At 36.3% G+C, this 128,184-nt stretch overlaps 19 protein-coding genes and 2 pseudogenes across 26 annotated transcripts; 12 read left to right on the forward strand and 9 right to left on the reverse strand.

The window, feature by feature from the left end:
- Positions 1-519: 519 nt before the first annotated feature.
- On the forward strand, positions 520-2,511 carry SQD1 (sulfoquinovosyldiacylglycerol 1). Its single transcript, XM_086578345.1, is given in 3 exon segments — positions 520-544; positions 547-1,553; positions 1,924-2,511. Coding segments are annotated over 3 exon segments (1,434 nt in total). The 3' UTR covers positions 2,326-2,511.
- Positions 2,512-3,642: 1,131 nt separating this feature from the next.
- On the reverse strand, positions 3,643-7,501 carry LOC147484674 (uncharacterized). 2 transcript variants are annotated; one of them, XM_086577792.1, is made up of 6 exons: positions 7,218-7,501; positions 6,580-6,828; positions 6,134-6,404; positions 4,875-4,982; positions 4,634-4,782; positions 3,643-4,412 (listed from the first exon to the last, which is right to left on the reverse strand). In XM_086577792.1, the coding sequence occupies exons 2-6, from the start codon at positions 6,816-6,818 to the stop codon at positions 4,301-4,303; spliced, it is 879 nt and encodes a 292-aa protein (XP_086433918.1). In that variant the 5' UTR covers positions 6,819-6,828; positions 7,218-7,501; the 3' UTR covers positions 3,643-4,300. The 2 variants fall into 2 exon arrangements, with proteins under 2 accessions (XP_086433918.1, XP_086433920.1); XM_086577794.1 differs by lacking the exon at positions 7,218-7,501 and adding an exon at positions 6,945-6,992.
- A 448-nt stretch (positions 7,502-7,949) lies between these two features.
- On the forward strand, positions 7,950-10,235 carry BUG22 (cilia/flagella-associated protein). Its single transcript, XM_086578186.1, has 6 exons — positions 7,950-8,174; positions 8,294-8,370; positions 8,452-8,483; positions 9,238-9,479; positions 9,682-9,918; positions 9,996-10,235. The coding sequence occupies exons 2-6, from the start codon at positions 8,318-8,320 to the stop codon at positions 10,002-10,004; spliced, it is 573 nt and encodes a 190-aa protein (XP_086434312.1). The 5' UTR covers positions 7,950-8,174; positions 8,294-8,317; the 3' UTR covers positions 10,005-10,235.
- An 845-nt stretch (positions 10,236-11,080) lies between these two features.
- LOC147484676 (uncharacterized) lies at positions 11,081-12,843 on the reverse strand. Its single transcript, XM_086581037.1, has one exon. The coding sequence runs from the start codon at positions 12,681-12,683 to the stop codon at positions 11,187-11,189; it is 1,497 nt and encodes a 498-aa protein (XP_086437163.1). The 5' UTR covers positions 12,684-12,843; the 3' UTR covers positions 11,081-11,186.
- Positions 12,844-14,005: 1,162 nt separating this feature from the next.
- On the reverse strand, positions 14,006-17,835 carry LOC147484677 (CDPK-related kinase 7-like; annotated as a pseudogene). Its single transcript, XR_015204990.1, has 11 exons — positions 17,222-17,835; positions 16,938-17,067; positions 16,546-16,587; positions 16,317-16,425; positions 16,079-16,157; positions 15,699-15,996; positions 15,497-15,609; positions 15,220-15,327; positions 15,067-15,129; positions 14,798-14,965; positions 14,006-14,380 (listed from the first exon to the last, which is right to left on the reverse strand). The product of XR_015204990.1 is annotated as a CDPK-related kinase 7-like (transcript).
- A 3,268-nt stretch (positions 17,836-21,103) lies between these two features.
- LOC147484678 (MutS2) lies at positions 21,104-39,023 on the forward strand. Of its 2 annotated transcripts, none has more exons than XM_086581439.1 (6): positions 21,104-21,758; positions 21,942-22,047; positions 23,085-23,137; positions 24,407-24,538; positions 25,048-25,120; positions 25,834-26,365. In XM_086581439.1, the coding sequence occupies exons 1-6, from the start codon at positions 21,357-21,359 to the stop codon at positions 26,106-26,108; spliced, it is 1,041 nt and encodes a 346-aa protein (XP_086437565.1). In that variant the 5' UTR covers positions 21,104-21,356; the 3' UTR covers positions 26,109-26,365. The 2 variants fall into 2 exon arrangements, with proteins under 2 accessions (XP_086437565.1, XP_086437566.1); XM_086581440.1 differs by lacking the exon at positions 25,834-26,365 and adding an exon at positions 38,503-39,023 and having other exon boundaries at positions 21,109-21,758.
- On the forward strand, positions 30,134-34,229 carry LOC147484679 (uncharacterized). Its single transcript, XM_086576302.1, has 4 exons — positions 30,134-31,492; positions 32,051-32,896; positions 33,253-33,311; positions 33,410-34,229. The coding sequence occupies exons 1-4, from the start codon at positions 30,229-30,231 to the stop codon at positions 33,932-33,934; spliced, it is 2,694 nt and encodes an 897-aa protein (XP_086432428.1). The 5' UTR covers positions 30,134-30,228; the 3' UTR covers positions 33,935-34,229.
- LOC147484680 (uncharacterized) lies at positions 35,883-38,261 on the reverse strand. The gene is made up of 2 exons (XM_086581437.1): positions 37,044-38,261; positions 35,883-36,183 (listed from the first exon to the last, which is right to left on the reverse strand). Exon 1 carries the CDS (start codon positions 38,185-38,187, stop codon positions 37,099-37,101), a length of 1,089 nt encoding a protein of 362 aa, XP_086437563.1. The 5' UTR covers positions 38,188-38,261; the 3' UTR covers positions 35,883-36,183; positions 37,044-37,098.
- Positions 39,024-48,096: 9,073 nt separating the features above from the next.
- Positions 48,097-63,606, forward strand: LOC147484681 (uncharacterized). The gene is made up of 3 exons (XM_086581434.1): positions 48,097-50,833; positions 51,475-51,902; positions 63,356-63,606. Exons 1-2 carry the CDS (start codon positions 48,376-48,378, stop codon positions 51,867-51,869), a joined length of 2,853 nt encoding a protein of 950 aa, XP_086437560.1. The 5' UTR covers positions 48,097-48,375; the 3' UTR covers positions 51,870-51,902; positions 63,356-63,606.
- On the forward strand, positions 51,928-55,631 carry LOC147484682 (beclin-1-like protein; annotated as a pseudogene). The gene is made up of 5 exons (XR_015205560.1): positions 51,928-52,044; positions 52,144-52,353; positions 53,177-53,263; positions 53,542-53,613; positions 55,328-55,631. The product of XR_015205560.1 is annotated as a beclin-1-like protein (transcript).
- LOC147484683 (uncharacterized) lies at positions 58,328-62,486 on the forward strand. The gene is given in 4 exon segments (XM_086579792.1): positions 58,328-59,272; positions 59,275-60,505; positions 60,507-61,285; positions 61,737-62,486. Coding segments are annotated over 4 exon segments (3,261 nt in total). The 5' UTR covers positions 58,328-58,453; the 3' UTR covers positions 62,169-62,486.
- Positions 63,607-68,523: 4,917 nt separating the features above from the next.
- On the reverse strand, positions 68,524-71,957 carry LOC147484684 (uncharacterized). Its single transcript, XM_086581438.1, is given in 5 exon segments — positions 68,524-68,797; positions 69,093-69,185; positions 70,812-71,094; positions 71,096-71,119; positions 71,121-71,957. Coding segments are annotated over 3 exon segments (1,089 nt in total). The 3' UTR covers positions 68,524-68,797; positions 69,093-69,185; positions 70,812-70,866.
- A 1,327-nt stretch (positions 71,958-73,284) lies between these two features.
- LOC147484685 (Putative methyltransferase family protein) lies at positions 73,285-76,704 on the reverse strand. The gene is given in 8 exon segments (XM_086581442.1): positions 73,285-73,681; positions 74,056-74,368; positions 74,486-74,543; positions 74,633-74,673; positions 74,676-74,704; positions 75,111-75,234; positions 76,339-76,406; positions 76,496-76,704. Coding segments are annotated over 7 exon segments (528 nt in total). The 5' UTR covers positions 76,570-76,704; the 3' UTR covers positions 73,285-73,681; positions 74,056-74,234.
- A 3,122-nt stretch (positions 76,705-79,826) lies between these two features.
- On the forward strand, positions 79,827-82,641 carry LOC147484686 (uncharacterized). Its single transcript, XM_086581436.1, has one exon. The coding sequence runs from the start codon at positions 79,827-79,829 to the stop codon at positions 81,645-81,647; it is 1,821 nt and encodes a 606-aa protein (XP_086437562.1). The 3' UTR covers positions 81,648-82,641.
- On the forward strand, positions 81,722-83,731 carry LOC147484687 (putative LRR receptor-like serine/threonine-protein kinase At3g47570). The gene is made up of 2 exons (XM_086581441.1): positions 81,722-82,500; positions 83,137-83,731. Exons 1-2 carry the CDS (start codon positions 81,729-81,731, stop codon positions 83,250-83,252), a joined length of 888 nt encoding a protein of 295 aa, XP_086437567.1. The 5' UTR covers positions 81,722-81,728; the 3' UTR covers positions 83,253-83,731.
- A 7,113-nt stretch (positions 83,732-90,844) lies between these two features.
- Positions 90,845-92,633, forward strand: LOC147484688 (basic helix-loop-helix (bHLH) DNA-binding superfamily protein). 3 transcript variants are annotated; one of them, XR_015206417.1, is made up of 4 exons: positions 90,845-91,281; positions 91,370-91,446; positions 91,580-91,671; positions 91,982-92,122. XR_015206417.1 is itself a non-coding variant. In XM_086580958.1 (3 exons), the coding sequence occupies exons 1-3, from the start codon at positions 90,982-90,984 to the stop codon at positions 92,001-92,003; spliced, it is 399 nt and encodes a 132-aa protein (XP_086437084.1). In that variant the 5' UTR covers positions 90,845-90,981; the 3' UTR covers positions 92,004-92,633. The 3 variants fall into 3 exon arrangements, 2 of the variants coding, with proteins under 2 accessions (XP_086437084.1, XP_086437083.1); XM_086580958.1 differs by lacking the exon at positions 91,580-91,671 and having other exon boundaries at positions 91,982-92,633; XM_086580957.1 differs by lacking the exons at positions 91,370-91,446; positions 91,580-91,671 and having other exon boundaries at positions 90,855-91,281; positions 91,982-92,633.
- A 1,191-nt stretch (positions 92,634-93,824) lies between these two features.
- Positions 93,825-95,885, reverse strand: LOC147484689 (uncharacterized). The gene is made up of 3 exons (XM_086579793.1): positions 95,529-95,885; positions 95,194-95,431; positions 93,825-94,432 (listed from the first exon to the last, which is right to left on the reverse strand). The coding sequence occupies exons 1-3, from the start codon at positions 95,883-95,885 to the stop codon at positions 93,825-93,827; spliced, it is 1,203 nt and encodes a 400-aa protein (XP_086435919.1).
- A 1,258-nt stretch (positions 95,886-97,143) lies between these two features.
- Positions 97,144-100,085, forward strand: RBL14 (RHOMBOID-like protein 14). Its single transcript, XM_086577804.1, is given in 6 exon segments — positions 97,144-97,401; positions 98,868-99,052; positions 99,054-99,405; positions 99,408-99,441; positions 99,444-99,534; positions 99,536-100,085. Coding segments are annotated over 6 exon segments (978 nt in total). The 5' UTR covers positions 97,144-97,188; the 3' UTR covers positions 99,639-100,085.
- A 6,563-nt stretch (positions 100,086-106,648) lies between these two features.
- On the forward strand, positions 106,649-109,105 carry LOC147484691 (10 kDa chaperonin, mitochondrial-like). Its single transcript, XM_086579927.1, has 3 exons — positions 106,649-106,865; positions 107,470-108,238; positions 108,285-109,105. The coding sequence occupies exons 1-2, from the start codon at positions 106,761-106,763 to the stop codon at positions 107,680-107,682; spliced, it is 318 nt and encodes a 105-aa protein (XP_086436053.1). The 5' UTR covers positions 106,649-106,760; the 3' UTR covers positions 107,683-108,238; positions 108,285-109,105.
- A 2,233-nt stretch (positions 109,106-111,338) lies between these two features.
- LOC147484692 (rhomboid-like protein 20) lies at positions 111,339-114,851 on the reverse strand. 2 transcript variants are annotated; one of them, XM_086581467.1, is made up of 6 exons: positions 114,742-114,851; positions 114,395-114,525; positions 113,924-114,081; positions 113,703-113,805; positions 112,844-112,969; positions 111,339-111,932 (listed from the first exon to the last, which is right to left on the reverse strand). In XM_086581467.1, the coding sequence occupies exons 3-6, from the start codon at positions 114,046-114,048 to the stop codon at positions 111,759-111,761; spliced, it is 528 nt and encodes a 175-aa protein (XP_086437593.1). In that variant the 5' UTR covers positions 114,049-114,081; positions 114,395-114,525; positions 114,742-114,851; the 3' UTR covers positions 111,339-111,758. The 2 variants fall into 2 exon arrangements, with proteins under 2 accessions (XP_086437593.1, XP_086437592.1); XM_086581466.1 differs by lacking the exon at positions 113,703-113,805 and having other exon boundaries at positions 114,270-114,525.
- Positions 114,852-115,013: 162 nt separating this feature from the next.
- LOC147484693 (putative LRR receptor-like serine/threonine-protein kinase At3g47570) lies at positions 115,014-119,416 on the reverse strand. The gene is given in 6 exon segments (XM_086581468.1): positions 115,014-115,355; positions 115,787-115,879; positions 116,064-116,241; positions 116,799-117,226; positions 117,839-118,034; positions 118,036-119,416. Coding segments are annotated over 3 exon segments (1,980 nt in total). The 5' UTR covers position 119,416; the 3' UTR covers positions 115,014-115,355; positions 115,787-115,879; positions 116,064-116,241; positions 116,799-116,822.
- Positions 119,417-128,184: the final 8,768 nt, after the last annotated feature.

Here is a 128,184-nt window from a genome sequence, read left to right on the forward strand (position 1 = left end):
TATCAACCTTTTTCTGTTTTTTTTGGGCTATAAAATAAAATAAAATATTATCGACCCATACAATGGGAATATTACAGAATAATTCCCTCACTCTACTTGTTATTATAAAACATTAATAAGCCTTTACTGCCCAAATACAAAAATATCGAAAACCAAAGACTGTCCATTAACAGATCATCCTCCTTCCTCTGTTGCTGGGGTAAGCATTTCTCTTAATTAAATTTATTTCCCAAGTCTGCTGAAAATTTGAAGTAATAATTGAGTTTTTATTTCATATTGTTTAGATTCCGTTGCTTGGGTGTCATTCTACTTTATTTATGTTGGGGTTTACAAATTTACAAATATGAATAATTATAAGATTATGTTTCATTCAATACATATATACTTGCAATGCTCAACTAAACAGTCCAAGTGTTAAGTGTTTTTGAGTTAGCTAGGCGATTTTGTATCCTTCGTTCAACCAGATATGAATCTAATACAATCCTTTTTAGGTGTTCACGTTGAGAGCCAAGGGCTAACATGGCACACATACTGTCCACTTCTTCTTTTTGAAATTGCAAACCAGTGGCAAATGTGACCTAAGACATATCAATCAATGTTCCACTCTGTGTCCTACTTCTCTTGCTTTGCGACCTTCTAGAAGCCTCGTTTCACATAGAGTTTCAAGGCAAAGATGCTTTACTGTTTCCGCAACCACACTTTCTGCTAGCGAAGGAATCCAGACTCAACCTACTTCTGGGTTCAACCTGAGTCTGGGTGAACCATCAAAGCGAAAGCGTGTCATGATTATAGGTGGAGATGGCTATTGTGGCTGGCCTACTGCTCTTCATCTCTCAAACAAAAACTATGAAGTGGCCATTGTTGACAGCCTTGTTCGTCGCCTTTTTGACCATCAACTTGGTCTTGATTCTCTTACACCAATAGCATCAATCCACAATCGTCTCCGTCGTTGGAAATCTCTCACTGACAAGAATATCCAACTTCATATTGGTGATATATGTGATTTCGAGTTCCTATCTGAGACTTTCAAGTCTTTTGAACCTGATTGTGTTGTTCATTTTGGCGAACAACGATCAGCTCCTTACTCCATGATTGATCGTTCTAGAGCTGTGTTCACGCAACATAATAATGTGATTGGAACACTGAATGTTCTGTTTGCTATCAAGGAATATGGAGAGGATTGTCATTTAGTAAAGCTTGGAACTATGGGTGAATATGGGACTCCCAATATTGACATCGAGGAGGGATTCATTACAATTAACCACAATGGAAGGACAGATACTTTGCCTTACCCAAAACAAGCAAGCTCGTTCTACCACCTGAGTAAGGTCCATGATTCGAATAATATAGCTTTCACATGCAAGGCGTGGGGGATTAGAGCTACTGATCTAAACCAAGGAGTGGTTTATGGGGTGAGGACTGATGAGACTGAGATGAATGAAGAGCTCTGCAACAGGTTTGACTATGATGGAGTATTTGGAACGGCATTGAATAGGTTTTGCGTTCAGGCTGCTGTTGGACACCCACTTACAGTCTATGGTAAAGGGGGCCAGGTACTCCATCACACCACTTAATTCTACACCTACCAAGAAGGAGAAAGAGAACAGAGAAAAACATGAACACAAGCACACACGCAGTCACTCGAAAAATTTCTGTGATGGAACTGTCCAATGCTTTGTCTACATGTGTCATACATACTGCATATGGTAAAAGGACCTTTAAACTAGACCTGAACTGATGTTTGAAGTCCAGTAGGGCATGGACCTTAGTGGCAGAAACTAATATTACTCCTTGATTGCATATATTTTTGTTACTTTTACAATCCTTGATCGCATATAGCCTAGTTCTTTTATTTGCTCTATATTGTTTTATGAAGTAGATCTTCATTACCTTTCATTAATTTCTCATTTGCCTAAAATTCAGACTCGGGCATTTCTCGACATCAGAGACACAGTGCAATGTGTTGAACTTGCTATTGCAAATCCAGCACAACGTGGTGAGTTTAGGGTCTTCAACCAGTTCACCGAGCAATTCTCTGTCAATGAACTTGCTGCCCTCGTCACGAAAGTAGGTAAAAAGCTCGGATTGGATGTTGATACTATATCTGTGCCCAACCCACGTGTGGAAGCAGAAGAGCACTACTACAATGCGAAGCACACCAAGCTAATTGAGTTGGGTCTCAAACCGCACCTTCTTTCTGACTCTCTACTTGACTCTTTGCTAAGTAGTGCCATCAAGTTTAAGGACCGAGTTGACACAAACCAGATAATGCCTAGTGTTTCATGGAGAAAAATTGGTGTAAAGCCGAAGACTGTTCCAGCTTAGTTAAGTTATTCGAAGCTATGTCAATATGTGAAAGTTGACGTTAGTCATGTTGTTGTATTATATGGTTACTTAAATGTAACTTGGGTTGTCTTGGCTATAAAAAAGAAAAGAGGGAATCTTCTCTGAAGTTCTCATGTTAATGTTCTCAAAATATTTAGAATGAAATCTAAGACTATTTTTCTTTAATTAGCTTTGATCCGCATTGTTAAATTCAAAATTTGCCAACAACTACTATGCATTCCTGCAAAAAAACTTAGGCCACACAGCAACACAGCTCTGAGCTTGAGGTAACTAATTCAGAATTTACATACTATGGTTTTTACATTGAAAACGTTATATGCTGCTGTATATTTAGTGGAACTGGAGCCTCAGCTAAACTAAACCTACAATTGCAGATAAAGTAGAAGATAAACCCCAACATAACTGCTGGACTTTCATGACTGCCAAACCCAAAAACTACAAAAATAAGTAAATAACCCAGTATATTGTAGCTGGTATTCTGTGTTTCAAAGAATAACTAGAGCTAGTACGAGCCTACAAGTCTACACCAACGTGATCAGTACACCCTCTCCGAAGAGATAAACAAATTAGCACGAATCGTTTAGTATTACTTAAAATTTACAATACTAGATGGAACTGCTGCTAAACTCAAGAAGCTTTCACTTTTAATGAGAGTTCTTTCAGAGAGACCGCTTCAACCAAAGTTAGATTTTGCAGAATGTTCTAGGGAGTTGGGTTCAACCCCTACCTGAAGGAAGCCTACCATACTCATTTGTCCAAACTGCGATACAAACAACTTATTTTCATATTGATCTAGTTAGCCAGATGATAGGTGGGAGCAGTTGAAAAGTGTGGTCTTATATATGTTACAATTTTATCAGGATCTGATGAAAACGACCCTTCCAACAGAATGTTTTCCAAGGAGCTGCTTTGTAATTGGCGTTGTGGAATGTTCAATAAGAGCGTTACAGGCCAAAGCTACGTATAACTGAAACTGCTGGGAAGGAACGCAGAGATTATGATCCTGGATTCAAGATTGGCTTTAGACCAAAGGCAAGGAAATTTGTTTGTAGGTCTGAAACCCGATTAACGGTCATTGAGCGTCATTTGCAGACGTGACTGCAAAACCCCAACATAATTACTTGACTTTACGACGGCAAATTCTTCCCAAATAACCCAGCATATTATAGCCTCATAGCTGGTATTCTGTGTTTCAAACAATATCGAACTTGAATAATAGTACAAGTTTACACAGACGTTATCAATACACCCTCTCCTTGGCACTGCAAAGATGTAAACAAATTTGCAAGAATCATGTAGCACTACATAAAATTTAAAATACTAGGCATTCCATCAATTTCTAAGAATATTTACAAACAGATCATATCTCAAGCCTGTGGAGTAACAGGATTGAGTGTGAACAAAAACTGAGTAGACGGATGCAAAAAATGCCGTCCGACGACTAAGACTAATTATACAGAACATTGATGGGTTGGTTATATCAATATATACATGAACTGATATTGTTAAAACAAATTTTTTTTGCAACTAGCTATATTACAAATAAGCCATCTCTTTCTATCTTCAATTACCGCAAAGAATTTCCTAGTAACTTCATCTGGTAATGGTGGTGCTGAACCGGCTAGCTTATATTGTGAAACTCAAACTCATGTGCTGAACCGGCTGACCTCATCTCTTTCTTTCTGCCAGTTACTAACAGATGCTGAACCATCACTGTATCACTTGGGTTAGCGACACAGAGAAGGTAGAGCCTCATTTTCTTCCTTACATGGCTCCAGATCTCTGATATCTATTCTTAATTACATATCTATATCCACTGCACTCTACTCCCCAATGAAATGCATTCCTCGGCATCACATGGTAAATCCTTCTAGGACGAGAAATGAGTTGACTGGTCTAAGATGCAGTTGCATGACATAAATACTATAATGGCTTCTTTGCTTAGATTTACCAATTATACACCGTAAAGATCCACGCCTTTTCTGTTTATCTTATTGAACATAAGATGTGCTACTGTGCTGTCATACTGATTGGACCCAAATTCCACTCGCTCTGCTTTCCCAGCCCTGAAAATGAAGTTTAAATGTTGATCTTGTTAGCTGCAATCAGTAATCAGTCTGTTTGTTTAACCTAACAATAAGTAGGAAGGTTAAAAAGAGTTAATTTGTAACTAGTCTATTGAAAGGAAAAGGTAGTCTTCCCCTAAGGAGTCCTAACCCATTCTAGCGATGGCAATCACGTATATGCTACTGAGAAGTAAAGTTCTGTGAAAAGGTTTGAGAAGTACCTTGAAGTTTCTCTCTGATCATTTGATACTGCCGTCTCGTTGATTGTATGCTTTACAATTCGCTTCTCGTCTTTCAAATGCAGTTGTTCAGAGCTCCTGGCAAGACGGTATAGAGCATCCCGGAAACAAATACGTGTTTCTTGCGTCAACTACTCAAAGGCCAAAAGGACATAACATTAGATAGAATAATTAAATTATGCCGTCTTGAAATTTTTCAACAATCAAATTCCTCTCCTTATACCTGTGTCATAGCCACTTCAAGCTCCTGCAGCGCATTTTCTTCCATTGATGTCTCCTCATCCAACTGTCCATCTGCCATGGGGGATGTGTTTGTTTCACTGCCCAATGCCTGACATTTACCAGCATTACCATGATCAGTTTATTTGATCAAACCTAATTATTAGTCGAAATATCAATGAACATAGAATAAAAGCAAGTCTATTGTATGGAAGTAACAATAAGAACATAAAATGAGGTACGTTAAATAAATGGTTTGTGTTTATGCGCCTTACCTTGTCATAAAAAAATGAAAATGAAAATAAATCATAAACTGGTTAAATAAACATTGATGATTCAGGACGCAAATAAGAAATATTCAGGTCTGAGTTCATCTACTCAACTGCCTCTGCACCCCTTATTTTTGTATACCATTTTTTTAGCAAGATAAGATTGAGAATATTCAAGTATTTATCTTATTGAGCCTTTACCAAAGAAAAAAAAAGGCGTAATCTTATTGATCTTAAGTATATGTTAAGTAGGAACAGCCGAACAGGGATGTAATTTTATTAGAAAAGATAATATTATTATTAAGGAGCAAGTTTATGCATGTTCTTCTAATAAGAGTTTTACCTCACCTGACAACTTTCTACAGCTGGTACAAGAGCAACAAGACTCCTCCACGAAGCAGAAATCTACCAAAGATTCCAACAGAGCTGTGATAGACCTATCACAACCCTCTAGTTAATTTTAGTTATTTCATCGTTAGCTCAATGTGAATATCAAAAATTTTGAGTGAGCGTTAAACTGAACCAAAAAAATAATAGTAAAAAGAAAGGTGCTCTTGTAATTTCTCCAGAAGCTCAAACTTATGTGAAGGGTCAATTCTATTAATCCATGAGCGCAGCAAACTCTTGGGGTCGGGTTCAAAAGTCACACTAAAATCCACTTCGTTGGTGTCTGTCCGTATACATCCCCCCTTCACCCTTTCTCGACTTCTTCTTCACCATACCCACTACCCAACCTCTCTTTCTCCGTATCACTTCTCTCTCTCTCAATTCTCTATATTTCTCCACCTCCGCTACGCTCATGCCCACTGCATAGCAGTAAATCTAGTATATTAGGATAATTACTAAATACACGTTTGAAAACTTCCATTAAGGCATGATGCAAGCGGTCACGTAGACCATCTAACTGGCCAATGATTTAAGACTTAAACAGCAGAAAATAACAATAATAAACAAAGCAGTTCTTCCACTTCGATCCATAAATGGGAGTTCTCACATTTCTTGAGAGGGAGCCTTTTTCTTTTTCCGAATCGTACGAAATACTAGTTGAAGGTCCATCCAATTTGTCCCAGTCCATTGATGAAGGCACTTCAAGATACTTCAAATCTTCTCTACGCCATTGGTCCTTCGGAATACTCTGTGAGTCCATATCTACATCTTTCAGGAGATTATCAAATGGTACTGTGCTGCATTTTGACTCGGAAAACATCCCAACTGATTGGTATGTATTTCTCATCTGAGGCAGATCTTCTTGAAGAAATGAACTCCTGTACAGAAAAATGGTGAAGAATAGAAATTAGATCAAATTTACATCCAAGTATCGAACCAATAAAAGGCCAAACAACAGATAAATGAGTATAAGTATTCTGACAAACTACACATTTCCTATCTACTAGCAATAATTCAAGCGACTCAGGTAAGAACACAGAAGTTACACTGTACATGAAATTGTCATTCATTTGATCCATCTCACTCAGGCCATGGAGCTGATACTCAAGCCAATCACCCACAAGTCTTGTTTCTGAAGCCCAAACACCATAGTTACTAACTGGGAGTTCCCCACACATGCTCAAGCCTTCTTCCCATTGGAACGAATTGTCTTGAGACACAGATTGCTCAGATAGTTCTTGATCCTGTGGAACTATCATTTCACCGCCATCTCTACACATATACCACTCCATTTTATAAAATCTGGAATAAAGATGAAGAAGATGTTGTTATTACAAAAAAAAATCACATTTATACAAAATTTACCATAGGACTAGTAATCTAACTAAAAAACTAGCAGAGTAAGTCAATAAACAGACCATGACTAAACTATACTTTACAGATTTGTGTTCTTTTAACTTTGGTTTTCTCCAATGAAATAAACAGTAAACACTTCATAAATAAGTTTCCTGTCCTGAAGGCTGGAGTTTGGTCTAACAAGTAACAACGACCCAAAGGAAGTGACAAGTAAATAATGAAACCCCATAACCAGGCATATTCAACAACCCCAGCCCTTTATATTATATCACATAACAAACAAAGACATGGCCATAAAATAAGAAGAAATAAATGTGAAGTGTGAACATACATACCCTCAAAAGAAGTTTTTGTTGAAGCAGAGAGAACTAGTGAAGTATGTGTGTACAGTTAATTAGAGTGAAAGTGTTGCAGCTTGTGGGTTTTAACAGAAAAACGTCAAGGAAAGACGGACAACAGTGTCTGTCTTGAAAGATGAAACTGGCTTTCTAAGTAGGTGTCCTATATTTGTGGCTGAGAACAAACTTGTGGTGCTAATAAAACATCTAAAATAGAGAAAGGTAGTGGCTGGTAATCATCACATCTATTTCTCCCATACTATTGGTCCGTGTGGTACTTCATTTTGGCAAGAATTCAATACCAAGCACACAAAAGATTTTGAGTTTGTGGCTCAAATTCGACTACACCTTTGAATATTAAACTTTTACTCTTCTTCCAATATAATCTTAACTTATTATCAACTTGCAACTTTCAACTTGCAATGAGTGACCGTAGTGACATGCTCAAATGTTGTCACACGGAAAATAAACTTTTACTTGTTAAAATCATCGTTATCGGCATTAGTTGTTTGTTGTTTTACTTCTCTAAAGGCGACATGGACGTGTGGATAAGAGGCTTTTTTGATGCGCACTTACCTGCTACGAAGTATATGACACAGTAGATAATGTTGCATTTCTTGAAGCCAGACACAAAACCAAACCAAGATGTTAATGCCATCATGCATACGATTTCATGGTGGGACAATTATTACCATCATTGTGATCGACAACTTCTACTACTCGTTCATTATTATTAGACAAGTTTTAACACAACGTCATCGACCATACGTAAGAATAAGATTGTGTTTTCTCAATTAATAATTCAACCTCTGATATTCCGACATATATCAATCATATTTCAACCTCTGATATATATCGCCCGACATTAAAATTAAAATTATATAAAGTGAAGGAGAAATTAGGGTTAGGGTTTCGTAAACAAATTGAAGTGAATCACACACCAATTTAGTCAAGGTATGCAATTGAAGATATGGGGTTGTTAAAATTTTGATGAATTAAGTAGTATGTGTCTTTAAATTTATAATTACAACCATGTGGAATGTTAATTAGATTTTTGTTTATTTATTTTGCAGTTTTAAGGCTTGTATTGTGTGGAGATGTTTAAGAATACATTTCAATCCGGGTTCCTGTCCATCTTGTACAGCCTCGGGTATGTTTTGATTTTTTTTTTAATGCTACTTGTTTGTTATTAGCTACTGATTGGGGATTTGATGTTGTTTTGGTGTTTCAGGAGCAAGCCTTTGCAGATATGGGATAAAGAAGGTATGTGAATTATGGTCAATCTCTTTGATCGGTCCTTTTTATGTCTGTCTTTTTTTTTTTTTTGATTGGCAAGCCTGTTTTAAATGAGATCAGTAACTCTTTGATGCTGGCGGGGTTAGGTTTTACCGATTTTGGTAGTCGGGGGCAAGCCTGTTTTTAAAGAGATCAGTAACTCAATAGTGTGTAGCGTAGCGGGGTTCGAACCCTAGACCTTTGGTATCATCACCCAAAGGTTTTACCAACTAAGCTAGAAGGCACTGTCTTTCGTTACTTGTCCTTGGAGTTTGTAGTTTAGTAATGCAAAGAAGAAGTTGCAGTCTGTATCGCCACCTGAGAAAATTGTTTGGCTTCTTTTAGATGCCAAATGGCTAACAGTAGACATGGTGGTGCATCTTCTGCATTTTTCTTTCAGTCTTTGATCCATGAAACAAAGCAAGTGTAGTAAGACGATAAATGTAATGTGTGCTTGCATGTAAACTGGTAGTGGACCAAAGGTTCCAAAAAGAAATTTCTGGTCACATAATCACAAATTTGTGTAAGTAACCTCTAGTTGAACACATTCACATGCTTAGGTTTGTAATTAAAGTTTACAGGGTAAATATGTCTGACACTTGTCACTTTGATATGTTTTCATGCATTTTTTTATAAAGCTATTGTCAGACAAAAGCTAATGTTGAGATTTAAATTATTCTCAAGTAATTGACTTGCTTCAAGCATCTAACAGTCATATACTCCTTTTGTTGTGGATATCTAGTTATCAATGGACATATCAAAAGGATACAGGATGAAGACATCCAGTCCAATGTCCTTGATATTGTTGGCTCCAATGTCCAGACGACATACATTACGTGCCCAGCAGATCCTAATGCAACACTCGGCATAAAGCTTCCGTTCTTGGTTTTAATCGTCAAGGATCTGAAGAAATATTTTACATTTGAGATTCAAGTGTTAGATGATAAGAATGTCAGACGGCGTTTCAGAGCTTCAAATTTTCAAGTGTGTAAGTTTATAAATGTTCAGTTGGCATTGTCTAATACAGTAATACGAATTAATTTGTAACACCAATGTTTGGTTATATTACTCCACGGTCATCCTTTTTTCATTCCAATTTGCTATTTATTTATTTCAATTTAGTATTTGGATAATAAATGTTGTGGACATCAAAGAAGTTTATGTATCTTGTGTAATTTTTATGCAGGCTGTGACCCGTGTGAAACCTTTCATATGCACTATGCCATTAAGGTTGGATGAGGGTTGGAATCAGATCCAGTTGAATCTTGCTGATTATACAAGAAGAGCATATGGTACAAACTATGTTGAGACCTTACGGGTCCAAGTTCACGCAAATTGCCGCCTGAGAAGGATATATTTTGCTGATCGCCTGTATTCTGAGGAGGAGCTCCCACCTGAATTTAAACTGTATCTTCCTATGCAGGTGAGATAGTTTATTTTGTTGGTGAATCTCAGATGTTCTTATGTTTTTTGCTTCTTATCATATTATATTGTTTACAGAAAGCATAGAACCTTGAAGGAAAGAGCTGCAGAGACACATTTGAGACTCCACTCGCCAGCATACTGTTTCCATCAGTTCATACTTTTTCAAATCCAAGTACATGGATCTAGTTAAGAGATCCTATTTTGTATGTGTATTACTAATTGAATTTGTTCTCAGCTATGAACGTGATAACTTCTAACATGCTTGTCAGATATGAAATCTATATGTTCTCTGTTATAAAGTGACTTTAGGATGGATTTTATGGAGAAAGTATTATATATATTAAAGTAATATAGTGTCTTTTGTTAGAATGTTTCCTAATATTTATGAAAAGTTTGCATTTGCTGTGTGAAACATGGTTTTTAGCCTGTGTGGTGAAGGATTTCTTGTTCTCTTATTTATGAGAGATAAGTAGATCCTGTAGTCTGGGTACGTCTCTTATTGGAGTGATATTAAATCAAAATTGTGTGCTGTGAAGTATTTCTTGTTCTTTTGCTGATTAAAAGTGAAGTATTATAAGAAGATCACTGCACTGGGTTGATGACTTGATGTGATGAAATTTGTCCCACCATTATGGTTATCTGTGTAAGAGCCTGTCTGCTTTCATACAGATCAAGGCAGTCAAGATTCAAGAGATGCGATAACGAGGTCATAAACAGTCTAAAGTGTGTTTAGCAAATGAAACGCGCAGATTGGATACACTATGAGTCTTATAGGTGGTACTCTCAAATGGTTCTTCACCTAGAATTTATTATAGGTGGCTTTGATATTCAATATCCAGGGGTAATCGTCCTTTCTCCTACTTTCCTTTGGATAGCTTTAAGAAGGGTATGTTTTTCCTTTTATCACTTCATCATAGGTTTTTAAGTAACTCATAAAGACATAATAGAGATCCAGAGTACTCGGGTGCGGGCTGCCAGTTACTTGTAAGTTGAAACTGAAGAAAATTACTTGAAATGGCAATAGGGAAAATTCTGTACAAAAACACCCTACCTCTTGTTTATTTGCAAAGAATGATATAAGAAGTGAAACTAGAACAAGATTTCATACCAATCTTATTTGCTTCAGTGTAAAAGTGATCAAAGTATTTAGCTTACTGAAAGAACCAACAAACAATGGAAATAAAAAATAATTTAGCTTTACACCATGTACTACAGAACTGCGTGATTACAAATATTTTTTATAAGAAATGCGAAAGATAAATAGTTTCAGTTCAGGTCCCTTAGACCATGGTGGCCGAAACCCAAGCAGACTAGCATACATTGTGCCTTGTAAGGAATGAGAGTTTTTCTTCTTAGATCCTGTTTTGCCAGTTGTTTTTGGTCACTGTAGTGAGCTTTATGGATACCTCTGAAGCTTAAATTCCTCAAATCGGGAGAGCCTTTTAGAGCCTCATTGTGGGATCTCCTTAACTTGTCCTCATTGTCTGGTCTGCCCTCGGAAGCATTTTTGACGGAATTCTCCTTGACACTAAACCTATTACTCACTTTGCGGAAAGACCCATCTTTCCCTGAAGAATTCTCCTTGACACTAAATCTGTCACTCCCTTTGCGGAAAGACCCATCTTTTCCTATAGCACCCTTGCTCAGAGGTTCAGTTTTTTGAACTGTATGCCCAGGAAGTGTTGTGGGTGTTGGCTTAATAGGTTTATCACGGCTAGATCTCACTTGGGTCACTTGCGTTCCCCACGGTTGTCTTTCTTTGCCAATCTGCTCACCAAGGGTCAAACTTACATCCATGCTGAGAGATGTAGCATCTAGTGATTCACTAGTTTTAACAGTTGGCTCAGGGAGTGTTGTCGGTGTTGGTTTAGTAGGCCCATCAAGGCCAGATCTCACACGGTTCACTTGCCTTGCCGAGGTCAGTCTTGTAGGGTCAACCTGCTTACCAGGGATCAAACCCTCATCGTTTGTGAAAGTTGGTCTAAGAAGTATTGGTTTAGTAGGCCTCTGGCCAGATCTCTTATGGCTCGGTCTTGGTGAGGTTGATCTTTTGTGCTCAATCTGCTCACCATGGATTGAACCTATATCCTCATCAGGTTGTTGAGATTCAAAACCTGTCTCTTTTTTCTGGTGTTGGATAGTTCCTCTTGACTCGTTGGAGTTAAACCACACTAGGGGAGTCCGAAGTGGTGAAAGAGACCGAGCACGCCTATGAATGTTGTTTATCCCTGCTGCCTCCTTGCTGACATTCTCCAGTGCGGCCATGAATGGATCAAAACTATGCGTGTTGTTCTTGTTAAAGCTCCAACGACGAAATGGTCCTTTTAGTACTGAACTTGGGGATGTTGGGGAAGAACCACTGGAGCATCGGTTGCTATAGATATTGTTATCAACATATTGAAGACGAGGTGGTGGTTTCAATGGCATGACTTGGCCATCACAGAAGAGTTCATCTGCAAAGGCCATCGGAAAAATATGTTGCCCATATTGTGGTTGATGTTTTTGTTGCTCATCATGATGCATTGAGTGCTGTCCAGTCCCAAATTCAAAATCAGCATCGACAGAGCTATCTCTGGAATTCTCGACTTCTCGATATGAACCAGAATAAGAAACCAATGGAACATTATCAAGCCCACCGCCAGTTGGACTAGTTGCCATACTGTAAAATTGTACAGCAAGATGATTTATGTTAACTCTACCAGGACTGGGAGAGGCACAAGCTTTTGAGGAATCGCATAGGTTCATTGAAGTAACCATTTCCATTGAGCTAGATGCTCAACTTGCTAAGAATTTTGAAAAGGAAAAGGTGTGTTTAAACAAAATTTTAAGCCAAGTGAGTGGGGCTTGAGTGAACCACCTTTTGTTCCTTGAATTAAGGGGTGCTTACTTCTATATGTTTTGTATGGGTCTCCTTTATAGCTTCCTAATCTTCAAAGCCTAATTTTAAAGACAGAACATTTCTAAAAATTAAAGACCTTCGTCATGTCATTATCATCAGGCTTACATTCAGTAATCAGCATCATTTATAATTGTTTAACAGTAATGTCGTGCGGATTACGTCTATTATTTGTGAAATATCAATTAAAACATGTATTCTACCTAATTTTCTCCCCCCTCCTTTTGCAAAACAGAATAAGAGATAAGACCAAGACTTTGTCTTGTTGTTTTGAAACTTCTGACATTGGTATTATTCTTCCTAAGACAATATTTTCAGTATCAGATATCTACTTTTATCCTTAGATACCTGGTCTTGTGGTTTTTCCATATTATCCAATTTAAGGTTCCAAGGTATATACTCCTACTCCAGTAGTGTATGTATATTGAGATTTTTTTTTATATGAACATAATAATGGTTTTCTTATACAATTGTTTCAATGCATGTTCGCATAATCAATTAAGCTAGAAGAACGCTGAACTATGTAACTCTTTTGCTTTGTGTGCATCAGTGCATGTGTATGTCTGTATATATACAGTAATACAAACTTATGGAAGATTCCACACATTAACTGAAGACTGAACGGCACTTATTTACTGCTTAATGCATTTGTCCTGAATACCCCCTGAAACACTTGGTTCTTCTTTGTTTTACTATTAAATAATTCTGAGGCAAAGGCCCAAAGCCACGAGAGACGAAAAGTGAGAAGTAACAGTTGAATTTAAAGAGTTTCTTTCAGCTCGATATTTACACTTAGAATGATTCTAATTAGTGTATTTTAAGGAGCTTAACAAAAGGTTTTGTTTGCTGGAATCCAGAAACAAGTCACAAGTGACTTCCCAAAATTGGGGCAGAGTTTCCTCCGTTGTTTCCAGAAATACATTACTTAAGAGCACCAGCAGTTGTAAAAAGAGTTGGTCATTTAACTAGGCACTGAAAGTATTGTCCACATTCACTAGAGAACACAAACATCCTCCTTTTTGGAGACCTCACTCAATGCTGGATTGTTTCTAAAAAACAATAAATTGTGAAGAAATTAATTTTCAAATAAGTAAGGAGATGGACTCAGACAAATGCAGGTTTTCAAATTCAAATCTCAACATAATAGCCTCATCTGTGCAATAACTTACGACTTCATTGTGAATAGTAGTGAACTTAAAACATTAATTAGATAAACATGATTCACATGTCAATGTCTGATACAAGGCTTATTCTCCATCTTGGCACAGAACAATAAACCATCACTGGTCAAATTATTTGCCAATCTACAAGTTGGATTTTCTTGGCTCAGGCGATTCTTTAAATTAAGCAGGAATAGTCTCCCCTTTGAGTTTGTCATTAAAGAGGAGCGACAAAGATTTGATAAATCGTCATGGTTAGCCAGATTTTATCTCAAGACTTTAGGCAACGGCCGTGAAGATGCTCCATGCAGAAGTCTGACGAATCCTAGAAAACTGAGCTTTCCATCCGACTGTCTTATCCAATCGTTGTGAACTTCCAGCAGAGGAACTGAAAGCCCAAGTTCCTGGGGAAAAAAGATGGGCATTGAATGTAAATCCCACAGGGCATCACAGAAGGTTCTCAGAATCAGGATACACTAGTTAAATAAAAGAACAACCCTACCACGCGAAACAAGCACTAACAACTTCGGGCTATGCAAACACATACACGTATAAAACATACAAGAGATGCTTTTAGTTGTGTCTTACAGGAAATAATTAAGTAAATCAGAAAAAAACTGACATTAATGCAAGTTATAGGTTGATGTCATGTATGAAATTAAATTATGTATAAGACCTACCATTTGACAATGCAATGCATTATGTTTGTGAACTACTAATGCTCTTAATTTCTTAAATGAACAATATATACTGCCCATGAATAAACTGATGTACTCAAGCAATAGAATGGACAGTAGCCGATTCCAACAAACAAAACTTACTGATGCAAGTTCCTCGATAAAAATTGGCTTGTTTCCTTCATTCTCAAAGAGCTCATATGCACCATGTGCATGCTGCTCCCAACTCTCCATTGCCTCCATCTGATGCACACTTATAGAAGCAGCACAGAACTCTTCGAAATCTAGCTTTCTATACTGAAGAGAAGTCATCTGTAAAATGAAAATTTGCATTCAGCTACTCATTTCTCTGGGGTCTACAGTGACATTTCCATAAGCCAAAAGGATAGACAAACAGCCATTACAGTCAGTACCCTTTCAACGTAATCAAGAACCCGTGAATCCTTCATGGCATTGGTAGCAGTCTTAGTTAAGGCCTGCGAACCCAGCATATTAGAATAGGAAACAGGGAAATGAAGTAGTCAAGCAAATTAATATAAGGTTCAAAATATGACTAACAGACTAACCAACTTAAACTTCTTCATGGAGATAAATCCGCTTCTGTTTGGTCCTAATATTGTAAATTGCTTCTGAAAGTATGCTAGTTGAGATGCGGTCAATGTCTTTGCAAGGGCCTGTCGAGCAGAGATGGTGCATTAACTTACTATATAATAAGAGATTGTAATGCACACATCATTGTAAGTGCCATGAACTTGCATTTCACTTATAGTTTAATAAAATAATGTCTATAATTCTATATATGCCTTTTATTATATTTTGTTGCAACAGTTAAAGGAAACATACCACCAAAGCTGATTTTCTTAAAGGAGATGTACATATGTATGCTTTTACAAGCTTTAAGGTTAGAATGTCCAGAGGGATCTTGACACCTTGATAACTTGACAACCATGGATGACCTAAGAAAGGAGACTGCAGCATTAGGATTTCCTATTAAAAATAAAAACCTACAAAGCATTTCATAGGTTGGAGTGTTAGACTAACGTACTGAGAGCCTGGCTAGCAGTCAGTCTTTTACGGTAATCCTTGTTCAATAGACTCCTGACAAAGTCTCTTGCATCATATGAGAGAGAAGGCCAAGGGTCTTCTTCAAAGCTTGGTTCAGCCTTCATGATAACTCGGAAGACAGCAGATTCTGACCGAGCCCAGAAGGGTCGGCATCCACAAAGAAGAATATATGCAATAACACCAATACTCCATATGTCAGCTTCGGTTCCATATGACCTGAGCAAGGACTTCTGGAGCTACATAATATGCACTTCCTGTAATATCATTCAGCCTTTCATCTGGAAAATATGTTATCACATCAGTTTTTTTTTAAAACACACAAATGCAGCTCGATCTATATACTTGAGGCCTAGAACGAACCTGGTCTCACATAGTCAGACAATCCAAAATCAATGGCCTTCAATGAGGACTCTTCATCATTTGTGCTAAAAAGAAAATTCTGAAGTACAATATAACAAATCAAAGAGATATAATAATAAGTTGTTCTTGAATAGTAACTAATTGTATTTATAAAGTTTCAAAAAGCAACACTTTTTCCAAAAGTCTAATTGTCAACCCTTGGATCAAAATAACTGAGGAAGATAAATTTGACAATTACCTCTGGTTTGAGGTCACGATGAACGACACCTTGGAGATGGAAGAAGGCTGCAACACTTAGGATCTGGACCATGACAGCCTTGGCTTCTTTCTCTGAGTATTTACCACCTCTAAAAGTACATCAAGTAAATTCTCTGTTAGTGAATAGTGACTGTAAACTGTATACCTAAGGTAGAGACATAAGCAACAGGGGACAGACAAAAATTTGTCAAGTAACAAAGACAAAATACCTTGAGAGTATCCTATCCAACAGTTCACCTCCCCTGCATAACCTGAACAGAAAATTGTTAGCTCCAAAATTTCTGGTTATGAGCTGAGTTCACTTGAACTTTTCTAGTAATCAAAATTAATCATGTTCTTTTGAGTGACCAGAAATGTGACAAGTATTTCTGCATGAATAATGAACTGATAAAATTATTCAGAACGACTGGATAAAGTTGTACATAAATAAGCAACTAGCAACCAATATGCGATCAGTAGTATTGCCAGTATGTATGCTCAAGATATCAGGCACCTTTGGTTTCTTCATATTACATTAATGAACAGTTTAGACCAACAGAACCAATTGAAGCAAATTTTTCTGAAGAAAGCAAGCTCGGAAGTCAGAACAATCTATACTTACTCCATCACTATATAAACATTTTCCTCATCTTCGTAGGCACCATAGAACTGTACTAGGTTTTTTGTCCGGTCAGAGCCTGCAATATTCTTACTTCTCTTCTTACATCCTCGGTAGCAATGGCTGTTGTCATCTGCGAAAACATAGACCATGTTATGAGAATAATTATAATACTCAATGTGTGTTCATTGCGGAAAAAAACATATCTGAAGTTGCAAGTATAACTTAAAAGCTGTGCAGTAAACAGCAAGTTGGTCTTTCTCAGTTATGAAGAAGAACACACAAACCTTTGATTTTAGAATAACCTTAACAGCAACCTCTTGCCCCTTCAATCTTCCTTTCTTCACTCTTGCAGAACAAGTATATCCAAAATGCCCACTCCCAACTTCTTCTCCGAGCTCATACTTGGCGAATAATTGCTTAGAGAATCCAAACTCTTTATTCAACTCGACTTCACTCTCATCTCCCTCAGTAATTGAAGCTTCATTTGGCTTCACTGATCGTTGCCTGCCAGCAAGAAATGCTTTAATGTGCTTGGCAGGCGAAGGTGGCGGAAATGGTCGCTTAACAGCACGTAAAGGCGTGGAACTAGTCGAATGTACAGGCGAGTTCTTGTAAAAGCTAGGCAGAGGGCCGGGACTATAGAAGGGAAACTCTGAAGCTTCACTTGTATTGCAATTTACAGTGGGTTCGACGTCATTGAAAGCTGCAGAGTTTTCATGTTTTTTACTATGTTTTCCTAGACAAATTCCCATGGTTCAGTATAAACAAGAAGAACTGAAAACCAAAGGAATTGAAGACTGAAAAAATGGTGAGAGAAATCAAGTTCCCATCAAAGTAGTACTTTATAAATCGGAAAACCAATGAACATAATGAAACAAAAATGTTCTAAAAATTAAAAATGCTGGAAAGTAGAATTTGATCAAAATTCAAACAGAGGAATGCTTAGAACTATGACATCAATGCACTTGAAGACTAGCTAGTACACAATATTTCAAAAATGACAGAAAATGAGTTCTAAATTTTCAAACTAAACTTTGACAACAAGAAACTTTGGAAATGAGAGAGAAACCATTCCTTAAAACAGTCAAGAATGTTCAAGCTTGTTGTCCAGTAAGAAACTTGATAGCCAAGAATGAAATAAAATGATCAAAGTCAAAAACTTAACCCATACATGAAAGATGCTGAGTTAAGAACTAAATTTAGAAAGAACAGAAAAGGAATTGGTACTGAAGTATAGGAAAAAGAGAACATAACAAGAAGGAAGGAGGAGGAAAAAGTAGAAGGACGCTTTGATTTTGGTGTGATTAGAGTGGCATTTATGTTTTTATGAATGAATCATGCATGAATGTGCTTATTGAGGGGAATATAGGTAAATGGGTACCCGACCCGTGAATCACCATTTTGACAAACTTGGATAGGGGTTAAACACTTAAACTGGACTCATGCCTCATGGTGAAGCAGCATTGAAATTTGAAGAATTACAGGTTTGGAGTTACAACTCCAAAAGAAAATATAGTAAAACAAATATGAAAAATTTTAAAAACCAAACAATTCATGGATGTGGATTGTGCGCATTGTGATATAACTGATATCATTTGAACAAAAATAAAAAAAAGCTTTACAACCTTGGGAACTACTAGAGACGGACATTTGTAAATTCTTGGGAACTATTAGTCTATTAGGATGGCGGCATGGCGCGACATATGCAGATCCATTAGAGATGTATTACTTAAAAATGTCTAGATGATAACATTAACAATACTTGCTTTAGATTAATATTGCTCGCCAAATTGATGATTTAAATTGTTATATTTAAGATACTATGTATCAAGAATAAGAACAAATAAAAACTGTACAGGCTTTTTGGGACCTTGGCAGGTTGGAGTCTAATCACCAGTACCTGAATGCTTTTGTCACAATAAGTTGTTTAATGGTCCCTTTGCTACTTTTGAATACAAGTAGAGCCATTCATACCAAGACAAACACATGGTGATAAACTGATAACTGATTACTCTCTTGTGGCCCTTAGAGGTTTCAATATAAGATTTGGATCATTAGCGACCCAGATACTGGCCCATCAGAGATGCCTTTTCTTTGGAAGATCATGTCATGGTGTTACCAGACAAATTAGCACTTTGATCTCATCTCCCTTAAGGTTACCCCATACATTATTTTTCCTTAAAGGAATACACGGATACCGAACAAGTAGGAGCTCACAAGAGCATTATGCCTTTTGTATGTATTAGCCACTAATAATAGTTACAAACAAATCCAAATCAACCCGGGCAGATCAACATAATATTATTATTTGGATTTCCATCTCAAGTTTAAATAAACCTCGTTGAGATGAACAATATTTGTAGCAATGCTTTCCAATCCGAGAACCAATGAATTGTAGGTAATTCAAATAATGAAATTTCTTAAGATGATGATACATATATATCAATATATGAGTTGTTGCATGCTGCAACACAATATCATTAGCATACATTGTTTGCTAAACTAGTCCAAAATGTTATCCATAGGGTTTAGTTCATACGAGAAAGCCATACGGGTTTCGAAAATATGGTAGGCGTGGTCTGGTTAAAATCCAGGGCCTGAAGCGATGCACACATCCAATCTGTGTGTCTGATATCTGTGGTCCTGTGAAGACCTTCTTGGAGTTCAGCTCTTGGACATTAAATGCTTCATGTATGGACTAGGCTTCCAATTTTTACTCTTTTGGACATTGTTATGGTCTTAAATTCTTAATATATTTGTTAAAACTCGTTGTAATGGGGAATACTGTTACATGAACGGTCTCAATATTCAATAATACTTCGAAACTATCAGTCTATCATTCAAACTTTTCTTCGGTAACAAATTAAACTATCAATCAAACTTGTTGCTAGTACTATGATAACCTGAAAACTAATTGGTGTGGACGTGTGGTCAACTGGTCATACACTCATACTTAATCATTTAACTGATAGGTGGCCAATTAGAATACATTTTCAGTCTCATATATATTTCTGCCGAAGCAGGCCATAGGGCATCATATTTGGGATTGAGACCGTAGTGTTATTTCATTGTAAACCTCACAATGCTGTGAAGGAACTAAGGATATAACAAGGTTTCCGTGTGGTTATGGTTTGATTGGTTGATTATTTAAAACTTTGCCATTTCTGAGTTCTGACTTGGGAAGTAACATCATGCTTCTCCAGCTTGGACTTCCCATTGATAATACCGGCCTATACAGGGAAAATGACGTTCTCTCGTTCTTTTCGTACTCTATGTGATATTTGGCAAAGTGACTAGAAAACTCCCGTTTAAGATACTTAAGTCAGGGGTGATTTCGGATCTTTTGGAAAAAAAATCAATTTTTTTCGTATATCCTTTCCAAATTCGACTAATTATTTTTTGGATGACCATTTGTTTTTCGAATTCGGAAAGTTTGAAAAATCGATTTTTTTTGAAAATTTCGGAAACCACAAAATATGAAAGTAAATCGGAAATTTGAATTATATAATCGGATTCTTTTTTAGAATAACCATTCTTTATCCAGTTAATACATTCATTTAGCAATCATTTTGAAATGTATTAGTTCAATAAACAACTTAGACCTTTTAATACGTTCATTTAGCAAAAAAACTCTTCATGTTAATGCATGCATTAATTCAATAAATAGGAATATGGGATAAATTGAGATATGTACTAGAATGACAATATTGATTTCTTGAAGTTGTGAGAGAGACAATGTTCTACTTCTCTAGGATTTTTATTTGGTTTGTAAACTATATATAGTTTTAATTTAGTAACTATATGAAATAGACCGCTATATGTTAAAAATTCAAAAATTAATAAGAAATTTGATCGGATTGGATTTTGAAAACATATCTAATTCCAATCAAATTATTTTTTAAAATCAAATATCAAAATTTCAGATATCAAAACACAAATATCATTGCCAAATTTGAAAAAATATCGGATCGAATTCGGAAAATTTATGTTTTTGAAAAAAATAGACACCCATAAGATAAGCTCAAAAAGTTCCACTAGTTACACATGGGCTATTTAAAGACAAAAAATACTACCCAGCTACTCATGGGCTAAAAACATACTACCCATGGGCTGAAAGTGCAAAACTGGTTAGCATTATAAATGGATTAAATGCCAAGATCCAAAATTCCATAATATAAAATCCCTAGTTCCCTCTCTCTTTTGAATATCCTCCTATGGTGTGTAGGTTAACTAACCATCACTTCTTAGGCGCATGTTAGTAAAAACCCTCTATCCACTTCACTCAAAGCTAAAAAAAAAAAAACTCAACTTCAAACTCTCAACTCAAAAAATGAAGACACCCCCTCAATTCCTCCTCAGATTTTCTCCAAACTTTCATATTTAAATGACCCTCATTTCTACTTCACCCCTCAAATTTTAATGGAATCACTTAAAACCCCTTCAAAACCTCTTATTTCCTCCATGAACTCAGTAGTTTCCACTAGCTTTAGAACTAAATTGCAAATTTACAACAAAGTTAGAAACTTTTCTGCAAGTTCAGTTGATTTGGCAAATGCCCATCAGTTGATTAATGGTAAAAATTGTAGAAAAAAGGTTTTGGAGAGTAGTCTTAAGGATAAAGCTAAGGTTTCAGATGCTGAGTTGAAGGAGAAATGGTTAGCTTCACTTTCTTGTCCACTTCCTGAGAAAGTTGAAGAGTTGGGAAGTGAGGTGAGGAGTAATGGGTCTGGGGCTGGTTTGAATTGGGTTATTGGGATTGACCCTGATGTTTCTGGAGCTTTAGCGCTATTGAAAACCGATGAGTCCGGTTGTTCTGCGCAGGTAATTTTATTACATTTGTTTCTCTTCATTATTTTGGAGTAGTTGTATGCATTGTTATAGTTTGGTTGCATTGTTGTGATATTGTAGTCTGATAAGTTAGTAATGCATATTTTCTACTGTATTTAGTTGGAATAATTGTACTAGATGATACGTTTAAGTTTGATAAATCTTTTCACCTGATAGGTTTTTGATAATCCCCACGTACAAATATTGGTTGGTAAAAGAGTTCGAAGACGTTTAGACGCGAATTCCATTGTTCAGATGCTGCAAAGCTTTAATGCCCCACTTGGTACGAGGACTTCCACTAATTTTTATATGGCATTGTAGGTTTTCAGCTTTGACTTTTTTGGAGCATCAGCTGATTCATTCATTTAAGTAAAAGCATGCTAGTTGTGGCTGTATATTAGAACATGCTAACAGCTTGGATGTGGACACGGGTTATTAAATGTAGTGCAAATATGTATACCTTTTCTGTTCTTCTCAAACTAGCTGAGGAAGTGAGAATGATTATGGGGAAATATTAGAAGACTCTTGTGTTTCTTTTAACCAGCTGTTCCATTCTATTGGCTAATCGAACTCTTTTTTTTACATTTTAGTGCAGAGAACCAAATGAGTTGTGAATGGTCAATACTCAATAGTTTGTGGTGTTAATTATGACTGAGTGCAGTTTTGTTAGTAATACAAGCTGTTGGAAAGATATTTTCAGTAGCTTATCAGGAAACTAAAATGAATATCCACTCTCAAGTTTAATTCTGAGAAAGAGTCAGAGTGTTGGCACGCACTCCCTCGACCACTTATCATATGCTAACCACCCTATACATAGTGAGGGCGGATTTTACCGAAAAAGGAGAGAGGAAACAAAGACGAAGAATCTCCCCAGGCAACTTAAGACTGAGGTACAAACTGTTACATATCCTTCCACAAGATTATCCCCTGAAATAGTAGATCCTTGAACTGTAACGAACATTAGCCTTCCTCTCCTTGTTGTCACACAACCAATATCAAAGTATAGCTATAACTAGAACTATCCTAGAATCAACTGTAACTGGTTGGTTCTGCAAAAGCATTACTGACTTTTCACACAATCCATTAATCCAACAATACCAGTAGATAGAAGATTCCACATTCTTGAACTCAAGAGAAATGTAGATCTCTGTTTCTCTCGGTATTCAGGACACAAGAATGATGATTCTTTTAAGTGGTGGCTACACAGCAGCACTGTTTATATATACCAAATATGCTTGGTTCTTTTCCTGTTTATCTATTTTAAGTACTTTTGTACTTCTATTTTTTCCTTTTTTTTTTAAAAAAAATCTTTTTTATCAGGGACCACTGCCTACCTTGAGCAATCAATCCCTTTTCCGCAAGACGGGAAGCAGGTATGAGTGTATGACGTGAACTTCTCCAGAACAATAATAATTCAGTGTGGAGCATTGAATTGCACTCTCTTTGTCTTGTTATTTTGGATTACTTGTTTCCTTCACTTCTATTGTATTTCAATATTTCTGTATCGGTAATCAATATCAAGTGGATTGCTTGTACGTCTACCGGTGATTCTATTAACTTCCTCTGGTGGTATAATTAGATAGTCTACCTGCAACTTTGAAGAAGAAAGAAAGAAAGACATTCCCTGAACATCTATCTCGTAACAATACTTCATGAATATGTAAACCTGATTCATCATCCATGATAAATTTTGGTCCAGAATATAAAGGTGTCTTTAATGTCTATTTTTCTTTTGTTTTTGTCTACTACTTATAGGACAAGATGGGATTTTTAGCCCCAGTCACTTCATTCTATGTTTCCATATTTATCAATAAATTCTCTGGTTGCAATCCACACATGATTTACTTTCTTGATAACTTGTTGTATTAATATATTATTATGGACGTTGAGCGTTTCTCCATGTCATCTTTGATCGTAGAGCTACCAACTTTTATTATTTGATAGTTAAGTTGAGTTATGTTACTAAAAATTGAAGCGATGTGTGTCACTGGCTTGAGCACTTTTTTTTCTTCATACAAGTATTTGAACAAATACATAGGTTAATAGTGAAATTATTTCCCTTTGATTAAATGCAAATGAAAATTGAACCATACATTTGATTTCATACTATAAGTTCCAACTTTCAACTTATATATTGGAATTCACCTTTTAACTTTAAATGCCTCAGTGCAAAACAGCTCATGGTTTCTAGAAACTCAGTATACAAATCTTATATTCATCAGATTTAAAATGAAAATTGAACCATCTATTTGGTTTCATGCTTTCATGTTCCAACTTTCACTGTTAATAAGTTTCCCCTCAATTCCAGATTTCAATCAATTGTACTCAGACTCATGTAATGGTTTAGTTTAAACTATCCAATGCCACTTTATAACCTCTGACTATTTTGATTGGTCTAAATACGAGACAGGATACAAATCTTGCAGTTATTTATTGGGTTCTCTTTAACTGTAGTTCTCCAAGCTTCTCCTTTTGTAGTTTGTTGTATTAATAAATATATCTGTAGTGATTTGAATGTTTTAGTAAGAGAGAGAGCTGTAGCTCAATTCTTCTATCATGCTACTGTAATCATCATAAGTTCTTAACCCTTCAGTTAATGAACATGATACTTACTAAAAATGTTATTATTTCGTGCATTGAAGGGATGGTGGAGTGGAGGTTTTGGGTATGGAATGTGGATTGGCATCTTGGTTGCGTCTGGGTTCTCTGTTGTTCCTGTTACTTCTTTATTATGGAAGAACCATTTTCAGCTGTCTGGAAGTCGCTTAACTAAGGTCTGTGTATTTCTTATGTCATACGTTGGTCGTGCTCTTTTACAATTATACAAAATTGCATTGAATTCATTTAAAAAGTAAAATGTTGTAAAACCTCAGGAGCAAGTTACCTAGACCTCCTTACATTATCCATTGGCTATTATGCTTTTTTTTATGTACACAATTGCATTGAAAATTTTGAAAAGTAAAATGTTGTAAATCTTGGAGCAAGTTATATATTAATTTTTTGAACCAAAAATATACTTATCACTTTACAGGTATGACTTGAAATTTTTCATTCAAATTCACAATTAAGTTGCTCCCTTATAAATCTTATTTTAAGCAATACACGTCTTCTTGCCATAGCAAGATTAACTACTGACTGAATTTTGTCATTCCACTCAACTGGGTGCTTGTCCCCTGTCAGGTTTGGTGCAAGTTGTTGTCCAATACTTAATTATGATTATTAATTTTGGGGTTCTTTTATACTTAAACACTTAACCATGTTAGTTACATGTCCAATTTTACAGGACGATAGCAGGACAGCTGCAAGCACTCTGTTTCCATCTTTAAGCTCCCTACTAACAAGGAAGAAGGATCATGGTAAGATTGCCAACTATATAAGCTCACACCTGTCTAATAGTTTGATGCACATTGATACAAGATGTTTGTGGAATACAATTCTGCGGCATACACATAGCCTTAAGCCCTTAACATGACTGATTCAATTGTATTGGTGCTTTCCAGACATAGAGACTGATGCAATAAGGATACTCCATTTTCTGGGTTCAGTGTTGACATGCCCACATGCTTTAGTAGTATATGTCTATCTGGTTTGTGACACTTTATATCTCTATAGGAGATAGAGATATACACATTTATCAATGTCACATTTTAACAACAATAGGTCAACACAAAACCTGTTAGCTAATTGGGTCAGTGAAGAATTTAGTATGTTTTTCATCTCCCTGAAGGCGTGGGTTTTTGTTGTACATGCTCCATAAACTGCACTTGCTCTTTAACATTGACTCTGGAAACAAGCTCATAGCTTGATGGGACTGTATCAAATATCTATGGTATATATCCATGTCGTATGTGGAGTTTGGTGTGATAGCCCACCCAAATGCACAACGGAAGTTCATGCTGTATTGGTCAAATATTAGATATTAGATAGTACTGATGAACTGTAGTTTCCTATGATAAGAAAGGACCTTTTTGGAAATTGTGAAAAAGAGTTATGATCAGTCACTTGGATGATTACTCTATAATATTTCTTATGATTTAGCTTGAATGTCTCCTCTTTCCTTCATGTACAGGGCGAGCTGAGGCTCTTCTCATTGCTGCTTACGGTAAAGGCCTTCACCTAAAGTTAGATTCAGCTCTCGAGATTAATCAGCAAAAGTTGGATTCAGCCCTTGAGATTAATAAGCTAAAGTTAGATTCAGCTCTCGAGATTAATCAGCAAAAGTTGGATTCATCCCTCGAGATTAATCAGCTAAAGTTAGATGCAGCCCTTGAGATTAATCAGCTAAAGTTAGATGCATCCCCTGAAATTAAGGCGGATTTGGATTTGTGTACAACATTAACTTAGTATGTCAGAATACAAAGAGACCATGACCTGTCATATTTGTCCTAATCCTTTTTCACCTGTGCCAACATTTGGTTGTTTGCAGCTGTTAATGATTGTGTTATTGATTTTGTAAAGAGGGGGGTTGTCTAGCAGAGGGATTGCAGGATGAGATGAGAAGTGCCTTTCTGTTTCTTAAACATATAGTTATTGAAAGTTGTAAATTAGTATTCAAAATCCTTTTGCATTGGATGTTTTATATCAGTGCTTCTCCTAGTCAACATATTTTTGCAGATTTAGTTTTGATTATAGTTAGACTTCTTTTTGGGGAATATTACAGCCTTAAGTTTCTCATTTCAGTTCAGTGGTGTAAACTGTAAACTAATTAATACAAGTGACCGCGCGTCCCAAATCTTTATGCAACATGCTTTTTGGCAGTAAAAAATTTAATAATAATAAAAAAAAAATAAACCAAGTCCGAACGATTGTGGACCACTGGATCCTAAAGAGCTCTAAAGCATTGGCTTGCCCTAAAAAAATAAAATAAAAATGTGATGACAAATGAATGTGTCTAGGAGGATTGGTTTTGCTATTAAGAAAGGGATTGTGGCACAATTTGTAGCGAATTTGATCTCTAATTTGTATGATCTATTTAGTTAACATCTTTGAAAAAAAAAACTCCTATGTGTTTTATTGGAGATTCCTGGCACTGAAACTCCTGGAGGTTCAGCTGCATCACCTTCGATTCAAAGCTAAAGCTTTGTCTGATTAGAGATGTAGAACTTAAATGTGATACTAGGCTACTAGCAAGTGGCCACTTGTGTCCTTGTTATTGACACTCGAACTGGCACTTGGGCAGAGGACCCTCAGATGATTGGAGGCAAGTCTGTTCCTGTGGTGGCTGCTTTGGATGGAAAAATATATGCCTTAGGTGCTTCTACTCTTGATAAACCTGCGGAACCCTGGGCAGAGGTATTTTCCCTTAGCCTCGAAGTTATGGACTCTATTGCCTCCTCCACCAGAACTGATTTCCAGGTGCTGTCCCGCTTCGTCTCTACATTGTATTTTTTAGAAGAAAAGAAAATTCTTGTATTTTATCAGGAAGCAGGTTTCTACTATTTCGAAACGACAACCTACTTATGTAGTCCTGCTAGTTTGCCTTTGGGGAGCATCCCTCCAATGCATTTCTATTCCTACTATGGTGCGGGTCGTGTGATTGTAGGTCAAGTCCTCTACGTCCACGTGTATCCTCGGAGATCCTTGTAGGGCTGTAGGCTTAAGATCTATCATCCGGCAGCAGCAAACCCATGGTACCAGTGCATGCATGGTTCAGGCGAAGCCACTCAGTCCATCAATCCTGATATGGATCAAAATAATAGACAATCATTGCATCTCTTTCATTTAGGGATGGGCAAACTCTGCCTGCTTTGGACGGTTAACGGTTTAGCACGTGACGGTTCACTTACTGGTCAATACGTCCATTGCGTGAACTTGCGTAAATGACCTCCATCTCCATGCTCTTGAACCGAGTTCTGCAGAGGAAGTAATCATTGAGTATCCGTAGCCGTTGTCATTACAATTATGAATTGGATGCGGATTCCAACTCCTCACCACTATGTAGAACGAGAATGGACGATTTGATTTCCAAATTGCAAAACAAAAATGCTGAACTATTGAAAACAAAAAGAACTCCAAATGCTACAAATTCGATAGCAGATCAAAATGTTGGTGCTCGCATATAAATTGGTGAATACACATTGATGTATTACTTTTGTGCTCTATATCTTTATGGAAATTTTAAGATGTTAATCAAAGAAAATAAAATAATAATAATAAAAAAACTTCCTCATGGCATTTGAATGAAGTGGCGCAGGCAATATATGTTATCAACCTCCAAGCTCTTCTTGAGCATTAACTTTTAGTTTTTCTTTTAACACATAAACTTAGTCTCCACCGATATCAAATGCAACTCCTCAAGTCCTATCCTGCGATCCACTGCCAAAAGTGAAGCTTCCTCTCTTTCGACATCTGCACATTTTGTGCAATAGTTATCGTATAACCAGAACTATATGTGAAGACGAACCTGCTACTCCTAGTTTACATCTGCAAGAAAATACAGTATTCCAGTTAAGATGTTCAGTTCGCAATCAAAGCAAAATATGCAGCATATATACATAGGTGAAGTTTTCAGGGTAAATTCATGATACTAAGTTTCCACTAGAGCCACAAAAGTTTGATGGATTCAAAAATGTTTGTAGTGTGATTAAATACCTGTTATAAATCTCACTCTAAGAATTTCATAAATGTGAAATACAATCAACTTTTGTTATTCTGGAAGGGATCAGCAGTGTTTTGACTGCATTATTTTTAAAAAAAGTTATTTGGTAACACCACCACCTACAATACGACCAAAACACCATCGGTTTACTTGATTTTGAACACTTGTCCTAGATTTTCTTGTATACCAAGTGTAGCCTATAATCACTTCAACTTACTGCCTCTACTCTTCTTTTAGGTAGGTAAAACCTATCAACCTCCTCACTGCCTCACAGTCTCACACATATCTTTAAGTCAGAAACTCCCAACAACAAACTTCATTTTTTTTTTCTATAAGGAATATAATAGTTTATGTATATTCAGCAGATTTCGTCACGCCAATCCTTATGTTCTCCCTAAAATGCTTCATAAAAAGAAAATTTGAACGCATTGTTTGACTGTTACTACGTTTCTCTCACTTTGAAAGTTCAATTTCTCTTACTTCAAAAGTTACATCAGTTTTAAGATAGAGAGTCTGTCTTAAGCTGATGTAGGCAGTGAACAATGTGTGATGTTAACTGTTTAGTAAACATCATTCAGATATTTCCTTGCAGATAGCCTGTGCAAATTTCAATGGGCTTTGACAGGAACTCGGCAAGACAGGTACTTGTACAGGCCAGAAACAACGTCAATGTGGCTACAAACATCCTTCTTGAACCACAATCTCAAACCCTGGTCAGTAGGGGGATAAAAAAGAGAAATGGGTTTTCAAATTCGCAATGCTAACTGAATCCTGTTTGATGGTTGTTTGCTGGGATAATAACCATCAAACAAGCATAGTCATCCACTTCTGATCCACGTTGATCTACTCAGCAACTGTCCAGGGGATTATGGTATCCTTTTTGGTTTGGCTGTTTTGCTGCATATATGCATGGTGTAGTCATTTCTTCATCTGGAAGAGATTTGATTTTGTATAGAGATTTCAACGATGTGGTTCTTTATTTTTATTTATTTTTGGTAGGTAAGCGAGGTTGTTAGAGAGGTCCCCTACCCTTTGTATTAATCACATAAAAGCTTGTTATTACACTCTCACATACTTTCTCCCTGTTGAACGATGTGGTTCTTTATTGCCATTGTCAATTGGTATTAATTCAAATTCATGAATTACTAGTACGTAATAGAATACGAGGAAATATTTGTTTATCAGTTAGATGCTTTCATTTATCATTATGCCATAACATCTAAAATCTTCATCTATTTAACTTACATGAATAACAGCTTCTGGCACTGCAGTGTTGATGCTCACCATATGCTCGTAAGTCTGTAACATAAAATGTTCTACTTAGACATGTTTCATATTGCTAATCGCTCGTAAGCCCTTAGGACCGAAGTGTGTCCAATAGTTTAGGACCACTAAAACAGTAAAACCTCTGGACAGAAAACACATGTTTCATATTGCTAATCGCTCAAGTCCCTCAAAGTTTGCTTAAAACATTTGCTAGGCATCTTTTCAATCTGCAATTCGGACGTTGACACGTGATGGGATTGTAAAGTTTGTCAAACATCTAGAAGGCTAAAAGTGGGCTACTTTCTTTCATTTTTCCACAGCAGCAGGCAAAGTAGACTTGTTTTTTCTTGTTTCCCCAACTCTTTCTATTTTCAATATATCACCCACATTTTGGACACAAAGTCACCAACAACGGCAACAAGTTAATGTGATATTTCCCAATGCTCCATTCACACCATCGAAGAAATATTGCCACAAAAATAAAGATTTTACAGATTCACATTTGTAAATCAACCAAGCACAGGTGGCAATGCTCCTATATATTCCACACACCTTAAATTACAATTCACTTTACCAAAACAAATTTTACAATTCGCAAAGATGATTTCAAAGCAGGCATTTACATTATTAAACGTTTACATGTTCTTCTTACTCTTTAACCAATTGTCACAAACAAAACCTTGTATGGCCACCTCAGGAAATGAGACTGATCTTCACTCTCTAATCGCTATTAGAGATGAAATTAAAGGCGGCTTAAGCTCGTGGAACCAATCTTTTCATTTCTGTCAGTGGCAAGGCATTACATGCGGCAAGCGTCATCAAAGAGTCATAAGTTTGAATCTTTCCCGCCAGAGTTTGGTTGGATCGTTATCGCCTCATATTGGAAACCTCAGTTTCCTAAGGGTCATCTACCTAACACACAATAGATTCTCCGGTGAGATCCCACAAGAAATTGGTCGTTTGTTTCGTCTTCAAAAACTCAATCTGTTCGATAACACTTTCGAAGGAGAAATTCCAGTCAATCTAACCCAATGTACTGAACTCAGGTTCCTTAATATAAATTGGAACAAATTGTCAGGGAATATTCCGGCAGAGCTTGGCTCATTGTCTAACCTTGTAGATTTGAGGATTTCTAGAAGCAATCTGACAGGAGTGCTACCTCCTTCTTTAGGTAATCTTTCGTCGCTTCAAAGCTTCTTTATACAAGAAAATAATTTGGTTGGAAGTATTCCAGTCAGCTTTGGTGAATTGTCAAGCTTAATATCCGTCGGTGTTGAAGTTAATAGACTGTCTGGTGAGGTGCCTTTAACAATTTTCAACATCTCATCCCTCAAGCGATTAGGAATTGCCTTTAACCAGTTTAGTGGTAGTCTTCCACCAGACATGGGCATCACTCTTCCTAATCTCGCTGGTTTCTCTGGGGCTGGAAATCAACTTTCTGGACAACTCCCAGTTTCATTAGCTAATGCTTCTAAACTTCAAATTTTTGATATTTCAACAAACAATTTCGAAGGACCAGTTCCTATGGATTTTCAATTCCCTCAAACTATAGTGTCCATACATATTGAACAAAATTATCTAGGAACAGGAGAAGCTCATGATTTGAGTTTTATAACTTATTTGACCAACTCCAGTAATTTAAAGGAATTAGACTTGGCCCAAAACAATTTTGGAGGTGTTTTCCCGAACTCTATTACCAATCTCTCCAACCAAATTGAGGATTTGTATCTAGGAGGCAATCGAATATCTGGAATTATCCCAGAAGCGATTGGGAACCTGGTCAATTTGTTTGCATTATCTCTCAACTCTAATAACTTGTACGGTAGTATTCCATCTTCTATTGGAAAACTTCATAGTTTACAGGGTTAAATCGTCCATAAAACAAATTATCCGGACCGATTCCATCTTCTAGCAAACAATACTAAATTGAGTAGATTGTTTTTAGGAAGCAACATACTTGGAAGGAATGATTCCTTCAGGTCTTGGTGCTCTTAGCCAATTGCTACTTACGACCGGTCCGGAACAAAACAACCTTAATGGTACCCTACCTCAAGAGCTTTTAATATTTCTTCTCTGTTTTATCTTAACTTCTCTCTTAACTCCATAACTGGTTCCTTACCTTTTAGTAGTAGGAAAACTAAAAAATCTTGGTACAATGGATGCGCCTAGAAATAAGTTATCCGGGTTTATTGCCTAGTACTCTTGGTGAGTGTGAGAGTCCGAAAAAGTTATACTTGCATGATAATTTGTTTGAAGGGGACAGCCCTCAATCTTGGAGCTCTTTAGAGAATGTCCAAGAGTTAGATCTATCAAGCAACAACTTGTCCGGTGGAATTCCAAAATATTTGGAGGGCTTTCCATTTCTCCAGTGGTTGAATCTATCCTTCAATAAATTTGAAGGTGAGGTACCAATGAATAAATTTTAAAATTGCAAGCAATTTTTCAGTTGTTAGAAATTCCGTTCTTTGTGGGGGTATACATGAACTGCAATTGCCACCATGCCGAGTTAACAAATCTGAAAAGCAAGGAATGTCCATTTCTTCCAAAATAGCAATTACGATCAGTGTGGCCGTGTTCATTCTTTTGGCATCGTGTTCTCTGATATTTTACTGGAGAAGAAAAAGAAAACTTGAAACGGCTTCTTTGCCATCATTCAATGAGCAACATGCTATGGTCTCTTATGGAGATCTTTCTCAAGCAACTGGTGGATTTTCTCCAACTAATTTTGTTGGTTCAGGTGGTTTTGGCAATGTGTATAAGGGAATGCTCAACCAATATGAAACCATTGTTGCTGTTAAGGTCTTCAAACTTCAATTGAGAGGAGCTTTAAAGAGTTTCGTGGCAGAGTGTGAATCATTGCGTAATATCCGCCATCGAAATCTTGTTAAGATTCTAACTTCTTGCTCTAGCGTGGATTACGAAGGAAATGAATTTAAAGCACTAGTCTTTGAGTTCATGCCAAATGGAAGTTTAGATAAGTGGCTGCATCAAGAGATCAGTGAACAAGATGAAGAATCAAATTTGAACCTACTTCAAAGACTAAATGTCGCCATTAATGTTGCTTCTGCTCTTAGCTATCTTCATCACGAGTGCCATGTTTTGGTTGTTCATCGTGATCTAAAGCCAAGCAATGTGCTTCTTGATAATGATATGGTAGCTCATGTTAGTGATTTTGGTTTGGCAAAGCTTATTTCGGGATCACTAGAGAACTTGCATGATAATCAAAGTACCTCAACAAAGGGTAAAGGATCCATGGCTATGCCACCGTGTAGGAATTTAAATATCGATATATGTGGATTTAAGTCATTTTTTCCAATTCATAAATGCATTAAAATCATTATCTGGTATACTGCATTAGTTATAATCTTTATGTGCAGCAACATTTTAGTGAAACTCAAATCTTTGTCTCTTTTTTATTCCCCTTGTTAAGTTCGATGTACACCGTTAAGACCCCAGTTACACGAGCTTAAAGAGGGCCTTGGATTGTTGAATGTTTTCATCTCCAAAGCTTATAGCATACTTATTTAGATATCTTAAAAGAGGAAAAAAGAATGTTAAGTTAGTGCGAATTAAAAGAGCTGTTAGAGATAATAAAACGATTAATTTGATCTAATTTCTTTTCAGTCTACGTTAGTGGAGTTAAAATTCAAAAGATTGAGGATGAAAGAACTGTGATTGTGGTGGTAATTAACCTAGTTTGTTTACTTCTATCAATATCTTAACTGACGATTGTGATGAGCTTTTCAATCTCTATGTAGTATACTAATGGATATATGTAAAGCATTACGGTATTACTATTATATTCTTTTTCATTTTCATTTTTTTTTGCTGCCCAATGACACTTAATATATATTTTTTTTGGTTACATTTAAATGGTTTATCGAAACTAGTAATTGATGTATATATTGCAGAATATGGTATGGGAGCTGATGCATCCACACAAGGTGATGTGTACAGTTATGGAATTTTGGTGTTGGAAATGTCCACAGGAAGGAGACCAACCGATGAGATGTTTAAAGACGGTTTAAGCCTCCATAACTATGCTAGCAATGGTTTGCGAGATCAACTTATAAAAATTGTAGATCCAATACTTCTATCTGAAGGAGATGACACTTTTGGAGATACTAATAACATGAAAATCGGCAGCCACAAAATAACAAAACTGCTAGAGTGCATGGCTCCAATAGTCAGAATTGGGATTGCATGTTCTATGGAATCACCGTCAGAGAGAATGGATATTAGAGATGTCAGTAAAGAATTGCAAGCTATCAGAGACACATTTCTTGGTACAAGGGTTCACAAATAACTTAACTGATTCCAACGACAGTTTAATTGAAAGGTAAAATCACATCTTTTACAAATAAATGAGTATGGAAGAGATAGAGAGAGCAGAAGAAATTTGTGTTTTGCTCTGTACTTTTTCTTTCATTTATGTTCGTATGGAATATATAGAACACTGTTTAGAAACATTAATAAATTGAGTAAAAAGGAAATTGAAGGGAGATTCTTCATACGTGTGTTAGAGGTTGCTACCAACCAGTACATGATTCCCAGGATAGTGGCCATATGCTCTACTTTTATGAGGTGAAAGTTATTGGTTATTTTGTATCAATTTGGTTATTATGCAGTATTTGTTAAGAGTTAAGACCAACTCGATCAAATGGTTCCTTATCCCTGTAAAACCCTTAAAATTTCCCTCCAATGGCCCCCATCTCTACACTATATGATAGCCGGATCTTTTGGAGGAAAATTTCTCAACCGAACTGTGTATTTGTAATCTCTCTATTTTATGATTTTAGAACCACCTCCCTTTATTATTCTAATCAGCTCCCTCATTTTTAAATAATTTACCAAAAACTCTCTCACTTTATTGAAATTAGAATTAGCTTCATATCTTACTATATAGAAAAAGATGGGGTATGATGAATAGTGTTTCACGTACGTCACAGGGGTAGTTTTGTCATTTTGCAGTTTTCAATATTTTTTAATATTTTTTTTGTTTTTTGGAGGGATAAAATGGTAATTTTGCTATTTTAAAAATAGTTTTTTTTATAAATGTGTGGGCTTCAATGGGTCCCTGTGGCTGGAGAAAGATTTGCATCTAAGGGTACAATAGTAATTTTAAACGTATAAATTAATAATAATAAAAAAATCTAATATGGCCCCCACGTGGGTACCACGTGCACAGTGACTAGTTATTTAAAATAATTTAGAAAACCTCATTCACGTCACTCAAATTATATTCAACCCCTTCTAATGTTTTTATATTATTTTTTAGATTATAACTAGAATTCAAAAAATCATACTATCAGAGAGATATTAGAGCGACAGGTTTAAAGATTTGAAAAAACACCGATGCGTAGCACGGTTCGCATACTCATACCCGTGTATTCCTCTACCTGCAACTGAATTTCTCACCGTACATATGCAACTAAATATGCAGGGGTGGCTCAAATCTGGCCCCAGAGGCGAGCAGACGCCACTCTCAATGGAACACAATCCTTATCCGGCCACTAACACTTTAGTTCAGAAAGTTTATCATTTTAAACTTTGACTACACTAGACGCCACTCTCAGTGGCCTGGCGTGAGAGTGACAAACATACATCAGTAAAATGAAAACAAAGAAAAGGATTCACCAGAAAATCCTTTTAAGCATATTTGGATATACGAATCTGGAAAAAGGTTAAGCTATACACAGATTAAGTGAACCAGTAGTTCTAGTGCGGATTCAGGGACACGTGGGACATCGAGTATGTGTTGGTGACCTTCCTAGTGAGACCAATGAAAAGAAAATTGTGACTCTTTTTAGAGAGGATTAAATCTTCAGAAGTCGTCAATGATTCAGAAATTATGAATGTGTACATTAATCAAAGGAAGAATTACGCCATTCTTGAACTGAGTTCTGCGGAAGAAGCAAGCATTGCAATGAAGATCAAACACATTATGATTATCAAGGGTTCACAAGTTGAGTATCCGTAGCCCTTGTATTACAATTATGAATTGGATGCGGATTCCTACTCCGCACCACTATGTAGAACGCGATTTGATGGTTTGATTTCCAAAATGCTAAACAAAAATGCTAAACTGTACATTGAAAACAGAAAGAACTAAATATGCTACAAATTCGATAGCAGATCAAAATGTGGTGCCCGCAGCTCGCATCAAATTGGTGAATACATATTGATGTATTACTTTTGCGCTCAACACATTTATGGAAATTTCAAATTTTAGATCATGGTAGGTAATCTGAATCTGTGAAGGAAATAAAAAATCCTCATTGTGTTTGAATGAAGTGGAGCAGGCAATATAAGTTATCAACCTCCAAGTTCTTCTTGAACATTAACTTCTAGTTTTTCTTTTAACACATAAACTCAGTCTCCACTGATATCAAACGCAACTCCTTAAGTCCTATCCTGCTAATCCCTATATACTAATTGCAAGATCCACTGCCAAAAGTGAAGCTTCCTCTCTTTCGACAGCTGCACGTTTTGTGCAATAGTTGCCGTATAACCAGAACGATGTGTGAAGACGAACCTTCTACTCCTAGTTTACATCTGCAAGAAAATATAGTACTCTAGTTAAGACGTTAAGTTCACAATCAAAGTAAAATATGCAGCATAAATATGCTGGCGAGGTTTTCAGGGTAAATTCATGAAACTATGTTTCCACTAGAGCCGAAAAAGTTTGATGGAATTCAAAAATGTTTGTAGTGTGTTTAAATAACTGTTATAAACCTCACTCCAAGAATTTCATAAATGTGAAATACAATCAACTTTTGTTATTCTGGAAGGGGTCAGCAGAGTTTTAACTGAAATTGCATTATTTTTTAAAAGAGTTATTTAGTAACATCACCCAAACACCATCGCTTTACTTGATTTTGAACACTTGTCCTAGATTTTCTTGTATACCAAGTGTCGCCTATAAAATCAAATTACTGCCTCTATTCTGGATTAGGGGTAAAACCAATCAGCCTCCTCTCTGCATCAGTTTCTTGAAGTCAGAAAACCAACAACAAACTTCATTTTTTTTCCTAAAAGAATAGTTTATGTATATTCAGCAGATTTTTGTGACCCAAACACCCTAAAATCTTCATAGAAAGAATAACTGAATGCATTGTTTGAACTACCTTTCTCTCACTTTGAAAGTTCAATTTCTATTAGCTTCAAAAAGTTAAATCAGTTTTAAGATAGAGAGTTTGAATTAAGCCGATGGGCAGTGAGAATGTGTGATGTTTAACTGTTCAGTAAACATAATTCAGATATTTCCTTGCAGATAGCCTGTGCTTAGCATGGGCATCAATATAGTTTGAAGATATAACAAGAATATTTAGTCATAATGACATCACAACCTAGCTAAAATTAGATCAAATATGAGTATAAACTTGGCAGATGATAAGATCAAATATGCAATTTACCTCTCTTTAAGAGGATGGGAAGCTCTCGTCTACTGTTGGTATTTGCTTGGAAATCTCACTCAGAAGATCTCATACAACCTCCAGGTAGGAGGAACTTGAACTTATCCGCATTATTAATCAAGTAAGAAGGAAGATGGACAGCAGATGCTGATGACGGGACTGATCCCATCTTTTTAATCAACTCCTGGAAGCTGTACTCTTCTGGTAGCATATCAAACAGATTATCTCCACGGCATATGATTCTTTGAATTCTTGAAAATTTGAGAAAATCTCTCCGCCTGACGCGATCTGCATGACTGTATGCAGTCATTTTAAACACAAACTCCTGAAGTTTACGAAAACAAAAGCTACAGTGCCATCCTGCATCCGAGAGGATAAGATTTGTTTGGCGGGAGTGCCGGTAGTGGGTTCTACGGTCATATATGTGGACTGAGGCACGCCAACTGCTATAATCCACAGGGAACTCAAATGAATACAAGTAATTCCTCAGCTCAAGGTGCATTACAGATGGGATGCCGTCACACCACTGCAAGAGCTTCACAGTGTGTGAACTAGGAAGTTCGTCTGTATCAGACATAATGAGAAGGTCCCCATTGGATATTCCCGCACGCTGAATTAATGAATTCATGGTCCAACGTTGTTCTGACTCAAGTACAAATGGGTCCTCGTGACGACCATTAGAGCCGACCCTGCCTGGGAACACACTATGAACTATCTTATCCTCGGCAAATTTGAACCTATCCCTATTCTCCGCAAAGTATAAAGGCTTTGGGATGCCAGTGAAAGTGGTGGTAGACTCGAGGATGACAAACTTTGATACATAAGGTAGGAACTCACGCCACCTTATCTCTAGCAAGTCAAGCTCATGGTTGAAGATAATTGCATCAAAGACCTGACGAGGTTCAGCACGAAGGGACCAACCATGAAGGCTGCAGAGTTGGTGCATTGAGACATTTTCAGCGTAGTAGTGGGGAAGGTGTTCGAAAGGGGGAGGAGGACTGTCCCAAAGCGGACGGAAGAAATAAGAAATCTTCTGCCCATGAATAAAAACACCTATCCCACATATAGCAATAAGAGTAAGGATGACTAATTGACGCTTAGAAGGAGCTCGTCTAGCCGAAAAGCGAGAAGATCGTCCAGCCATGCGAAGTAAGTATGATTATAAGAATCAGAAACAACTAGCATTCTTGGTTCCAACGCGCCAATCTACCCTTCTCATTCATCTGCAAATATTTTCTCATACAAACTCTGATAAGGTTATCACCATCATGTCATTCTCAATAAACAAATTTCTAACAACTGTGTATACACTTAAAATGAAACTGAATTATAGTTCCCTTTGATAAGAAAAGACCTTTTTGGAAATTGTGAAAAAGAGTTATGATCAGTCACTTGGATGATTACTCTATAATATTTCTTATGATTTAGCTTGAATGTCTCCTCTTTCCTTCATTTACAGGGCGAGCTGAGGCTCTTCTCATTGCTGCTTACGGTAAAGGCCTTCAGCTAAAGTTAGATTCAGCTCTCGAGATTAATCAGCAAAAGTTAGATTCAGCCCTCGAGATTAATAAGCTAAAGTTAGATTCAGCTCTCGAGATTAATCAGCAAAAGTTGGATTCATCCCTTGAGATTAATCAGCTAAAGTTCGATGCATCCCCTGAAATTAAGGCGGATTTGTGTACAACATTAACTTAGTATGTCAGAATACAAAGAGACCATGACCTGTCATATTTGTCCTAATCCTTTTTCACCTGTGCCAACATTTGGTTGTTTGCAGCTGTTAATGATTGTGTTATTGATTTTGTAAAGAGGGGGGTTGTCTAGCAGAGGGATTGCAGGATGAGATGAGAAGTGCCTTTCTGTTTCTTAAACATATAGTTATTGACAGTTGTAAATTAGTATTCAAAATCCTTTTGCATTGGATGTATTATATCACTGCTTCTCCTAGTCAACATAAATTTTGCAGATTTAGTTTTGATTATAGTTAGACTTCTATGAGTGTTTCTACAGCAACTCACACTTTTGAACCGAATTTGTGAACACACTGACGTGGCAAGCAGAGAGACCTTGATTTTCAGTACTTCTTTAACCAATACACATGCACCCCCTGCCTGATGAGTGCCACGTCAGTGTGTTCACAAATTCGGTTCAAAAGATTCTGTTGCTATAGAATTTTGGGACTTCTATTTGGGGAATATTACATCCTTAAGTTTCTCATTTCAGTTCAGTGGTGTAAACTAATTAATACAAGTGGCCACGCGTCCCAAATCTCTATGCAACATGCTTTTTGGCAGTAAAAAAAGTTTAATAATCTTATATATAGAGCGGATACCAGATTTCCCAATTAGTTTCCGTATTCCCCGTTTTACACCAAAGTTTTTTATCTCAAGGGTACCGGAAAGTTAGACAGTCACTTCTTTTTTGCTCTTTGTGGAAAGGGTAAATCTGTAATTGATCTTTTTTTTTCGCTCTAAAAGATAAACTACCTTGCGAAACAGGCACACCGTTTCGACTATTTTTCCAAATTAAAAAAGGAAAAAGAGTTTTTCTTTTCCCAAAACTCAACGAATGTACGCACTGTTCCAAATTTAAGCAAACAAAATTTCATCTTCTAACAGAACTGCAGCCCGCTACTTCACACAATCACAGAGACAAACTCCATGTCTCTTTTCTCTTTCTCACCGGACTCCTCAAACTTTCATCAACGGGTAAATCTCTATTTCTCCCCCTTCTTTAGTTTCTTCTTCTTCTTCTTTTTCTTTGTCTGCCTTTTTCATTATAATGTGTGACTTATTTTTTGTTTGTTAATTTGTCGAAAAATGTCACCCCAACTTTAGCAATTACTTGGAAAAGAAACCGCATGGAAATTGAAACTTCAAAATCAGGTAATTTTTCAGTTTCACCGTGTTGGGAGATTTCACTAGAAAGTCACACCTCAATCTAGTTACTTTCTATCCCAAATGATTTCAACTTGGAGCTCACACCAAGAAAATCACCCACCCAAGACTTTGGTAGTTATCACAACAAACTCAAACAAGCAAAGCCACTAATTTATCATCACCCATAGCAAGCAAACAATAAATAAGGAAGTAAATATGCAAAGAGACACAAAGATTTAGGTGGTTCGGTAAATGTTACCTACATCCACACAAGAGCCAAGTTTCCTTTATAGCAAAGATTGGAGAGTTTACAAGAGATATCAAGAATCAAGAACAAGAGGCCTCACTCAAACCCTAACTCAATAGAGCTCCCACAATACCCAAGAAATGAATCTCTCAAAAACTTGTCTCAAAACCCTAATCTATTTCCTTTATATAGGTGTACATAGAAAAAAAGGGGAGAAAAGGTTTGGGGCCGAAATATCGACAAATCGTCGAAATTCCGAAAAGTTTCAGAACTCTAAAGCTTGCTTGTGAGATACCGGAGCTTCATACGCTCGACGGTTCCACAGCCCAACAATCTCCCACTTGGAACCTTCGAGATTCTACATGCACATCACATCTCAATTGTAACAACTCCATCCAATTCCAATTTACTAAAGAAACACTCGGCTCATCCATCATGGTCTTCAAGCAAGAAGACCCACCAAAGTTGAACACAACTTCAACTTCTCAGTAGGCACAGTCTTGGTCAACATATCCGCCGGATTCTCACTCCCTTGGATCTTCTCAAGTGCCAAAACCTCATCCTCTAACAGAGATCGGATAAAATGATACCGGAGACCAATGTGCTTGGTCCTAGAATGAAAGGCGGAATTCTTAGCAAGATGTATAGCACTCTGACTGTCACTGTGTAACACACTTCTCTCTTGCTTCATCCCAAGCTCTTCCATCAATCCCCTCAGAACTGGATCATCTCTTTGCTTGCCTCTCAGAACGCCACATACTCGCTTACGTGGTAGACAAAACAACAATCTTCAGAATCGAAAATCCAACTCATCTGCGGTAGCACCTACATAAAGACATAACCAATGAGTGCTTCTTCAAGCGATCTACTTCTCCTGCAAAATCGGCATCCACATACCCTTGCAGGTTCACAACACCCCTTCCATAACATAGGCATTTCTCTGTAGTACCTCTCAGATATCTCAATATCCAGAGACCACAGGAGTTGATTTTTATCCGCAAACACTTTTAGATACTACTTTCGGATGTCTATATGGTCAAATTCTCTACTTTTATATAATGTGCAGGAGGATTAGTGATTCAAAGGGGACGGGATTTGATTTCCCACAGTTGAGTACAATGAAATCTATGAAAACATTGTAAGTTAAACTTCTTAGGATAAACACTCCATTTTTTTTCATTTTTAAGATATTCTCTACCGCCATATCTATGCTTTGATTATATCCTAAGCCTGCTTCTAAAATGTAGGATATTGAGGAATTGTATGATTCATGGAAACATTCTTGAATATATCGGGGAACTAAAAAAGCTGAAAAACCTGTAAGTATTTTTACTTTATTATCTGAATAATTTTTGGTAGGCATATATGTTGCTACGTAGATTTTTGGCTATTGTTCAATCATTAAAGGGTCTGAGTTGGAGGTTGCAAGGAAATATGTATATGTACTACTTCAACCAGTTATCGAACCCACTATATAGGAGGGTTGAACTTCTACTAGAAAACTTTTAATATGTTAAATATTAATGTGGAAATCCATATCCGAAAATCCTAAGTCCCTGTCCTGAGAATCTAAAGTAAGCCATGGTTACACAGTAAATCCACATCCTAGAAATTGGGCTCCAGACACTTTCTTTAGTGTGCTTTTTGTCTAGAGAAAGACCAATATTATCTTTTGATTCTACTCCAATTTTAACAACACGTTACTTTTTGGGTGTATTAACTGTTTTTAAAATTTCTTATTTCTCTTTTTTACCATTTCATTTGTAACTGCCAATTTCTTCTATAAATAAATAATACTAAAATCTAATGTGCCCAGGCTGTAGGTGTGTGTGCCAATCGAGGCCACTCATCAGACAAGGGTGCGTGTGTATTGCTCCAAGATGTACTGCAATCAAATAATACAATTGTCTTATAAAAAAAAACCATTTGTTCTTTCACAATTTCACAATTTGAATTACATCAAACAAAGTTTAAACATGTTATTCAAAATTATCAGAGATGCATTTTAAATTGTTAAAGCTGTATTGAAATTAGTTGTAATCAACATACATTTTTTCCGTTTTTGAAGTTGATATTTTCCACATTGTTTTGGTCTCTCCAGAAATTCATCTCACTTTTAATTGGAATTTTGTAGATTTCGAATGAATTTTAGTTATTTTGATTAACCGACTACTCTTTTGGTAACTGATTTAGTTCGTAGCTATTTTTTTTGTTGGTAAACTGGCTTCTAGTTGGCTTATTTAGTTGGGACTAATAAAAGAGGTCAAAATTGTAAAAGTCGATGAAATTTGAGACGATGTCAAATTTCAGTTTTATAGAGGAAAAAAAAAAAAAAAAAAAAGTTTGCTATTTCCTCTAAACCCATGAAAATTTTATGTATATGTGTACCTATACCCAATTTTCTGAATCCACATCCATGTTACAAGTTTCAATCTACTTTAAATGAAAATACTAATCTCTGAAATTTTTATATTAACTTCTGTTATAAAGAAGCAATTTTTTTTCTATTACCAAAGCCAAACCAAAATTGTATATCAACTTTGTGCACCTGTGTAACATTTGATATAACCAGATTTCTGTGTGTGTGTTTTGTTTAATGCAGAGACTTAAGCCCGACAACTTGATTTGGTGAAATTCCAGCATCTTTCGCAAATTTAGTAAAAGTGGACTTCATGTAAGTTGATTTTCTAAAAAATTGTTACTGGCACCTTATCCTCATTAACATCAGTGTTGCACTTTTTGTTTTTTCTAATTAGATATCTGACCCGGAACATGCTTACTGGAGCTATACCTGTATGGGTCTTGGGAAGAAACAGAAATGTGTAAGTATATGTCCTTAATATTCATGTCTTTATTTTATTTGTTACTTTGCATGCCACTTGAAATGATTTCAGGATTATTTGGATTGATTGTTGATTGGTACAGAGGTCGGTCGACTTAGGCAAACTAATTATCACTCTTTAAGAGCTACTCTAAATTGTAGACTCGGTTAGGTTCCCCAGCTTAGTTTACCTCTGTAGTTATTTGACTTAAAGTGCCTATCTGAGTTTCTATACTCAGGATACTTTTGGTTTCCATCAGCTCTTCCAACCACTTGAGCAATCCCCTTTAATCCTTTTTTTTTTTTTTTTTTTTTTTTATCCTTGGATGTTATGGTGTCCAGCAAAAGGTAGAAGGTGCATGCCTGAACAAGTACACTTTCTTCTTATGTTTTTAGGAGCTTCTTATGTTGATTTAGAACAAAATGACCTTACATGGTGACCGTCTTACATGGATGTTTCTTATAACAATTTCACATGGGAAGGCACTGATCCAAGAGAATGTTCTAATGGGAATGTGTAAGTCTTATGTGTTTTCTTTGTTCATTTTTATGGATTTAAAGCAATTATTTGCTCTCTAACTTTGATATTTCCCGTTCCATCAGTAACTTGCTGGAGAGCTATTTCACAACAAAAAATAAGTTGTAAGATACTATTTTCTTTACTGTGATTTTGTGTTGTAAGTTGTTAGATAAAATGCATAACTGTGGATTGGTTTACTTGTCTCCTGCATCAAGCTTTTCTGTAATATACTGACGATGCTTAATCTCTAATTTTTCCTGTTATAGATTTAAAGTTGGTTTTCCTTTAGACTACATATATATTCACTTTCATAATTTGTTTTAACATGAAAATTGGGTGTATTTGTTTTGACCTAGGGTGTATTTGTTATGATTATGAATGCTGGTTAGTGTCTCTTCACTTGAATAAGGAAAAAACACTACATTTTTGGCAAAACTTACTCGCTTAGTTAACCAGTGGTAGCATCCAACTCAACTTGCAGGGGTGCACTGATTGGATTGCTTATTGCCCCCCTAAATAGATCATAAATGCTCTCATTCTCCAGTACCCACATGCTCCTAGAACTTCACCGACCTAATTTATAGAGAGACTCTAATCAATATACACAAATATGCTCTGACCTACGACCAAACAGTTCACACACTTAAGCGGGTGAAATGGAAGTCCTTAGAATGCGTTGTTTTGACTAACACTAGAAGGCTCTAGCGATGATCACTAACACTAGAGGGATTCCTATTTCGAAGTATAACAACAAAAGTTCCCTTTTTCTTGAAGCGGTACTTATTACGGTAAAAATGAATCGGTTAAGGTGGAGTTCCATCCAAGATGCTCATGTTGAGGCTCACAAGATCTTGCAACTTACCCTACTTTTTCCAGTACCAGATTTTCATATTCAAAGATTCATATCTCGGCATCGACATCATCGATGCCTACGTTCGACCATTTCTCTCATGATAACTGCCGACGGGTTCACACTTAAATTATTTTTTCCAAAATTACTTCCTATCGCCCGGCTACACATTGGAGGATTCATCTTTGCAGAGAGGCACGACACATATTTAAATGAGGAATCATCTTGGTATGGAGGTGGAAGATGTTGTTGCATATCTTTGGACAAGGTGTTGGTGGGGGTTGGACTTGCTTCCCTCTTGGGAGTTTTTTCCATATTGCCAACAGTTACATCAATAGTATTGCTAAGTAGGACTTGGCGAGGTGGACAAGTCTGGTCATTCTTCACAGATTGGAAAAGGAAGGACGGGCGGACCTGGCTGGTCCGGTTAAAACCTTTTGTCTTTGTGGAGCTCATGCTAATGTTGTTGCAATGAGTACCGCTTATTGGGAGCAATAGGAATCATAATCAAAATTGTAAACAGGCTTTTTTTTTTTCGAGCTTGATTAGCTATTATCAAGTGGTAAACATCTTACTAAATTCTCTCGATCCCGACATTAGCGGTAGAGGCAAATAATACACCGGCCGGTAATTATACTGAAGACAAGTTTACAAAGTACCAAAATTGTCTCCAAATATTTTTCAGTAAAAAATACGCACCGGAGGTCAACTTTAGAAATACCTTGAGAACTGAAGTGTTTTTTTCTTATTAAACTTTTTAATTTACTATTCTAATTTACATGCGTTCATTCTTTTCCCCAATTTTATTACCTAGCACGCAACAACGCATCGTCCGTTCTAGTAATAATAAAATAAAATAAACCAAGTCCGAACGATTGTGGACCTCTGGATCCTAAAGAGCTCTAAAACATTGGCTTGCCCTAAAAAAATAAAATAAAAATGTGATGACAAATGAATGTGTCTAGAGGATTGGTTTTGCTATTAAGAAAGGGCTTGTGGCACAATTTGTAGTGAATTTGATATCTAATTTGTATGATCTATTTAGTTAACATCTTTGAAAAAAAAAACTCCTTGGTGTTTTATTGGAGATTGAAACTCCTGGAGGTTCAGCTGCATGACCTTCGATTCAAAGCTAAAGCTATGTCTGATTGGAGATGTAGAACTTAAATGTGATACTTGCAAGTGGCCACTTGTGTCCTTGTTATTGACACTCGAACTGGCACTTGGGCAGAGGGCCCTCAGATGAGGCAAGTCTGTTCCTGTGGTGGCTGCTTTGGATGGAAAAATATATGCCTTGTGTGCTTCTACTCTTGATAAACCTGCGGAACCCTGGGCAGAGGTATTTTCCCTTAGGCTCGAAGTTATGGACTCTATTGCCTCCTCCACCAGAACTGATTTCCAGGTGCTGTCCCGCTTCGTCTCTACATTATATTTTTAAGAAGAAAAGAAAATTCTTGTATTTTATCAGGAAGCAGGTTTCTACTATTTCGAAACGACAACCTACTTATGGAGTCCTGCTAGTTTGCCCTTGGGGAGCATCCCTCCAGTGCATTTCTATTCCTATATGGTGCGGGTCATGTGATTGTAGGTCAAGTCCTCTACGTCTACGTGTATCCTCGGAGATCCTTGTAGGGCTGTAGGCTTAAGATCTATCATCCGGCAGCAGCAAACCCATGGTACCAGTGCATGGCTTAGGCGAAGCCACTCAGACCATCAATCCTGATATGGATCAAAATAATAGACAATCATTGCATCTCTTTCATTTAGGGATGGGCAAACTCTGCCTGCTTTGGACGGTTAACGGTTTAGCACTTGACTGTTCACTTACGGGTCAATACGTCCATTGCGTTAACTTGCGTAAATGACCTCCATGCTCTTGAACCGAGTTCTGCATAGGAAGTAATCATTGAGCATCCGTAGCCGTTGTCATTACAATTATGAATTGGATGCGGATTCCGACTCCGCACCACTATGTAGAACGAGAATGGATGATTTGATTTCCGAATTGCTAAACAAAAATGCTGAACTATTGATAACAAAAAGAACTCCAAATGCTACAAATTCGATAGCAAATCAAAATGTTGGTGCTCGCATATAAATTGGTGAGTACACATTGACGTATTACTTTTGTGCTCTATACCTTTATGGAAATTTTAAGATGTTAATCATGGTAGGCAATCTGAATCTGTCAAGGAAAATAAAATAATAATAATAAAAAAAACTTCCTCATGGCATTTGAATGAAGTGGCGCAGGCAATATATGTTATCAACCTCCAAGCTCTTCTTGAGCATTAACTTTTAGTTTTTCTTTTAACACATAAACTTAGTCTCCACCGATATCAAATGCAACTCCTCAAGTCCTATCCTGCTAATCCCTATATACTAACTGCAGGATCCACTGCCAAAAGTGAAGCTTCCTCTCTTTCGACATCTGCACATTTTGTGCAATAGTTGTCGTATAACCAAAAGTCCAAAACTATATGTGAAGACGAACCTGCTACTCCTAGTTTACATCTGCAAGGATTATCGAAAAAAGTTTACATCTGCAAGAAAATACAGTATTCCAGTTAAGATGTTCAGTTCGCAATCAAAGCAAAATATGCAGCATAAATACATAGGTGAAGTTTTCAGGGTAAATTCATGATACTAAGTTTCCACTAGAGCCGCAAAAGTTTGATGGATTCAAAAATGTTTGTAGTGTGATTAAATACCTGTTATAAATCTCACTCCAAGAATTTCATAAATGTGAAATACAATCAAGTTTTGTTATTCTGGAAGGGATCGGCAGTGTTTTGACTGAAATTGCATTATTTTAAAAAAAAGTTATTTGGTAACACCACCACCCACAATACGACCAAAACACCATCGGTTTACTTGATTTTGAACACTTGTCCTAGATTTTCTTGTATACAATATGTAATCAGGTTGGTACGTTGGCGTACTCATTTCTTCATCTGGAAGAGATTTGATTTTGTATAGAGATTTGAAGGATGTGGTTCTTTATTGCCGTTGTCAATTGGTATTAATTCAAATTCATGAATTACTAGTACGTAATAGAATACGAGGAAATATTTGTTTATCAGTTAGATGCTTTCATTTATCATTATGCCATAACATCTAAAATCTTCATCTATTTAACTTACATGAATAACAGCTTCTGGCACTCTGCAGTGTTGATGCCCACCATATGCTCGTAAGTCTGTAACATCAAATGTTCTACTTAGAATCCGTAGAAAAGCGTGGTCACAATGTTTGCTGCTGTTATTTGTAGGTAATGGAAGTGTGTAACACTTAAGTGTTAACATTTATAGCTTTCCAATAGTTTAGGACCACTAAAACAGTAAAACCTCTGGACAGAAAACACATGTTTCATATTTGCTAATCCCTCAAGTCCCTCAAAGTTTGCTTAAAACATTTGCTAGGCATCTTTTCAATCTGCAATTCGGACGTTAACACGTGATGGGATTCTAAAGTTTGTCAAACAACTAGAAGGCTAAAAGTGGGCTACTTTCTTTCAGTTTTCCACAGCAGCAGGCAAAGTAGACTTGTTTTTTCTTGTTTCCCCAACTCTTTCTATTTTCAATATCTCACCCACGTTTTGGACACAAAGTCACCAACAACGGCATCAAGTTAATGCGATATTTCCCAATGCTCCATTCACACCATCAAAGAAATATTGCCACAAAAATAAAGTAAAGATGTTACAGATTCACATTTGTAAATCAACCAAGCACAGGTCGCAATGCTCCAATATATTCCACACACCTTAAATTCTACAATTCGCTTTACCAAAACAAATTTTACAATTCGCAAAGATGATTTCAAAGCAGGCATTTACATTACTAAACGTTTACATGTTCTTCTTACTCTTTAACCAATTGTCACAAACAAAACCTTGTATGGCCACCTCAGGAAATGAGACTGATCTTCAGTCTCTAATCGCCATTAGAAACGGAATTGAAGGCTTAAGCTCGTGGAACCAATCTTTTCATTTCTGTCAGTGGCAAGGCATTAGATGCGGCAAGCGTCATCAAAGAGTCATACGTTTGAATCTTTCCAACCAGAGTTTGGTTGGATCGTTATCGCCTCATATTGGAAACCAGAGTTCATCTACCTAGATCGGAATAAATTCTACGGTGAGATCCCACAAGAAACTGGTCGGTTGTCTCGTCTTAAAGAACTCGATCTGTTGGATAACAATTTCGAAGGAGAAATTCCAGTCAATCTAACCCAATGTACTGAACTCAGGTACATTGATTTAAGTCGGAACAAATTGTCAGGGAATATTCCGGCAGAGCTTGGCTCATTGTCTAACCTTGTAGATTTGAGGATTTCTAGAAGCAATCTGACAGGAGTGCTACCCCCTTCTTTAGGTAATCTTTCGTCGCTTCAAAGCCTCTTTATACAAGAAAATCAATTGGTTGGAAGTATTCCAGTCAGCTTTGGTGAATTGTCAAGCTTAATATCCGTCGGTGTTGAAGTTAATAGACTGTCTGGTGAGGTCCCTTCAACAATTTTCAACATCTCATCCCTGAAGGAATTAGGAATTGCCTTTAACCAGTTTAGTGGTAGTCTTCCACCAGACATGGGCATCACTCTTCCTAATCTCGCTGGTTTCTATGGGGCTGGAAATCAACTTTCTGGACAACTCCCAGTTTCATTAGCTAATGCTTCTAAACTTCAAAATTTTGATATTTCAACAAACAATTTCGAAGGACCAGTTCCAATGGATTTTCAATTCCCTCAAACTATAGTATCCATACATATTGAACTCAATTATCTAGGAACAGGAGAAGCTCATGATTTGAGTTTTATAACTTATTTGACCAACTCCAGTAATTTAAAGGAATTAGACTTGGCCCAAAACAATTTTGGAGGTGTTTTCCCGAACTCTATTACCAATCTCTCCAACCAAATTGAGGATTTGTATCTAGGAGGCAATCGAATATTTGGAATTATCCCAGAAGCGATTGGGAACCTGGTCAATTTGTTTGCATTATCTCTCAACTCTAATAACTTGTACGGTAGTATTCCATCTTCTATTGGAAAACTTCACAGTTTACAGGGGTTAAATCTGTTCGCAAACAAATTATCTGGACCAATTCCATCCTCTCTAGCAAACAATACTAAATTGAGTAGATTGTTTTTAGGAAGCAACATACTGGAAGGAATGATTCCTTCAGGTCTTGGTGCTCTTAGCCAATTGCTACGACTGGGTCTTGAACAAAACAACCTTAATGGTACCCTACCTCAAGAGCTTTTTAATATTTCTTCTCTGTTTTATCTTAACTTCTCTCAGAACTCCATAACTGGTTCCTTACCTTTAGTAGTAGGAAAACTAAAAAATATTGGTACAATGGATGCGTCTAGAAATAAGTTATCTGGTTTATTGCCTAGTACTCTTGGTGAGTGTGAGAGTCTGGAAAAGTTATACTTGCATGATAATTTGTTTGAAGGGACAGTTCCTCAATCTTGGAGCTCTTTAGAGAATGTCCAAGAGTTAGATCTATCAAGCAACAACTTGTCTGGTGAAATTCCAAAATATTTGGAGGACTTTCCATTTCTCCAGTGGTTGAATCTATCCTTCAATAAATTTGAAGGTGAGGTACCAGTGAACAGAATTTTTAAAATTGCAAGCAATTTTTCAGTTGTTAGAAATTCCGTTCTTTGTGGGGGTATACATGAACTGCAATTGCCACCATGCCGAGTTAACAAATCTGAAAAGCAAGGAATGTCCATTTCTTCCAAAATAGCAATTACGATCAGTGTGGCCGTGTTCATTCTTTTGGCATTGTGTTCTCTGATATTTTACTGGAGAAGAAAAAGAAAACTTGAAACGACTTCTTTGCCATCATTCAATGAGCAGCGTGTTATGGTCTCTTACGGAGATCTTTCTCAAGCGACTGGTGGATTTTCTCCAACTAATTTTGTTGGTTCAGGTGGTTTTGGCAATGTGTATAAGGGAATGCTCAACCAATATGAAACCGTTGTTGCTGTTAAGGTCTTCAAACTTCAATTGAGAGGAGCTTTAAAGAGTTTCGTGGCAGAGTGTGAATCATTGCGTAATATCCGCCATCGAAATCTTGTTAAGATTATAACTTCTTGCTCTAGTGTGGATTACGAAGGAAATGAATTTAAAGCACTAGTCTTTGAGTTCATGCCAAATGGAAGTTTAGATAAGTGGCTGCATCAAGAGATCAGTGAACAAGATGAAGAATCAAATTTGAACCTACTTCAAAGACTAAATGTCACCATTAATGTTGCTTCTGCTCTTAGCTATCTTCATCACGAGTGCCATGTTTTGGTTGTTCATCGTGATCTAAAGCCAAGCAATGTGCTTCTTGATAATGATATGGTAGCTCATGTTAGTGATTTTGGTTTGGCAAAGCTTCTTTCGGGATCACTAGAGAACTTGCATGATAATCAAAGTACCTCAACAGTGGTAAAAGGATCTATTGGCTATGCCGCTCCAGGTAGGAATTTAAATATCGATATATGTGGATTTAAGTTCTTTTTTCCAATTCATAAATGCATTAAAATCATTATTTGGTATACTGCATTAGTTATAATCTTTATGTGCAGCAACATTTTAGTGAAACTCAAATCTTTCTCTTTTTTATTCCCCTTGTTAAGTTCGACGACAATCAATTAAGACCCCGTTACCACGAGCTTAAAGAGGGCCTTGGATTGTTGAATATTTTCATCTCCGAAGCTTATAGCATACTTATTTAGATATCTTAAAAGAGGAAAAAAGAATGTTAAGTTAGTGCGACTAAAGAGCTGTTAGAGATAATAAAACGATTAATTTGATCTAATTTCTTTTCAGTTTATGTTAGTGGAGTTAAAATTCAAAAGATTGAGGATGAAAGAATTGTGGTTGTGGCGGTAATTAACCTAGTTTGTTTACTTCTATCAATATCTTAACTGACGATTGTGAGGAGCTTTTCAATCTCTATGTAGTATATTAATGGATATACGTAAAGCATTACGGTATTACTATTATATTTTTTTCCTTTTTTCATTTTCTTTTTGCTTGCCAATGACACTTAATATATATATTTTTGTTACACTTAAATGGTTTTATGGAAACTAGTGATTGATGTATATATTGCAGAATATGGTATGGGAGCTAATGCATCCACACAAGGTGATGTGTACAGTTATGGAATTTTGGTGTTGGAAATGTCCACAGGAAGGAGACCAACCGATGAGATGTTTAAAGACGGTTTAAGCCTCCATAACTATGCTAGCAATGGTTTGCGAGATCAACTTATAAAAATTGTAGATCCAATACTTCTATATGAAGGAGACGACACTTTTGGAGATACTAATAACATGAAAATCGGCAGCCACAGAAGAACAAAACTGCTAGAGTGTGTGTTTGCATTAATCAAAATTGGGGTTGCATGTTCTATGGAATCACCGTCAGAGAGAATGGATATTAGAGATGTCAGTAAAGAATTGCAAGCTATCAGAGACACATTTCTTGGTACAAGGGTTCACAAATAACTTAACTGACTCCAACGACGGTTTAATTGAAAGGTAAAATCACATCTTTTACAAATAAATGAATATGAAAGAGAAAGAGAGAACAGAAGAAATCATTGTTTTGCTCTTTAATTTTTCATTCGTTTATGTTCTTCTGGGATATTTAGAACCCTCTTTAGAATCATTTATAACAAGAGTAGAAAGGAAAATTGAAAGAAGATTCGTCATATATTTATTTGTATAATGGGATTTTGTTTAAAGAATTAGTTTTATTATTGTTGTTATTATTATCCAGCTGCCTTACCCACATGCACATGACGAATACAACTCCCTCTCTGATTCACAGGAAGAAAGAGATGCGATTTTGGCTAAGATTGAAGTGTCGCAATTACATTTAGAATTGCTGAAGCGCACCAATGTGCTTAATGATGCGTTCCCTATATATCATGATGGAGAGTTCGGGACAATCAATAATTTTAGGCTTGGCCGTCTCCCAAAGATACTGGTATGCATTTTAAACTCTGAACTAGGCGACGAGGGTCCATGAAATAGCTTGCTATAGGGGTCACGACTCGCCTATGCGTTGCAGTAGTGCATAGGCTTGGCTCACTGCTCACCCCAATCAAAAGTTATTGAATGTGAGAAATTTTAGTGTCAGGACAAAGGACTTTTTCACACCCTTGTTTATTAGTTACACAGGTCCTACAAATGCATACGAGTTGGGACAATCTTTTGATGGATGTTGACATGTTATAATCTTAGCTGTTAGTCTCGGATGGCATTGATTGAGTGAAAATTTGGTGTTTATGTTATTTAGAAGTACATAAAATGTGCTGGTATTGGTAGATTGTTAGCGCTACGAGTGCTGCTGTGTGTAGGCAGGGAGGCTAGTTTCTTCCTCTTGTTTTCCTGTTGATGCTAACATATTCTGCGAATTTTCTATGGGGTTAGTTAACATTATCTGAGCCTACCACAATCTGAGAATTTCTTCAGGTAATAATCAAAGCAGTATCTGTAAAGAGGGTTTACTGTGAATAGTTGCGGTAACTGGGCTTATATTCTAAGTTTCTTGCTATATGTCTCAATACATTTGTCATTTGAAATAGCAACTTTTAGGAAACTAAACTTGACCTTAGGAATATTATGGGGAATATGCTATGTATGTCGGTGCACATCTATGCTTTAACTTCTGGTGTTTCTCTTCCTTGAGAGCGAGGGATATTCTTGATCACAATCAATTTTTCATTCTTTGTACATTGTATATTTTTATCAATGTGACTGTTTTACTGCTTTCTGTTTCTTTTATTCATTCTTTTGTCATTGTGTAGGTTGAGTGGGATGAAATAAATGCTGCATGGGGACACAGCATGCCTTCTCCTCCACACAATGGCACAATATTTTCGGCCAAAGTTTCCGTATCCTTACAAGTGAAAATTCTTACTTCTATGAGCATGCTAGATTCCCATATATCCTTCCGGCTATAAAAGAATGTTTCTTTAGCAATTCCTCATTTCTATAGGAATATGAGACAAGATAAATACTTGAATTATGTTATCAGAACTTGCCGGTATTGTCACTTCAATGCTTCGTCACAGTATTATCGAAAAAAAAAGTGGTTCGTCACAGTAATAGAACAATCAATATAGGTTCTTTCATTCTCTGTGGGAATAGCCTTAACTTATATGTATTTCAGATACCGTATAAAAATTCTTCCCATGGGTATCTATCCTCGGATTATGGACAGCAACAACAATACTTATGAACTGTGAGTACCAAGTGCTTCTTTTTTTGTTAATAAATTGTTCGGAAGTGTCATTGTTTTTTTCTGTTATATTCTTTAGAGATAAGATGCATCATAAGCTTTACAGTGTACCACCAATTGGTGAGTACTGCCTAGGAGGTTAGGAGATATTTTACTCCTAAAACCTTAAAAGTTAACCTCCATTTTATTTGTGGGCGTCTTTTATTTGTGGGGAGTTTTCCCAGGGGAAACATCCATTTTAACAGGTAATGTTTGGTCAACCTCTTGATTTTGTGGGAACTTTTGGCAACTAATTAGTTGTGATTGTGAGTTTTTATAAGGAGAGGGGAGTGGATTAATTTGGGAATGGTTAGAGCTCTTGGGAGGAAACATTTCCACCTGAGTTACTTGGTATATTCAAGAACCATTTAAATGAGTACTGTTTCAACAAGCTAAATAGGAACTTACTTGTAAGGGAGCTTGAAACATTTTTCTGGAGGTATGTTGTTTTCTCTATCCTTGGAATTTGCAAAATCAGAAAAATCCTTGAGGCAGGTCAAGAACAGGGTCATTGCTTTGTCATAGCGAGTACTCCAGAATAAGTTCACAGGGCCAAACCTGAAAAAAGAAAAAGGAAAAAAAACAATAAAATAACTAGATAAATATTCAAATTTAAAGGAGAAACAATTTATCACCATGGGAGAGTATCCTGGTTAACCCATTTGGTAAGACTGCATAAGAGTGTAGGTGGTGTAAAAACATCCTACCCGATCAAATCCCCGCCCATGGTCAAACGGACCAAATAAAGGAAATTCCATAAAGTTGGAGCTGATTCTCATGATGAAATCACATAACCGATATTCTATTAACCTTTTCCTTAGCTATCAAATACGATGAGAGCTACATTTGAAATGTGGGATTTTCCCGCACTCATTTATAGGCTAAAGTCCTAATATGAGTGGTTTATTAGTGGAAACCTACGTTACATGGGCACGCCATATTTTGAAAATAATAGGCCTCCACTGAAGCAAGATTGGGCCTCCGTGTTGGATACATAACCACGTGTCCCTATTGGACACATTGTATGTTATATACCTCAATTTTCAATATTTTTCCGTGTCAGAAACTTCAGATACGAACACGCCTATGTACCGAAGAATGATGCATCAGCTCTGACATTAAGCTACTGGTCTTCGACCAGACATTATTGAGCAGCAGTTATTAGGAAAAGACGGCCCTTTAACTTTGTTATATTAGATACCTAGCACTAGCTTGTTGTAACGAAGTTCATTCTTCTTCTTTCATCCTTTGGTAAAATCTCTTGGGCATTTCTCAGATGTAGGCCATTAGTATCAGGTGGGTGTAATTATTAAGAATTTAGGCTAATTTGTGTCCACTTTTTTAAAAGGAAATTTTAATGAGGTGGCTTCCTCCTCTATATCTGTAACATCCTCAAGATCATCAGTTTGAACTTTTCAGTTCGAGTACTTTCTGATGGCAATCAAAACCACCAAAGAGCTACTCAGTTGATCTCCGAAGGATGCATTGGTAGGAAAGACTACCGATGTTATTAGTCTATGCATTTGCTAATATAAATGTAGTCTGCTTCATATGCCACATATTCATAAAATGCCTTGAGCTGTGCAAAATTTGTTCAGAGAACTTGAAAAAGTGTGCTCATCAATATTCATTAGAAAGTGTATTGTATGTATTTAACCTTGCTCATTTTGTATTTTAGGATTGAGAACGACAAAGTGGAGAACTATACCATCACACAGAGTTTCAATAAACAAGAGAATTGGACAAAGGCCCTCAAATACACCCTCTGCAACTTGAAACTTGAAATTGGCGCTCTTCTGGTTTATTGGCAACACGAACTTCCAACCTCTTTCTCCATTGGTCTCTTCTCATGATGATGTTTCAACCATGGGTTCTTTGTACAAAACATGACCAACTTGAAACAAACACGGTCAGATACATGATCTAGTAAATTGTGCTCAGTGTATATAAATGAAAAAAAGGTCCTAATTCACATTGTATCATCATTTAGCTATCAGCCTACTTCTGTGTTATGCATCTCTTTACGGAATCTGATTACAAATGTAGGGACATAGCATAGGATGATTCTTGTAGTCTAATGGGTGAGGAAGAGTGATAGGCCGATAGGATGAATCCATGGATGAATCCATGGAGGGAACTTGTCCTCCTATAAGAAATTGCTTGCACATTGCCCTTGCCCATAATAGTCAAGGGATATTTACTGACATATTACTGTTTAGGTGAAATCGGATAGAATGATTTCTTCACTAAGACATGAAAAATTGGAAAGCCATAGATCTCAACCCAAAAACCTTATCTACTAAGCATTTTGCTAGAAAGTTGAAACCGTATTAATTCATAAGTAATAATGCACAGATTTTACGGCAAAGTTTACATTCTTGATTATTCAAAGAAGCAATCTGACAGGAGTGCTGCCCCCTTCTTTAGGTAATCTTTCGTCCCTTCAAATCTTCCATATGGAAGAAAATAAATTGGTTGGAAGTATTCCAGCCAGCTTTGGTAGACTGCCAAGCTTAACATACTTCAATGGTGGAGATAATAGACTGTCTGGTGAGGTCCTTTTAACAATTTTCAACATCTCATCTCTGAATGATATAGGAATTACCGGTAACCAATTTAGTGGTAGTCTTCCACCAGACATGGGCATCACTCTTCCTAATCTCATTGGTTTCTTTGGTGGTGAAAATCAACTTTCTGGACTACTCCCAGTTTCATTAGCTAATGCTTCTCAGCTTCAAACATTTGATATTGCAGAAAACAATTTCAAAGGACAAGTTCCTAAGGATTTTCAATTCCCTCAAACTATCAAATGGCTAAATCTTGGACGTAATCATCTAGGAACAGAAAACCTTTGGGTGATGATATTAGAAGTCTGGGCTCAAACCCCCCAGCATCAAAGAGTTACTGATCTCATTTAAAACAGGCTTGGCAATCCAAAAAAAAAAAAAAAAAAAAGCTCATGATTTGAGTTTTATCACTTATTTGACCAACTCCAGTAATCTAACGTTGGACTCACCAAAACAATTTTGGACTTTTCCCAAAACAATTTTGGAGGATTTTTCTAGGAGGCACTCTATTACCAATCTCTCCAACCAAATGGAAAGGTTGTATCTAGGAGGCAATCAAATATCTGAAATTATCCCAGAAGGGATTGGGAACCTGGTAAATTTGTTTCTATTAGGTCTCGATTTTAATAATTTTTATGGTAGTATTCCATCTTCTATTGGAAAACTTCATAGTTTACAGGTGTTAAGTCTGTCAGGAAACAAATTGTCTGTGAATATATGTGTTCTTGATATGTTTGTAAAATGTGGGAAGATGGAGGTTGCTAGGGAGTTCTTTGAGGAGATGGAATTAAAGGAAGTTGTGGTGTGGAACATTATAATTTCAGGTTATGCGTTGAAAGGGGATTTAAAAAGAGCTTTGAAGTATTTTAAGGGCATGAAGCTTGCTGGTGTACAACCTGACCGCGTTACATGGAACTCGATCATATCAGGGTACTACCAAAAAGGGCAGTTCGATAAGGCTTCCTATTTTTTCTTTAAGATGAGGGCTTTAACAGAATTTAAGCCAAATGTGGTGTTCATAATGAGCATTGAAGGTTTTCAGTCAGATGATAATGGAGAGTAAAGCCTAACTCGATTACCATTGCTAGCGCTGTTTCAGCTTGTACGAATTTGTCGTTGCTTCAACATGGAAAGGAGATCCATGCATATTGTATAAAGACTGACGGGTCTAAATGTCGAACTGTAGAGGTTGCTCGTTGGAAATTGAATTCAATCAAACAAAAGGATCTGATATCATGGAATTCCATGCTTGCGGGTTATGCACAGAAAGGTTGTCGTGAGGAAACTTTTGAGCATTTTCCGACACTGCCTTTTTTTAAAGGAGATCTCTTTTTAAAGTGGATCCGACCTATACAATTCGCAAAGATGATTTCAAACCTGCAGGCATTTACATTACTTAACTTTTACATCATCTTCCTACTCTTTAGCCAATTGATCTCACTAACAAAACCTTGTATGGCCATCTCAGGAAATGAGACTGATCTTCACTCTCTAATCGCCATTAGAAATGGAATTGAAGGCGGCTTAAGCTCGAGGAACCAATCTTTTCATTTCTGTCAGTGGCAAGGCATTTTCATTTCTGTCAGTGGCAAGGCATTAACAGCCAGAGTTTGGTTGGATCGTTATCGCCTCATATTGGAAACCTCACTTTCCTAAGGCGCATCCGCCTACAGCACAATCAACTCCAAATTGGTCGGTGAGATCCCTTCAAAGAAATTGGTCAATTTAGGTCTTCAAAGACTCAATCTAACCCAATGTACTGAACTCAGGAGCATTAATTTAAGTTTGAACAAATTGTCAGGGAATATTCCCGCAAAGTTTGGCTCATTGTCAAAGCTTGCATTCATGAGCATTAATTTTGAGTTTGTAAAACATCTTACGATTAGGGAAGAAAATGAGGTTACCAAAAAAAAAGGAAATGTCTTCGTCTTTGTAGAGAGTATGATAGACGGCAAGATTAATGAGGATTGACTCACGTCGCAATACTCTTTCCTCTCCTTTCTCTATCCGTCCTCCAGATAAACCAGTTTTGAGTTCTACTCTGACATTAGATTGAAGATGACCAAATTATTCTACACCGCAAGACTAATGTTTTGGACAATAGATTGAAGATGACCAAATTATTCTACACGGCAACCAAATTATTCTACACGGCAAGACTAATGGAGATCTTAACAGGCAATGCTCCTATATATATTACTACACCACATACCTTTTAGTTTATACAATTCGCAAAGATGATTTCAAACCAGGCATTTACAGTACTTAACTTTTACATCATCTTCCAACTCTTTAACCAGTTGATGTCACAAACAAAACCTTGTATGGCCACCTCAGGAAATGAGACTGATCTTCAGTCTCTAATCGCCATTAGAAACGGAATTGAAGGCTTAAGCTCGTGGAACCAATCATTTCATTTCTGTCAGTGGCAAGGCATTACATGCGGCAAGCGTCATCAAAGAGTCATACGTTTGAATCTTTCCAACCAGAGCTTGGTTGGATCATTATCGCCTCATATTGGAAACCTCACTTTCCTAAGGGTCATCAACCTAACACACAATAGATTCTCCGGTGAGATCCCACAAGAAATTGGTCGTTTGTTTCGTCTTCAAAAACTCAATCTGTTCGATAACACTTTCGAAGGGGAAATTCCGGTCAATCTAACCCAATGTACTGAACTCAGGTACATTGATTTAAGTCGGAACAAATTGTCAGGGAATATTCCGGCAGAGCTTGGCTCATTGTCTAACCTTGTAGATTTGAGGATTTCTAGAAGCAATCTGATAGGAGTGCTACCCCCTTCTTTAGGTAATCTTTCGTTGCTTCAAAACTTCTCTACAGAAGAAAATCAATTGGTTGGAAGTATTCCGACCAGCTTTGGTAGACTGTCAAGCTTAATAGAATTAACTATTGGAGTTAACAGACTGTCCGGTGAGGTCCCTTTAACAATTTTCAACATCTCATCCCTGAAATACTTAGGAATTACCAGTAACCAATTTAGCGGTAGTCTTCCACAAGACATGGGAGTCACTCTTCCTAATCTCACTGAATTCCTTGCGCGGGTGGAAATCAACTTTCTGGACTACTCCCAGTTTCATTAGCTAATGCTTCTAAACTTCAACATTTTGATATTTTCCAAAACAATTTCGAAGGACAAGTTCCTAAGGATTTTCAATTCCCTCAAACTATCGAGTTGTTAGGTCTTGTACGCAATCATCTAGGAACAGGAGAAGCTCATGATTTGAGTTTTATCACTCATTTAACCAACTCCAGTAATCTAAAGTTATTGGGCTTGGGCCAAAACAATTTTGGAGGTGTTTTCCCAAACTCTATTACCAATCTCTCCAACCAAATGGAGATATTGTGTCTAGGAGGCAATAAAATATCTGGAATTATCCCAGAAGGGATTGGGAACCTGGTCAATTTGTTTCTATTAGGTCTCAATTTTAATAACTTTTACGGTAGTATTCCATTTTCTGTTGGAAAACTTCGTAATTTACAGGGCTTACATCTCTCCGGAAACAAATTGTCTGGACCGATCCCATCTTCTCTAGCAAACAATACTAAATTGAGTCAATTGTATTTAGGAAGGAACAGACTGGAAGGAAACATTCCTTCTGGTCTTGGTGCTCTTAGCCAATTGCAAAAACTGGATCTGGAACAAAACAACCTAAATGGTACCCTACCAAAAGAGATCTTTAATATTCCCACTCTGCTTTATCTTAACTTCTCTATGAACTCCTTAACTGGTTCCCTACCTTTAGAAGTAGGAAAACTAAAAAATCTTGTTGAAATCAAGGTGTCTAGAAATAAGTTGTCTGGTTTAATACCTAGTACTCTTGGTGAGTGTTTGAGTCTGGAAAAGTTGTACTTGGACGATAATTTGTTTGAAGGGATAGTTCCTCAATCTTTGAGTTCTTTAAAGAATGTCCAAGGGTTGGATCTATCAAGGAACAACTTGTCTGGTGGAATTCCAAAATATTTGGAGGACTTTCCATATCTCCAACGGTTGAATCTATCATTCAATAAACTTGAGGGTGAGGTACCAGGGAACGGAATCTTTAGAATTGCAAGCAAATTTTCAATTGTTGGGAATTTTGATCTCTGTGGGGGTATACATGAACTGCAACTGCTGCCATGCCGAATTAAGAAATCTGAAAAGCAAGGAAGGTCCCATCCTTCCAGGATAACAATTTTGATCAGTGTGGCCGTGTTCATTCTTTTGGCATCAGGTTCTCTAATATTTTACTTGAGAAGAAAAAGTAAACTTAAAACCGGCTTCTTTGCCATCATTTAGGGATCGCCATCTCAAGGTCTCTTATGGAGATCTTTCTCAAGCGCCGGTGGATTTTCTCCAACTAATTTTGTTGGTTCAGGTGGTTTTGGCAGGTGTGTATAAGGGAATGCTTAACCAATACGAAACCTTTGTTGCTGTTAAGGTGTTCAAACTTCAATTGAAAGGAGCTTCGAAGAGTTTCATGGCAGAGTGTGAATCGTTGCGTAATATCCGCCATCGAAATCTTGTTAAAATTCTAACTTCTTGCTCTAGTGTGGATTATGAAGGAAATGGATTCAAAGCACTAGTCTTTGAGTTCATGCCAAATGGAAGTTTAGAGAAGTGGTTGCATCAAGAGATCGGTGAACAAGATAAAGAATCAAATTTGAACCTACTTCAAAGACTAAATGTCGCCATTAATGTTGCTTCTGCGCTTAGCTATCTTCATCACGAGTGCCATGTTTTGGTTGTTCATCGTGATCTAAAGCCAAGCAATGTGCTTCTTGATAATGATATGGTAGCTCATGTTAGTGATTTTGGTTTGGCAAAGTTTCTTTCGGGATCACTAGAGAACTTGCATGATAATCAAAGTACCTCAACAGTGGTAAAAGGATCTATTGGCTATGCCGCTCCAGGTAGGAATTTAAATATCGACATATATGGATTTCAGTCCTTTTTTCCAATTCATAAATGCATTAAATTCATTATCTGGTATACTGCATTAGTTATAATCTTTATGTGCAGCAACATTTTAGTGAAACTCAAATCTTTGTATCTTTTTTATTCCCTTTGTTAAGTTCGACGTGACAATCGTTAAGAAGACCCCGCCATACCGCGAGCTTAAAGAGGGCCTTGTATTGTTGAATGTTTTCATCTCCGGAGCTTATAGCATACTTATTTAGATATCTTAAAAGAGGAAAAAATAATGTTAAGTTAGTGCGACTAAAGAGCTGTTAGAGATAATAAAACGTTTAATTTGATCTAATTTCTTTTCAATCTATGTTAGTGGAGTTAAAATTCAAAAGATCGAGGATGAAAGAATTGTGGTTGTGGTGGTAATTAACCTAGTTTGTTTACTTCTATCAATATCTTAACTGACGATTGTGAGGAGCTTTTCAATCTCTATGTAGTATATTAATGGATATACATAAAGCATTACAGTATTACTATTATATTCTTTTTCTTTTTTCATTTTCTTTTTGCTGGCCAATGACACTTAATATATATATTTTTGTTACACTTAAATGGTTTTATGGAAACTAGTGATTGATCTATATGTTGCAGAATATGGTATGGGAGCTGATGCATCCACACAAGGTGATGTGTACAGTTATGGAATTTTGGTGTTGGAAATGTCCACGGGAAGAAGGAGACCAACCGATGAGATGTTTACAAACGGTTTAAACCTTCATAACTATGCTAGCAACGGTTTGCAAGATCAACTTATAAAGATTGTAGATCCAATACTTCTATCTGAAGGAGATGACACTTTAGGAGATACTAATACTATAAGAATTAGCAGTCACAGAAGAACAAAACTGCTAGAGTGCATGATTGCAATAGTCGAATTGGAGTTGCATGTTACGTGGAATCACCGTCGAGAGAAATGGATATTAGAGATGTCGATTAGAGAATTGAACGCCATCGAGAGACATGCATTTCTTTTCTGGTGCTAGATTCACAAAGAACGTAACTAACTCCAACGACGGTTTAAATGAAAGGTAAAATCACATCTTTTACAAATAAATGAGTATAAAAGAGATAGAGAGAGCAGAAGAAATCTGTGTGTTCCTCTATACTTTTTCCTTCATTTATGTTCATATGGGATATATAGAACACTGTTTAGAAACATTAATAAATTGAGTAAAAAGGAAATTGAAGGCAGATTCTTCATACATGTGTTAGAGGTTGCTACCAACCAGTACATGATTCCCAGGATAGCGGCCATATGCTCTACTTTTATGAGGTGAAAGTTATTGGTTATTTTGTATCAATTTGGTTATTATGCAGTATTTGTTAAAAGTTAAGAGCAACTCGATCAAATGGTTCCTTATCCCTGTAAAACCCTTAAAATTTCCCTCCAATGCCCCCCCATACCCGCATATTCCTCTACCTGCAACTGAATTTCTCACCGTGCATATGCAACTAAATTTGCAAGGGTGGCTCAAATTTGGCCCCAGAGGCAAGCAGATGCCACTCCCAATGGAACACAATCCTTATCCGGCCACTGACACTTTAGTTCGAAACTTTCACTACACTAGACGCCACTCTCACTGGCCTGGCATGAGAGTGACAAACATACATCAATAAAATCAAAAGAAAGAAAAGGATTCATCAGAAAATCCTTTTAAGCATATTTGGATATCTGAAATCGGAATAAGATTAAAGGCATTACCTGATTAAGTGAACCAGAGTTCTAGTCGGGATTCAGGGGACACGTGGGGGCGACATCAAGGTTACTAGTAATGCACGCCGAGTATGTGTTGGTGACCTTTCTAGTGAGACCAATGAAAATAAAATTGTGACTCTTTTTAGAGAGGATTAAATCTTCACGAGTCGTCAATGATTCAGATGTGTACATTAATCAAAGGAAGAATTACGCCATTCTTGAACTGAGTTTTGCGGAAGAAGCAAGCATTGCAATGAAGATCAAAGACATTATGATTATTAAGGGTTCACAGTTGAGTGAACCACGGGGTTCTCTAACCTTCTGTCAACTAGTGTTCCTTGGAACATATAATTCATGAAACATAAAAAGATCTTCCACAAAACTATAAACTTTCTAGTTACACACGAGTTTATACTTCATTCCCAGTCACGAATGCGTTTCTTCTTCATTTCCCCACACCGAGCAATATCATAGGAAACTTCAGGACGATTATTAGGTCCAGTGGCTAAATTCTCAATCTTCCTCACAACCTGAAAGCCATCTCCAAGCTAAAGACAGAGAAGCAAAGGATGATAGTAAATTGAATGAAGACTGAAGACTTTGCCATGTCAGCTTAGTTAGTTAGAGTAATATCTAGACAGCTGTCATTTGTAACCGTTGAAACAATACTATATAAACAAGTCTTGCTTCTGTAATAATCAAGAATGAAATTTCTCATTTTATCATTTTGAGTTCAATCCTCATTTTATTATGGTATCAGAGCGCAAAAGCTTAACGGCGAAGAAATCGATCCGCCATTAAAATCTCTCATCAAAGCTTGCTAAACGCAAATCAGGTTTACCCAATTCAACTAAATATCTTTCTGGATTGTTTCAATTATTAGTTAGATATATCTTTATTATCAATTTAGGTTAAAAGCACATTTGTTCTTCGATTATATTGATTCTCAATTCAATCTCTGTTCTTCAATTGATTTCCAAGAAGTAAATGGCTCGAAACAATCAAAACCAAATCCATCAACAAATCAAAATCAAAACCTATCAATGAATCAAAACCAAAACCCATCAACAAATCAAAACCCATTCAACAATCAATCTCAGATGAATAACCTTGATTCTTCAACATTTGTTCAAAATCCATCCCTAGCGATACAGAACATATCAAATTTCATCACTGTCAAACTCAATAGAGAAAACTATATTCTTTGGAAGTCTGTTTTCATTCCTTTCTTGAAGATTTTTAATCTTGTTGGAATTATTGATGGTTCTGAACCTTGCCCGCCTCAGTTTTTAGTTGATTCGAGAGGAAATAATCAGGTTAATCTTGTTTTTAATGAATGGAATAGAAGAGACCAAATTTTATTGATTTGGCTTAATGCTACTCTTTCTCCTGAGCTTCTCCCTTATGTTGTTGGAAGTTCAACTGCAAGGGATTTGTGGATTACTCTAGAAAGGCAATTTGCAACCATTTCACAGGCACATGTTGCACAGTTGAAGACAAGACTTCAAGCACAGAAGAAGGGAGACCGTAACATGGCTATGTATCTTCAGAATATAAAACAAATTGCTGATTCGCTTGTTGAAGCTGGAGCACTAGTTGCAAATACTGATTTAGTGTTTCAAACACTACAAGGTCTTCCAAGTGAATACAAACCATTCACCACTTCAATTCGAGTCATAAGAGAACAAGTTACATCAGATGAATTGCATGGTCTGCTTTTAAGTGAAGAATTGTCTATTGAAGAACTTAATAAGTCAATGCAAATAAATGATAATAGCTCACATGCTTTTGCAAGTACAAGGGAGTATAACAGAGGTAATCAAAGAGGAAATTATCAACACAACAGGGGAAACTATCAGAACACTGCTGGTTATTACAATCACAATAGCAATAGAGGGTATAGCAATGGAGGATATAGCAATGGAGGGTATAGCAATGGAGGAAGGAACAGTAATGGAAATTATAGAGGTAACAGTAGCAATTACAAAGGAAATACCAGCAATCAAGGAAGAAACAACAATTACAGAGGTTCAAATCCTAACATTAATTACAACACTCAAGGCAACAGGCCTATTTGTCAAGTATGTGGAAAGACTGGTCACTTGGCTATAGACTGTCATCATAGGATGACTCACTCATTTGCAGGCAGAATTCCTCCAGCAACATTGGCAATGATGGCCACAGTTAATGACTCTTCACAATATCCAGAATCACAATCTGGCTATGGGCCTAATCTTAATTCTCAACCTTCTTTTGAATCCAGTAACAACAATTATGCTTCTGATTTTCCTACTGCAAATTATGTTTCTCATGACTGGAATGCTTCAAGTTAAACTCGACTCCAACTGGTATGCCGATCTGACAGAGCATCTCATCACATTACACATGATATCTCCAATATTTCATCTCCTCGTCATCATAAAAAGGAAGGATAAAGTGTTGGTTGGCAATGGACAAGGTCTGAATATTCTAAACACTGGCTCTTCAATTTTTTGTCCTACAAATTCTGCGTCATCTTTTAATATGCATAATATACTTCATGTTCCCCAAATGACACAACTTACTTTCTGTCCATAAATTTGTGACTGACAACAATTACTCACTCATATTTCACTATGATGGTTTCATTGTCAAGGACAATGCTTCACAGAGGATCCTTTTCAAAGGCCATACTGAAAAAGGACTCTATCCTTTCAAGTTCAACACTTCTTCATCCTCTCCATCAGTTTTCATGAGTCACAAAGCACCTTTTTCTGTCTGGCACCAAAGGCTAGGACACCCTTTTGCTCAAGTGCTACATCAAGTGTTGAGCAGCAACAAATTGCTTGTACAACACCTAATAAAGCTTCTTTTTTCTGTAATGATTGTCAGCTAGGCAAAAGTCATAAGCTTCCTTTTCATACTTCCACTTGTAAATCTACATGTCCTTTACAACTTCTTCATATAGATTTGTGGGGCCCTGCTCCTTTTTGTTCTATCAGTGGTTTTAAATACTTTGCAACTATTGTTGATGATTTTAGTAGATTTTGTTGGATTATTCCTTTGATGTCTAAATCAGATTTTTATACTGCTTTTGTATCATTCAAATCATCCATTCAAAATCAACTAAATTTCAAAATAAAATGTGTTAGAACAGACTATGGTGGAGAGTTCACTGGTCATATTTTTCAAACTTTTCTTGCTCATTTTGGAATCAGTCATCAATTCTCTTGTGCCTACACTCCAGAACAAAATGGAGTAGTAGAAAGAAAACATCAACATTTACTTGATATGACTAGAACTCTACTTGCTCAATCCAATCTTCCAATAAACTACTGGCTTGAAGTAATTATTACCTCTGCATTTCTTATCAATAGACTTCCATCTCCATCTCTTCATAATTTTTCCCCCTGGCAAAAAGTGTTCAATCAATCTCCTGATTACTTATTTCTAAAATCATATGGATGCAGCTGTTTTCCATGGCTTAGGCCATACACACATAATAAATTTGATTTGAGGAGTCATCATTGTGTGTTTATAGGATATAGCATGTCACATAAAGGCTATAGATGCCTTGAACCTCTTACAGAAAGAGTTTTTGTCTCAAGGCATGTAGTTTTCAATAAATTTGAATTTCCTTACAAGTCAAATACTTCATCAGTTTTTTCTATCAGACAACTCATCTTCATCTCAACTTCCAAATTTCTTTCAGAAATCTCATCATTCTCATTATGTTCATATTGATATTCCATCGTCAGTTCATGAATCTTCTTCAAACACTTTAGAATCTACTTCTTCCATTCCTAAAACAGTCAATTCTGTGCCTAATTCTTCATCTTCAAGTATAAATCCATCTACAGACTCTTTTAATACTCATAACATGAAAACAAGATCCAAAAATGGAATTATCAAGCCTAAAACCTTTTATGCCACAAAACATGCTCTTCCCCTTGTACTTTCCACTTCTCTGCAAAATTTACCACCTACTCCAACCACCTTCAAACAAGCAAATAAAGACCCTAATTGGAGATCAGCCATGGCTCTGAGTTTAATGCACTCATTAAAACAAAAAAACTGATTTTAGTTCCTCCACAAGACTCACAAAATGTTGTTGAGCATAAGTGGGTTTTCAGGTTGAAACAAATCGATGGCGGCATAGATAAGTTCAAAGCTAGGCTAGTTGCAAAAGGTTTTCATCAAAAGTGGAATTGACTTTGGTGAAACCTTTAGTCTAGTGGCTAAGCCACCACAATTCAAATGATTCTTTCTATAGCGAGTTCAACGAGATTGGGATGTTAGACAACTAGATGTCACAAATGCATTTCTGCATGGACATCTCAAAGAAGATGTATATATGACACGACCACAAGGTTTTATTGATCAAGAAAAACCTCATTATGTGTGCAAACTTCTAAAGAGTCTCTATGGGCTGAAAACAAGCACCTCGTGTTTGGTATGAGGAACTAGTAAAACCTTTACTATCTCTTGGCTTTACTATCGCAAATGTTGATCCTTCTCTATTGTCTCTTGGCTTTACTCTTGTCAGAATACATCCTCAATCTACAACATATATATTGGTCTATGTTGATGACATTCTCCTAACAAGTAGCTCTTTAGTTTACTCTGCATCTCTTATTCAATAGCTTAGTGAAACCTTTGCAATGAAAGATCTTGGCTCAGTTAGTTACTTCTTGGGAATGGAGGTGAAGAGAAATTCAAATGGTTTGTTCTTATCTCAAACAAAGTACACTTACGATCTCTTGGAAAGATCAAAGATGATTGGAGCTAAAAGTTGTTCAACACCTTGCTCTACAACTGTAAAGCTTGATCCATACAGTGGTGACTTACTTTCTGATCCAAGTGAATATAGGTCTATTGTTGGTGCACTTCAATACTTAACATGGACGAGACCAGACATCTCATTTTCTGTAAATCAGATTTGTCAATATATGCATGCTCCAACAACCAATCATCTCATTGCTGCTAAAAGAGTGCTTAGATATTTGAAAGGGACTGTTGATAAAGGAATCTACTTCACCAAAGGCTCCAATCTTATCACAGCATTCTCAGATGCTGACTGGGCTGGTTGTCCCACAGACAGAAGAAGTACAACTGGTTTTTGCATATACTATGGCAACAATTTAGTCTCATGGTGTGCAAAGAAACAAACCACTATTTCAAGGTCAAGTACTGAGTCAGAATATAGAAGCTTGGCTTACACAGCAGCAGAAATATATTGGACGTGTATTTTTTTGAAAGATCTTCATATTCCTTTCAAGCATCCTCCTTTACTATGGTGTGACAACATCAGTGCTATCTCTCTGTCCAACAATCCAATATTTCATGCTCGTACAAAACATGTGGAAGTGGATTACCACTATGTCTGAGAATTAGTCACTAACAAGCTTTTGGACATAAAGTATGTGTGTACTGAAGATCAAACTGCTGATGTCTTCACCAAAGGTCTATCTACTGCTCGATTTCAATTCTTAATTTCCAAGCTTTTAGTATGCCAAGCACCCTTCAACTTGAGGGAGGGTAAAGACAGAGAAGCAAAGGATGATAGTAAATTGAATGAAGACTAAAGACTTTGCCATGTCAGCTTAGTTAGTTAGAGTAATATCTAGACAGCTGTCATTTGTAACCGTCAAAACAGTACTATATAAACAAGTCTTGCTTCTGTAATAATCAAGAATGAAATTTCTCATTTTATCATTTTGAGTTCAATCCTCATTTTATTACAAGCACCCTCTAAAAAGTAAAAGTAAAAAACACAGGTGCGGTTAGAAAGAAAGGTCATCAACATTCCACAACACAATGCCTATTCCATCCATTTCACATGGATAATTTTAGAATGGGGTTTCCAACTAAAAAGCTTACCCCAAACACGACATTCTTATTGTCACGCCAATCACATTTTGCACAGGTGATAATGAACTGCAGTGCAAGAGACAATGAAAACAGAATAAGTACAAGGAATTTCATTAGTTGATATGGTAGAATGAAGATAAAATAGCAAATCTGCGTTCAATGTCGACTTTAAACAAGACACTCTGTCTCAAATATTAGCATTTTTGTGAATATTACTTAAATCATGTCCTTGAATAGTTTGATGAAATATCTCAAGTTCACGTATACTCGCGGGGTGAAAAGCGAAAAAAAAAACAAGATATCATGGATACACTGAAAAACTAAAAGTTTAACTTGAACACCAAAACTCATAGTCTCATACCATCGACAACAAGCCAGGACCAGTATGCTTTGCAATGAAATTCTCATCCTCGAACTTATGTCCATAGATGGACACACTACCCCTGCCAGTGTCCTGAAACATTATCAACAGCGCAAGTATTGGAGGTAGAAATTATAGAAGTGTAACAAATATAACATTGAAAGGTTTTTTGTTTTTTGGCACTGATACTTCGACATGATAAAGATTTGACAAGGATAGAATTGTCACAGTTGAGTATCCGTAGCCCTTGTATTACAATTATGAATTGGATGCGGATTCCGACTCCGCACCACTATGTCGAACGTGATTGGATGGTTTGATTTCCAAAATGCTAAACAAAAATGCTAAACTGTACATTGAAAACAGAAAGAACTAAATATGCTACAAATTCGATAGCAGATCAAAATGTCGTGCTCCGCTGCTCGCATCAAATTGGTGAATACATATTGATGTATTACTTTTGCGCTCAACACATTTATGGAAATTTCAAAATTTAGATCATGGTAGGTAATCTGAATCTGTGAAGGAAATAAAAAATCCTCATTGTGTTTGAATGAAGTGGCGCAAGCAATATAAGTTATCAACCTCCAAGTTCTTCTTGAACATTAACTTCTAGTTTTTCTTTTAACACATAAACTCAGTCTCCACTGATATCAAACGCAACTCCTTAAGTCCTATCCTGCTAATCCCTATATACTAATTGCAAGATCCACTGCCAAAAGTGAAGCTTCCTCTCTTTCGACAGCTGCACGTTTTGTGCAATAGTTGTCGTATAACCAGAACAATGTGTGAAGACGAACCTTCTACTCCTAGTTTACATCTGCAAGAAAATATAGTATTCTAGTTAAGACGTTAAGTTCGCAATCAAAGCAAAATATGCAGCATAAATATGCTGGTGAGGTTTTCAGGGTAAATTCATGATACTATGTTTCCACTAGGGCCGAAAAAGTTTGATGGAATTCAAAAATGTTTCTAGTGTGATTAAATACCTGTTATAAACCTCACTCCAAGAATTTCATAAATGTGAAATACAATCAACTTTTGTTATTCTGGAAGGGGTCAGCAGAGTTTTGACTGAAATTGCATTATTTTTAAAAGAGTTATTTGGTAACATGACCCAAACACCATCGCTTTACTTGATTTTGAACACTTGTCCTAGATTTTCTTGTATACCAAGTGTCGCCTATAAAGACTTCAAATTACTGCCTCTACTCTCCTATTAGGTAGGTAAAACCAATCAGCCTCCTCTCTGCATCACAGTCTCACACATCTTGAAGTCAGAAAAACCAACAACAAACTTCATTTTTTTTTTTCCTATAATGAATAGTTTATGTATATTCAGCAGATTTTTGTCACGTCAATCCTTATGTTCTGCCTAAAATACTTCATAGAAAGAATAATTGAATGCATTGTTTGACTGTTACTACCTTTCTCTCACTTTGAAAGTTCAATTTCTCTTACTAGCTTCAAAAGTTAAATCAGTTTTAAGATAGAGAGTTTGAATTAAGCCGATGTAGGCAGTGAGAATGTGTGATGTTTAACTGTTCAGTAAACATAATTCAGATATTTCCTTGCAGATAGCCTGTGCTTAGCATGGGCATCAATATAGTTTGAAGATATAACAAGAATATTTAGTCATAATGACATCACAACCTAGCTAAAATTAGATCAAATATGAGTATAAACTTGGCAGATGATAAGATCAAATATGCAATTTACCTCTCTTTAAGAGGATGGGAAGCTCTCGTCTACTGTTGGTATTTGCTTGGAAATCTCACTCAGAAGATCTCATACAACCTCCAGGTAGGAGGAACTTGAACTTATCCGCATTATTAATCAAGTAAGAAGGAAGATGGACGGCAGATGCTGATGACGGGACTGATCCCATCTTTTTAATCAACTCCTGGAAGCTGTACTCTTCTGGTAGCATATCAAACAGATTATCTCCACGGCATATGATTCTTTGAATTCTTGAAAATTTGAGAAAATCTCTCCGCCTGACGCCGATCTGCATGACTGTATGCAGGTCATTTTAAACACAAACTCCTGAAGTTTACGAAAACAAAAGCTACAGTGCCATCCTGCATCCGAGAGGATAAGATTTGTTTGGCGGGAGTGCCGGTAGTGGGTTCTACGGTCATATATGTGGACTGAGGCACGCCAACTGCTATAATCCACAGGGAACTCAAATGAATACAAGTAATTCCTCAGCTCAAGGTGCATTACAGATGGGATGCCGTCACACCACTGCAAGAGCTTCACAGTGTGTGAACTAGGAAGTTCGTCTGTATCAGACATAATGAGAAGGTCCCCATTGGATATTCCCGCACGCTGAATTAATGAATTCATGGTCCAACGTTGTTCTGACTCAAGTACAAATGGGTCCTCGTGACGACCATTAGAGCCAACCCTACCTGGGAACACACTATGAACTATCTTATCCTCAGCAAATTTGAACCTATCCCTATTCTCCGCAAAGTATAAAGGCTTTGGGATGCCAGTGAAAGTGGTGGTAGACTCGAGGATGACAAACTTTGATACATAAGGTAGGAACTCACGCCACCTTATCTCTAGCAAGTCAAGCTCATGGTTGAAGATAATTGCATCAAAGACCTGACGAGGTTCAGCACGAAGGGACCAACCATGAAGGCTGCAGAGTTGGTGCATTGAGACATTTTCAGCGTAGTAGTGGGGAAGGCGTTCGAAAGGGGGAGGAGGACTGTCCCAAAGCGGACGGAAGAAATAAGAAATCTTCTGCCCATGAATAAAAACACCTATCCCACATATAGCAATAAGAATAAGGATGACTAATTGACGCTTAGAAGGAGCTCGTCTAGCCGAAAACCGAGAAGATCGTCCAGCCATGTGAAGTAAGTATGATTATAAGAATCAGAAACAACTAGCATTCTTGGTTCCAACGCGCCAATTTACCCTTCTCATTCATCTGCAAATATTTTCTCATACAAACTCTGATAAGGTTATCATCATCATGTCATTCTCAATAAACAAATTTCTAACAACTGTATACACTTAAAATGAAACTGAATTATAGTTGATGACAAAGAAACAGAAACATGACATCACCATCACTCCAACAAAAGAAAGAATCCCCAAAACATTCTTGAAACTTAAAAAACTAAAATGGAATTTGAAACAAGCCCAACCAATATTTACAACCAGTATAGAAAATATACCTGCGGCATTCTACGTTGTTGAGGTTTGTTTATGTATCTTGTTTTCTCCTCGAATGGCCGTCTTAATAATAATAATAATTATTATTATTTTTAAGATTAAATGGGATTTTCTAGCAATCAGACTTGAAATTTGTTATATGTTGAAAATGGGAATCTAAAAGAGGTAAGAATTTATTTTTCCTATTTTTAAGAGAGAGAGAGAAAACTTATGTCGTGAGCCACTGTGTATCAACATGTGTGGCCTACATGCAATTATCTTATCGTTTATCCAGATTATGGTACTGCTTTAAGTGTTAAGGTGTTGACACGTACATTTTTTGGTCTTGAGAATCCCAAAAAAGTTAGAAACTTAAATGTGTTGCATAGTAACATTCCTTGTATTGTTTAATTGAAGTATCAAATTATCAATAACATAATTTAAATCGAAATCAGAGTGTTGGACATCAGTATCGAAGCATTTTTGGACTGATGACAACTAATAAGATTGAAAAATATACTTGATATTCTACTAATAAAACGGGTATGAATTAATGAACAACTTTTATTATGTTCCTTCTCTAGGCAATTTTTACATAAGTGTATGATCTTCTTTTTGGTAAAGGATATTCTTTTAATACATTGGTGTGACCAAGGCCAAATATATATGTATTCTGTATATCGCACTCGGCACAGTTGGCAGTACAAAAATTTCAAAGAATGGTGATTCATTTAGTGGTTGCGAGTGCTCGACACATGCCATCAATTTATAAGTTTTGTCATTTTCGACACGAGCCGGCCAAATGGACTAATTTTCAACACAATTAGTCCAATTTTCGACACAATTAGTTCAATTGACCCAGTCGGCATTCTAGCCCAAAAAAAAAGACCCAGTCGGCTAGCCCTATGCCTGAAACAGGTCACCTAATTTGGGCTTCTGCCCTGTTTCCAGTACACTGGTACAGTACAGACTACAGAGTACCTACTGGAGTCCTGGGTGGCACGTTATTTTCGCCTTTCAATGGTAAAATGCTTTCACACACGTTGCATAACTGGGCACGATAACAGCAATATATATCACCTTACAAGCTCAGAAAAATTTTAAATCTCACATTAGAATTTCAGTTCTCTCAGTAAGCCTAGCCTATCTCAAAAGTTCACAGCGTTGCTGAAGTATAAAGTGCCAAATCTCACAAAGCTGATTAACTTCACTTACTTCTGAGATGGAGTTGATGAATGTAATTTAACGTCTGGATGCCTTATTGCATGAATTTCATTCAATAATCTTTGTTGATTCTATTTGAGGGTGATCTCAAAGATGACTCCTTCATGATTGTCAATCACAGACCCCGCGTCCCCTGTACTTCACTGACTTGCATACCATGTTTGACAGCTTCATTCATAACCATAGTATCCATGCTGCACAAGAAGGAAAATGTAACACGGGGTTAACAAAGGACTTGAACCTTTTATATAAAGGCTTTAGGCTACTAGTAGTTCTATTTTGAGTGGGTTGGAGACTGAACATAAACTAAACTATTTGCCCCACATTTTTGGAACTTCATTTTGACAAATCGATGTGCCAGTAGGCATGGCAACAGCTACTCTTAGAAGTTAAAATAAGGTTGATAAGCTAATAGAATCCTTAAGGGATAAGCAAGTAACAGGGGCATCAATCAAGAGCAACAGTACCTGTGCAGTACTAAAATCAGGATAACTACAAATTATAAGACCTTTGGTTACAGGTTGTGAACAGAGTCATAATTACACAACGAGTAAGCATCTTCACTCACCTCTTAGCTCGAGAAACATAAGCTAGTATGAACTTGCAGCAGTTTACTTCTCTGAGGCGGAAAAGTTGGTTCACAGTATCAAAAAGTGGAGAGATGCTATGCTGTTGAAAGCGTACAGTGCGTCAAGAAATTCAAAAAGATGCAATTGTAACTAAGAAATAAGCAAGCCCAACACTACATTAAGAAGAAAACATATGAAATTGAAGGATATAAATATCAGCTCCAAGAACCAGATCAAATCCCCCTGGATACTGTTCTGAAATTTGTCTCATATGATTGCTGTCTCCCCATTCTAGCTTCTCTGCTGCCAATCCTAAGTACAAGTGCCCATCAAAGAAAAAGCATATCAATATAGCTTCTTTTTGTGACTAGACACTCGTCTTAATAAAAACAAATAAAACCCGTAGGAAGATTATTGTTTTCTCCTTACCAGAACAATTACTACGGCATTCCGAAGTTGCATGGAGCTCTACATTTTTCTTCAAGATCTGAGTGGCTCACCAAAAACATAACAATTACAACTTATCCATAGACATAAAGAACTCACAAAACATCCAAAATTTATTGTTTGACCTGCCTTCAGTACTTCTTCATTATGGTCAGTTAACAAAACCTCACACAGAATTTGCTGCAAAGAATGCGGTAACACCTAGTAACCACGGTAACTATAAGGAAACAACTCCCAAGTCACGGAAGACCAAAATGATAAGAGAATATCAGTTCTAGATTATACATTCACACATATACGAATTAAGGATTTTGTTAGCACTTGTGATGCAAGTTTCTAAGCATCAAGTACTTAATGATGAATGGAATAGCATTGGGAGTGCAGAACTGCTAGTTCGAATTCTCCAATATTTTAGTTAACGCCCATTGTTGAAAGCAACTTTGTCCATTTAAGCCTCTTGTTGCAAGAGAAACCAGAACGACCATCAAGATGCGATGGAATGGATAAGTTTCCCTAGATTGATTTATCCTTACTCCCACACAAACTTTTTGGTAACATTTTCAAATCCTTCGAAGAAGTATAAAACATTAGTGTCAAATTCTGTCACTTACCAACACCTGAACCTAATTCGATAATGGAACATCCTTGCAGCATGTCAGTATTCTTTGAAATATAGTTGTTCATTAGAATGGCACCAGGCCATACTAACTGCCCTGTGAGGTCAAAATCAGCTGCCAAATAAATGGTTAGAGCTACCAAACACAGAGATTGTAAAACTGTATATGCTAGCAGTAAAATATGATAGTGACAAGTAATTCAGATAGATGTGGTCCTCAACAAAATGGAATTGTACAAAACCATTCTTTAAAGATGGCGATAAAGAGGCTTCAGAAATGAAATGGAGTTTTCAATGATCAATTTTCTGCGACATATAATTGTTCATTCACAAGAAAACATAGTATACAATTCCTACCTTGATCACTTCATGACTATGGTAATCTATAAGAAGTTATCCAACAGGAAATTATCATGGAAAAAGCACGCCATTACAGATGACTCATACCGGTCAAAAGCTCATGCTTATCTTAACTTGGCTAACAGGAAAAAAACTGCACAAGCACAAAACCCCGAGATAATCAAGCTGTGAGAAAAGTAATTCAGTCATTTCACGCAAGATCGAATCTTAAAATTTGTGTTCGATCCTTTAATCATTTATACAATTCCACCCATTATCTTCCACTTTCTTGCATTCTTTTAATTGCGATATATTTTTTTCTAGATGGTAATGACAGCTTCGTCATCTTAATTCTTTGAAGTGACGCTCCTACCATTCATACATTATAGTACTCTCACAATAGAAAAATTCCCCTATTCTTAAACCTTGTCTGAATTTTACAGAATCAATCATCTGCCAACTTATTTAACGAATTTTAATTAACTAAAAAGCTAATACAAGTACTCTATATTGTACATTTTGATGATCATGATACATATGAAGTATGTTATACGTGTGACCTTACATATTTCCAAAATTTCCTCCAAGTTGATCTCGAGTTCGATATCAAACAGGAAGTAATGTTTTTAAGCACTTAAAAAACATTCCCAGACAATAAATCATATCAAACTTAGTTACCCTGATCCTTCCATGTGTCATACACTTAACCACCCAATGTAAGCTAAACACCCAACGTTTACATTGCCAACAGTTAATCAGATTAAAAAAAAAAGACATGTAATCAGTTATTTCAGTAAGAACTAGTACAACTTAAGCACAACATGCAAGAAAACTAGAAGGGGTTCTTTTATTTTCTACATTTGATCATAAATTAACTTACTTGAAGCTGATTGAAGACAGAGAAGTTGAAGAACTTGAGAACCAAATGTAAAAGTAGTAAGTTGGTAACTGTAGGCAAAAAAAAAACACAAGTTGAAAATAAGAAACTTCACTTCATAATAGATAATGAGATACGTAAATGAGTGAGGATTAAATACTCGTTGTTCATGAAGAAAGATTCATCTAAACAGACAATATCATCCTCATTTTCTTCCTCTTCTTTTCTCTCCATGTTTTGCTTCACTTTCGAAGGTTTTCAATGATTTCAGTTGTGACTTATGCATGGGCCTCCGTCCCAGACCACTTGAGCAACCCAACGGCTTACTCAAAATCTCAAATGGGCCCAATGGCTGGCTCATCACACTCATTTTTCCACTCGGAAATGAGCAGCTGTGTTTCAGTGTTTGTGTTATTTTTTTTGTTTGATCAGTGATGCTCATTTTTAACCCACCATGCGGGTAAGTAAATAGAATGAGGATTCGATGATGGTGTCCGCACAAGAATTCAACTTGAGGATGCACTTATTACTTGAAAATTTTTCTTGTGATTTTCTTTAGAGAACTGTCTTCGAATCCTAATATGGTACTCAATATCATCAACAATACAATAAAAAAAACATCATTTGACATAGCCACAACTCAGACTCAGGTATATTGTATAATCATCATGACCTTATTTAAGACTAAGTGATGAAACAATCAAATCTCCATCAGTGAAACCAAGATGATTCCAATTTCTAAATGATACTTCTATAGGGTAATAGCCTACTAGGATGTACAATCTGTATTGACCATTTGACCTAGTTTGGAAGGATAATAAAAGTCACCCTTCTTGACATAATCAAATATTATTGGTTGTTATATTTTCATAAATAAAATTTTAGGGATTGCTTTTGCATAACAAAAGTTATGAGCTTTTCAAATTCGAATATAATCTTATCAGATTATTTAGTTCTTTGCATTAATCTAGCTGCCTCCTATGATTATATAAATAATCCGGTTTTGTTTTCTTATAATTGTGACCGTCTTTGACAGATAAAAGAACTTTGATTATTTGTTTTCCGTAATTTGTACTTTGTATAATGGAATTTTGTTTTAAGAATTAGTTTTATTATTGTTGTTATTATTATCCAGCTGCCTTACCCACATGCAAATGACAAATACAACTCCCTCTCTGATTCACAGGAAGAAAGAGATGCGATTTTGGCTAAGATTGAAGTGTCGCAATTACATTTAGAATTGCTGAAGCGCACCAATGTGATTAATGATGCGTTCCCTATATATCATGATGGAGAGTTCGGGACAATCAATAATTTTAGGCTTGGCAGTCTCCCAAAGATACTGGTATGCATTTTAAACTCTGAACTAGGCGACGAGGGTCCATGAAATAGCTTGCTATAGGGGTCACGACTCGCCTATGCGTTGCAGTAGTGCATAGGCTTGGCTCACTGCTCACCCGAAGCAAAAGTTATTGAATGTGAGAAATTTTAGTCAGGACAAAGGACTTTTTCACACCCTTGCTTATTAGTTACACAGGTCCTACAAATGCATAAGAGTTGGGACAATCTTTTGATGGATGTTGACATGTTATAATCTTAGCTGTTAGTCTCGGACGGCATTGATTGAGTGAAAATTTGGTGTTTATGTTATTTAGAAGTACATAAAATGTGTTGGTATTGGTAGATTGTTAGAGCTACGAGTGCTGCTTTGTGTAGGCAGCGAGGCTAGTTTCTTCCTCTTGTTTTCCTGTTGATGCTAACATATTGTGTGAATTTTCTATGGGATTAGTTAACATTATCTGAGCCTACCACAATCTGAGAATTTCTTCAGGTAATAATCAAAGCAGTAGCTGTAAAGAGGATTTACTGTGAATAGTTGTGGTAACTGGGCTTATATTCTAAGTTTCTTGCTATATGTCTCAATATATTTGTCATTTGAAATATCAACTTTTAGGAAACTAAACATGACCTTAGGAATGTTATGGGGAATATGCTATGTATGTCGGTGCACAGCTATGCTTTAACTTTAGGCTATGTATGAAATTCATTCTTCTTCTTTCATCCTTTGGTAAAATCTCTTGGGCATTTCTCAGATGTAGGCACATTAGTATCAGGTGGGTGTAATTATTAAGACTTTAGGCTAATTTGTGTCCACTTTTTTAAAAGGAAATTTTAAGGAGGTGGCCTCCTCTATATCTATAACGTCCTCAAGATCATCAGTTTGGACCTTTCAGTTCGAGTACTTTCTGATGGCAATCAAAACCACCAGAGAGCTACTCAGTTGATCTCCGAAGGATGCATTGGTAGGAAAGACTACCGATGTTATTAGTCTATGCATTTGCTAATATAAATGTAGTCTGCTTCATATGCCACATATTCATAAAATGCCTTGAGCTGTGCAAAATTTGTTCAGATAACTTGAAAAGTGTGCTCATCAATATTCATCAGAAAGTATATTGTATGTATTTAACCTTGCTCATTTTGTATTTTAGGATTGAGAACGACAAAGTGGAGAACTATACCATCACACAGAGTTTCAATAAACAAGAGAATTGGACAAAGGCCCTCAAATACACCCTCTGCAACTTGAAATGGGCGCTCTTCTGGTTTATTGGCAACACAAACTTCCAACCTCTTTCTCCATTGGTCTCTTCTCATGATGATGTTTCAACCATGGGTTCTTTGTACAAAACATGACCAACTTGAAACAAACACGGTCAGATACACGATGGAGGTTGTGAATATATGTGTTCTTGATATGTTTGGCTATAGCTTTTGGCCTAATCAGTACACCTAATGGAACCCCTTTGGGAATCATCAAGAGCCTGAGAGTGTGTGGGGACTGCCACAAGGCAACTAAGTTCATATCCAAACTTACAAATAGAGAAATCATAATGAGTGTTATTGCTTCCACCACTTTGTTGAAGGAGTGTGTTCCTGTGGCGATTACTGGTAAATGGTTGATTTTATTTTTGAGCATCAGTAAAAATCTCAAATTTGCAGGCAGGTTATAGAAAGGTCAAGTTTAATATCCAAATTTTTGGATCTCTTGAATTATGATATCACTTCAATAATGCAATGTAGATTTTTATTTTTTATCACATTTTTAAGCTCGTGGAATATGTATTCTACCTATTAATTGATTGACCTCAAAAAACAGATGCCCAACAAGTTTACTACTTACTTCTATGCCAAAAAAAACCCCCCCCAATTGACACAAAACATTAAAAACGACAAGAAAAAAAAAATCACACTTTCACCAACTACCCCTCGCAATTTGCAAAGATCTGTCGACCAAGTCCCCCTCGCAATAATATACATCAATATTATTGGAGATCTTGACAGGCAAGAAAAAAAAGATTGAAGATCAAGTACACGTCGCAATATTACTACACGGCAGCCAAATTATTCTACACTAACGGAGACCTTAACAGGCAATGCTCCTATATATTACTACACCACATACCTTTTAGTTTATACAATTCGCAAAGATGATTTCAAACCAGGCATTTACATTACTTTACTTTTACATCATCTTCCTACTCTTTAACCAGTTGATGTCACTAACAAAACCTTGTATGGCCACCTCAGGAAATGAGACTGATCTTCACTCTCTAATCGCTATTAGAGATGGAATTCAAGGCGGCTTAAACTCCTGGAACCAATCTTTCCATTTCTGTCAGTGGCAAGGCATTAAATGCGGCAAGCGTCATGCAAGAGTCGTAAGTTTGAATCTTTCCAGCCAGAGTTTGGTTGGATCGTTATCACCTCATATTGGAAACCTCAGTTTCCTAAGAGTCATCTACCTAGATCGGAATAAATTCTACGGTGAGATCCCACAAGAAATTGGTCGGTTGTTTCATCTTCAAAGACTCAATCTATTCAATAACACTTTCGAAGGAGAAATTCCAGTCAATCTAACCCAATGTACTGAACTCAGGGGCATTAATTTAAGTCGGAACAAATTGTCAGGGAATATTCCGGCAGAGCTTGGCTCATTGTCAAAGCTTGAAATCTTGCGTATTGGAAAAACCAATCTGACAGGAGTGTTACCCCCTTCTTTAGGTAATCTTTCGTCGCTTCAAAACTTCTTTATACAAGAAAATAATTTGGTTGGAAGTATTCCAGCTAGCTTTGGTAGACTGTTGAGCTTAATAGAATTCCATGTTGCAGTTAATAGACTGTTTGGTGAGGTCCCTTCAACAATTTTCAACATCTCATCCCTGAATGTCATAGGAATTGCCTTTAACCAGTTTAGTGGTAGTCTTCCACCAGATATGGGCATCACTCTTCCTAATCTCGCTGGTTTCTATGGGGCTGAAAATCAACTTTCTGGACAACTCCCAGTTTCATTAGCTAATGCTTCTAAACTTCAAAATTTTTATATTTCAACAAACAATTTCGAAGGACAAGTTCCTATGGATTTTCAATTCCCTCAAACTATAGTGTCCATACATATTGAACAAAATTATCTAGGAACAGGAGAAGCTCATGATTTGAGTTTTATAACTTATTTGACCAACTCCAGTAATTTAAAGGAATTAGACTTGGCCCAAAACAATTTTGGAGGTGTTTTCCCGAACTCTATTACCAATCTCTCCAACCAAATTGAGGATTTGTATCTAGGAGGCAATCGAATATCTGGAATTATCCCAGAAGCGATTGGGAACCTGGTCAATTTGTTTGTATTATCTCTCAACTCTAATAACTTGTACGGTAGTATTCCATCTTCTATTGGAAAACTTCATAGTTTACAGGGGTTAAATCTGTCGGCAAACAAATTATCTGGACCGATCCCATCTTCTCTATCAAACAATACTAAATTGAGTAGATTGTTTTTAGGAAGCAACATACTGGAAGGAATGATTCCTTCAGGTCTTGGTGCTCTTAGCCAATTGCTACGACTGGGTCTGGAACAAAACAACCTTAATGGTACCCTACCTCAAGAGCTTTTTAAAATTTCTTCTCTGTTTTATCTTAACTTCTCTCAGAACTCCATAACTGGTTCCATACCTTTAGTAGTAGGAAAACTAAAAAATCTTGGTACAATGGATGCGTCTAGAAATAAGTTATCTGGTTTATTGCCTAGTACTCTTGGTGAGTGTGAGAGTCTGGAAAAGTTATACTTGCATGATAATTTGTTTGAAGGGACAGTTCCTCAATCTTGGAGCTCTTTAGAGAATGTCCAAGAGTTAGATCTATCAAGCAACAACTTGTCTGGTGGAATTCCAAAATATTTGGAGGACTTTCCATTTCTCCAGTGGTTGAATTTATCCTTCAATAAATTTGAAGGTGAGGTACCAATGAATTAAATTTTTAAAATTGCAAGCAATTTTTCAGGTTGTTAGAAATTCCGTTCTTTGTGGGGGTATACATGAACTGCAATTGCCACCATGCCGAAGTTAACAAATCAAAAGCAAGGAATGTCCATTTCTTCCAAAATAGCAATTACGATCAGTGTGGCCGTGTTCATTCTTTTGGCATCGTGTTCTCTGATATTTTACTGGAGAAGAAAAAGAAAACTTGAAACAGCTTCTTTGCCATCATTCAATGAGCAGCATGTTATGGTCTCTTATGGAGATCTTTCTCAAGCGACTGGTAGATTTTCTCCAACTAATTTTGTTGGTTCAGGTGGTTTTGGCAATGTGTATAAGGGAATGCTTAACCAATATGAAACCGTTGTTGTTGTTAAGGTCTTTAAACTTCAATTGAGAGGAGCTTTAAAGAGTTTCGTGGCAGAGTGTGAATCATTGCGTAATATCCGCCATCGAAATCTTGTTAAGATTCTAACTTCTTGCTCTAGCGTGGATTACGAAGGAAATGAATTTAAAGCACTAGTCTTTGAGTTCATGCCAAATGGAAGTTTAGATAAGTGGCTGCATCAAGAGATCAGTGAACAAGATGAAGAATCAAATTTGAACCTACTTCAAAGACTAAATGTCGCCATTAATGTTGCTTCTGCTCTTAGCTATCTTCATCACGAGTGCCATGTTTTGGTTGTTCATCGTGATCTAAAGCCAAGCAATGTGCTTCTTGATAATGATATGGTAGCTCATGTTAGTGATTTTGGTTTGGCAAAGCTTCTTTCAGGATCACTAGAGAACTTGCATGATAATCAAACTACCTCAACAGTGGTAAAAGGATCTATTGGCTATGCCGCTCCAGGTAGGAATTTAAATATCGACATATGTGGATTTCAGTCCTTTTTTCCAATTCATAAATGCATTAAAATCATTATCTGGTATATTGCATTAGTTATAATCTTTATGTGCAACAACATTTTAATGAAACTCAAATCTTTGTCTCTTTTTTATTCCCTTTGTTAAGTTCGACGTACACCACCCCAGTTACACAAGCTTAAAGAGGGCCTTGTATTGTTGAATGTTTTCATCTCCGGAGCTTATAGCATACTTATTTAGATATCTTAAAAGAGGAAAAAAGAATGTTAAGTTAGTGCGACTAAAGAGATGGTAGAGATAATAAAACGATTAATTTGATCTAATTTTTTTTCAATCTATGTTAGTGGAGTTAAAATTCAAAAGATCGAGAATGAAATAATTGTGGTTGTGGTGGTAATTAACCTAGTTTGTTTACTTCTATCAATATCTTAACTGACGATTGTGAGGAGCTTTTCAATCTCTATGTAGTCTATTAATGGATATACGTAAAGCATTACGGTATTACTTTTACATTCTTTTTCTTTTTTCATTTTCTTTTTGCTTGCCAATGACACTTAATATATATATTTTTGTTACACTTAAATGGTTTTATGGAAACTAGTGATTGATGTATATATTGCAGAATATGGTATGGGAGCTGATGCATCCACACAAGGTGATGTGTACAGATTATGGAATTTTGGTGTTGGAAATGTCCACGAAGGAGACCAACCGATGAGATGTTTACAAACGGTTTAAACCTCCATAACTATGCTAGCAACGGTTTGCAAGATCAACTTATAAAGATTGTAGATCCAATACTTATATCCTGAAGGAGATGACACTTTAGGAGATACTAATACCATGAGAATCGCCATCCGCCAAAGAACAAAACTGCTAGAGTGCATGATTGCAATAGTCAAAATTGGGATTGCATGTTCTGTGGAATCACCGTCAGAGAGAATGGATATTAGAGATGTCAGTAGAGAATTGAACGCTATCAAAGACGCATGCATTTCTTGGTGTTAGGATTCACGAAGAACGTAACTGACTCCAACGACGGTTTAAATGAAAGGTAAAATCACATCTTTTATAAATAAATGAGTATGAAAGAGATAGAGAGAGCAGAAGAAATCTGTGTTTTGCTCTGTATTTTTTCCTTCATTTATGTTCGTATGGGATATATAGAACACTGTTTAGAAACATTAATAAATTGAGTAAAAAGAAAATTGAAGGCAGATTCTTGTTACATGTGTTAGAGGTTGTTACCAACCAGTACATGATTCCCAGGATAGCGGCCATATGCTCTACTTTTATGAGGTGAAAGTTATTGGTTATTTTCTATCTGGTTATTATGGCAGTATTTGTTAAGAGTTAAGACCAACTCGATATAATGGTTCCTTATCCCTGTAAAACCCTTAAAATTTCCCTCCGATGGCCACCCATACCCGCGTATTCCTCTACCTGCAACTGAATTTCTCACCTTGCATATGCAACTAAAAATACTGGGGTGGCTCAAATCTAGCCCTAGAGGCGAGCAGAAGCCACTCCCAATGGAACACAATCCTTATCCAGCCACTGACACTTTAGTTCGAAAAGTTTATCATTTGAAACTTTGACTACACTAGACGCCGAGAGTGACAAACATACATCAGTAAAATGAAAAGAAAGAAAAGGATTCATCAGAAAATCCTTTTAAGCATATTTGGATATAATTAACCTGTACACAGATTAAGTGAACCAGTAGTTCTAGTGCGGATTCAGGGACACGTGGGACATCAAGGTTACTAGTAATGCACGTTGAGTATGTGTTGGTGACCTTTCTAGTGAGACCAATGAAAAGAAAATTGTGACTCTTTTTAGAGAAATTATGACCTTTCTAGTGAGACCAATGATTCAGAAATTATGAATGTGTACATTAATCAAAGGAAGAATTACGCCATTCTTGAACTGAGTTCTGCGGAAGAAGCAAGCATTGCAATGAAGATCAAAGACATTATGATTATCAAGGGTTCACAAGTTGAGTATCCGTAGCCCTTGTATTACAATTATGAATTGGATGCGGATTCCGACTCCGCACCACTATGTAGAACGCGATTTGATGGTTTGATTTCCAAAATGCTAAACAAAAATGCTAAACTGCATTGAAAACAGAAAGAACTAAATATGGTACAAATTCGATAGCAGATCAAAATGTGGGTGCTCGCATACAAATTGGTGAATACATATCGATGTATTACTTTTGCGCTCAACACATTTATGGAAATTTCAAAATTTAGATCATGGTAGGTAATCTGAATCTGTGAAGGGAAAAAAAAACCCTCATTGGGTTTGAATGAAGTGGGGCAAGCAATATAAGTTATCAACCTCCAAGTTCTTCTTGAACATAAACTTCTAGTTTTTCTTTTAACACATAAACTCAGTCTCCACTGATATCAAACGCAACTCCTTAAGTCCTATCCTGCTAATCCCTATATACTAATTGCAAGATCCACTGCCAAAAGTGAAGCTTCCTCTCTTTCGACAGCTGCACGTTTTGTGCAATAGTTGCCGTATAACCAGAACGATGTGTGAAGACGAACCTTCTACTCCTAGTTTAAATCTGCAAGAAAATATAGTATTCTAGTTAAGAGAGGAAGCATAAATATATGTTTCAGGGTAAATATACATCATAAATATGCTGGTGAGGTTTTCAGGGTAAATTCATGAAACTATGTTTCCACTAGAGCCGAAAAAGTTTGATGGAATTCAAAAATGTTTGTAGTGTGATTAAATACCTGTTATAAACCTCACTCCAAGAATTTCATAAATGTGAAATACAATCAACTTTTGTTATTCTGGAAGGGGTCAGCTCGTGCTTATCTTAACTTGGCTAACAGGAAAAAAACTGCACAAGCACAAAACCCCGAGATAATCAAGCTGTGAGAAAAGTATTTCAGTCATTTCACGCAAGATCGAATCTTAAAATTTGTGTTCGATCCTTTAATCATTTATACAATTCCTCCCATTATCTTCCACTTTCTTGCATTCTTTTAATTGCAGTAAATTTTCAACTTTTTTTTTTTTTTTTTTTTTTTAGATGATAATGACAGCTTAGTCATCTTAATTCTTTGAAGTGATGCTCCTACCATTCATACATTATAGTACTCTCACAATAGAAAAACTCCCCTATTCTTAAACCTTGTCGGAATTTTACAGAATCAAGCATCTGCCAACTTATTTAACGAATTTTAATTAACTAAAAAGCTAATACAAGTACTCTATATTGTACATTTTGATGATCACGATACATATGAAGCATGTTATACGCGTGACCTTACACATATTTCCAAAATTTCCTCCAAGTTGATCTCGAGTTCGATATCAAACAGGAAGTGATGTTTTTAAGCACTTAAAAAACATTCCCAGACAATAAATCATATCAAACTTAGTTACCCTGATCCTTCCATGTGTCATACACTTAACCACCCAATGTAAGCTAAACACCCAACGTTTACATTGCCAACAGTTAATCAGATTAAAAAAAAAAGAGTCGTGATAAGGAGAGATCATTCTTTCTAAATTTTGGAGAGATCAAAGCAAATAGCCGTTGGATGGAGAAATTCCTTCTCGAGATCGAGATTGTTGCATGCCCACAACTGACAAACCACACCAAACCGTATGATCATGTCATCCAACGGCCGATATAAAGTGCACACTAAATTTACACTAAATTTAGAGAGAATGATCTCTCCTTATCATTTGCCAAAAAAAAAGACGTGTAATCAGTTATTTCAGTAATAACTAGTACAACTTAAGCACAACATGCAAGAAAACAAGAAGGGGTTATTTTATTTTCTACATACATTTGATCATAAATTAACTTACTTGAAGCTGATTGAAGACAGAGAAGTTGAAGAACTTGAGAACCAAATGTAAAAATAATAAGTTGATAACTGTAGGCAAAAAAAAACACAAGTTGAAAATAAGAAACTTCACTTCATAATAGATAATGAAATACGTAAATGAGTGAGGATTAAATACTCGTTGTTCATGAAGAAAGATTCATCTAAACAGACAATATCATCCTCATTTTCTTCCTCTTCTTCTTCTTTTCTCTCCATGTTTTGCTTCACTTTCGAAGGTTTTCAGTCCGGGTTTAGCTGGCTCACTTATGCATGGGCCTCCGTCCCAGACCACTTGAGCAACCCAACGGCTTACTCAAAATCTCAAATGGGCCTAATGGCTGGCTCATCCCACTCATTTTTCCACTCGGAAATGAGCAGCTGTTTTTTTGTTTTTTTGATCAGTGGTGCTCATTTTTAACCCACCATGCAGCTAAGTAGCTACTAGCTAGTGAAATATTTCACAGTATTCACTACATTGGCAATGGGCTTAACCTTGTCGATGATCGAACTTATAGATATGAAATGAGTGGCATTTGATGAGTCACTGAGAACAAGGAAGAGGGATATGGCAAAGGGTGAACTAATGTACTGTAAAAGCACGGCATTGCTGCTGGTAACGACTTTGTCATGTGGCAAAAGACTTGTCGTACGTCTTTGGTCTTTTGCAGCATGGTGAACAAAATTGAAGTACCATTTGACGTTTGATTATTTTTTTTTACTTAAAATCATATTTTAGAGCTCATATAACACACTGAGATTTGAGTGTACTGTGCTCTTGGTGTTAGCAAACCAAAAAAAAACGTTAAAATTCTAATGAAGATGGATTGCATTGTATTCATGAGATTCAAGTAGACAAAAAGTATCATACTTTGTGTTATTTTTTTCCCGGTAACTTGTTAAATAAAATCAGGTTCGATGATAGTGTCCGCACAACGTGAGGATGCACTTATTACTTTGAAAATTTTGCTTCTGATTTTCTTTATAGAACTGTTGACAACGTGAGGATGCACTTATTACTTGAAAATTTTGCTTCTGATTTTCTTCATACAACGTGAGCGTGAGGATGCACTTATTAATACCGTACTCTATGTTGCAGGGACACTGAAGCGACGACTCGATTATATCTAAAAAAGATAGGATGCGGACACGGCAAAGAATGTAGAAATTAATTAATATTTATAATTTTATTTATATAAATTGAACTTTAAAAAATAAATTAAATATATCAATATTTATAAATTTAAAACTATTAAAAATAAATAATTACAAAATTAAGTTTAATATTATCTAATCAAATTTTAAAAATATGTTATAAGTCTTAACAAAACAAAAAATTAAAAAATTAAAAAGTTTAATATTATTTTGATTTATTTTTTATTTTTTTGAATCAAAATCCGTGTGTTGACCGTGTCCTGACTGCGTTTTAATCCGCATTCAGTTTAGTTGACTGCGTCCGACACGCGTCCATACCGTGTGTGTCTACGCCCACGTCCAACATGGACACTGCCCATTGATTGGTGTGTCCGAGCTTTAGAGGTGGTACTCAATATCATCAACAGTACAAAAAAATAAAATAGCCTAGATGTGATCAATCCAACGGTAACCCGCACATATGCAGGAACACACGCTGGGTGATCAATAAGTGTCCAACAAAAACTCTAGAGACACTCAACCGTCTCATCGTGCACTCCGGTTGGCTTAATTTCGATTCCCTCGTACGATCGGATAGGTAGGCATCTTCTCCTCAACGAAGAGCAACCATGCTTTCATCGTCTCCTAACTATCTCTTTCTCATAATCCTCAATCTCTTAGTACAGTGTTGTCATTATACTAAAATCAACATTTAAGAATGCGAAAATTCCTAATCTCACAGTGCAAGTGTTTATTTACAGGAGCAGAGTGAAAACAAAGATCCAGGGTCCAGGGATCACATGTTACAATTTTTGGATTGACAAGAAAGTCCAACATACTTTAATTTGGAAGAATTGGTCAATGGCCTTTAGTTCATTCTCGTCTTTTAAGAGAAGAGAAAGAAGGAGAGAGAGAGGTATCATAAAAGTGTGTGACGAAAGAAGTAATGATTGCTTGAAGGAGTGATGGGGCGGCAGTACACAATTCTCAGTGCGCACGGTAGCGATCAAAAAACGCGGCAGTCCTGCAGCTTGTCTGGGAGCGATTTGGAAAAGGCAAGCCACGCCTTTGGGTGTTTAGGGAGCACGTGCTGACATTTTACACACACGTGTCAAGTTTGTCGGGTTTCTCAGATCATGAGTACCGGTTTTGTCAGTGTTCCGGCACGCGCTCTTTCAGCTTTTCTTTCGTGATGCTTCCTTTAAGCCCCACCTGATGACTTGGAGTTCGAATTGACTGTTATTTGAACCCATAATAAATTTGGATATACAACTCGCTGGAAATATTATTTTCTTGAATTACCTAGAGGGGGTTCTCGCAATTTTGACTTCACTTTCTTTTTTTGGTAACTTGGATATATCTACAAATGTTTTTCAGAGACATCAATCTACATAGGAGTATAGGACACTCGTTAACCAGAAAAAGAAAAAAAGAAAAATCTATATTGGACACTCAATATATCAGTAGCAACAAAATGCTACTCTTAATTGGAGCTTTAAACAATTAAACCAGTTTGACATTGGATTAAACGATAAATCATACACATACTCTTAATCAAGATTTTAGGATGTGCTGCTCTTGATGCTTCATGATTTCGAATTTCGATGGTAGGCTATTGGTGCATCTTTGTTATATGTTAAGTTTATAACATACGAAATTTTGTTTCATTTAGTCAGACACTTTATTATCGTCACCAAAAAATTGGCCCCAAAGCCCATTTTCGAGTGAAAATAACTCTCACAACCAGCGTTTTTTTTTAATTATTTTCAAGAATAATTTTTGGGTGAAAATAACCCTAAAAAATAAAAAATAATTTTCGAGTGAAAATAACTCATATGAACAAATAGCCCGGATTTGAAATAAATATTTTTTTATTTTACCATTTATGTCGTTTTGCTATGAACAATGAGTGTTCATATCCAAATTAAATAGGTGAACATACCTCATACAATATATTAATGTATAAACAATGATTGATCGTAACTCATGTTGAGGTATAAACAATTATTGTACATACTCTAATAGGTGTTCTTACTGATCATACATTATGTTGAGGTGTGAACATTGATTGTTCATAGCTCATGTTGAAGTATGAACAGTGATTGTTCATACTCTAAATAGGTATGAAAAATGATTGTTCATACTCCAATAAGTGTTATTACTGATAATATATTATGTTGATGTATAAACAATAATTGTTCATAGCTTATATTGAGGTAATAACATATCCCAAATAGGTATAAACAATCATTGTTTATACTATATACACTTAGTTATTTTGGTTGGGTCTGACCGTTTATTATTTTGCGCTAGGAATATACTTGATTTTTTATCAAACTGAACCGTTTTTAATTTCACATTAAAAATATACTTGAACTTTCATCTGCCTAGTCCTTACAAGTGATTAAAAAAAAATGATTATGTCACTTTTTTCCCAATCTGTCATAGAGAGTCACTCTCTGTTATCGGGTTATCGTCACAGCCATCGTCACCTGCATCTCATCTTTCTTTTCACAGTCCCACACTCCCACTGCTAACATAACCGTCCCACTACTCACGGTGACCCTACTATGTGTCCATTTTGTACGGTGCAGCATGCAAAAATCACGTACTACAAGAAGAATGTTAGTATAAGACGACCACGCTAAGAATGTAGTATAACCAAATGTTAAGCTAGGACATTGCAACAACGTATTCGAGCCACCACCACTAATGTAAATGTGAATTCTTTGAAATACACGTATGTAGTTAAGATTTACTTGATTAGAAGTGAAAAATGATTCTCTTGATTTTATGGAATGAATCATCTGGATATTCCAAGCTAACAAGCAATCCTGCCACATATATGCAAAATATTTAACATAGAATTTTCCAGATACAGCAAATATTTTCCATACAGTATTATTGATTTTAATATTTATTGTTTTGGATTTTGAATGTAGCAAAATTACTTCAAAGCTAGCAAAATCAGCATCCATCTTAATTCTATCCATTTGCCCTGCTGGTTGGTGTGTAGTGTCCGTGCAGCCTCACCTCTCAAGAGACCGTCGAGCTTGGTTAGTTCCTCCTGTACATATGTGAACTACAAAGACCTCTATATATGGTGGCGACACAATAAGTTTAAGAGAAAGTAGAAAGGGACAAAATTAAACAACAAATCGCACGGAGTGTGACAAGTCCAATTAGTATTAGTCCCACTATAATTAACCTTCCATTGTGCCTTAAACTTTAAGTCCCACCCTAACTAGTGATGTGATGATTAAAATGAGAAAAACATGGAAATGACAAATTGCCTCAATTTAAAGTGCACCAAAACTAGATAAACAAACAAGAAATCAACACCACTGCAGCGGCTTTATAAGACTCTATCCACAGACCAAACTAAACAACAATAACAATAAAACCAAGTTCACACTGGCTACAAAACCCTACACCAAAACACTATTACACTTCAATCTTCTTCACTAAACATGCAACCTGAAAACTTTCCTGAAATATCAGATTTTTACGGATTAGTAACCGGTAATAACGGAATGGAACATGAACCATATGGCTCTTATGGTTTTCCTACAAGTTATGACATTGCAAGTGATGTCCCAAGTTTTTGTGGGTCTTCATATTATCCTTTTGAAAGTTCTGATATTACGGACTTACCACATGCTAAAGCCTTAGCTGCTTCAAAGAATCATAGAGAAGCTGAGAAAAGGAGAAGAGAAAGAATTAACTCTCATCTTAATCGTCTTCGTGGTCTTCTTCCTTGCAATTCTAAGGTATATCACCTTATATTCCTAGTTACTTCCTTTCTTTAAATGAAGCCTTTTCAACATCTAAAGTTTGCTTATGAAATTTTATGTCAAGAGGTTAGAGTTTTGTTATGATTATGGGATTTCTGGATTTGAGTTTTTGGAATACTTCTTCTTGGTACAATTTCAAAGGTACGTATTTTTTTTTTCAAAAACAAAATTTTCTATGGTATGGCTTTTGATCGAGAAGATTTTGGTGTGTTAATTACTTTTTAAGATTATGTGGATTTGGGTATTAAGATCGATGGCATGATTCTTTTTGCAGCTGTGACAGGTGTTTATGAGGTTTTTAATTAACATTTGGGTTTTGGTATGAAACTTTTGTGAGATTTATTTCCAGAAAACCAGTCGTTCATGGTAGAGTATTGGCCGTTTTTTTTTTTTTATTGAAAATCACTTTAGTATTGTTTTGAGTTTTGACTCAAAAGTTGGCTTTTAAGTTGTAATTTGTTCTTTTTATCATTTTGCTATAGTTTGTAATGTTTGTTTAAATCAAAATCAAGCAACTGAGGTATTGAAATTTAATCTTTTGAAGCTTTTTAAGAAGGGCTAGAAAGCATGCATATCTTGGATACTAATTTGGGAAAGTTGTTCATCTTTTTAAGTCCAAAATTGCTCAGGGTTTGTGAATATTTGAACTGATTCATTATCTTTTGCCTTTTAACAGACAGATAAAGCTTCACTACTAGCTAAAGTGATTCACCATGTAAAAGAACTGAAGCAACAAACAATGGAAATATCTGAACGCGAACTTTTTCCATCTGAAACAGATGAAATCACTGTACTCTCTTTAGATCTATCAAGTGAAGGTAGAAGATCAGTTCTTAAAGCATCGTTATGTTGCGAAGACCGATCTGACCTTCTACCAGACTTAATCGAAACATTGAAATCTCTTCGTTTGAAGACTTTACGAGCTGAAATGGCTACATTAGGTGGGAGAATTAGAAACGTCCTTATTGTTACTGGGAAGGGAGAAGATGATCAATGTAATGAATTGGTTGGCTTTTTACGCGATGCCTTAAGGAATTTGATTGATCGGTCCAGTTCTTGTGATGATCGTTCGAAAAGAAGAAGAACGTTTGATGATTGTAGACCAAGATAGTTGATTTGTGTGTCATTGTGTGTAGATGTTTGTGCTTTGTGTTATTGTGTGAGAGTGATTGTGTGTTCGATGTAGGGTTAGAACTTAGAAGTTATTTGCTAGGGCGGTTTTGTGCATGTATGGATATATTGAACAATCAAAGTAGAATGTTTGTTGTTTGTAGGAATGGTGTCAGGGAATCTGCTGTTAAAGAAATACTATGTTAAATCCTTGTTCTTGTTCTTTGTTCTTCCATTTTGGATGGATTGAGGCATCGAGCCTTTCTTGTGTATGATATTGAAATTGAACGCGATCATTTGAGAAATTCAACAACGAATATTAGAAATTGGAATTCATCCCTTGAACAACCCAAAAACCCCTAAGCTAGGTACAAAATATTTTATGTAAAGTAGAAATTGGAATTCGTACCTTGAATAGCCCGAAACCCCTAAGATAGGTACAAAATATTTAGGATTAATTGCAAGAATCCTCACAAAACATATATGGACCCGCCTACACGCCTAGCGTAGGTTTGGTTAAGTAATTAAGTTCCCACAAATTAGTAAAATGAATTTTATTTCAGGTTTGGTTAAATTCCCACATATTAGTAAAATGTGTTAGGAATATACAATTTAATTGTACTTAATATTTACCAATTACCAAACTATACAAACATTTTGTCTTATATGTGTCTAATACTTCTTAGTTAAATTCGAGCCTAGTGTAGATACACTGTCTTTAAGACAGATTTTTCTATTCACGGTGCTTGAAAGTTGATGGGAAACTGTCTCCCTAGATAGAACGGATTTCCTTCTATAGAAAGCTAGTACTCTAATTCTATAGAATCGGCGAACATAACATAGTATTTGACTAAGAATAGAGGGAGAAAAGAAAGATCAGAACTCTGTGTGATATGGTGTGTTTTTCTCTCAAAATTCATCCACTATTTATAAGTGAGTGGCAGTGCCGGCCCTGACATTTTCGTGGCCCAAAGCGATGCACTAAAATGTGGGCCTATATGGCAGTAAAAAAAAAAACAAGACAAAACAAAATACTTATATTATTCAACTTTCATCCGCCATATAAATCGGGGGGGGCAAAAAAAAAAATAACTTAAAAAATCATTCTTCTCGCATTTTTTATATGTGAATTCACTAATTACACTTGAATAGTCAGCCTTTTCAACAACAACTTTTTCAATAGATAACATCGTTAATACATTCAATCTTTCTTGTGACATGGTTGAGCGAAGATAAGACTTGATCAACTTTAACTTGGAAAAACTTCTTTCACCGGAAGCAACTGTAACAGGTATATATAGTCAATAATATCCTATAAGCAACCCAAGCATTCGGAAAACAATGATCTCTTAATCTCAAATAATTCACCACATCAATCGCCTTCTCTGTCTCCTTTGGCAAAATTTCTCTTAAGATATGATTCTTAATTCTGAAAATAAATCTTCTCCATCAATATCAGAAACATCTTCGTGTTTTAGAAACACTTCAAGGTGCTTACAGGAAATCTTCAAACTGTTAGCATCTACAAAGTTTAACTTTTCCACATTAAATAAAAACCCAAATAATCCTTCATATACTTGGAATTGTTCAAACCTGCTTCTCAATGAGGAAAGAGCTTGGTCCAAAATAAATACGAAATAATGGACTCTAAATGATTCCTCAGCTGATAGTGGCGCCTCCTCGACAGCATTTTCATCAAACTGCCTCTTTCTACAAATAATACGCTTCTCACGGAAAATAGGTTCAATTTGCATAGAAGTTACAACATCTTTAGCTTTAGCCTTGGCCTCCTCAAATCCAGCTTCTCTATACTTTTCAAATGCGGAAATAAGTCCCTTCAATTGATCTATGACAACATCAATGTGCATATCTTCAGCTTGCATTGTTTTACTAACAAAGTTCACAGCAAATAACAAATGATGCCAGATAACCATACCAAGCAAGAACTCAAAAAAATTCATCTCATGTGTTACTAGAGACTCAGCTTCACTCTTTGTTTTAGGGTCATCATTAGCATCTGCCAAAAAAATTAAAGCATCCCTTATCTTTGGCACTTGATATCTTATTACTTTAAGACTTGCCACACGACTTTCCCAGCGAGTTTGAGACAATGACATACTTAACACTTAGACCTTTCTTACCTTTCTTTTCTTTGTATTTTACATGAAATTTGAAGACCTTCCACCGCTTTGTAGAAGAAGAAAACAACAAATATATGCATTGTACCACTCCAAAAAAAGAGAGCTTTAGAACAAGAGTTAGCCATATCACATAGAGCAAGGTTGAGACTATGGCAACCAAAAGGCGTGTATATTGCTCTTGGATTTATTTCAAGCAACTCTTTTGCACACCTTTGTGTTTTCCTTTCATATTAGATCCATTATCATATCTTTGTCCTCTTATATCACCGATTTCTAACTGAAAAGAGTTCAGTGCATCTTTGAGTGTGTTAAAAAGTCCTAATCCCGAAGTGTCGTCCACTTGTAGAAACCCTAAAAAGAATTCTTTTACCTTTACCGGGCTTGTAGAAACAATTGATATTTGTTCTTCATGGCTTATATCTGGGGTGCAATCAAGTATCACAGAGTTTTTTTTTTACTTCTTGGATCTTCTTTACAATGATACTTTTGGTCTCCTCTGCTAGCAAATGTATTAACTCATTCTGTATCTTGTGACTACGATAATAGTAATGAATTTATTTTATTTGAATACGCTGAATATGTTCTTGCATTACAGGATCAAATTTGGCAATCATTTGAATTATGCCTAAGAAAATACCATTGTTCTCTTGATAAAACTTCTCTTTTGTCCCACGAAATGCTAAATTATTTATTGCAAGAGCTTTCACAACAAAGAATATCTTCAGTAATATGTGATCCCAACGTTCTTTCTCTTTATTGATCTGTTCTTGCACACGTTTATCAATCATTTCATTTTTTTTCAATCTTATCTCCAATTCAATCCAATTGCTCATGCAACTGATGTGCCTACTACTTTTTTCATGACTTTTAAGCCTCTGTAAAAGATTTCTCCAATTTTTAAATCCATTATTTGCCATCTGAATATATATTATTTCAGTCGTGCTTAAATAACTTGCAACAAAAGCAAAATACCCTATCTAAAACATTGGAATATACAAGCCATCTTATATCTTGCTTCTCTCCATTTGATAAGTGTCGAACATAATGAATAGAAGAAAAATGCCTACCAAGATCATCTTTAGGAAAATCGACAGTGTTATCTCTTTTAAGGCTTCTTTCCACTAAGAAATCTCTGTAATTTTGATCCACCTTATCCCAATTTCGCGGGTCATCAATGTTTACCGACCCAAATAAGTCAGCCACATTTGTTTGTTGATTAAGTTCTTCATCAACCAAATCCTCATCATCTTCATCCACCAAATCTTCATTGTTTACAGCCACCAAATTTTCATTGTCTTCACCTACCAAGTCTTCATGTGTGTCATTCATCATATGATCTTCATTATCATTGGCAATTGTATGTTCCTTATCTACCAAATCTTCATGTGGTGTATGAGTGTATCCACCAAAATTTAATGTTCTTCATTCACTAAATCTTCATCAGAACTATCTTTTTCTTCGCCGCTAGAAAAATACTTATGAATAGCTCCTGTTTGAGATTGAATAAATTGTTCAGTTTTTTGTTTATTTTTTCTTTTGCTACTACCAGATGCATGCATTCTAATTCTAGGAGGCATGATTGAAAACAACAAACACTCCAAAAAATTATCTAAATATTTAATACCAAAAACTAGGTAGAGTGAGTGGAGTTTTGTACCTTTACGTCTTTACTTCTTGAACAGGCGAATAACGACTGAGTTTATCTCTATTTTTTTTGTTTTTTTTTGTAGAAGTTTGGTTTTGGAACAACGAAACGGTGATTAGGTTTTTGTTTTATGTTTCCGTAGGTGGCTTTTTGACTTTTGATTGAAAACGTAATAAACTTCCCTTTTGTGGGCGAGTATAATGTGGCCCTTAAATTTGATACTGACTTGGTGGCCCGAAGCGGTGACTTGGCTCGCTTTGCATCAGGGCCGGTATTGATGAGTGGTGTCTTTTCGAAATAACACAGTGACTTTTAAGAAAAAGTAAGAAACTCTTTAAAAAGTCACATGTTTCGAAAGGACACACCATTTCGGCATAAAACACTATTTTGAAAGGTCACACCTTTCCAGCATGATGCACTGTTTCGAATCAGTGCACCATTTCGAAAAGGTTTTTCTTACTTTACATGGTGTTTCAAGAGAAATCCATTTCATCTCAAGTAGAGTAACTTGGGAGACAAATTACTCATTCATATCTCAATGGATTTGTGCAAAGCAAATCTATTTTTCTAACAAAATATTCAGTTAAGCTTCCTATGTGCGTGTACGGTATACCACCAAATTAATCCCTAAAAGAAGAGGCGAAACTAATTGAAATCTCTGAGGATTCTGGTGGTGAAAGTCTCATTTTCATAGAAGTAATAATCCAATGTAACGTACCAGTACCACCATTTCTTTGTTGAGTAGACCTGACAAGTCTACAAGCAGAGCCAGATCCCAATATAAAGCCCATGGAATTGGTTCATGGACTAAAAGTCCTAAAACACATATGGGCCTGGCTTTAAGTATATTTTGGCTTGAAAGCAAAGTAAAGAATATGCCTTAATAAGCCACCACAAACCCGTTCGATTTCTCACTCTTTCTGAAAAAATTAAACTAATAAGTAGTTAAATTTGAGAAACAGGGCGTTGTGATAGGAAGAAGAGGAGATGGATAGAGGAGATGGAAGGAGAGGTACACGAGGGATGCTTCCTTTACTAGCCGTTCATACTATCCATGAGTATTACAGATCAGAAAGAAAACCTCCTGTCACGGCTGGCCTTCTTCTTGCTAACACGCTTATCTATTTACGACCTGGTGTATTGGATACTCTTCTCCCTACTCTTAATGAGGTGTGGTTCAACCCTCATCTCATCCTCAAGGTACCACTTCCAATCTCTCCCTCAATTTACCTCCTATTTATTTTTACATTCATCTTGTTTTACTTTTAGGTCCTAGATGTTTCAATTACTTTCTACACACCATATTTTAAAAAATAATCAATGTCTCATACTTGTCCATATTGTATGTGATATACCTGGACAGTGCATTACTAGTACTAGTCTTGTTAGTCTCCCAGGAATCTCCTAACATCATTGGTTTCGACTCCAAGATTTCAGCCCAACCTTAGAAACTACCAAATATGGTGGAATAAAGTGGCTCATTGCTACTGGCTACGGGTTGGGCAAATTCTCGAAAGGGATGAGATGAGACATGTATGAAATAAATTTGCATGGAAATTGTGTCATCTAAAAATGTTGTTTCTGCAACTTCGAAAGGGAAAACTCCAAATGTTTGTTCTTTGATTGACTATGCTAAAAATGTTTGGGCTAGAGTCAAGCAAATGATTGGATTGGGGAATCTTGTCAAGATTTCAAATGGAGAATGGAGTGATCTTATTAACTTGTGCAGAAAAAAGACCTCCACAGCCAAGGTTTACAAAGTATGTGTATGTGCAACCATTGGGTATATACGGGCTGAGATACTGAGAGGAATGACAGAAGGTTTCAGAACAGGTTAACAACTTGGAACCAGCTTGTCACTTCTATTCTTAAAAATACGAAGATCTATCTAGGCATTAAAATCTATTCAATGCCTGATGCTGCAGAAATCAAAACTCCAATGGCTAGACTTGACGTTCATATTAAGTATAGGAATAAGAACCCTGTCATCTGTAGATGGAAGTTGCCTCCCACTGGATACATCAAGTTAATTAATGATGCACTAGTAGTTGACCATCATTGTACTTTGATTTTCACCTTCACTTGGGGTGGAACTAGAAGATCTTTTTTATACCAAGGGCTCAAGGCTATCAAAGTTGGACTTCAACGATGTCTGCAACACAACCTTGATATCGGTGTGTTCGGACTCTCTAACGTCAGTACAAATTCTCAAAGGACTAGAGAATGCCCCATGGTACTGCAGCAACCTTGTTGCAGTCATCAATCAAGCACACAGCAGCCCAAATGCAGGAATTAGATTATACACGTGTAGAGAGAAGTAAATGAGAGTGCAGATTACCTAACTAGTTCTGTACATGTAAATGAAAGGTTCGTATGTACTGGTCCCCTCTAACTAGTGCATTAACAGAGATGAATGCTAATGATGTAAGAGGGATGATATATGCTTGTTTCTAATGCAGGTAACGGTCTGCCTAACCCTATTAATTTCTTTCAAGAAAAAAAAGAAAAAAAGAGGCAAAATGAAGTTTGATATCTTAAGGGAACAAAATCTCACTTTTTCAGTTTGATATTCCCCTAATCTCTCTCTGTACATGTGTAATGTTTGGAAGTCCCTGTTTGGTCTTGACATTTTGTAGTCTCATGTTTGATTATCTTGTGTATGGCAGCATCAGGACCTGAAGCGATTTTTCTTGTCACCCTTCTATCACATGGGTGAGTCCCATCTTGTCTACAACATGATGTCACTTCTCTGGAAAGGAATCCAGTTGGAAACTGCAATGGGGAGCGTGGAATTTGCATCTATGGTTGCTGCTCTACTTGGATTGTCTCAAGGCATCACACTTTTTCTGGCTTAAAGGCCTTCTCTTCTTCGATTATAAAAGGGCTTTCTACTATGAGCATGCTGTTGGATTCTCTGGTGTTTTGTTTGCCTTGAAAGTTGTCCTAAATTCACAGGAAGATGAAAATAGTTATGTTCATGGACTAATTGTACCAGCAAGGTATGCAGTATGGGCAGAGCTCGTTCTCATTCAGTTGATGGTGCCAGGTGTGTCCTTCATTGGGCACCTTGGTGGTATACTGGCTGGGATTCTTTATCTCAGACTGAAGGGTTCATATCCAGGATCAGACCCAGTGGTGACCCTACTCAGAGGTGTCAGTGGTGTACTAAGGCGGTCTGTAAATTTTGTAAGGGACTTGTTTGGTTTTCAAGGCCGGGGATTTCTGGTAGGGGAACTGTCGGAATCGCGTGGGAAGGAGTTCTGGTGTTTGGCAATGTTGGGCATGCACGTTAGTTAATTCTGAAGAGTTGAGTACATGTGAGATGTGTAGCTCAGAGAGGGACCCGCGGTTTGTCGTCTGCTCGTCCATCAAATAGGACTAGCAATCCTTCTTTGGAAGAACTTCGTCAGCGGAGAATTGATAGATTTACTCGATGACATCTTTCTGTCTGAATATCAAAGTTTGTTCTAATTAAAGAGTGGTCTTGGTAACTCAATATAAAATGTAAAGGCTGACAACATCACAACCTTGTGTCTTGCATTGCTCAAAGCTGTACCCAATTATGCAGTAAGAATTGAATCTCTTTTGGATTTGCAGCGATACATGTGGATGTCGTTTGAGGTGAACTCTGGATCTTCCTTCACTTATCTACATTTTGAAGTACTAGTTTCTTTTATTTTTTTTCCATTTTATCACAACACCCAACTATTAAACGCCACTATCTGTAGTCCTGTGTGCTCATTAAGTATTAGTTTCTTATTTGTTTTTCCGTTATTATTGGTGCTTTGCTCTTCTATGTTTTATGAAGTTTAACACAGATAGAATTTCTGCTTAATATGTTGTGCACCTGTATCTTTCTTTATATATAGATATCTTATTAGTCATTTATTATTCTTGAAGTTAGTTATCCTAGAATCAAGGACTGGTTGGCCATGCTAAAATAATTTGTGGCATTTCGTGTATTTGAATATGCTCTCAATCTTCAAATACTAAAAGAAAATTTTAATTCCAGATTAGTTAAATCATTACTTGATATATAAACAATCAAAACCGTAAAATTAGTACTTCACTTTCCTCATAATGTTCTTGGCTTGAGGCTGTATCAAGGGCCCAAGTGCCCAACATGAGGTTGGGTGGTTTTGCACTTCCATTCAATTTGTGAGGTAACTCTTTACAGATGACGAGTAGGTTTATTCAGTCTGGCCCCAATTTTGTGTGCTGTGAATCCTGTGATAGGTTTTATTTACTTGGTTAGGTTATTACTTGAGTACCATATATGGAAACAATGGAAGATGCCTTTTGGGATGTTGGTTTGCAGGCTTGCAGCTGCAGATGGCAGGAAGAGGTTGCTCTTGTATTGAAGGGGTTGTGATCTTGTATTGTACATAGTCATCATTAAGGCAATATCTGAGATTCTGACATCTTAAAGGAAATTTTTTACTGAAGTTTCAGTGTGTTATGGGAATGCAGTAATTTCCAATAACTCCGTCAGAAATGTGTTGTACGTCTCGTGCAAAATATTTGGAGAACTGACAGGCTCTTGAGGTTTCCTACCTCCGTCCAAATTAATGTGTACCATTGTACTATATAATCAATGTTCATTGCCATTACAAATAAATAAAATGTTTTGAGGCCAGCCCTTTTTTCTTGATGTAGAAAGCTAGAAGCAAATGCTATTACATTAAAGCAGAAGGTTTCCAAATTTAGTGGCTTCATATATGATTAGAGACGGGAAAATAAGAGGAGACGGAAGAAGTTCGAGGCTCAGAGCTTATGTTTGTTTACATTTTTATCTGATTTCCCCCACATAACGAAGTAAAGATACTAAGATATAAAGCATTGATTACGACATGTGATGTGAATACCATTCCCAAAGTCTTCTATCGTGTTATTGAAGTTTGAAAACCTTTGTATAAGTAATAATCAATTGGCTAAAAGAAGCCCTTTTATTGCTGACCAAATAGCTTGGGGAATCCTTCCAAACCAGCTCAGATCTCCATGAAATACCGAGTTAAATAGTTAAAAGGAGATGATCTTCAAGCCTAAAATGGTGCTGCACCAGATGACAAAGGACTATCATATTAAGTGGTTCATTTAATGTCTGATTTAATTGCACTAAAGGGGCCTTGTCGGTTCTTGAGCTTTGAGTTTGTGTGTTCTCAAGTCTATGGTCCTCTATGGGATGTTCCAAGATATGCTGTACATGTTTTAAAGACTTTTGTTGGGTACTCTTTGGTTGCTTGTGCTCTTATTTGCTGAGGATAATTGGGATCTTTTGGGGTTGGTAGTCTTTCAAATATAATCGTCGTGTCATAATGTACTGCTTTACGAACTGATTGGGTTTGGAGGGTTTTTATGATATGTAAGCTGTTGTAAACCATTCAGATCTATCATCTATGTGAAAATTGACTTCGGATATTGTGGGTTCTCCAGTGTACAATTTTGCCTGTGTTTTTTGTGCCACTTAATATTGGTTTTCGAAGTCACAAGTTTTCAGAGATTTGTTAGGATAATGATAAGTTTGTGGGTGGGCAACTGGGCGTTGTAATCACACAACTGCAAGGGACCTCCTAGTTTTATCGGTGCTCCATGATTCCATGAAGCGTCGCCAGGAAACAAATTGTTTGGCGGTAATTGTAGAGCCATATATCTTGCCGAAAGTTAGTTCCGCAATCCCATCTGGACATCTGGTGGGTTTCAAATTTTTTATTATTGTATTCAGTTGAATTTTCCAGAACATATAATTGACGTAAGTCTAGCTTACTCGAATGAAGTAGCTAATGGTAAAAAGGCTAAAAACTAAAACAGCATCCTCATTTGTTGAGGCGAGGGCGTCTGTGTATTTGTGTGTTATGTGAGGGTATCATATTTGAAGATAAATTTTGGTTCTTTTGGTTAGATATTCGGGGAAAATAGGCCATCTGGAGTGAAAGCAGCTCTAAATTCAACCCACATATAACTTGGGAACATTTGGGGAAAGTACTTCCAAGTTCCAAACTTCCAACTCTAAACTCGAGAACAAATTGTACGTACTCGTATAGTGATGATATGATCTATCACAAATCCCACTTTATGATCAATTAAGACATTGAATCAAAATATCGAATGATCATCTTGTTGGTATGCACCAAGTGCACAACTGATATGTTGGATCAAACTTGCATCCATGTATCTAAATTAACATTTCAAAGCATTTGATACATACGCTCATTATTTCTGGCACAGCTTGGACTTATTTAAGGTCCAAATGTTCACAGTTGGAGAATGAACTGTCCGATTTTTACCCTGGAGAACTTTCAGGGTAGGTTCAGACGTTCAGTGGGAACTTGGAAGCTAAGTGCCCAAGTGTATTTTTATTTTATAGCTAGAGCTTTTGTATGTAAATGTGTTGTAATACTCTCCCCTGGAATATATAAACTTTCTTGATAATTAGTATTAAAGAACTCCAACCAAACTTCTATATGTTTTCCCTTTTTTTACCTACGTTAAGATGCATCGAAGTATTCATACCCTATCAAGAATACTCAATTTAGAAACACAATAGTATTAAGTTACTCACCAGATGAATACAGGGAGACCATTAGACACTGCAACCTGTAGTACTCCATAGTCCAAAACAGTATCCTTTAATGTTCAGTAAAAGGAAACTGAACAAACTTCAATAGTGAGTGGTGATTGAGAACAACCAGACATCACATTGCACAGAGCAATAACACCACGCCACCAGCACCAACTTTAGCCATAATGTCTCACATTTAATAACAATAATATTCATCAGTATTATCAGAAAAAATTCTTGCTATATTTAACAAATAATTCCTCGACAGATCTCAAACTAACTTTGATATACATATGCAAGATTGATGGATTAATTGGATGTATGAAACATTCCTTCCAACAATCCAATAGCTCCTCAAGCATCCACTCCAAAGAAAGAAAGAAGGAGAAAGAGTACAAGAAGGAAAGAACAAAACCATATTGCAAGTTTCATAGCTTGAAAGAGAAATCAAACTTTTGTCTCTACTTATCTGTTATGTAGAGGATTTGGACCTGTATGGATTCTTCTTTTATCAACATCAAAAACACCACCACCATCATCTTTATCTCCATTTCTTCCAATAACACCTCTACTAGACTTGATAGGAAATTTGTTTGAACCATGCCCACCTCTTAATCTTGCGAATCTTCCAGAAGTAACAGCAATACATGAAGTCTCCAAGTGTAGAATGATCAAAAGAAGAAGAAACAAGCAAGCCATTTCTTTTCTTACTCCCATCTGTCTCTTGTTGATAACAGGAATCATGATGAGGTGTTGATGAAACCTTGTATATATATAAGCTCAAAAACCAAAAAACTTTCTGTTTTGGACTTTCTAAAAGCCCTAATAAAAAGGTGGTATGAAGAGAACTAGAGAAGTGTAGTGTATAAGCTGGGTTCCTCTTAGTGAGAAGAAACCAAGATTATATTAATTGTTTTAATCACCTCTTGTTTTGTGTATGCATTTGTTTAGTTTTCTGAATGCCTTGAAATCTGAAGAATGGTTTATGGTCAATGTGGGGTTAGAGTCAAAATGCATAGGTTTTGCTGCTTCTTACAAATTAAATTTGGTGCAGAGGCTGTTGGAACCTTCTCTGGATTCTGATTTCAGAGTCCATTCTTGACTTTTAGCACTAACATGAAGAAAGGAGAAAACAAAATAGAGAGAGCAAGAAAAGGGAAAGAGAATTGTTTTGCTAAATTAAGATATGGAAAGTTAGAAACGTCTTTCCTCAATATCTGTCTTGGGTCTTGTGACATCAATCATTTTCATATATTTTCCTGTGTATTACTTGGTGTATAGTGTTTACTGTTTAGGGAGGACGTGCTGTAAGTTCATTTATGTTCAGTTCCATATTCATACTGACACAACTAATACTTATGCACGAAAATAAATCCTTGAAATAGCTTATATCATCCCCTGTTCATAATGAGAGAGTTTTGGTATTTAAATAGAAAGAAAACTGTATGAGTAAACTGTACGTATCGTCGTATCCACATTCCATCAATGAAGACAGCTTCGTATTGGGAATTTGGGACAACCTTAACCCACAGTAACGTAGACCTCGATCTGTATTGTGTACACTGTTTACATAGCTAGATGACGACTCTCCCCTTGCTCTTCCATATCTTTACAAAAATCCCATTGTAACCTGTGAGGTATCACTTATTAGTAAATTTGGTTATTAAATAAGTTACGTTATTTTAAATGTGTGAAACTACTGAAATAGTAAAAACAAATAGGAATTGAAGGTGGGCCATTAGGAGATGAGATGGGATTGTAGGTAGTGGTCATATTCTTTCATGGAATTATGGTGTCTATGGTTACTTTTCTTCTTTGAGGGAGATCAAATCCGACCCATGAAAGTCATCCACCTTTAATCTTTTGGCACACAAAAGGTGTCCCTATAACCTTCAGACCTTACTAATAACTTAATAAGCTACTTCATAATGGCATCTTTCAAAATTGTTTTATTACCATTTCCTTTTGAATAAGCTAGCTAGTCATGATTGGCATAGTCAAAAACTAAAAATCTCATTAAGCTTTATTGGAGTAATGTTTTAATTTATTTTAGTACTACATATAAACGCATCAAGCATGTTTATGTTATTTTTCTCATAAAAGTCGTTTTTTTTTCCAAGTACTGTATAATTTACATTATGCAGTTAGAATGCTGACATTGCTTAGAAATTTATGAACACATTTTTCTTACGTGTTAGTTCATTTATCCATCTCTCTGTTCCCTGCTTATTTCCAAAATAATACATACACATCTAAGGAAATGGTGGTTTTTGTTTGTGAACCATTTACCAACCAATGGCTCCCACCAATGTTTTGTTCATGGTCAAACATCCAACTGGATTCACATAGCCATGCATGAAATTATGTATAGGGCCATGCCTTTGACTATGCGCTATGCGCATACCATTATATTTAATATATTTGCCAAACTTTTACGGAGACTGTAGAAAAAAGAAGAATAATATCAGTTATCTTGTACAGAATTCCTAAATGAGCCAATTGACTTGTGGACCCAGGCGCAGCACAATAGAACTATATAAGCCAAGACTGGGAGCCTATAAAACTTTGAAAGCCATATATATGTATGTATGACTGTATGAGAACAAGCAAAGATACTGCCTGTGTTTTTATTTAGTGGTTATTATGAGTATTTGACATCATTAGAACAAAGAAGAAATTGGTGGCAAAGCAATGTGGTTTTCTCTGCTTCTTCTTTTTCCTCTTCTTTCTTGCTTTAAGTAGTCAAACTCATGGTGTTGGTATCATTGGAAAATCAACAACAACTGCTGGAAATGCAACATTATGGAGTTGAAATAGTAAAACTGACTCCAGGGTAATCATATTTAGAGATCCCTATGATGGCCTTAAATTAGAAAAGCCTCCAAACGACATCATTAGTGATAAATATGCACAAAACAGAAAGCAATTTAATATGGATGAAACTGCACTTGAGCCCAATGCTCACTATGTATCAAAGTGCTGCCAGGGGTAGCACAACTGGTCCTGCCTTGGGTTTGCTCTCTAGTGGTCACTAGTTTGATTCCCTTTGAGGCCACTGGCGAGGCAGAAGGTTTGCTCTGCAGTGGTCATTAGTTTGATTCCCCTTGAGGCACCCGATCAAATTTCCAACCAGGGCCCGAATTAGTCAAGGTGCGCGTAAGCTGGCCCGGACATAGGTTATCAAAAATAAAAAGTGCTGCCATGACACGTTTTGTTCCACCAGAGTTGAAGTCATTAAGTCAAGCATACTTTCAGCTCAAAGCAAGTCTCAAACACATATATAGCTAAGCAGAATTTAGATGTTAAAAAACTATTCATGGTGTGATCACATATGCCTAAAAGAAAATGAAGTAACACACATTATTAGACAGTGGTCGGTCATTCAAATCAAATTTGTATATAAATCAGACTGGGGAATTAAAACCATCTGATTAGTTGCTTGGTTCTGATGAATAGTATGTGATTAACGATTTGATAACTCCAAGTAAGATATAACACAATACATTGATTCCTACCTGTATCACACACAAACATGAGCAGTGATTAGGACTAGGAAGATCACAAAAATCTGATTCTTGGATCTATAGCAGGTGAAAGCTGACACTTACACTTGATACACAGTTGCATTTGTTCTGGGTGGTGAGATGCTACAGTGGCAGTTTAATCTCATGCTTGGACCCATGTTCCCCTGTTGGCCAGCAAGCTTACTGGTTATGTGTCCCACTTGGACCTACTACTACCCATAAGAAAAAAGTGTGGGTTAATCTTTTCTGGCCCAAGTAATTTTCAGCCCATGGGCCGAGTGAAGATCAACTCAAGCCCAAGAGGAAACAAAACCCTAGATGGATGAGGGCATTTAAGTAATTCGACCTCCTTAAACCCTACCTAAAACACTCTCTCTAGAAGTTTCAGCACACACATAAAACACAGTTGCCTACTTTTCTCAATCTCTCGCCATCTTTTTCATTTCTTGTTAGAAGAAGAGAAGTTGTTGTTAAGCATGGCAAAGCGTTTGATCCCTTCTTTGAACCGTGTTTTGGTTGAGAAAATCATCCCTCCATCTAAGACTAGTTCTGGAATCTTACTTCCTGAAAAGACCACCAAGGTAATAAAAACTTGTTTCTTATGAGTTTATTATCTTCATTTCCTGTTTTATGATCTTGGGTGTTGTTTATTTTGTCTAAAATGTTGATGGGGTTTGTGTAGTTTAGTTTTTTAAGTGGTCTTGTTTATAGTTTATGGATAAAATGTATTTCTGGTTTTGGGTATTGTTTATTTGTGCAAAATATTCCCCTTTTTAGGTAATGTTATGTAAGGTTTATGTTGATATATTTGGTGTGGTTTATGCTAGGAAATTTAATTACTGGTTTTGGCCTTTTGGGTATTATTTGTTTTTGAAAAATATTGTGTAGATTCTGTAAATTATGTTTTTTTTTAAACAATTTGTTTGGTTTTTGTGAGTGATTTTTCTATTGTATGGGATTTTCTGCCTTTACTAAGCTGTTTATTCTAGATAACGGGTCACCCCGGTTCCCCATGTCACATCCCAGTTAATCAGCTGTTTGTTGTTGTATTTCGGAATTATTATAATGAGCAATTTTTCTTACTGTGAAATGATGACTATTTGGAGTAGTTGGTGATGGACTTGGGACTTATTGTTTACTGATAAATAAATGTCTAACATATGTCTAATTGGTGGGTTGATTTAGCTGAACTCTGGAAAAGTTGTTGCTGTTGGTCCAGGAGCCCCTACCAGGGATGGAAATATCATTCCTGTTAGCGTGAAGGAAGGAGACACTGTCCTTTTACCTGATTATGGAGGAATGGAAGTAAAGCTTGGTGACAAAGAGTTAGTGCTCGTTCCCTTTCATTTCTTAAATTTTTTGTTTTGCATGTCCATCCGGTTATCTGTCTCGTTCTAGTATATGTCCATTTGTTACTATATATATGTCCAAACTGGTTGCATTTGTTTTTGAAAGTTGGATAGTATCTTTCTATTAGGGTTAAATGTTATAATTATCTATATAATACTCCGCTGATGAATAATTTCTTTTTCTTGATCTTTATTGTAGCAGTTTTCAGTAGGAATTATATATTTGATAACGTGTCATTGTTCTTAAAATCTTAAATCCTTCAGAGTTAACTAGGACATACACTTTCAGGATAAATTCACATACTCAATCACCTGGAGAAATGCACTAGTTTACCCATTATCTTGATTGGTCTTACTATTTGTTCAGCTCACTGCCCTCACCTCTTTATCTTGTAAACATGTTGGTTGACTGATAATGTATGTGCTTAGTTCTGTAGGAAATTGATTGGTTTTACATTAGTTGAACGAAGCTTGTCAAAACTAAACACATGCAATTTAAATCCGTATTCTGCTTAGTAAGTAGAAAGCCTTTGAGAATCTTGCTTGTAACAACAAATTATAGTAACTAGACTCTTATGCACAATTTACACGTGTGATTACAAATCGTACAACGGGAATGACCAACTATGTTATATATATATAAATTGTGAGGATGCGACATTCTATAGAAACCCCTCTCCCCTTTCAAGGGTTTGAATGATAGCAAAATGTGTTGGAAATAGAAAAGAAATAAATTTAGTGAGAAGCTGAGAATGAGGGAGACAAAGTTTTGTTTCTTGGGGAAATTGTGGGATTTTGTTCTTTCCAAGGGCCCTACCATATACGGCAATTTAAATGTTCCTAAATTGGATTTCCCTGAGTTGTCGCTGTTATACAAATCGAGGGAAACCAATCTAGGAAAAGAAAAAAAAAATGATTGAAAAGAAAAGGTTGTGAACATGTTGGATTTCTGCCAATTTTTCTGCAGCAATTTCCCAGTCGAGTCATGTGTTCGCAATTATTGATACGCATCCACAAGTATGAAATGATTCTACTGCAAATTATTGGTTAATCGTTTGGCGCTTGTAGGATGTTAATATCTATTTTTTTAAGCATATTTTTTGTATTTCTTGTGAAAAGATATTCTTGTGCCATGTTTTATCAGTCCTTTGAAATATTACTTTTCATCTTCCGATTTATATTTAAATGGAATAACTGGTAATTTATTGTTTGTTCTTTGTTCTTGGAATCTATCTCAGGTATCATCTGTTCGAGATGATGACGACATATTGGGAACACTGCATGATTGATATCGCCCTGGTACTGCGGTTTGTCGGCTGAGAAGGATATTTTGTTATTCAGGCAATGTTAGTATGGGATAGGGCTGGTTTAAGTGACTGTTAAACTCTGAATGCAATTCATGAAGAAATGCTTGTCGAATTAGATCTTCTATATGTTAATTTCTGATTCAATGTGATGAAATATTTTCTTTATTTTCAACTATTAGATCTTTTTGGTAGCAAGGTGTATCTGCTGTTCCATTTGTGTAAGGGCAGTGATACCATAGATTCCCTGTGTTTTTCACTTGACCCACTTGCAAAAACCACCTACAGAGACAGACATTGCACCGACCAAGCATTTATTTGAAACCCAAAAGTAATTGGAAGCTATTGATTAAAAGGTTGACTAACAATAGCCAAATGTAAATAGGAGCAGGTGATGCCCCAATCCCTGATTATATTTTCTAGTTTGATTGTTGCCTTTTCTGATGAGAAAATAGGAAGGTTGGGAATAAATTGGTAACAAGCGGAGCTAACCGCAACCTTTTGCTTTGGGGTCGGTTTTCTGCAAATGTACTGGGTATGGAATTTGGATTATGTAGGCATTGCCAGGCTGGAGTGAACTTCATGGTGATCTCCTAGATTCATTAAGAAAATGCCTTTCTCTTCAGGATTTGATCCGTTTTGGTTGTCTGCACGTCTTGGAGGTTAGCTTCAGGTACAGAACTCCGTCACAGAGGTTGTTTACCATGGTTAATAGTTCCCTATGTCGTCGTGCCTGGCCAAGAAGGTAACTACTGTCATGATGGCTTACTTGGTTTGTTCAGTATTTTGGATGGAAGAATATATAAACTTGACATACCGGAGTTACTAGGACGTCGTATTTGTGGTACTTCTTTTGGTTGGTTTGTTACAGTTCATGGGAATTCAGAGATGCAACTACTTCACATCCCTTAACTAAAAAAATAGTCAACCTCCCTCCTCTCACCAGGTTTTCTTCTTTGTTTGGTTCTCGATTGTCGGAAGAAAAGGCCCTCGTCTATCTGGTCTCATGGCAGTCACCGGTACTTGACGGCCATAAATCTTTTCACAAGTATGATTCAAACACAATGCGTGATAGATACATACATAAGGCGATTACGTCTCCCGTTCCTGATAATGATAAATGTTCCGCTCGCCCTCCTGTAGTCATAGCTATCCTGAAAAGTGACACCGATTTGTACTTTTGTAGCCCAGGAAAGCACGATTGTTGGACCAGAATAGAAGTTAATATTCATTACGCGGATCTTATATTTTACGAAGGGCACAATAACGGACGAATATACCTCTATTAGACTCTGATTACTCTCCACATAACAAGAACTAATAACCTACAAGAATATTTCCAGTGAGCATCCAAGGCACACTGCTAAACCTTTATGCTCCTTCAGCACAAACCTCTAGACTCTAGGAGTGGGAAATCAGTATTTTCCATATAATCCACAAGTAGAGCAAGTTTTTCTAATTGGGGATACATATAAAAAATCTCATATTTTCCCACCCCTCAAAACAACCCCCCCCCAATACACACTCTCGTGCCGACTTTGTCGTAGTAATCTAGAAAATGCTATCGTTGATCCCTAAGTCCTAAACCAAATTCCAATGACCCCAATAATTCATCTATATCAACACAAAGTAATCAATTAACCTCTAGACTCTATTAGTATGAATCCAGTATCTACAAACAGAGCGAGGTTAATCGACTTGGGAGCGGGCAAAAAGGGCTTAAAAGTTAAAACTCCCTTTTTTCTTCCTACTCATTCCCTTTATTATATTCTTCTCTGTTAGTGCCCACCATGTCTAAGACCTATACCAATTCCGATGACCCTGATAATTAATCTATTTAACTAATTACCAACACAAAACAATCAAAAACTAATAAAAATAATGAGATACAATTATTTCACGCTTTTCTAAAAAGTGCTGGGTAAGGTAACTACTAGTACTAGTAATGAATCGCTGAATGAGATTTTGTGTGAATCGTGAAGAACAATGGAACATCTCTCTGATAAATGCATATAGAACAAAAATGATGCAACTACAAATTGATAATCGGGATGTACAATACGCCTGACTTTATTTGCATTCAGAAATACAACATACAAATGATACTACATTGTTCTTCTTTATAATGCATTTGCTTCTATTGAATCTATTCCACTTCCATTTTTGAACATTCCAAAATAATAATAATCTGAATCTCAAGAAGCAGTCCTGGGGCGTTGTACAGGAGCATACATTGTGACCCCGCTTTTCTACGGATTCGAAGTAGAACATTTGATGTTACAGACGTACGAGCACATGGTGAGCATCAACAATGCCGAGTGCCAAAAGCTGTTACTCATGTAAGCTAAATAGATGGAGAATTTAGATGTTATGGCAGAATGATAAATGAAAGCATCTAGACTGATAAACAAATATTCCCTCATATAATCTTATTAGGAGTTCATGAATTGAATTAATACCAATTGACAATGGCAATAAAGAACCACATCGTTCAAATCTCTATACAAAATCAAATCTCTTCCAGATGAAGAAATGACTCCACCAAAGTACCAAACTGATTACATAGTTTCTCCCTAAGCTCTGTAAATCATTAGTGTATGTGAAATAATGATCTCGCACCATGCATATATGCAGCGAAACAGCCAAACCAAAAAGGAAACCAAACCAGAATCCCCTGGACAGTTACTGAGTCGGCCAATGTGGTTCAAAAGTGGATGACTATGCTTGTTTGATGGTTCTTATCCCAGCAAACAGGATTCAGTTAGCATTGCGAATTTGAAAACCCATTTCTCTTTTTATCCCCTACTGACCAGGGTTTGAATTAGTGAGATTGTGCTTCAAGAAGGATGTTTGTAGCCACATTGACGTCGTTTCTGACCTGTACAAGTGCCTGTCTTGCTGAGTTCCTGTCAAAGCCCATTGAAACCAGTGTTGCGATCGAATTGTCAGATGGCTCCACGGTAGAAGCCAGAGGAGCAGCGGAAGGATAATTTCCCTGAACCAAGAAAATAGGTTAGAAGGACAGAATAAGAGATGAGGAAGTACAAAAGGAATGGAACCATTGCGATAACCAATTATTGTTTTCATTGTTATTGTTATTGCTATTCTTAGTAATGTTATTATTATACCAAACAAGAATCCATTACATAATTTAGGCAATCCAACAGTGAAAACCACAGTGCCCGCCATTTATTATAAGTCTAGTAATACTTGTCCATAAAGCTATACCGCGGAAAGCCATTGACAAAGCCCAAAAGAATCATTTGGGTCAACCGCAAACACGGCACAAGACCAAGCAAAATGGAGTCCAAGACAAGTGGCGAATAAAAAAATTCTTCCAGTAAAGCACTAACTGGGGAACATCCAACAAAGGAAACCGAAATGCCTGACGGTCACAATATCATAGTGTCCCAGGAATTTGAACCATATCAAAATGCAAGTGGAACATATGAAAGTGAAATTCTTGCAGCAGGATGATGGAGCATTAGATGTGATATGTTTTTTTTTTTTTATCGGTAAAGTATAGTTTTATATATATATCCAGAGCATAAAGAAATAGGATGAGATATCCTATAGTACAAGTTACAAAGGAAAGAAAAAACACAAGACAGAAGACAAAAGCAACATTTCTCCCATCAGCTCATTATAAGTCAGTAATATAAGCACCAAAATTTAAACATCAATGCAGCAAATGAAGATCTGCAAGAGCCTAAAGATAAATTAAGATTCTTCAACATTTAAAGAGGAGCCAATGTCAGACATAAATTTGAATAAGGACTTCACATGGTAATAATATTAACATACACAATGCAAGAATATAGTTCTGTGCAATAAAACAAAGCTAATCCATAAGTTCTCCACAAGTGACAAACAGCAAAAAAAAAATCATTTACTAGCAGTACTTGCCTCCATTTCACGGCCGGTATAAGCTGCTACATTTCCAATAACATTCCCGCTTGATGCTGAAGGTGATGAACCTCCCAAAGTGGGCCAAGACAGTCTTGAAAATAATGAACTGACAAACTCTGGGAACTGCAAAAGTTAATCCATAAACAAATTTCATTGTCAAGGATGATGTAAAAGGTTTAGGACATGCACATGTTGCACTAACAAAGAAAGCCACAACACTGCTCCAAGTATGGCAAATAGCATACATATGGCACCCTAGGAGCTGTATGGCATTTGGTCATTGGGAATTACTTGTTCAAGTGAAATGAAAAAGGAATCAATTTTGCAATAAGAACCAGATAATCAATTAGCTATTACAAATATAGTTGTTCCAATTTCATATCAGACAGTCTGTGCAGTTCACAATCTAAAGATTTTACTGAGATCTGTTTGCTCAATATAACAGAGCAACTCGACAAAAAACCTATGGTATAACATAAAATCTCTCATTTAGAAAAAGAAAAAGAAGCTCCACAAGATGACCTATAACCATCTATAATACCTTTTTTCTGGAGTCATGTTTTCTTCATTCCTGATAACTAGAAAGTTATTTTTTTATTTTTTTTATGGTTGTAACTAGAAAAATTACAATTAGCTGCATTATAGAAATATTGTATCTAAGTACAGCTTGACCTGATAGATCTTCTGTATGAAATAGTTTGAATGACTAAAACTGTTGCTCCATTCAATGAAGAACTAGTAAGCTAGCGACTAGCCTACTAGGGAAATCTAAGTAATCTTTCTACTGCCATATCAGAATTTGCCCAGCTAAATTATCTAAACAAGGTTAAGAACAATTGGAAAACTATAAACTAACCTTGATCATGCATATGCCAAAAAATATTGGAACTATAGAGAAGACCGGCAAGAACACCACATATTCCTGGCAGAATAGATCTTTTCCACGATGATAAAAGGTGCTGTGAGGTGAAAGTAAAAGCACATTTAGAATTTAGTTGAGAACAAAACTATTTGACGTTGAGCCAACCTAGGAATAGATAAAAGGAAAACCATGAAGTAGTTATAGAACCAACTTACCTGAAGACCTGCCAAATATACAAATGATTTGTCAGAGAAGTTAATCCCAAAAATGTGAAACTGTGTCGAAATCGAAACTGGGATGTCAAAGTAGAATGGTACAAATGAAGAAAATATAAGACCATAAGGTCCAGATGCCAGCATGTTCAAGGAAGGATCTCCAAAATCAAATAAATAAAACTTCACCCTAATTTATTGCTTTACAATCCTTTTAATAAAGAAATCCATCAAAAAATTAAGTGCTCAGAAAAAGGACTGGTGAACTCTTCACACACTATGGTCCAACAAACTAAAACTTCTCATCAATATGAATCTCTATCATTAATATTTCAACAGTAGAAAAAACCTGCAAGGCACCATATAGACCAGCAAGGGACCATTATTTGCGTAAAGGCTCTATGAATTTTCAACAGAGTGAACATGCACAAAAATCGAGACAAACAAAGGACCGTGTGGGGGTAGATAACTCACCGAGTATTTATTAGACTCAATTTGCCTCTCAAATACCCTGAAGTATTAGAGTAAATACAGTCCAAACATCCATTCCGGTGTCGATGAAAAGGCAAACACAGACACAAATAACCTCCATAGACGAAGATGTCCTGTCAACAAAAAAAAAACAAAAAATCAGTCCATAGGTAAAGAGATCTTTAAGTGTAGTTTTATTTTACAAAAACACAAACAGACTGCCACGTGGAGCAAAACGACATGAAATTAGGTAAACAACAATGCACAACTCAGTATAAACAACAACCAAGAATCAAAATATATATTTCCAATCTAATCAATACCCAAATCTCTAAACAGAAATAGAGTACCTGATATTATAAACCGAGTTTGGAAGAAGAACCTCGAACTCCAATTAAAATCGTGAGAAGAGCAGATGCAATAACAAACGCCTCGTGAACTGGAGCATTATCAGATAAAAAATTTGAACCATTAAAACAAAATTGTAGAAGCAATTAATAAATAAATAAATAAAAAAAAGGGTGTTTGTTAAGAAGGATGTGGAAACCAGATGGTCCGCCGTTCATCTCTTCTTCTTGTTTGAAAACTCAGAGGAAGAGAAAGATTTAAAAATAAATATATATTTCCTAAGAGAGATACTGTATTTAATCTTGATACTGTATACTACTCAACTACAAGTATATGATACTGTATTTAATCCCATATATGTGCAGGGCTTTCCTCAGCTCTTATGTACCATTTGACTCTTCACATGATTAAAATCACAATTAGAACAGTAAGACCTGCACCTGGTGTTGTCAGAGATGCTTCCACGCAGAGATTTCTTCCTTCTTGTGAAGTTTCCTGATTCCACCATAAAATCCCTCTGCTTCGCCCACTTCCTGGTGGTCTTTCCTGCTTAGGGTTGTTTGTCTCCACCGTGAACCAGGGCTATATTGGTTGAATACCACTATGAAAGTATCTACTGAAATAATTTTGCATGAGACGTAACAATTAATCAATTAAGCCTTCGGTAAAACAAGAACTATACTAACAACTAAAAACCAAGAGAAATGAGATGGAAAAGTTTTAGTTCTCATTCTTTCCCAAAATTACAACCATGTTCCCTCCCAACTGGGCATCCTGATTTATTGATGATGAGCAACACACTGTAACCAGTGGTGCCTCGTGACCTTGTGTATTATTAAGGAGGAGAATTCTGGTTTCTCCTCCCTGGTCGAGAAACTGTTCTCAAAATGAACACGCAAGACAATAAAAGCTATAGGGTGGCATATTACTCTTACTGCAAGACAGTAGAAGCAAATATGTGCACGTAACATTTGAAGAGGAAACTTATCACTAACATATGGGGAAATTGAATTCAGTTTATCGAATCAGAAAAATAAGTTCTCTTACTGCTCTTATGACAACAGCAGAGACTTCCAATCTCATCGCAAGTCTCCAGGTGACCAACAACACCATACCACCACCCTGTGAAGCATACAAGTACTACAACACAAACAACTAACTCAATAAATTTGTTTTATTCTAGTTTTAAGGATAAACTTGGTATAGAATATTGAGGTAGAAAATTCGAGAAAGTAGATTAAATATTGGAAACTTAATGTAGTCTTGTACAGCTTCGAATCAATAAATTTCAAGAAAGCATAGAATTCAGACGTCATGAACACACCATAAGGAAGTTCTTTGTTTCCTCTCCACTGAATCTCAACATGGTCCCCGGATGTAATTTGTCTAAACAATCCGAGGCATGAACATTATGAGGGGGAATGTCTACTGGTGGTGCTCTTATCCTATCCCAGTGCACGCATTGCTCTATCACTGGTGTCCGTGAATAATGAGATGGATACCTGAAAACAGAGCAAACATCCAATGAACAAAATAAGTTCCAGAAGGTACGTACACCCACTCAAATGAGCTAAGGATACACTGAAAAGTGTCAATAGTGCAAGTACTAGCATTTTGGTCATTTTCTATCCGTCATTCTATAGCTTTAAACAATTAGATGTTTTGAGTCTTTAAAATTAATGTTGAATTAGAATAATGACAACATGAGATCATCTGTTGTGAAAACGAAAATGTAGGATAAACTTTGATACCTTGCTTGAAAGGTGTCTGTGAAGCAATCATAGCAAAGTTCCGCATCATAACACGACAACATATACTGAACGTGCCCATTCTGAAATGAAAAGATGGAAAAGAAGAACCTAAATTTCAGTCATTTTAAAACCATAACCGTCAGACGTTGAAACTCATAAACTATTCATTACAAATCGAGAGTCAAGCATTATATTGTAAATATCTCAGAAGAACATAAACGAATGGAAAATTACAGAGCAAAACAATGATTTCTTATGTTCTCTCTTTCCTTTTCATATTCATTTATTAGTAAAAGATGTGATTTTACCTTTCAATTAAACTGTCGTTGGAGTCAGTTACGTTCTCTGTGAACCCTTGTACCAAGAAATGTGTCTCTGATAGCCTGCAATTCTTTACTGACATCTCTAATATCCATTCTCTCTGACGGTGATTCCACAGAACATGCAACCCCAATTCTGACTATTGCAATCATGCACTCTAGCAGTTTTGTTCTTCTATGACTGTTGATTCTCATGGTATTAGTATCTCCTAAAGTGTCATCTCCTTCAAATAGAAGTATTGGATCTACAATCTTTATAAGTTGATCTTGCAAACCGTTGCTAGCATAGTTATGGAGGTTTAAACCGTTTGTAAACATCTTATCGGTTGGTCTCCTTCCTGTGGACATTTCCAACACCAAAATTCTATAACTGTACACATCACCTTGTGTGGATGCATCAGCTCCCATACCATATTCTGCAATATATACATCAATCACTAGAGTGTAACAAAAATATATATATTAAGTGTCATTGGCCAACAAAAAGAAAATTAATATAATAGTAATACCGTAATGCTTTACGTATATCCATTAATATACTACATAGAGATTGAAAAGCTCCTCACAATCGCCAGTTAAGATATTGAAAGAAGTAAACAAACTAGGTTAATTACCACCACAACCATAGTTCTTTCATCCTCGATCTTTTGAATTTTAACTCCACTAACATAGACTGAAAAGAAATTAGATCAAATTAATCGTTTTATTATCTCTAACAGCTCTTTAGTCGCACTAATTTAACATTCCTTTTTCCTCTTTTAAGATATCTAAATAAATATGCTATAAGCTCCAGAGATGAAAACATTCAACAATACAAGGCCCTCTTTAAGCTCGTGTAACTGGGGGTCTTAACGGTGTACGTCGAACTTAACAAAGGGAATAAAAAAGAGACAAAGATTTGAGTTTCACTAAAATGTTGATGCACATAAAGATTATAACTAATGCAGTATACCAGATAATGATTTTAATGCATTTATGAATTGGAAAAAAGGACTGAAATCCACATATGTCGATATTTAAATTCCTACCTGGAGCAGCGTAGCCAATAGATCCTTTTACCACTGTTGAGGTACTTTGATTATCATGCAAGTTCTCTATTGATCCCGAAATAAGCTTTGCTAAACCAAAATCACCAACATGAGCTACCATATCATCATCAAGAAGCACATTGCTTGGCTTTAGATCACGATGAATAACCAAAACGTGGCACTCGTGATGAAGATAGATAGCTAAGTGCAGAAGCAACATCAATGGCGACATTTAGTCTTTGAAGTAGGTTCAAATTCGATTCTTCATCTTGTTCACTGATCTCTTGATGCAACCACTTCTCGAAACTTCCATTTGGCATGAACTCAAAGACTAGTGCTTTAAATTCATTTCCTTCAAAATCCACGCTAGAGCAAGAGGTTAGAATCTTAACAAGATTTCGATGGCGGATATTACGCAATGATTCACACTCTGCCATGAAACTCTTTAGTGCTCCTCTCAATTGAAGTTTGAACACTTTGATAGCAACAACGGATTCATATTGGTTGAGCATTCCCTTATACACACTGCCAAATCCACCTGAACCAACAAAATTAGCTGGAGAAAATTCACCAGTCACTCGAAAAAGATCCCCATAAGTGACTTGAACATGTTGATCACTGAATGATTGCGAAGAAGCTGTTTTAAGTTTACTTTTTCTTCTCAGGTAAAATATAAGAGAACATGATGCCAACAGAATGAACACGGCCACACTAATCATAATTGCCATTTTGGAAGGATCGAACCTTCCATGCTTTTTTTCACCTTGTTTTTCAGATTTGTTAAATGGGCATGGCGGCAATTGCAGTTCACGTATACCTCCACAGAGATCAGAATTTCCAGCTACTAAAAAATTGCCCGCAATTTTAAAGATTCCTTTCACTGGTACCTCACCTTCAAGTTTATTGAAGGATAGATTCAACCTCTGGAGATACGGAAAGTTCTCCAAATATTTTGGAATTCCACCAAACAAGTTGTTCCTTGATAAATCTAACTCTTGGACAATCTTTAAAGAACTCAAAGATTGAGGAATTGTCCCTTCAAACAAATTATCGTCCAAGTACAACTTTTCCATACTCAAACACTCACCAAGAGTATTAGGTATTAAACCAGACAACTTATTTCCAGACGCATCCAGTGCAACAAGATTTTTTAGTTTTCCTACTTCTAAAGGTAGGGAACCAGTTAGGTTGTTCATAGAGAAGTTAAGATGAAGCAAAGTGGGAATATTAAAGATCTCTTTTGGTAGGGTACCATTTAGTTTGTTTTGGTCCAGATACAGGTATTGCAATTGGCTAAGAACACCAAGATTTGAAGGAATGTTTCCTTCCAGTCTGTTGCTATGTAACCACAACGTATTCAATTTAGTATTGTTTGCGAGAGAAGATGGGATTGGTCCTGATAATTTGTTTTCGAACATATATAACCCCTGTAAACTACGAAGTTTTCCAACAGAAGATGGAATACTACCGCAAAAGTTATTAGACCAGAGATTTAATACAAACAAATTGACCAGGTTCCCAATCCCTTCTGGGATAATTCCAGATATATGATTGCCTCCTAGATACAACTTCTCCATTCAGTTGGAGAGATTGGTAATAGAGATCGGGAAAACACCTCCAAAATTGTTTTGGTCCAAGTTCAATTCCTTTAGATTACTGGAGTTGGTCAAATAAGTGATAAAACTCAAATCATGAGCTTCTCCTGTTCCTAGCTGATTGCTTCCGAGATTTAGCCATTCGATAGTTTGAGGGAATTGAAAATCCTTAGGAACTTGTCCTTCGAAATTGTTTGTTGAAATACCAAAGTTTAGAAGTTTAGAAGCGTTAACTAAAGAAACTGGGAGTAGTCCAGAAAGTTGATTTACACTCCCAAGGAATTCATCGAGATTAGGAAGAGTGATGCCCATGTCTTGTGGAAGACTACCACTAAATTGGTTAACGGAAATTCCTAATTTATTCAGGGATGAGATGTTGAAAATTGTTAAAGGGACCTCACCAGACAGTCTGTTAACTCCAACATCGAAGTATGTTAAGTTTAACAGTCTACCAAAGCTGGCTGGAATACTTCCAACCAAATTATTTTCACATGTAGAGAAGATTTGAAGCGACGAAAGATTATCTAAAGAAGGGGGTAGCACTCCTGTCAGATTGCTGCTGTCAATAATCAAGACTACAAGCTTTGACAATGAGCCAAACTTTGCCGGAATAATCCCTGACAGTTTGTTCCAACTTAAACTAATGTACCTGAGTTCAGTACATTGGGTTAGATTGACTGGAATTTCTCCTTGGATATTCCACATTCCGAGTTTTTGAAGACGAAACAACCGACCAATTTCTTGTGGAATCTCACCGTAGAGTTGATTGTGCTTTAAGTCGATGACCCTTAGGAAACTTAGGTTTCCAACATGAGGCGATAACGATCCAACCAAACTCTGGCTGGAAAGATTCAAACTTATGACTCTTTGATGACGCTTGCTGCATGTAATGCCTTGCCACTGACAGAAATGAAAAGATTGGTTCCACGAGCTTAAGCCGCCTTGAATTCCATTTCTAATAGCGATTAGAGAGTGAAGATCAGTCTCATTTCCTGAGGTGGCCATACACATCAACTGGTTAAAGAGTAGGAAGATCAAGTAAAAGTAAAGTAATGTAAATGCCTGCAGGTTTGAAATCATCTTTGCGAATTGTATAAACTAAAAGGTATGTGGTGTAGTAATATATAGGAGCATTACATTGCGACGTGTACTTTTTTAGACTTCAAATTTGGTCTTGCCTGTCAAGATCTTCATTAAAAAAACCGTCAGTTTCCTTTGATAGAAGAGGAGCAACAACTGGTTTTAAATCTACAACAGTAGTTTAGTATAATAAATATTTGAATGGATGATTATGGAGGACGAAGACAGAAAGGACAGGAAAGAGTCAGAGATGGTGACTTGGTGTTTTTACTTTTCAGTAACTGACGTCTTGATGTGTGATTACTTTTTGTTACCGGAACTACCAACTAGTACTACTGTACTAGCCATCTTGTGTTTAAAAGTTTAAATTGGGTCCTTTTTTTTTATAAAAATAAACATTAAAAACCATATAAGATACATACATTGAAAATTTGAAAGATATTATTAATGACCAACATTTGATTCAACCGACCAATCTCATTGTAATAGTAGCAGTTAGTTAATGAATCAATTCAAACCATACCATCAGCAAACAGAAATGGAAGATAAGGTGATCTATATTTGAACTCGCTGTATTTCAACTATTATAAACAACAGCTCTTCTTATTGGTCCAAACCATTTTTGGGCACAAACAGTTTTTTCGGACAGAATAAACAATTTTTTCAAGCACCAACTCCACCAATTAGTACTTGCTGTCTTGTGGACACCAAATAGTAGTTTGTCCACAAAGTTATTCTGTTTTAATTTCTTCATGGTTTACACCATTTTGCATTCCTTTTGCGGATTCCACATTCCATAGTTTGTTGATTCCTCTAGATCAATGATAGCAATTGTACCAACAGATCGCATGACCGCATTGGCAACTCATTATCCATAAACTTGTTAATTAACTATGCTGAATAGCACAACGGTGGAAGTTGTGATGCCCCTTCATGTTGGTGCAATATGAGGTCTTGAACCTGATACCAACAAAGTTTATTAAGCAACATAGTTATATTGTGCATAGCCAAAGACCATTGTATTGATTTTCCTTGAATTTTGCAATCACGAACAAGATCTCTATGGAGACGAGATTGAGTGACGAGCATTAAAAATCATGATGTCACTCTTAGTGTACCATAAATCAAGGTGTGATAATAAGGAGTGGGTAGAAGAACTCATCTTTATTTGTTTTTCTTTCCAAACTCGAAATCTGTCTAAATCTGACACTTTACACGAAAACTGATATATCTTTTTACTCCGATATCGAAACGCGTATCCGCTTTATTTTTAAAAACTAGATTCAACAAGCTTCGTATTGATATATGGCTCGCAATCTAATTCAAAGTATTTCGATCTTGAGACTTTTTCAAAGACGACGTTTTTTTTTTTTTGGTGAAGGGGTGGAGGACGATTTTTTTTTATGTGAGTTGAAAGTGAAAGTGGTTAGAAACGATTTGATGATGAATAAAAAATTGATGGTGATGAGATGGTGGGCAAATAAAAATAAAGTGGTGATTGATCGCTTTCTAGATTGTAATCGAGAAAGTGTGGCTCTGAATACCAATTAATGTAGAATAATGAAGAGAATTAGTAGAGAAGTGGAGAAGAAAGATAAGAAAAATAGACGAATTAAAACAATAAGTAAGAAGCAGATTAAGATTTAGAGTAGAAAGATAGATAATAACAAAGATAACTCAATTGAGAGATTCTTGAATAATAATCAAATTATAATAATCATGATGGGTTAGTTCACAAAATACTATAAAATCCATATTTATAGATATGGTTTATTGACTCTAAGTAATACAAAATAAAAACTAATACTAATTCTAATTTGACACAAATTAATAAATAATTTAACTACTAATAATAATATTCTAGAATCATCTATAACATATGTATTCTATCCTACATCAGCAACCCAATCAATACCGATCAATAATATCCCAGTTTAAATACCGCCAAAATAACAATTGAAGTACTAACTTAGGAACCTAATTAAAAGCAATTAAGATCCCAATTTAGTAACACGTGTACAATATAGATGGAGTTGAACACCCTTGAAGGGTCTTCTCAATAACAACTAAATTACTGATTTTACACATTAAAGACTATTAAATATAGGTTAATACACCTCAAACATCATCAATTTCTTTCAGCGTAATAAATTTCTTAGGCATCAACAACAAAGACTATTAAATATAGGTTACTACACCTCAAACCTGTGCAGTTTAATAGGCGATTAATAGGTGATTAATAGGTGCATAAGCACTATAAACTACTTGGCCGATACGATTAGCAGAAAAAATCCTGATCTAAGCGGGATCGATTAATAGCCCAATTTATGCCAATTAATAGGGCGATTTAGCACAAATAAGTGTTAAAAAAAACGGCGATTAATAGGTATAAGGGTTTGTTGTTTTATGTTTTTCTCAAAACATGCTTTGTATATATAAAGTTATACAACAAAATACCTATCATATATAAAACCCAATTTAAACCAACTTTTCCATGATATAATTTTAGCGGAGTCATTGACGCCTTTGTGTTTTTCATATTTTATATGTTTTTTATTTGACTTATGTTGACCAGTAGACTATGTAATTAGGCTATGATTGCATTTTGGTAATTGTTGGATATGTTTCTCATTTTCATTTCACTTCAATATGCATTTAATTAGCTAATAGTTATTTGTGGCATGTGTTATAGGTTACTTATGAGAATGGAAAATCTTATTTAGAATTATCACCCGATTAGTTTCTGATTAATCCCCGATATATTCCGAATACTGGGCCTAATCGCTATGCACTCCTTAACTGATTAGCTACCGCTTAATGCTTAAACTGCACAGCCTCAAACATCATCAATTTCTTTCAGCATAATAAATTTCTTAGGCATCAACAACTAAGGTGTCCACATTATGACAATTCAAAGCTCACTCCCATATTATGACCAACTAGCCATCAAAGCTAAGGGTAAACGTACCCAAAACAAAAAAGGAAACACACAATTAATAGGGGGGTTATGATTAATTAGTCACGCCACTAATAATTGCTCCTAAGGTGAATGAAGAAGCCATCTCAACGAAATATAACAGATGTGAGAAAGTCATATCTACTACCATCTCTCTATCGCACTTTCCTGGCTTTGGCTCTTGCTTGCATGCAGTCGTTGCAGAAACGTATGAAGTGTGGGTTCTACTCAGTTAGTCAGGTCATAAACTTTTTATTCCACGTACTCCTTTTGGGTTTTATATGATTTAATTATAATTTCCTTGATAGTGTGAATTTGTTTAGTTTTATGTGATTTGATTCTTCTTTTTTCAGAAGCACTCAGTTTTCGAATTGTTCGCGTCTTAGTAATCAAATTAACTCATCCAATAATTATTTTCTTTTTCCTTTTCATAAAATTTGTTTTCAAGTCGAAATATCTAAAGCTTTATGGGAGGTTTCTTTCTTCTAATGGTGAGTCATCAATCCGCACTCCTAACTCAAAGTGAGAGAATTGATGAACACATGTACTAAAAGTGCGAAACCTTTTTCTTTATTTGGTAAGATTATGATATACGATTATTATTATGCCACATGACTTTTGATTGAAACATCTGACTACTTTCAGATTTTCATAATTTTTTTGGTTAATGTTTTCTCACTCTTCCATTCAAGTTTTGGGCAAGGTCTAATGTGTGCATTGGTAATATTTGGGGGCTTTAAGTTTTGGTTCTTATCAATTTTCTCTTTTTTATATTTTGTATCTTTTTTACATTATCTGGAGTATAGCAATTTGTTTCTGAATGCGAATAATAATGCTTAATTTCATTAGGACCGTTTCGTTGTACAAAAGAATTTGATTGCAAAAGTTTAATATACTGTTAACAAAAATGCAACATTTATAGTTCTGTTTTAGCACTTTCCCTACCATTTATAGTTTTATACTATTCTTTTTTCTTTTCTTTTTTTTTTTATTTACATGGGCTTCAATATTTATTTCTTTGTAAAATTGAAAAACCAAAAATAATGATTGTGAGATTAAACATAACTTTCAAGTGAAGGGATTTTGAAGTCTAAGAGTGTCTTCTCTTTGATTTTATTTTAATTTTTCATTCTTGAATTCTTTAATTTAATTTCGATTATGTAGTAGGTGCTTTTGACTTTCATGTGGGTGTAATAGTGTATGTTGGGTATAAGGACATTGTTTGTTTTGCACATGAATTGATTTAATTGTGCAAACGAGTAAAAATGGCCAACCAATATCTTTGTACCCATTGCATATATAGATGATATTATTACTGATGCACTTACTAATATGATACACGACATCCTTTTCGAACTTCAAATTTGATTTTTTTCTTTGTGAAGAACACAAAATTGCAGGTGCCGACTATCAAAGTCGGTAAAATCTTTGAGTGATGATACCAGAGGTCTGGGGCTCAAACCCGCCAGTATCAAAGAGTTACTGATCTCATTTAAAACAGGCTTACCAAAAAAAAAAAAAAAAATTATCCACGTCCTCTTTGTAAATTTCTAAAATTTTCGACCCAAAAAGATGATTGTTTAATGGCAGAACTTTTATTTTCTTACTGAATTCAAGCTTATAGGGCTGCCTGCTAACAAGTGGAAAGATATTGGACAATAACAGTACTAGATAGAACTAGGGGTGATAATTTGGCCCTCAGGCCCTCAACCCGGCCCTCAAAAATGCGCGTCAAAACCCTCAAAAGTTGGCCCTCACAGATTTGAGGGGCGGGCTGGCCCGGCCCTCATGCTTGTTAGGGGCGGGCTAGGGTCTAGGTTCTGGAGCATAGGCCCGGCCCGCATTTGGCCCTTCCAAGCCCTCACTTGGCCCTCAATATTTTTTTTTTTTCGATAAGATATATTTTATTTTTTACATTATATTATGTAAGGTACCAAATATCCCTATTTGAACTAAATATTTTCACTACAAATAATGTTTAATAATAGTAGTTTACCACATATCATATGAGGGTATTTTGTAATTTGAGTAAAAGAGTTCAAATATAAAAAAGAAAAGTGAATTATGATTATTTTGTGTAAACCCAAAATAGAGGTGATAATTTATGTATTATACTATATATTTGTGTAAACCCTAAAAGAAAACCATATTTTCTTGTTATTTTTTACATTATATTTATGTATTATACTATAATTATCTAAATTGTATAAAAAAAATTATTAAATTAGTTTTCAATAGGGGATAAATTATAACATAATATAATATATGCACTTTTGTAATTGATTTAATGATATGTATATAAGTCATACATAAAAGCAAATCCAACCTAACAACATATTAAGTTAAGTATTAAAAATGTAGATATTTTAAGAATATCATCTCTTCCACCATCTCTATCTATTTTTTCTAAAGATATAAGAATTAGTTTTGTATACTTTATATACATATCATTAAATCAATTACAAAAAATAAAAAAAATAAAAAAAAAAAAAAAATTACAAAAAAAATAGTAAACTAGTGAAGTATAATTAGACCGGGCCCGACCCGACCCTCATTTGGCCCTCAAAAATGAGGGCCGAGGGGCGGGTTAAGGGCTTGAGTTTTCATGCTTGACCAATATCAAATAGGGGCGGGCTGACCCGGCCCTCAATCATGAGGGCTTTTATGGTTTGAGGGCCGGGCTAGCCCGGCCCGGCCCTTTTATCACCCCTAGATAGAACCAAGTAATCCAAGCATGCCAGCATGGTGTATGCTAAGGAGCTATGTGACTGCTCATGATATGGCTTAGGGAATGCCCATGCCATTCAGGTTTCTAACTTTTCGAGCGCCTTCGGACTCTGTATAGCATCACCATTTTATGTTCTAACTCCTGCTCAAGTAAACGAAATTAAAATGCTAGATAGTAACACTAGAATACTTTGAAAGAAAATAATGGTAAGATGTAAGGGTCGTGAGTTTCCTAGCTATGAGTTGAATCGAACTATATCTATTCTTGGGCGCCCACTAACATTCTTATTTTACCACATATATATAGCCTTACCAAAATGGAGTGAGTAACTGAGTATATTTATTAGCACGGTGCATGTGATACTGTTTTTCATCGGAGTAGGAGGTTGTTGGCTACAATTCAAACATGTTCTCTTATTAAAGGGATATTTCATTTTTGTGGGTGGTTTGATGTTTGATCGATGAAAACTCTGGACTATTGAGTAAATTATCAATTATGCCATTGATGTAGTTCTTTGATGATCATTTTGAATCTATTGCGATGAGCGGATGAAATCTTTGCTTTCAACTCAACATATTGGATATGTAGCTTAGCATGATGCATCTGATAATGTGTTTTGTAGGAATTAGGAAGTTGTTGGTTACAAGTTCGACGGTTGAACTTGTAGTGAGTACTCTAGTTTATTAGAAAATGTCCTATGTAAAGTCTCACGTTTCTATAAGTATAGACATCCATATCTAGTAGTTTCTATTATCATGTTTTGGGTTACTTCACACCCAAAGTAAGTTAGTATAAATATGTAATTCTGGGTAGAGAGCTCAGTACTCTTAACTCTAACTCTAATCTCTCCAACCCAACTCTCTCAATCAATCAATCTCGATCTATTCTTTTCTATTGTTCTTCTTTTTGGTTTCCCTCAATATATCAATGTCACAACTCTCCTAGTATCACCAGTAACATGAAATTGAACATGGTATCAAAGCGTCAGGTTTAAATCAAAGTTTAGTGATATGCTAGAAGAGGAATCTCTCAAAATCAATATCCATCAAAATCAAATTTTTTTTTTTTTTTTTTTTCAATTTTCAGTATTCAATTCAATTTTCAATTTTTCTCACAAGAAGAAATATTCAAGGTTCCGCAATCTCTCTGTCTCATTATTCTCCATGGTTCAAAGTCAGTATTCAAGTTCCGCAATCTCTCTATCTCTATAATCTCTCTGTTTCGAAGTAAGTGATATAGGGTGTGCACACCCTTCAGAGTGCCTTCGTCAAGTCACACACGCCCTCTTAGGTATTCAAAGTTCGCTTTATCTTGTAGTTATCGCAATCTCTCTGTATCTCATAGTTTCTAGTGGAAGGCGCGCACGCGCTCGGTTTAAGCCGTCTGCTAGGCGCACACACGCTCTGGGTTGTTCGTCTCTATATCTCGCAGTTTCTGGTTTCGTATTGATATAGGGGCGCCTGCTCTCTAGAGTATATTGCAAAGCATTCTCTTTCCTCTGTTTCTAGTACTGTTTTAGAAGTTCTCCACCTTGGTATCTTGACTGGAGGCTTATGTTTCATCTTGGTTTTCTCGACAACTTGCACGTTTCATAAACTTTCCTTTATAAGGGTTTGACTCTTTTTTCATGTCATGGTTTTGAATTCTATGATGTTTTACCAGCTTTATGTTTTAGCCTTCTTATTGACGAGCTTCTCATATGCTGCTGTCGTTGATGGTTCAGCTTTTCAGGTTTTGATTCTTTTTATGCCGCAGTGGTGCCCGGTACTCAGGTGTTTTATTGACTCTTATTATCTCTTGTTAAGCTCTTTGGCTGAAAAAAGCACGAGCTTTCTATTCATCTCTTAGGTAGCAGTCACATCATCACTGCACTGTTCATATTCATCTCTCAGGTTGCAGTCACATTATCACTGCACTATTCAGATTCATCTCTCAGGTTGCAGTCATCAAGCAGGTGTTCTGTTTCCAAATTGTGTCTATGGTACAA

This window comes from Coptis chinensis, chromosome 8 (genome assembly GCF_015680905.1).
Source record: "Coptis chinensis isolate HL-2020 chromosome 8, ASM1568090v1, whole genome shotgun sequence".
Lineage (NCBI taxonomy): Eukaryota > Viridiplantae > Streptophyta > Magnoliopsida > Ranunculales > Ranunculaceae > Coptis > Coptis chinensis.

What these genes read in the sequence shown, in the direction of transcription:
- LOC147484674 (XM_086577792.1), bottom strand. Translation starts at nt 6,818, where the DNA reads ATGGAGTGGTATATGTGTAGAGATGGCGGTGAAATGATAGTTCCACAG. An exon ending in CAAATGAATGACAATTTCAT is followed by an intron (nt 6,405 to 6,579) that starts GTACAGTGTAAC and finishes TTTTCTGTACAG; the next exon opens with GAGTTCATTTCTTCAAGAAG. An exon ending in TTGAAGTGGCTATGACACAG is followed by an intron (nt 4,783 to 4,874) that starts GTATAAGGAGAG and finishes GCCTTTGAGTAG; the next exon opens with TTGACGCAAGAAACACGTAT.
- BUG22 (XM_086578186.1), top strand. Translation starts at nt 8,318, where the DNA reads ATGTTTAAGAATACATTTCAATCCGGGTTCCTGTCCATCTTGTACAGC. An exon ending in TCCATCTTGTACAGCCTCGG is followed by an intron (nt 8,371 to 8,451) that starts GTATGTTTTGAT and finishes TTGGTGTTTCAG; the next exon opens with GAGCAAGCCTTTGCAGATAT. An exon ending in TCAGAGCTTCAAATTTTCAA is followed by an intron (nt 9,480 to 9,681) that starts GTGTGTAAGTTT and finishes ATTTTTATGCAG; the next exon opens with GCTGTGACCCGTGTGAAACC.
- LOC147484676 (XM_086581037.1), bottom strand. Translation starts at nt 12,683, where the DNA reads ATGGAAATGGTTACTTCAATGAACCTATGCGATTCCTCAAAAGCTTGT.
- LOC147484678 (XM_086581439.1), top strand. Translation starts at nt 21,357, where the DNA reads ATGGAATCACTTAAAACCCCTTCAAAACCTCTTATTTCCTCCATGAAC. An exon ending in CTGGAAGTCGCTTAACTAAG is followed by an intron (nt 24,539 to 25,047) that starts GTCTGTGTATTT and finishes CCAATTTTACAG; the next exon opens with GACGATAGCAGGACAGCTGC. An exon ending in AACAAGGAAGAAGGATCATG is followed by an intron (nt 25,121 to 25,833) that starts GTAAGATTGCCA and finishes CTTCATGTACAG; the next exon opens with GGCGAGCTGAGGCTCTTCTC.
- LOC147484679 (XM_086576302.1), top strand. Translation starts at nt 30,229, where the DNA reads ATGATTTCAAAGCAGGCATTTACATTATTAAACGTTTACATGTTCTTC. An exon ending in AAAACTTCATAGTTTACAGG is followed by an intron (nt 31,493 to 32,050) that starts GTTAAATCGTCC and finishes AATGAATAAATT; the next exon opens with TTAAAATTGCAAGCAATTTT. An exon ending in ATCCATGGCTATGCCACCGT is followed by an intron (nt 32,897 to 33,252) that starts GTAGGAATTTAA and finishes ATTTCTTTTCAG; the next exon opens with TCTACGTTAGTGGAGTTAAA.
- LOC147484680 (XM_086581437.1), bottom strand. Translation starts at nt 38,187, where the DNA reads ATGGCTGGACGATCTTCTCGCTTTTCGGCTAGACGAGCTCCTTCTAAG.
- LOC147484681 (XM_086581434.1), top strand. Translation starts at nt 48,376, where the DNA reads ATGCGGCAAGCGTCATCAAAGAGTCATACGTTTGAATCTTTCCAACCA. An exon ending in TATTGGCTATGCCGCTCCAG is followed by an intron (nt 50,834 to 51,474) that starts GTAGGAATTTAA and finishes TATATATTGCAG; the next exon opens with AATATGGTATGGGAGCTAAT.
- LOC147484686 (XM_086581436.1), top strand. Translation starts at nt 79,827, where the DNA reads ATGATTTCAAACCAGGCATTTACATTACTTTACTTTTACATCATCTTC.
- LOC147484687 (XM_086581441.1), top strand. Translation starts at nt 81,729, where the DNA reads ATGCCGAAGTTAACAAATCAAAAGCAAGGAATGTCCATTTCTTCCAAA. An exon ending in TATTGGCTATGCCGCTCCAG is followed by an intron (nt 82,501 to 83,136) that starts GTAGGAATTTAA and finishes TATATATTGCAG; the next exon opens with AATATGGTATGGGAGCTGAT.
- LOC147484688 (XM_086580957.1), top strand. Translation starts at nt 90,982, where the DNA reads ATGCAACCTGAAAACTTTCCTGAAATATCAGATTTTTACGGATTAGTA. An exon ending in TTCTTCCTTGCAATTCTAAG is followed by an intron (nt 91,282 to 91,981) that starts GTATATCACCTT and finishes GCCTTTTAACAG; the next exon opens with ACAGATAAAGCTTCACTACT.
- LOC147484689 (XM_086579793.1), bottom strand. Translation starts at nt 95,885, where the DNA reads ATGAATGACACACATGAAGACTTGGTAGGTGAAGACAATGAAAATTTG. An exon ending in ATTCCAATGTTTTAGATAGG is followed by an intron (nt 95,432 to 95,528) that starts GTATTTTGCTTT and finishes AATCTTTTACAG; the next exon opens with AGGCTTAAAAGTCATGAAAA. An exon ending in GTTTTATCAAGAGAACAATG is followed by an intron (nt 94,433 to 95,193) that starts GTATTTTCTTAG and finishes TTTTTTTGGCAG; the next exon opens with ATGCTAATGATGACCCTAAA.
- LOC147484691 (XM_086579927.1), top strand. Translation starts at nt 106,761, where the DNA reads ATGGCAAAGCGTTTGATCCCTTCTTTGAACCGTGTTTTGGTTGAGAAA. An exon ending in TTCCTGAAAAGACCACCAAG is followed by an intron (nt 106,866 to 107,469) that starts GTAATAAAAACT and finishes GGGTTGATTTAG; the next exon opens with CTGAACTCTGGAAAAGTTGT.
- LOC147484692 (XM_086581466.1), bottom strand. Translation starts at nt 114,345, where the DNA reads ATGTTCACTCTGTTGAAAATTCATAGAGCCTTTACGCAAATAATGGTC. An exon ending in GTCTATATGGTGCCTTGCAG is followed by an intron (nt 114,082 to 114,269) that starts GTTTTTTCTACT and finishes TTGATTTTGGAG; the next exon opens with ATCCTTCCTTGAACATGCTG. An exon ending in TATATTTGGCAGGTCTTCAG is followed by an intron (nt 112,970 to 113,923) that starts GTAAGTTGGTTC and finishes TAACTTTTGCAG; the next exon opens with TTCCCAGAGTTTGTCAGTTC.